General features: G+C 48.3%; 7 protein-coding genes and 1 pseudogene across 15 annotated transcripts; 4 read left to right on the top strand and 4 right to left on the bottom strand.

Moving 5' to 3' along the window:
• Positions 1 to 3,035: 3,035 nt before the first annotated feature.
• On the top strand, positions 3,036 to 4,421 carry LOC308235824 (interferon-inducible GTPase 5; the record flags this gene model as incomplete). The annotated part of the gene is made up of 1 exon (XM_080644976.1): positions 3,036 to 4,421. One exon carries the CDS (start codon positions 3,036 to 3,038, stop codon positions 4,419 to 4,421), a length of 1,386 nt encoding a protein of 461 aa, XP_080501102.1.
• Positions 4,422 to 7,553: 3,132 nt separating this feature from the next.
• LOC308235383 (interferon-inducible GTPase 5-like) lies at positions 7,554 to 9,914 on the top strand (the record flags this gene model as incomplete). The annotated part of the gene is made up of 2 exons (XM_080644143.1): positions 7,554 to 8,142; positions 9,274 to 9,914. The coding sequence occupies 2 exons, from the start codon at positions 7,554 to 7,556 to the stop codon at positions 9,912 to 9,914; spliced, it is 1,230 nt and encodes a 409-aa protein (XP_080500269.1).
• Positions 9,915 to 11,374: 1,460 nt separating this feature from the next.
• On the bottom strand, positions 11,375 to 35,933 carry SMG9 (SMG9 nonsense mediated mRNA decay factor). Of its 2 annotated transcripts, none has more exons than XM_080644446.1 (14): positions 35,657 to 35,933; positions 33,123 to 33,278; positions 30,382 to 30,456; positions 30,030 to 30,294; positions 29,844 to 29,941; positions 27,031 to 27,143; positions 23,577 to 23,688; positions 20,880 to 20,975; positions 20,390 to 20,475; positions 17,557 to 17,663; positions 16,301 to 16,408; positions 15,999 to 16,127; positions 15,552 to 15,696; positions 11,375 to 11,898 (listed from the first exon to the last, which is right to left on the bottom strand). In XM_080644446.1, exons 2-14 carry the CDS (start codon positions 33,270 to 33,272, stop codon positions 11,820 to 11,822), a joined length of 1,563 nt encoding a protein of 520 aa, XP_080500572.1. In that variant the 5' UTR covers positions 33,273 to 33,278; positions 35,657 to 35,933; the 3' UTR covers positions 11,375 to 11,819. The 2 variants fall into 2 exon arrangements, with proteins under 2 accessions (XP_080500572.1, XP_080500571.1); XM_080644445.1 differs by having other exon boundaries at positions 11,376 to 11,898; positions 15,552 to 15,699.
• A 10,036-nt stretch (positions 35,934 to 45,969) lies between these two features.
• On the bottom strand, positions 45,970 to 58,374 carry KCNN4 (potassium calcium-activated channel subfamily N member 4). 2 transcript variants are annotated; one of them, XM_080644686.1, is made up of 9 exons: positions 58,098 to 58,374; positions 54,625 to 54,720; positions 52,974 to 53,386; positions 51,092 to 51,227; positions 49,637 to 49,747; positions 48,701 to 48,819; positions 48,240 to 48,309; positions 46,930 to 47,091; positions 45,970 to 46,505 (listed from the first exon to the last, which is right to left on the bottom strand). In XM_080644686.1, the coding sequence occupies exons 1-8, from the start codon at positions 58,254 to 58,256 to the stop codon at positions 46,933 to 46,935; spliced, it is 1,263 nt and encodes a 420-aa protein (XP_080500812.1). In that variant the 5' UTR covers positions 58,257 to 58,374; the 3' UTR covers positions 45,970 to 46,505; positions 46,930 to 46,932. The 2 variants fall into 2 exon arrangements, with proteins under 2 accessions (XP_080500812.1, XP_080500813.1); XM_080644687.1 differs by lacking the exon at positions 58,098 to 58,374 and adding an exon at positions 56,428 to 56,463.
• Positions 58,375 to 69,234: 10,860 nt separating this feature from the next.
• On the bottom strand, positions 69,235 to 77,737 carry LYPD5 (LY6/PLAUR domain containing 5; the record flags this gene model as incomplete). Of its 2 annotated transcripts, none has more annotated exons than XM_080644878.1 (5): positions 69,235 to 74,135; positions 74,426 to 74,572; positions 74,733 to 74,909; positions 75,441 to 75,569; positions 77,647 to 77,737. In XM_080644878.1, the coding sequence occupies 5 exons, from the start codon at positions 77,735 to 77,737 to the stop codon at positions 73,876 to 73,878; spliced, it is 804 nt and encodes a 267-aa protein (XP_080501004.1). In that variant the 3' UTR covers positions 69,235 to 73,875. The 2 variants fall into 2 exon arrangements, with proteins under 2 accessions (XP_080501004.1, XP_080501003.1); XM_080644877.1 differs by having other exon boundaries at positions 77,680 to 77,737.
• Positions 77,738 to 93,324: 15,587 nt separating this feature from the next.
• LOC308235703 (signal peptidase complex subunit 2-like) lies at positions 93,325 to 94,001 on the top strand (annotated as a pseudogene). The gene has a single exon. The product of its transcript is annotated as a signal peptidase complex subunit 2-like (transcript).
• Positions 94,002 to 101,935: 7,934 nt separating this feature from the next.
• On the bottom strand, positions 101,936 to 102,289 carry LOC308236113 (large ribosomal subunit protein eL34-like; the record flags this gene model as incomplete). Its single annotated transcript, XM_080645429.1, has 1 exon — positions 101,936 to 102,289. The coding sequence occupies one exon, from the start codon at positions 102,287 to 102,289 to the stop codon at positions 101,936 to 101,938; it is 354 nt and encodes a 117-aa protein (XP_080501555.1).
• Positions 102,290 to 115,674: 13,385 nt separating this feature from the next.
• Positions 115,675 to 140,603, top strand: ZNF283 (zinc finger protein 283). 5 transcript variants are annotated; one of them, XM_080645294.1, is made up of 8 exons: positions 115,675 to 116,022; positions 117,940 to 118,002; positions 119,404 to 119,481; positions 122,058 to 122,163; positions 126,042 to 126,129; positions 128,162 to 128,288; positions 129,707 to 129,814; positions 135,618 to 140,603. In XM_080645294.1, exons 4-8 carry the CDS (start codon positions 122,132 to 122,134, stop codon positions 137,702 to 137,704), a joined length of 2,442 nt encoding a protein of 813 aa, XP_080501420.1. In that variant the 5' UTR covers positions 115,675 to 116,022; positions 117,940 to 118,002; positions 119,404 to 119,481; positions 122,058 to 122,131; the 3' UTR covers positions 137,705 to 140,603. The 5 variants fall into 5 exon arrangements, with proteins under 5 accessions (XP_080501420.1, XP_080501423.1, XP_080501421.1 ...); XM_080645297.1 differs by lacking the exon at positions 119,404 to 119,481 and having other exon boundaries at positions 122,097 to 122,163; XM_080645295.1 differs by lacking the exon at positions 119,404 to 119,481.
• The last annotated feature ends 952 nt before the right edge of the window (positions 140,604 to 141,555 follow it).

Genomic DNA, 141,555 nt, shown 5'->3' with positions numbered 1-141,555 from the left:
AGGAGAGACCCCGGGGCACCTGGCCTGGGCGGAGGCGGCCAGGAGGGGAGACGGCTACAAAAGGACTGAGGGTCGAGGTGGGGCTCAGCAGCTGTGGAGACAGAGACTGCAGTTGAGGGGAGCTGGTGTCCCCCCAGGGGCCTGGGGTCCCTGACTGTTGGTCCCTAGACCTTCAGCTCCTTCCCTGTGCAGGTCGGTCCCCACGCCTTGACCCCGTCTCAGGCTCTGTATCTTTCCACTCCTTCTGCAACTGGTGCCTCTGACGCCATTTTGCTCTGGTTCTTTCTGGCGTGGTCTCTCGTCCATTGTAACTTCCTGTCTGATTCTCCCTTGTTTTTTCCCTTGGGGAGTCTTTCTTCCCACCCCACCTCCCCCTTTCTCGGGGTGGGGGGTGGGGGGGACGCTTTGCCTCTCCCTCTTTTCTTTCACATCTCTCCCTGCTCCCATCTCCCTCTTTGTCTCACTGATGCCATTTAAAGTGTTGAGAGGAGGGAGAGAGCGGAGTGGAGAAAGGCATCGGGAAGAATCAGCGCTGAGCTGGGACTTGAAGGACAGGCTGGGGGCCGAGGCGGGGGCGGGGGGGGGGGCTCGGGTGGAGAGAGGTAAGAGAGGATGTGAAAACTCAGGGAGCAAGGAGGCCAGAGTCGGGGAGCCTGGATAGTAGCTGCTGAACTGGGGCATGGATGCTGCCTTGCTGACACCATGGGCCACGAGTCTGGCCAGGACTAGGCAGGGTTGCTGCAGTGACCACATGGGGGTTTCTGAGCTGGCCTCTCCGCTGCGCTTCCTGTCATCCCAGCAGTGCTGGCTAAGCTAAATCACCTCCCTCCCCACAGGAGGGCGGGTGAATAGATGGTTCGGAGAAGGGAAAAGGAACGATTTGTTTCAGGAACAGAGTCCCTGATGGAGGAGAGACAGAGGGCAGGGTGCTGAGCAGGGCCAGGCCCTCAGACACTGGGACTTTGTCCTGGGCATGATGGAGACCACGGACAGGTCTTGAACAAATCTTGGTGTTAGAAAGATCTCTCTCTGGGTCCCTCATGGGGGCCAGGGCCCAGTGTGACTGACTGTTGGCCGCATGCGTAGCTGGGGGGTGGGGTCCCTGCCCCATGGTGGGACCCCTCCCCCTGACATCACTGTCACATTATTGCACAAGGGCTGGTTGACCAATAAGCTGCTGCTTGCTATTATGGGTCCTAGCAACTGGGCCTGAGCTTGGGCTAACAGGGGAGGAGACCCACCAGTGGGGAGAGTGAGGGGAGAAGGAGAGCCTACAGGGCAGGTGAGCGTCCTGAGGGCAGTTCTCTCGCTGGGGCCTGTGGGTGCGGCTTCCCCTCCCAACCCCAGCTCCCTGGGCCCCAGCACCACCCCGGGGCCCTGGGTCTGTCTGCCCCTTGCTGCTGGCCGTCCCAGGCTCCACACCCTGAGATGGGGGAGGGGGCAGGGCGAGGGAGGAAGTGGACCTAGGGTGCATAAAATGGCCCGACCTGGGATGGGGGTCAGACCTGGGGGAACAATGCAATAAGGACACATTTCTGTGGGTCAGGGGATGGAGGTGGGGACAGGGGCAGCCAAGGAGACAAGAGGTGGGGGGAGGGCGGGGGGAGGGCAAAGATGGCTGCCGGAGGCAGAGCCGCTCTTCAGAGGGGCAAGGAGCCAGGGACCTGGGTGTGAGGCCTGGTGGTGGCTCTGAGCAGAGACATCGCTTGTCTGGTCTGAGCCTCAGTCCCTCTCCGTCTGATGGGGACAGTGACCCGGAATGTGGTTGTCTCTCCCAAGGTTCTCTGAAGAGTCTTAGTCAGTGAGGAAGTGTATCTTAGAGGCGATGGACCAGAAGACAGTGTGACTGGGAAGAGGGAGGGCCAGGGAAGCTCCCAGGTGAGGAGGATGGGATCTGAGAGGCCATGTGAGGGCTCCAGGGCGCGGGGGGACTTGGCCTGGCAAGGCCAGCCACGGCAGGGCTGGGTGTCCAATGAGGGGGATCCCGGTGTCTGGGCTTCTCCCACCAGCTGAACCCAAAGCTGTCCTCACTGTTAGCCTAGAGATAGGCACCCGGGGCTCAGAAGCATCACAGCAGCTCCTCGAGGCAGGCAGGGTCCCTTCATCGGTGCGGATACAGCAGCTGAGGCTCAGAGAGGGCAGGGACTCGCTCAAGGCCCCGCAGCTAGAAATATTAATAATGACAATAACAACGCTGCTGCTGCCGCTAACACAGACCACCTGCTCTGTGCCAGGCGCCACTTTAAATGCTTTGTATGACTAACTCGTGGGATTCTCAACAACCCGAGGAGGTGGCGTCCTACAGATGAGAAAAGGGAGGCAGAGTTAAGGAACTTGCCCCAAATCACTCAGGAGTCCGCGGCAGAGCCAGGATCCGACCCCGGGTGTGGGGGTGCTTCGCCCTCACTCTGCGCTGCTTGCAGTGACGGCGGAGCCACTGTCCTTGTTTGGCACAGGAGCCGGGCTTAAGCCCTCTCCTTGGCAGGCCTGGCTACGTAATTTACAGGCCCAGCACGAAAGAAAAAGGCAGGGCTCCTAGTTCAAACGGTATTAAGACTTTCAATCCGTGCCAGCAGATAAGCATTAGGCCAAGAGCTGGGCCTCCTAAGTGTGGGGCCTCATGTGACTGCGCAGGTCACAGTGGCCCACAAAACTCTCCCCTTCCTGGGTTACCCCAAGACTCCTCAGCGCCTCAGGAGGCAGGCCAGTCATTGTGCCCGGGACCCAGAGAAGCAAACAGGGTCAGAGAGGTGCCTCATTTTGCCCCAGGGCGCACAGCAAGTTAGAGGCAGAGATGGGATGTGAAGCTTGGCCTGCTGGGCTCCAAGGCCCCCGGTTCCTTTCCAAAATGTCCCCCGGGAGTTTGGGAAGGAAAGGGCCGTGGCGTGCCAGAGAGACACCCTTCACACCCTCCGTCTCTCTCTCCCTGCCCTGCACAAGGCCCAGAAGGCGAAAAGGCTCCCTTCTCCCCCAGACACCAACGACCTCTGGTCTGTGCCTCTCCCATCCCGGCGCCCTCTGAACCACTGGTCACCATGGCCACTTCCAAGTGCCCCGGGGAGGAGGAGACCACCATCCTCATGGCCAAAGAAGAGCTGGAGGCCCTGCGCACCGCCTTCGAGTCCGGCGACATCCCGCAGGCCGCCTCCCGCCTCCGGGAGCTGCTGGCCTCCTCGGAGAGCACCCGCCTGGAGGTGGGTGTCACAGGCGAGTCGGGCGCCGGCAAGTCGTCCCTCATCAACGCCCTCCGTGGCCTGGGGGCTGAGGACCCCGGCGCGGCGCTCACCGGCGTCGTGGAGACCACGATGCAACCCTCATCCTACCCGCACCCGCAGTTTCCTGACGTGACCCTGTGGGACCTGCCCGGGGCCGGCTGTCCCGGCTGCCCCGCTGACAAGTACCTGAAGCAGGTGGACTTCGGCCGCTACGACTTCTTCCTGCTGGTCTCCCCTCGCCGCTGCGGGGCCGTGGAGACCCGCCTGGCCTCCGAGATCCTGCGCCAGGGCAAGAAGTTCTACTTCGTGCGCACCAAGGTGGACGAGGACCTGGCGGCCACCCGCAGCCAGCGGCCCTCGGGCTTCAGCGAGTCCATGGTCCTCCAGGAGATCCGCGACCACTGCGCCGAGCGGCTGCGCGCGGCCGGGGTGACCGACCCCCGCATCTTCCTCGTGTCCAACCTCTGGCCGGTCCGCTACGACTTCCCGCTGCTCCTGTCCACCTGGGAGCACGACCTGCCGGCCCACCGGCGCCACGCAGGCCTGCTGTCGCTGCCCGACATCTCGCTGGAGGCCCTGCAGAGGAAGAAGGACATGCTCCAGGAGCAGGTGCTCAAGACGGCCCTGGTGTCGGGCGTCATCCAGGCCCTGCCCGTGCCGGGGCTGGCGGCCGCCTACGACGACGCCCTGCTCATCCGCTCGCTGCGCGGCTACCACCGCAGCTTTGGCCTGGACGAAGACTCGCTGGCCAAGCTGGCCGAGCAGGTGGGCAAACAGGCAGGCGACCTGCGCTCCGTCATCCGCTCCCCGCTGGCCAACGAGGTCTCACCCGAGACCGTCCTGCGGCTCTACTCGCAGTCGTCCGATGGCGCCATGCGGGTGGCCCGGGCCTTTGAGAAGGGCATCCCCGTGTTCGGGACGCTGGTGGCCGGCGGCATCAGCTTCGGCACCGTCTACACCATGCTCCAGGGCTGCCTCAACGAGATGGCTGAGGACGCCCAGCGGGTGCGCATCAAGGCCCTGGAGGAGGAGGAGGAGTCCCAGCCTGAGGTCAGCTTGGAGGCGGCTGGCGACAGCGGCGTGGAGAAGTGTGGGGCTGGGGAGGGAGGAGGTGAGGAAGCCCCGCTGTCCACCCGCCGGAAGCTGGGCCTCCTTCTCAAGTACATTCTGGACAGCTGGAAGAGGCGTGACTTGGAAGAGAAGTGAAAGTGCAGCCCCGACCCCCTGCCTCGCCCACAAACCAAACCTTAACAAAGCCAACCAACCAAACACAAAAGGCCAGTGTGGTGACTGAGCGCTGCGTGGCTGAGGGTGCTGTGGGGCTGGCTCGGAGGAGGGACAGGGCCGGCCATCTTGGTGGGGCAGGGGAGAGGGCTGTGGGAGGTTAAGACGGGAAGCAGGGGGGCCCGAGTGGAAGAGGGATTCACTCACCTGGGACAGGAATTGATCCTGGGGGGAGAGAAGTTCAAGGTATGGATGGTGGGCTAAGGGCTCCTTGGTGGTCTCTCTCCCTGGTCCCTAAGTGGCCAAGGGGGATTTGTGGGGTGACAGGGCAGCCCAGCCTGGATGTAAGACAAAGCCAACTGTCGGCCTACACGGGTGGCTGAGTGGGGATCAGTGCCTACCGAGGTACTTATTTTAGTTGCAATGACATATCCCTTTCTGAGAACCCCCCTGTCCTAAAGGCCGCCTCTGGAGGGGGGAGGGGCAGCCAATCGGTGCCCAGGATTGGCACAATGGTGCCTAGCAACCGGTTAAGCAGAAGTGGGCAGATGGACATCCTGGGCCTGTGAGTGATGGTGGGCCGGGTGGCCAGCAGAAGGCACCACATGGCCCCTGGGCTGGCCTTGGTGCAGAGGTGGTGAGAGGGGGCAGGCGGTTTCTCTGAGCATCAAAGGAGAGAGAATGGTCGTTTCAGAAAGATGGCGTGTGTCTGAGTGTGACTGTGTGTTGATAATCGTGCTGGTGTGCTGACTGGGAGGAATCCTGGCGAGTCTCCATGATATTGATGCCATGTGTCAAGGTAGAGAGTTGTTTGCTGAGACTGGGGGGTTACCTGTCTGCATGGTGTGCGTGTGCGTGTGCGTGTGCGTGTGCGTGTGCGTGTGCATGTGTGAATACTGGGATTGTGCTGAAAGGCCCTGAGTCTGAATGATGGCGACTGTGTTGGGATCTGAAAGCTGCATGCGCTGTGAGTGACAGAAAACACGTACACACACGTGGGTGAGCATCTCTTGCGTCTGGACCAGGCACCCAGTGAAACCAAACTCTTTGGCTGATTGAAGGATCACATGATTAAAATTCAAGGACTCCCAGGCTGGGGTTCTGGACAGGGTGGCTTGCCCGGGGCTTCTGTGGGCTTGGACAAGGGTCAGGGAAAGGTCAGATTTAGATGCAGAGAAGGCGAGTTCCCAGGAACTCACAGAGGGCGCTCAGGCTGGGTACGAGGCTAGTGGCAAAGCGGGGACTGTGGTGCAGGGAGCTGGCCTCACCCCAGGTGCTCACAAATACTCCCTGTGGATTCCCAGGAGCTGGTGATGGTTCTTGCCTCATTTGGGGGCCTCAAATGATCCCTAACCCTAGGAAACAGCTCCTAACTCAGAGGGTCTGCTTTAACCTGGACGATTAAAGGGGGTGCTGATGCTCTTGGCTGAAGAGTTCTCTGCTTTGCCAAAGGGTCCCTCTTTTTCCAAAGGCCTCCCATTCATTGGCCTTGCCGGGACTATGGGGGTTCACATGGGTCTTTCTGCACCAAAAAGGGTGTGGGGGATCATGGTAGGGAAATCCCAGATCCCAGATGTGTAAGACATAATCCTTTCCAAACCCATTCTCACAGCACAGCCCACAGCCTTATACCTGTGGGCCCTCAGACATCACCCTAAACACAGGACTCACTGGCCCCAGTGGCGGGGATGCAAAGGTGGGTGTGAGTAGTGAGTGCTCTCACCACATTGGGCCTAAGGTTGAGAGAAATCGAAAGAGTCACTTCTGTCTCCAGCTAGTCACCATGTCCTGGCCCTTCTGCCTTCATCTCTCCATTCCCCATCTCCCATATTAACCCCGAGGCCCTGTTCCAGCTCAGGTCTCACCTCTCCACCCAGTTCCTGCTCCAGCCCCTTCCTTGCCTCATCTCCCAGGCTCCATAAGGCCACAGAAGGACTCTTAACATTCACAGCAGATTTCTCCCTCCGCTGCTCAAACCCTTCCCATGGCTACCCACAGATAAAGATCAAGCTCAGCCTGACGTTCCAAGCCCCTCCTAAGCTGGCCCTGCCTGAACCTCGTCAGCAGTAAGACCCCGGGCCTTCCTGAAACAGCAGAGCTGGGAGGCTCCGAGGAGTCATCACTCCACTCCACAGGTGAGGAAGCGGACACCCACCCTCGCAGGTGTAGGAAATAAAGGCAGCAGAGGGGGCATGACTTGCTTAGCGTCACCTGGCAAGTCCCTGGTGCGGCAGGGACTAGACGCAGTCATGCAATTCCATGTCAACGCTGGCAACCCCTGTCCATCCCACGAGTGAGGACTCCAAGCCCAGAGGCGGATCCGCGGGTGCTAGGTGCACTGTGGTTCCTGAGCAGACGAGCACTTAGAAGCCAGGCCGCGAGGTGGGCAATGTTTCCACAAATGCACCAGATCCCCTGGGTCTCTTTTCCTGGTGTTGGAACTGCAGCGCCCAGAGGTCCTGGCACACGAGGTGCTGAATCAGGGGGAAACACATAGGGGGGAAGCGCCAGTGGGAGCGGTCCATGTCCTGGCTCTGGTATAAGCTGGAAGGCATTTTGCGAGGGACTTCTACTTCCCTGAGCCTCAGTTTCCTCCTCTGTAAAATGGGGACTTCATGAAATGATGCATATGGTTAGGACAGTGGCTGGACCAGAGTAAACATTAAATACACTATTAGCGATGATGAGGGTTCCAGCTCTTAATCACTGACCTATATTGATCGCAGTGCCTGGTGCAGGGTTATTTGAGTTGGAATTCTAGGATCAGAAGACCGAAATCCTAGTCCCACCCCCACACTAGCTGGAGGCCTTGGGCAAATACTCTCTCCTCTCACTGCTGAATGTGGATCGTAAGGGGATTGACCTTTTTTTGGCTCTTGAGGATTTTATGATACACTGCAGCAGGGCAGTGATGAATAAAGCACTTAGCACTGGGCCTGGGATATGGTCACACTCAGTACTATTACTGATGATGCTGTTACTGGTGCTGCCAATGTCTTGGGCTTGCTGAGGGCTGGAGAGAAGAGAGGGCAACTCAGGGTGAAAACACTCCCTTACCTGTCCTGCCAAAGGTCATCAAGTCCCAAAGTCGTGGAACTGGGGGTCAGGCAGCCCATGGAAAACCAAATTTTCCAGTCCAAGATACTGGAGCTCTCACAGGACACCGGGGCTCTGAAGGAGACCTTTGAGGCGGGGAACCTGCAAGCAATTGCCGCCAAGTTGCAGACCACACTTCACTCGCTGGAGAACGTCAGGCTGGACATTGGCATTACTGGGGGAATAGGCTCAGGCAAGTCGACCTTTGTCAACGCCATCCGGGGCCTGGGAGATGAGGACCCCAACTCGGCCGGCACGGGTGTGGTAGAAATGACTGTGGAGCCCACGCCATACCTGCACCCCAAGTACCTCAACATCATCATCTGGGACCTGCCGGGCATAGACACGCCCAACTTCCAGGCTGACGAATACCTCCAGCGGGTGCTGGTGGACCGTTACGACTTCTTCATCATCATCACCTCAGATAGCTTCACGGCCAACCACGCCCAGCTGGCCCACAGGGTCCTACAGCAGGGCAAGGGCTTCCACTTCATCCGCTCCAAGGTGGACGTGGACATAGCAGCCTCGCGCCACCGCCGCCCCAGAACCTTCTCCGAGGAGAGGGTGCTCAGCCAGATCCGGGAGGACTGTTGGCAGCGGCTGGAAGGTGAGGTGCCCTCTCTGGGTGTCCTGGGAGTGGATGGATCCTTGGGGGATTACCTGCCTCTTCCCCTTCGTTTTCCAGCTGAGATTCAGAGTGGGAAACGGGTCACCTAAGGTCACACTTGGAGGCTGAGCAAGGCCTCACAGTGCAATGCTGCCAGCTGTGCCGTGTGCTGGTCTCAGCCCATCAATAACCAACATTGGGACGGACAAGCCCTCCCGGTTCTTATGATGGCAGGATGCTTGCCCTTCAGCAACAGCCATTGGGAACATTGAAAGGCTACAGGTCTACTACTCACAGGACCTGGCCATCACACAGCATACCTGGGGCCACACAGCGAGGGGCCACACAGCGAGGTCGCAGAGAAACAATGGGCCTGGGTGCTGCTTTTACTGGGGCTGAGGGCAGGGGCCTAGGGTTCTGCTGTTAAAACGTAAGAGCAGGAATTTAAAGCACAGGAAGAGAAAACAAGTAGCCCAAGGGGTGGGATATTGAAACCCACCAAGTTCTCTAACACAGGGCGGGGGGCGAGGGGGGGCAGGGGAGGCAGCTTGGTTCTTGGGGCTGGCCAGCGTGTTTATTCCAAACAGCCCTCTTTGAAATGGATGCCTCCTCAGTCAAAGCTTAAGTCAGACACTTGCGTTACAAAAAAGCCAACGTCAGGCCTCACACTCCATTTCCTGAGCGTTGGCACTTCGCAGTCACAGGTGACAGAGACCCGATCACGTGCATTAAGGAAGAAAATAATACACATTGGCTCGTGTGCTAGTTACCAAGCACGCAGTGCCAATGCTATGCAGATGCTGGCGCCTATTGCTGATGGCACCAACGTTCACTGAGGGCTCAGCACAGGCCACACACCATTTTCATGAACTCAGTTCATGACCACAACATCCTTACCAAGTAGGTAAAATGATCACCTTAATTTTACAGACCAGAGAGGTTTGGCAACTTGCTCAAGGCAACACAGGTAGCAAGGCTCCTGTCTGAACTCAGGCAGCCTGGCTCCAGGGCCCACATTCCTAAGCCACAGGCTGTGCGGACTCCTGGCAAGCGCTTGAGCCCAGGTAGCTGTCAGGGCACCACGGTTGCTCTGATGTGGAGACCACTGAATGGTGCTCTTGCCTCCTGCAGCAGAGGGCCTGAAGGACCCTAAGGTCTTCCTGCTGTCCATGTTTGAGTTGGGCAAGTACGACTTCTGCCTGCTGGAGGAATCGATGGTGGCGGGAGTAGAGAGCCACAAGCAGCATGCACTCGTGGTGGCCCTGCCCAACATCTCGAAGGCCATCCTAGAGAAGAAGGCGGCCTCGCTGCAGCAGCACATCTGGCTGGTGGCCACAGTGGCCTGTGGCATCAACTCGAGTCCTGTGCCAGGAGTACAGGATGTGGCGTGTGACCTCTACCGGCTCATCCACACCCTAGAAGGCTACTACCACAGCTTTGGCCTGGACGAGGACTCCCTCGTGAAGCTGGCTGAGCAGACGGGCCAGCCCCTGCGCATATTCCTGGAGGCAATACAGGGCCCGAAGACCACGGTCACCAAGGAGCTGGTGGTGGACCTGCTGGGCCAGGCCTCCAGGGATGCCTCTACGTTCACCCAGGAGCTCCTCAATGTGCCTGTCCTGGGCGCCCTGGCCACCTGCGGCATCTCCTTTGCCACAGTCTACCAGATGCTCCGCTTGTCCCTGGATGTGGCGGTCGAGGATGCCCACATGCTGATCCAGACCTTCCTAAACACCACTGAGCACAGGCTCTCAGAGAATTCCAACCAATAACCCCAGCCCTCCGCCCAGGCCAGCCGGAGGTGGAACAAAGGGCTGGGAGGACACAGGCTCTGTCTGTCCCCAGGCTGGGTGGTGTGGGGATGAGAAGAAAATCAAGGTCCGACTCTCCTGACTCAGCCCGTGTGCTGTCTCGTGTTCTTGTGCCCTGGGTCTTATGCCCTCTGGGGCCATTGCCCCCTGCCCACTTCCCCACTCTGCAACCCCCATCTACCAGCAGTCCACCTGGGAAGCAGGGGGAGGGGATGGGCCATGGGACAAGAGCTCAGTTGTCTACCTGGAGAAGGCCGTGAGGAAGGCCTGTGCAGGTTGGGGCGGTGGCAAAGGATGCAAAAGCATTTCTGTAAGAGGGTAGCGAATGTCACAGCTCTGAAGGATCCCAGGCTCATTAAGGGAGGTCAGCAAGTGGCAAGGCCAGAGCCTGGTCTGGGTTTCACACCTCCCAGACTTCAGCCCTCCCTTGAGAGCTGCAGAGTCCCCACTTCCAGCCAGACCTTGCCTGGCCTCAGTGCTTTCTTCACTGCCTCCCACCCTTCAGCTGTGCTTTTTCTTGACAGACTCCGATTCCCATGACATGGTCATCAGGACTCTCTGGATCTGCCCGAGGGTAGGGGAAGCCAGGGAGATAAAGAAGTGGTATGGGGCAGTGGTAGACAGATGAGACTAGCTGGGTAGACTAGAACCGACTGCTTTATGGAAGGGTGGAGTGGCATGATTTGACAGGACTAATTTGGGATGTGGGTGGGGTGGCCAGACCAATTCAGAGACATACTTTGCAAAATACTAAGATTATACACTGTATTTAACTGAGCAGATGTGAGAGGGTACTAACTGAACTGTGTGGTGTATTTAACTACGGGTAGGTCTGGGTTTAAGTGAAAGGTAGGGACCATTTAAAAAATTTTTTAAAATAATAGGAACATACCTGAGGGACCATTTTTTAAAGAGTAGATGAGGTTTATAGGGAAAGGAAGCCACCATATTTAACCAACAACAGGTTAATCATGTGCCAGGGCCAGGTCTGAGTATTCGAACAGGCCAGAACTGGCTTCAGCCACGGGGAAGTACTATATTTAACCAACTGCACATGCTCTATTGTTAACCATGTGTTAAGCTAGGCATTGTATTTAGGCATTTCACCAAAGGCAGGCACTACCTTCAAGTGAGAGCAGACGATACAAGGATAGTCAGTGAATTTTCCTATCCACAATACAGAGACGAGGCCTGAGGGCACCCCAGGAAACGGAACACCTGTATCTAGGGGCTTCCTCCCTAACGGAAACTGGTCTTCATCTACTCCCAACAAGTCTATGGCCGATACTGAATGAGGCGCAGTAGGAAGTTCATTCAGGCTACAATGGGTGGCCAAGGATAATCTGCCGGCAGGGGTTGGAACCCAAACGTGCCCTGCTCCAGGCCAGCATGCTGGGGAGAAAAGAGGAGGAGCACCAGCATAAGCTTGCATAACTGTTTTTATTTGCACCACCAGATCTGCTCCAATAAAGAGCTCCCAAGACTGGGCCTCACCTTACAGGAAAGGGCTGGGAGTCAGGGAAGAGGGATCTGTTGCTCCTGTCCCTGCAGAGGGTCAAGATGGAGCCCATGCTCCTTGGTGACCATTCAGCCTCTTCCCACCACCTATCCCTGTGGGGGACTAAGGATGGGCTATCCTGTCCCAGGTTGGGGTAGGATCTCAAAGTCGTCCCTGAAAAATGCTCCATTGAGGGTAAGGGGCCTGACCCTGAACGCCTCACGTCTCCGGGCGAGGAAGTCACGGTTCCTCATCCACCAGGCCTACTGCCACTCTCCACCTTGCCAGAGGGTCGAGGACGTACGTGCTCCATTGCCATCCACTGGGGCCCAGAAAGGGCTTCCTGCATGACACTGCTCCCCTCGGTCTCAGGCCAGCAGACGGCTATACTCTGCCAGGGCAGAGGACTTTTTCACCCCGTCCCAGATCCGGGCCGCATAGTGGAACCTGTGAGAGGAGGCCAATAGTCAGAGTTGCCCTGGCTGGGGCCCCACCCAGCCTTGGGGCCATATATGACCTGTGATGTGGGCCTGCTCAACTGGGATACAGGAAAGATGCCAACCCTGATTCCCTAACTGCCATGGTAAGTGAAGCTGCAGATCCGGGACCTGGACTAAAACCTCAGCCCCCACCTCCGTGTCCAAACTTCCCTCCACTCTACTCAGTGCTGGCCTTTGTGGGAGCGTCTTTATCTCTGCCTCCCTCCAGAGTCTTGTGATGACCAGCTGCCTAACCCTTCTACTCCAAATTCTCCCTCCCCACTGGGCCCTGGCTCAGACCAATGGGAGGAGCAGAGCTCCAGCCCACCTCATCCTGCCCCTTCCCACAGCTGAAGGCACAGACCCAGGGAACCAAGACAGAGGCTGCACCAAGCCAAGCTCTTTCTTTTTCTGGTTTGTTTCTCTTAGAAATTAGAGGCGGCAAACCTGCTGTGGGCTCTGGATATGAAAAGTCACTTAAACTTGGGGCTGGGGAGGGGTGCAGGGCTCTGTGAAACCAGTGGCAGAGGAGGGAGAACATGGGGCGGGAGAGGGAGCGGCAATGAGACTGCATCTGGTGAAAACTGGAAAATGCAGTCCTGTGGTTCCTGACAGCTTTCTAGTTTCTTCTCCTGTGAGGCTACTTTCTGCACTCAGGGCCTTAGAATGAATCTTCTTTAAGCTTACTGTCCTACTCTTCACAATCAAATGACACCTAACCACAGGTGTGTGACCTAGCTATGTGACACTTCTCTCTGAGCCTAAATTTCCCCACTAGTAAAATCAGTGACGAAACATACACTCCAATGGTTAATTAGGAGGATATGAAATCACATGAAACAATCCTATCTACACTAATAAAAGAGTAAGATGCAAAATGACCGTACCTTCACAGCGCCCACCAGCCAATCAGGAGTGAGTATGCAAATTAACCCAACAAAGATGGCAGGTTAATTTGTATACGCAGGCGCCGAGTGGCCGGGGGTGGGGCAGGATGCTTGTGTTGTCGCCATGGCGACGACACAGGCATTCCGCACCACCCCAGCTGCTCCAGGCCTCTGGGCAGCATGGGAAGGCGGAAAGGTGGCTCTGGCCGGAGTGAAGGCGGTGCTGGCAGCCAGGGGAAGGAAGGCCCATTCTTGCACGAATCTTCATGCTTTGGGCCTCTAGTCCTATATAATTTAAGGCTAATATGCAAATTGACCAAACAGCAGATCACTATGACACGTGCTGACCACCAGGGGGCAGATGCTCAATGCAGGAGCTGCCCCTGGTGGTCAGTGTGGCACTCAGCCAGAGCCAGGCTCACAGCTGGCGAGCACAGTGGTGGTGGCAGGAGCCTCTTCCGCCTCTGCGGCATCGCTAAGGATGTCCAACTGATGGCTTAGGCCCGCTCCCTCAACCTAAGCCGTCAGTCAAGACATCCCCTGTGGGCTCCCAGACTGCAAGAGGGTGCAGGCCAGGCTGAGGGGACCCCCCACCCCTTGAATGCACAAATTTCGTGCACCAGGCCTCTAGTGTGGAATATAAAATTTAAAGCAACAAATGAACCAACAAAACAAACCCACAGACACAGACAACAGTATGGGAATGACCAGTGGGAAAGGGGTATGGGGGAGGATGGAGAAGGTAAAGGGGTCAAAATATCTGGTGACAGGAGACTGGACTTTGGGTGGTGAGCACACAATGCAAGATACAGTTGACCAGAGTTGATCATAAGTGAATCATAGAATTGTACACTTAAAAAACTTAGATAATGCTATTAACCAATGTTTCCCCATTAAGTTTAATTAATAAAAAAAAATAAACCTAACCCTAACACTCTTAACCTAAATCTCTAACACTAACCATCCAACACTAACCTCAACCATTTAACACTAAACCTAACATTAACCCTAACAGCCTAACCCTAATACTCTAATCCTAAACCCTAAACTTTAAGCCTTAACCCTACACATAACCTAAATCAAGCATGTCAAACTCAAGGCCCAGGGGCCGCATGCAGTCCACAATGAACATTTTTGCCGCCCAGCCAATATAACAGTATGTAAAAAATGTTTTAATAAAAATTTTGTAACTCAATTTTTATAATATCCTGTTATACATAACTAATGGCCCGGTGCACAAAATTCATACATGGGGGGGTGTGTGTCCCTCAGCCCGGCATGCACCCTCTCCAATCTGGGACCCCTTGGGGGACATCCATCTTGCATTCTGGGACCGCTGGCTCCTAACCGCTCACCTGCCTGCCTGATCGCCCCTAACCACTCTGCCTGCTGGCCTGCTCACCCCCAACTGCCCTCCCCTCCTGGCATGATCGCCCCTAACTGCTTCTGCTTTGGCCCCGCCACCATGGCTTTGTCTGGAAGGATGTCTGGAAGATCTTCCGGTCTAATTAGCATATTACCCTTTTATTAGTATAGAGGCCTGGTACACAGGTGGGGGCCGGCTGATCTGCCCTGAAGGGGGTCCCAGATCAGGGTAGGGGTCCCCTTGGGGGGCAGGGCAAGTCTGGGCGAGGGGCTGGGGCCGTTTTGAGGCTGGTCACATACCCTTTGAGGTGGGGGCCCTCGCTGTGGGAGGGCATGGCTGGCCTGGGTGAGGGGCTGATGGCCATTTGCAGGCTGGCCATGCCCCCATCTGGGTGAGGGTTCCCACTGGGGGTGGTCATGGCTGGCCTGGGTGAGGGTCCCCGCTGGGGGGCGTGGCCAGCCTGGGCAAGGGGCTAAGGGTCGTTTGGGAGCGGTTTGCAGGCCGGCCAAGCCCCCAGCTTTGTCCGGAAGGTCTTCCGGTGTAATTAGCATATTACTCCTTTATTAGTATAGATGATTAATCCCGAACTACAATGTTCACTAATGACTGATTACTATAATCATGTTACATTCATTTCTCTTACGCGCCTTACAAGAAGGTGCACCATTTCTCTCCACTAATACTAGCAGCAAATATTTTAGCAGCCGATGGCCACATCATTAGTCTTGGACTGACTTGTTTGGTGTGCGCAACAGGAAATATTTTGCTTTCGGAGAACAAGAGAAATAGGTTTATTTGTGTTATGCTTTTTAATTTGTGCAGTTATTCAGTGTCTGGTAAGTTCATGTTCAAGAAAAAATGTTAATTTTTATTAAAATGTTCTATTATTTTATGTTAACGATGACTCATTTATTTCAGCCCTTGGTATTTAGCATGTCTCTATCAAATTAAACCTACGTTTCCATGGAAATTGAAGCTTTTGTTTTTTGCGGCCCACATAAACTTATACCTTGTTTATTTGGCCTGTGTTAGCCTTTGAGTTTGACATGCTTGCCCTAAATCCTCAACAATAACCCTACTGCTATCTCTATACCTAACTCTAACCTAACTGCTAAACCTAACCTTAAACTCTGCCCTAAACCCTAACCCTGACCCTAACTTTAATTTTAACCATACAATTTTTAAATAAAAATCACCACATGAAACAGCACATTGCCTGGCATGGAAGAAGCATTTACAAGATGGAAGTAATTATCAATGTTCCAGAAAAGGAAACAATGTGGAGAGAACTCTGAGAACATCCTCTGGGTGGGTGGGTGGGAGGGGGGAAGGGGTAGGGGCACTCCCCCCTCTGCCAAGAGCTCTTACCAGTTCTTCTCGGTGAGGATTGTGTGCGACAGCTGCGGCCGGGCCATGGACATCACTTGGCTCCGGAGTTTGCTTACCAAGGACTGGAAGCTGGGGTGGCCACGGTACCCCGGGAGTAGGGAGAAGAGTGGGCTGGAGCTGGGTCCTGCTAAGTGGAGGTAGGAAGATAAGGGGCCAGTCAACCAGCAACCTGGGCTTCCAGAAGCAACTGGGGCTCAGCCCCAGCCCAGCTCTTCCTATTCGCCCACCACTTTGAAACACGCTCCTGAAAAAGGGTCCAAGCACCTCAGGGACAGGTCAGAGTCTTCCCTCATACCAGGGTGGGTTCCTGTCACCCCCAGGCCAGGGCAGACCATGTCTCCCCCTAATCAAGGTGGACCCATGTCAACCTCCAGACCAAGGAAGCACCTATCTCCCATGGCCGATTCCCTTGAGGGGGAACCATACCAGCTCTTGGTGGGTTTTCACTCTCCGCTTCGCTGTCCATAAAGGGCATCAGGAACAAGTTGACCTCAGAGTCCAGGAAGTCAGGGGGGAGCCCAGGGAAGACGTTGCACTGTAACATGGACAGAGTACCTGGAGGAGAGAACTTGTGAGCCTGCAGGTACCATGCTGCCAGGGGAGGGGCGGGAGGTACATGTAAGATGGTCAAGCTGGGATCAGAAGACTAGTCTGGGGATCTGGGCTGTGAGGCTGGACCAGGAGTTAGGAGGCCACTGACCAACTAGGGAGTGACGGGGGACCCTCACCCTTGTAACGCAAGTGGGAGTGAGCCATGAGCTGGTCGATCATCAGGTGCATCTGCCGCAGCTTTCGAGGACAGAAGTCCTCTCGGCGAGCTTTGTTCTGTAGGAACACTGAGGGTAAAGGGGAGATGGGGCCCTGTGAGGCTCGGCCACGTGCACTCCTCCTTCCCATCCCAAAGATCTATCCTTACCCCCAAGATCACTTGTAAATATTTATGTGACATGTAACTGCACTTTAGTACCAGGCCCTGGGCGATGCTGGGGACCCCGAGGATGAGCCAGATCTGCTTTCTGCCAGCAAAGATGGAAAAGACAGAGAGGAGGATGGCCACATGATTAGGAGTATTTCAGAAAGTGCACGAGGGGCTCGGCAAGGCCAGGGAAGTAGGCAAGACCCTGCCTGGGGTGTCCTAAAGCAGTGGTCGGCAAACTCATTAGTCAACAGAGCCAAATATCAACAGCACAATGATTGAAATTTCTTTGGAGAGCCAAATTTTTTAAACTTAAACTTCTTCTAACGCCACTTCTTCAAAATAGACTCGCCCAGGCCGTGGCATTTTGTGGAAGAGCCACACTCAAGGGGCCAAAGAGCCGCATGTGTCTCGCGAGCCGCAGTTTGCCGACCACTGTCCTAAAGGAACTGGATCTCTGCAGAAAAGCAGGGCATCAAGCATAACCAATGGATAAAAGACACTGGGGGGGGGGGGGGAACAGGTAAAGGCATGTACTGGGGGAAGAGGAGGCTGCGGGGAGGTCAATGGGGGGGGGGGAAGAGACATATGTACTACTATTTGTAATACTTTAAACAATTAAAAAAAATTAAAAAATTATTTTTTTTATAAAGGCCAAAAAAAAAAAAAAAAAACCAAAAACAAAAAAAACAGAGCAGAGCAAGAACCGAGCAGGCAGAGGAGCGGCATGTGGGAGGCCACGCAGGGCCAGTGGGAGCACAGGGGCAAGGGGCCACTCGGATCACTCCAACACTCACTCTGAGCCCCGTTCTTGTAGATGCCAGAGACCCAGAAACAGACAAACTTAGGTCCTGTCCCCCAGGATCTCCATTCTGATCAAGGAGCCAAACCAAGACTCAGGGTCATGCCCTCAGTGGCCAGGGTGGGACTGTGGCAGTGGGACCCTCGGAAAAACTAGGGGCTAATTCTTTCTTACTTCCCTCCTCCCAGCTCCCCACGTCCCCCATGTCCCTGATTTTGCCCCTTTCTCCCCTCTACCCGCTCCTCTGGCCCCAGAAAGCTTCTCACCCAAGTGAGGGTAGTACTCAGTGCCTTCATCAGAGCCTGATGAGCTGCTGGACTCGTGGCTGGGGGATGGGGTAGAGGGCTTCACCATCTCTGCTGTCTGCAGGAACCTGGGGATTTGGGGTAAGAAGTTGGCTGAAGCTCCGGCACTGACACCCCATATCCTATGGCCTGGGGGATGTTGCATACACACCAGATTTCTCACACAATTTTAGGGAATTCAGAAACAAATCCATGGATTTATATCCACTGTATAAATTTTTTATGAGTTTATGCTAATATTTAAGAGCAGTTTAAGTTCATAGCAAAACTGAGTGGAAAGTACACACATTTCCCATAGGCCCCTGCCCCAGTCCCCAGCTTCCTTGCTATCAACATTTCCATGAACCTACACCTACACGTCATTATCACCCCAAGTCCATGGTTCACATCTGGGATAGCTCTTGGTGCGGTTTACTCTTCGGGTTTGGACAAACACCATGTATCCACTGTGATCACAGAGTGCTTTTGCTGCCCTAACCGTCCTCTGTGCTCCACCTAGTCACCTCTCCTTCCCCTCAGCCCCGAACCACGGATCTTTTTACCGTCTCCATAGTTCTGCCTTTTTCAGAACGCCATAATCACACTGAATGGCACCGTCAGATTTTTACTTAGTAACATGCATTAGAAATTCCTCCATGTCTTTTCACGGCCTGACAGCTCATTTCTTTTTAGCCCCAAGTAATATTACCATGTCAGCATGTACCAGTTTACCTATCCACTCACCAATGGAAGGACATCTTGGTTGCCTCTAATGTTTGACAGTTAAGGATAAAACTGCTATAAACATCTGTGTGCAGGTTTTTGTGTGGACCTAAGTTTTCAGTTTATGCTACTTTTAGGTGTTTCCAAACATGTGAAGTTAAATACCATTAAGCTGTTATGAGGTAAGGAATGATGGGATATGACAAAATGATGGCCATTTTCCTCACACAGACACACCCCCAAACACCATGGTCTCCACAATTTTAAGGGGTTCACCTACTCTGAGCCCACTGGTAAACTCTGGTTTAAAAACTAGGCTCTCCCACCTGCCAGCACCGGAGCCCACAGTCCCACCAGAAAGTGAACTCCACAGGGCAGTCTGTTTAATGTTTTGTTCACATCTGATCCCCGGTGCCAAGAACAGCGAATGACATACATTAATGCTCAATGTTATTTGTCATGAGAATGAATTCCAATGAACAATGGTGGCAGGAGCAGCGGTTTCCTAATTAGGTTACTTAGATCTGGTCACAAAACTGGCTCCCCAGCAAATTTCTTCTTACTTCTGACCAGACCCAAAGCTCCCCCAGCACCCAGGGTTACCAACACAAACAGAAAGCTCCCATTTAGCCCCAGCCGGGCTGCTCAGTCGGTTAGAGAGTCGTCCTGATATGCCAGGGTTGTGGGTTCTATCCCTGGTCAGGTATAGACAAGAATCAACCAATGAATGCATAAGAAAGTAGAAAAACAAACCCATGTTTCTCTCTCCTCTCTCTCTCTCTCTCTCTCTCTCTCTCTCTCTCAAATCAATAAGTAAATTTTAAAAAACACACCTTGTAAATATCAATTGCTATGTACCAGGCACTATGCTGAATGCTTTAAATTCTTTTAACTCAATCTGTATAAAAGCCTTGCATATGGGGAACTGTGGGGAAAGAAGCCACTTCCAATAGGAGCTAGGAGTCAAACCCGGGGCTGCCTGATTCTGGAGACATCTGCTTCCTTTAGCTCAGCTCTCCCCTTCCCAGAGCTCCCCTTCCTTCCGCCTAGGCCCTGTGCCCAAGGCTGTTTGCCTCCCCTCAGCTACCTGCCGGGGGCCAAGGCCAAGAAGAACCCTTCTGGCGCTAGGTTCTGAGCCAGCTCTGTCTGGGGGCATTTCTGGAACTTCCAGCTGCTTGAGGCAGGACTCCTGCCAGATCCCAACTCCCTCCCTTTTCCTGCCTGCAAGGTACCAGCAGATGGTACACATGCCTGCAGGAGATGGACAAGACTCTAAGGACCAGACAAGCCAGCTCCTGCTATTTATTCAACAAATCTGTATTAACTATCTACCCTGTGCCAGGCACTGAGTGAGGCACTGGGGATTCTGTCCTCCTAGTCATCCCCCCCGTCCTCCTAATCCCTGGCAACCATGGAGCTTCCAATTCTAATGGGGGAGACAGACCATAAAGAGATCTACACTATCCTGTCAGGGGTGAAAGGTGCAATGAAGGAAACACAGCAGGGCAAGGGGGGAGGGGCACAGAGTGCCAAGTGAGGAGGTCAGGGAAGGCCCGAGGCTGACCCGAAGGCCATGAGGGAGGGATTCTTTTTTTCTTTTCTTTATTGATTAAGGTATTACATATGTGTCCTTACCTCCCCATTGCTCCCCCCACTCATGCCCTCACCCCCCTGGTGTTTGTGTCCATTGGTTAGGCTTATATGCATGCATACAAGTCCTTTGGTTGATCTCTCCCCCGTTGCCCCCACCCTCCCCTACCTCCTCCCTTTGAGTTTGATGGTCTGATGGATGCTTTTCTGTCTCTAAGATCTGAGGGCAGAATGTTTCTGGCTGAGGGATGAGGAGTGCAGAGTCTAAGCTCTATGTGGAACAAACCTGAGGGCACTATGGCTTTAATGTAGGGGGAGAGGGAAAGTGGTGGGAGAACCATTGAGGTGACCAGGAGGGTTAGGTGGTAGTGACCCAATCCAACTCCACATACATTCTGAAAGGGTCCCTGTGGCAGCGGAGTGGAGCTTGGGAGACCTGGGCAGGTGGCTGGGACTCTGTGCCCTGTCTCATGGCCAGTCCCCGCTCCTACCAGCCTCTCACCTGTATAGACTGAGGTCCGTGAACCAGTCCTGGACGACAATCACCACGTGGCAGACCGTGAAAAGGAAGGCGGCAATCTGGAGTGACTGCGGGTGGGGGTGAGAGACAGCAGAGTTGAACGTCTCCTCTGCCCAGAGAGGGGTCCCTGATCCCAGACTCGGCTGAGGGGGCAGCAGGGTAAGTGCCTCAGAGCCTTTAGGCACGCACTGTGTGCCCAGACTGTGCTGGCACCTCTCTCATGGGCCATTCCTAAATCGGACAAAGTTGGAACAATCACCCCCATTTTCAGAGGAAGACACTGAGGCTGGAAGGGGGAGGGGGCGGGCAATGACTTTTGAGAGGTAGCACCGGATCTGACTCAGTGTTGTCCTCTTCCTACAGCTGGGGCTCTGATAAAGCAGAAACAAGGACAACCTATACCCAGCCCCCCCATCACAGATCTTGCAAGGAAGGGTAGAGCCTCACCCCTGGGCCTAGCTCGGCACCTCACCTGCATCTCTACATAGGTGTGGGGCAGGTTGTACTCTGGAGGCAGCTTGCGGTCATTGTTGATGAGATGGTCCAAGATGGAGGGACTCAGGATAGGCTGCAGCAAGGAAGAGAAAAATGGGTCAGGGAAGGGACTGTGGGTCGGATCCCAAGGGTCATGGCTACCTAAGTCCCACACGCTAAAGGCAGATACATTGCCTCGCTTCTCTCAGGACAAAATAAGGTCAGAAACACAAGCGGGCAGCTTCTAATGAGTGCTAGTCAGCAAGAGGCGAAAGGAAAGTTTCGAAGCAGGAATTCTTTCCCCACCTCTTTTACAAATCACCACTGCTCTCAAGTGCCTCACTCCCAAACAGGAGAGAACTCGTAGTGCTAACAAATGTAACATCTATTTGAATGAGTCATGCCCCTCTAAGACTCTTCTGTTGTTGTTTCAAATACTTTCAAAACTTTGCTAAGATAATTACTTAGGTAGAAAATTATTAGTGTAGCCCTGGCTGGGTGGCTTAGTTGGTTGGAGCATCATCATCCTGTACACTAAAAGGTTGCGGGTTTGATTCCTAGTCAAAGTGCGTACAGGAGGCAACCAACCGATGTTTCTCTCATATTGATGCTTCTCTCTTTTTCTCTCCCTCTCTCTCTAAAAAAATCAATAAAACATATCCTTGGGTGAAGATTATAAAAAAACTTAGCCGAAACCAGTTTGGCTCAGTGGATAGAGCGTCGGCCTGCGGACTGAGGGGTCCCAGGTTCGATTCCGGTCAAGGGCATGTACCTTGGTTGCGGGCACATCCCCAGTAGGAGGTGTGCAGGAGGCAGCTGATCGATGTTTCTCTCTCATCGATGTTTCTAGCTCTCTATCCCTCTCCCTTCCTCTCTGTAAAATATCAATAAAATATATTAAAAAAAAAAAAAAAAACATAGTGTGAGGATTTAAAAATTGTACCAGCCCTAGCCAGTTTGGCTCGGTGGATAGAGCGTCGGCCTGCGGACTGAAGGGTCCCGGGTTCGATTCCGGTCAAGGGCATGTACCTTGGTTGCGGGCGCATCCCCAGTAGGGGTTGTGCAGGAGGCAGCTGATTGATGTTTCTAGCTCTCTATCCCTCTCCCTTCCTCTCTGTAAAAAAATCAATATATTTTTTTAAAAAATTGTACCAGTGAGTGTAAAAGAATCAGCGGTGCACACATGAAACTTTTCGTAAAGGAATATTTCATTAAAAAACTTAAAGAGATAAATTAGCCTGATAATCTATTGCCTTCTTGCAGTGAGTGGAATTAGGAAATACGCTTTTCCAACTGCTCGCTACCTAAAACTCCAAGCACTGCAGTGTTCCGTTCTGCCCCTGACCCAGCTTGCATACAGTTCAGTTCACTTCCAGGGCCCCATGATCCTTGCACAGAGCCTGGCACACAGGTTTCAGGCCACATTGGTAGGTTTTCCACTCTCCATGTCACCAATGCCCAAAGTGAGCACCACCTATGGGACAGGGCTCCCAGAAGGGCTCCAGGCAGGTGGGGAGGGGGAACAGTACACAAGAACCAAACTAATTATCGACCTATGAACCAGGAGATCAGTTTGATTCCCAGTCAGAGCATATGCCCGGCTTGCAGGCTTGATCCCCAGTGGGAGTGGCGCAGAAAGCAGCCAACCAATGATTCTCTTTCATCATTGATGTTTCTCTCTCTCTCTCCCTCTTCCTTCCTCTCTGAAATCAATAAAAAATGTGTTTTTTTTTTAAAGAACCAAAGTGATAAATCACGTGCTGCGATGGGAGAACACACAGGCACTAGTGGGCTCTCAGAGGAGGGGAAGGCTTCCAAAAGCAGATAACATCCCAGTAAAATATTCAGGGAGAAGGCATTAGCCAAGCAAAATGGGGAGGGCAGGAAGAATGCTCTAATGACAAAGGCAGTGACGGATAAGAGCAATGAGTACCTACTTCATGTCAGGTGCACTTTACTTGTGTTAACTCACTGAAATCTCACAAAAACCCTAAAGGTAGGCAATATTATGTTTCCCACTTAAGAAAAGACAGCCCACAGGGTCTCTCCAAACTCCAAGCACTGCAGTGTTCACAGACCATGGTGAGGCCTGTGATGTGCGTGGCAGGGTTGGTGACTACACCAGAGAGGGAAGGCTAGAGGGTCTGGAGGAGGCAATCACATAGGCCCTGAAGGCCAGGCTAAGGAACAGGACTTGCGTAAGAGCAAGGGAGAAGGTAGGGAAAGCTGCCAGTTAAATGCATGACAGGCCACTACTAAAGGTAGTGATGAGCCTGGATGCTCAGTATGTGGCAGATCCTGTGCCAAGCACTGTGCCTGGATGGTTCCACTGAATCCTTGCTACAATCCTGAGGCTGAGGATGCTTAGCGTCCCTATTTACAGATGAAGAAATTGAGGTTGGGAGTGGGGAGAGGGTGTTGGTTACTTAAAGTCACCCAGCTGGTAAGACTGAAAGGCAGAATCTGGACAGACTGATTCTAGGGCCACACTTTTAATTGGTATGCTAGAAGAGTTTTTAGGCTACTCTGTACACATGAAGGGGAGAAGAGGGGGGCAAAATTGACAAGAGACTAAGGGCCAAAAAGACATAACTTGTCTTTAAAAACTGCAATCCAAACAGGGTGCTGGCTTAAATTATTCTGGGATGGAGCTGAAGGTGGCATGCAGCAGGGTGGGGCAAGTGGAGGTTGGCACCTGAGTGTCCAGGAAAACAATCCGCTCTTGGGTAATAAAGAAGTCGATTCCACTGGTCTGGTTGCCCCCTCGTTCCTTCATTTCAGCGCTCTGGGCCCGGAAAACATACGCCCTGTGGAGGAGCAGGTGGGGAGCACTGGAGTCTGGTTCTCAGCCTTTGACACTCCAGTGAAATCAGCATGTGGGACGTGGTTCCCTACCTGCCCACAAAGCCTTCCACCCACCGCCCCTGCAGTCTGGGGGACGGAGGGGAGCTATATTTTACGCCACATGACGCCACCCCCTCCCATAAGTAGATTTGTTAATTCATTTAACAAAGTTAATAGACTGCGGTGTTGAAGAGCAGGGACTAGGCCTTTCTGCTTGGATTCAAATCCCAGCTCTGCCTCTTCCTGGCTGTGTGGCTTTAGCAGATTCCTTTTTTCTTGGTTTCCTCATCTGTAAAATGGGGATAACAGTCTCAAACCTCTTGGTTACTGTGAGCCTAATATATGTAAGGCCCTGAGAAGAAAGTGTCAGATACACACTGATTTGTAATTGCTAGTCATTAATTACCAAGTGTACCTGCTCTCTGCCAGGCACTGGAAGTGAGCACCGATACCTCTCCACAATAGAGAGGTTGTTTGGTGTCTTGGTCCTAGTTCTCCCCCATCAGGTGGGGCTCTCACTTCTACCTGTGCTGGATGCTGTGGCTATAACAGAGCTGGGCCTTGCCCTAAACCAGTGGTCGGCAAACTCATTAGTCAACAGAGCCAAATATCAACAGTACAACGATTGAAATTTCTTTTGAGAGCCTAATTTTTTAAACTTAAACTTCTTCTAATGCCACTTCTTCAAAATAGACTCGCCCAAGCCATGGTTTTTGTGGAAGAGCCACACTCAAGGGGCCAAAGAGCCGCATGTGGCTCGCAAGCTGCAGTTTACCGATCACTGCCCTGAATCACTGTTGCTCAACTTGGTCACTGTGACTTAGAGTGATTCTGTCTCTTTTGAGTTGTAAATCACGATACCCTACCTCTCAAAGGGTAACTGCCACCTCCCTGAGATGCTCAGTACGTCCTCTGACACAGAGCAGATATCTTCCCACTTAACACCGTACCGCAGACCTCCTAGGTGCCAGACACCCGGACGTAGCAGTGAACAAGAAAGACAAAGTCTCTGCTTCCGAGGAGCTTCTGGTCTAGCTTAGGATCAGCAGAAGTCAGTAACTGCAGGTGTTAGGAAGAAGAAGTATGTATGGCTCCAAGTGGGAGTAAGTCTGTCTATGGAGGAAGGAAGGATTGACCTAAGAAGCAAACGATGCCGCTGAGGATGAGAGAGGAAACTAATTAAGCAACTTAATTAACTTAAAGGGGGAAGTGGGTGGGGGGATGGAGGATGGAAAACTAGTCCAGGCTGAAGGCATGGTCTGTATAAGGATCAGAGCAGAGTGGTGAGAGCACAGAGGACAACAGGGGTTGGGAGTGAGAAGAGGTACACAGGCCCTGGAGGGGCACGGTGAGGAGCTGGGGCTTTGGCCCATGAACCTGGGGAAGCCCTGAAGAGATTTGGTAGAGGAGTGACAGGACTGGATTTGGGTTTGGAAAGCATCCCCTTGCTGCTGTGTGGCGAGGACTGTAGTGTGGGAAGAGTGGATAAGGACTGACAAGCCCTGCACTCTGGGGCCTCCCTGTCTTTAACCTGATGCCCAACTCTCCTTCTTGTTCACCCTGCTCCAGCTGCGGGGCCTCCAGGCCATTCTGCACACACACCAGGCACTCTCCCACCCCAGAGGTTCGCACTGCCAAACCTCCAGCTGGAATGCCTTCCCTCCACCAAGTTTGCTCTTTCTCAAATGCCCCTTAGTGAAGCCTTCCCTAACCACCCCACTCTAAGACTGTAACGTAGCCCTAACACTGCCTCCCTGTGTCCTTTCCCACTTGGTCATCATCTGCTAACATGCCCAAGAATGTGTTTGTTTAGTTAGTTTACTATCTCCTCCATTACAAATATAAGTCCCGCAAGGACAATGTTTTTGCCAGTTGTTTACTCTTACGTCCCCAGGACCCAGAACAGTGCCTGACACACAGTAAGCACTCCATAAACACTTGCTGAATTGAACTAAAGCAGGGAGACCAGTTAGGAGACTTACTGGCATCCTCCAGGGGAGATGTCAGTAGCTTGAACTAGGGAGGTGGGAGTGGAGGAGAAGAGAAGCAGATGAATTCTAAAGGTAATCAGGAGGTAAAACTTATGAGACCTGATGACAAAAGTAGGTACCAAAGTCCACCTTGCCACAGGCTGACAGAGGTCAAAAAGACAAGCTAGGCCAATAGAATTCTGGCTCAGGAATCTGAAACGAGTCACCAGGACATTCTGTTAGGTGGGGTTGAAAGCTGAGGTTGAGAGACTAAGAGCTGGAGCTGTTCCAAAGCGGAGCCAAGTTGAGCTGAAGTCATGAGTGAGTAGAGGGGATGGAGCGACTGGGAGGCAGGGGAACCTCACAACCCCGGCTCTAGTGGGTATGTGTTCTCACCGCGATGGTCCTTAACCTGTTCTGGGTCTGCATCAGCCCCCCACCCAGATCCGGTGGAAACTACGGATCCTTTGCCTGAGTGAAACCCCTGACTGCAGATGTGTGTAAAATTCTGCATTTGTTGTTAGGGGTTCCTCATGGATCCTGATGCCCATCTGTGGAATGCAGGGTGATATCACCTGCTTTATTAAAGAAACAAAACTATTGTTTTGAGATAACCCAAGTGGCTACCCCCCTTCTCTTCCCCCATTTTGAGTCTTCCTACTCTTTAATCCCTGCCTTTCTCCCTTGCCTTCTCTGCCCTCAGTTTTGGATCCTAGTTCTTAAGCTCCTCCTCCACCAAGTCCTCTCCTGGGTCTTCATCCTTTATCTTCATGATCATACCCCATCCTTACTCAAGAATGTAGGACTGAGGCTGGTCTAGAACCCATGCCTTCCATCCAGATCTCTCATATTCTACTTCCCAGGCCGAATCAGCCACATTCGTGAGCATTTGCCCTGTGCCAGGCTCTCGTTAGTGTTGGCCTTCCTGATCTTACGTCAAAAACCCACTTTACAGATGAGGAAGTGAGATACGGGAGGTGAAGTGACCTGTCCAAGGTCAACAAGTTGGTGAGTAGCAGGGCTGAGACTGAGGTGGGCCTCAACCCAAAGACAAATGAGTACACCATCCCAGTTCCTGGCTGGGCTCTGTACTTTTTCCCGGGGAAGTAGAAAGGAAGGGAGGACCAGGATTGGTTACCTTGGAACTACACAAAAATTTAGACCAGCCCCAATTAGTCCTCATCTGATGAAGGCATTGAGGCTAAGAGAAGGAAAGCAAGTCCTCAAAGATCTTTGGTAACACCACTAGGAACATCCAGGTCTGCCCTCCCCTGTCTCAGGTGGGTGCCCACTTCCCTCCTGGCCCCCCCACACTCCTACCTGATGTCCCCTCACCTCTGGTCCTCCTCAGGAGTGTTGGCTGACAACAATGACATGACCATGGATTTGCCTGTCCCCTGGAGGCCCAGGACACCAACCACCAACACATCAGTCTGATCCAGCAGGTACTGTGGGAAGATGCAGGAATACAGCCCTTATGAATCTGTCAGCTGCTAGAGTGGGAATGAGATTAAGGAGCCCCAGACTTCCATGGCTTGCCCACCTGTCTTATCAGGTATGAAGAAAAAAATTCTTGCCCTCAATTGGGCAAAGGGACTGTGTGTGTGTGTGTGTGTGTGTGTGTGTGTGGTGGGATACATAGAATATTTGGGGCACAAAGAACAGCATATGTGAGAATTCCAAAGTAGAAAAGAGCCTGGCCTGGTCACGAAGCCAATAGGAACTCAGTGGGAAAAAGGGGAGCGTGGCCTCTGGGAAGAGAAGGGGAAGCACAGGAACGAAGGACAGGTTCAAGGTAACTGAGGGCTATCAGAGCTGACTCCTGGGAGGCTCTCTGCTCAGTCAGGCTGGGAAAACATGGGAGGGAAGCATGAGAAAGGGAGCAGTGTGCAGAAACAGGAGGTCAGTCCGTCCTGGCTCTTTCTGTGGGATTCCAGTCCTGGAAATTTGTGAGACCTTCACCTCTGGGCCAACTCTGCTGACTTTCACCACCAGGGGGCATAAGAGACATTATTCACGGAAAAGGAATAAAATAGAGCAGGTCCTTGAGAAGCAAAATATTTTTATAAGGTTAATGAGAAAGAAAAAAAAAAAAATCAATTCCCAGCAAGGGTCACTATCTGTCAGGAGTTTGTATGTTTTCTGCATGTCTGCATGGGTTTTCTGTTGGGACTCCCGTTTCCTCCCACATCCCAGGGATGTGCACTTTAGGTGAACTGGCGTGTCTAAATTGTCCCAGTCTGAGTGAGAGTGTGAGTGTGAGTGTGGGTGTGGGTGTGGGTGTGGGTGTGAGTGTGAGTGTGGGTGTGACTGGCCCTTCGATGGCAGGGCTCCTGTCCAGGGTGGGTTCTCACCTTGAGCCTGAGCTGCAGGAATAGGCTCACCTGTGACCTTGAACTAGATGGAGTAAGTGGGTTGGAAAATAAATACCTGACTTGTTTTCATTCATCTTTGGGTTTCTTAAGATTAATAAAAGAATTTATTTCAATGTTTAATGTTAGAAGTGTTTTGGGTCTTTATTTAGAAATTTGGTGATGTTTCTGTGACCAGAAATAAACCATAGGAACTTAACTCTTGTTCATATCAATTAGCCCTAGGCCCTAGGGTAAAATCGGTTTCATTATACGTCATTATGCTTAAAGTCGCAGTTTCCAAGACCTTATCAAGGATGTTAAATGAGCCGAAACCGGTTTGGCTCAGTGGATAGAGCGTCGGCCTGCGGACTGAAAGGTCCCAGGTTCGATTCCGGTCAAGGGCATGTACCTTGGTTGCGGGCACATCCCCAGTAGGGAGTGTGCAGGAGGCAGCTGATCGATGTTTCTCTCTCATCGATGTTTCTAGCTCTCTATCCCTCTTCCTTCCTCTCTGTGAAATATCAATAAAATATATTAAAAAAAAAAAGATTTAAAAAAAAAAAAAAAAAAGGATGTTAAATGAGGATTCACTGTATGTCCTCAACTGTGGCTGCTGCTCCTTAGAATCAACTGGAGAGCTTTTTTTTTTAAAAAAAAGGCAGCTAATCCTGGGCCTAACTCTGAACACATGAAAACAGCACATCTAGGGCTAGCCCTGTCCACTGACCACATGTGGCTAAATTAAAATTAAACAAAATTAAAAATCCAATTCCTCAGCTGTACTAGCCACATATTGGGACATGTGGATCAGTGCTCAATAGTCACAAACAAGGATAATGGCCACCACACTAGATAACACAAATACAGAACATCTTTACAGTGCTAAAGTGTAGGGCCTGGACACTGGCTCCTTTTTATTTTTTTAGAGTGGAAGGGAGGAAGAGAGACAGAGAGAGGAACATTCATGTGAGAGACACATCGATTGGTTGCCTTCACATGACCCCCAATCAGGGCCAGGGATCGAGCCTGCAACTGAGGTATGTGCCCTTGACTGAAATTGAACTCAGGACCCTTTAGTCTGCAGGCCGACACTCTGTCCTCTGAGCCAAACCGGCTAAGACTGCCTCCTTAAAAAAAACAGCACTCCCCAGTTGATATCAATGTGAGAGGACACACAGAGGCAGCGGAGCCAGGTAATAGGTGGGCCTGGCATGTTGTCCCAGTAAGTCCAAGCTGTTGGGGAAGGAGGAGGCACACCAGGTGAATTTGACGAGGAGCCTGATCTGACAGGTCTGGCGATGGGGGGAGAGCAGCAAAAGAGGCAAAATGTAGACTCGGAGACTGGAGGTAGGTATGTCAGTCCAGGAATGGGAGGTCTGAACTAGAGCAGGGCACTGGGATGGAGGGGGAACCTCTGCGGAGTGATATTCAAACCAGTTAACACTGGTACAAGTGCTTCCACCAATTAGGAGGGAGACTGAAGCAGGGTCCAGGAGGCCACCCTGCTGTGGGAAGGCGCAGGAGACCCTCAGGCATCTAGGTGGCAGTGGGAGCACCTCTTAGCCAACCAGTATGAAAGGTCAGTACTTTACCAACCAGTACAGCTGAGCTAGTGAAGCTACTGAAATTCAGCCCTGGCCGGTGAGAGCTTTCGGATCCATTTCCTCTCATTGCTGCAACTGCCTGAAAGCTTGTCTGGTGTAGCCCACCAAGAGGCTGGAGGTATGGGGTGACGGAGGTGAGGCTGTGGTTCCTGGGGAAGCTCAAGCACGGAGAGACCCATTCCCCCAGTACCTCAATGGCACTGTCGCACCAATTCATCTGGTCATCCACCAACTTGATGCTGTGCTTCATGCGCTCTGGAGGCAGCAGTTTGGCCTGGCCCACGACAGCTGGAAACAAAGCAGGAGACAGAGGATGCAGTGAGGGTCTGTGAGGGGGTTCCAGCTCCCAACCAGATTCTCTTCAGTCCCAACTCACGGTCCATAACTGCTGGCGCGGCAGTGCCCATGCCCCGGTTCTGGATCTGGTACACAGGCTGGGTGGGTCTCTGCCCCTCCTTCTCCCCCTTGGGTAGCACGGGGGCTGCAGGGGGTGGTGGGGTGGTGCCCTCGGGGGCTGAGGCATTTGTTGCGGCTGCAGGCCCTTTGCCCTCCTCCCGTGGTTTCATGAGGACGATGGGCTTCTCAAGAGGGGCTGGGGCAGGTGGGGCAGCAGGGGCTGCTGGAGGTGGTGGCTGCTTTGACTATGAGTGAGGAGGTTTCCAGTCAGTGGGAGAGATCCTTGACCCATTACTCCCAGCCTCCCCCTCCCAAGATTCTTCCCTGCTCACCCGCTCTGCCGGAGGTTTGGAGAGGATGATGGGGGTTTTCTGCATGATGGAGGCACCTGTCTCTTCGCTGCCATCCTGTGGTGAGGGAGGGCAGTTACTCCACTGGCTCTCCTAGACACTACTCGGAAAGCCTTTATGTGCCAGGTACTATTCTACTAGTAAATGCTTTCATACATTAACTCCCTCAATCCTACCAACAATCCTGTGAGATACATACTATTATTTTTTTACAGTATTTTTTAATTTATTTCAGAGAGGAAAGGAGAGGAAGAGACAGAAACATTAACGATGAGAGAGAATCATTGGCGGCCTTCTGCACGCCCCACACTGGGGATCGAGCCTGCAACCCAGGCATGTGCCCTGGCCAGGAATCGAACCGTGACCTCCTGGTTCATAGGCTGATGCTCAACCACTGAGCCACGCTGGTCTGGCAGGTACATACTATTATTATCTCCAATTTACAAATAAGCAATTGAGGCAGATAGGTTAACTGGCTAATCACACAGCCTTATAAGCAATGGAGGCAAAATTGAACCCTGGCAGCCTGACTCCAGAACCCATGTTGCCAACAGCTCTGTGCAGCTACCTCTGCTCGACAAGTCCAGGGGGAAGGAGCAAGGACTCTGGAGCTAGACAGATCTTGGTTCAGACCTAGCCCTGCCACTTGTGAGTTGTATGAATTTGGATGAGGAACCATCCTCACTTAGGCCTGTTTCCTCCTGGTGAGACTACTATGAGTCCGAAAGAAGACAGAGTTCATCAACTGTCCATGTGGCATATCTGACACATGGCAGGTGCTCACCATCTGAGAGCTGCTGGTAGCACCTGCTATTCTGACCCTCTTCTCCTCAGCCCTGCTCTTGTGCTGGCCAAGCCCATGGACTGATTCCCACATCTTGCCCTCTCCGTGCCTCTTCTGACTCACCCCAATCTGCTTGAGAAAAGGGAGATGTGAGTTTGAGTCTTATTCTTTCTCTGGTTTCTTGATTAAACTTGGGAGAATCTTGACCTCTCACTGGGTCTGTTTCTTCTCCCACATATTGAAGATTATTTAAACTCCCTCAATGCTCTCTTCACTGGCCTCTGGTGAAGAAAAAAACAAAAGGATGATATGCAAGTGCTCTGGAAAAGACAGCTACAAGAGAACTGTCGGAGGAAAGGCTGTGGGCTTCCAGGAGGCCAGGGAGGGTGACAGGTGAGAAGGTCCGGGAAGGAGTAGATGATACCTCGGACTGAGGCTGTGAGGGTGGAGAGAAGATGATGGATAGGATATACATTCAGGAGGCACAATGTGCAGCACTGGTGCCTGACTGGTGTAGGATTGGGAGGCAGTGTCCAGGATGTGGCCCAATGGGTTGTCATTGATACTAGGAGGAGAAATGGCAGAAGATGCTGAGGTCAGCAGGAGACATGAAAGTTGTGAGGAGTCCATTAACCAATTAGGAGGCTGTCAGGGCTCAGTAGACAAGTCAGAGACAAAGCAAAGATTTGGAAGTTGTTTGTTCAGGGTCTGAAGGAGTAGGAAGATGGCAACATTCCCCAGGAAGATGTGTGTGGAAGAAATACTGTGTTAGTCCCAAGGGAAGAAACAAGCAAGACACTAGCTCCCTGTGAATAAATTATTCTTTTTTAAAATATTTTTTTATTTCAGAGAGGAAGGGATGGGAGAGAGAGAAACACTAATGATGAGATAGAATCATTGATTGGCTGCCTCCTTCATGCCCCCAACTGGGGATCGAGCCTGCAACCTGGGCATGTGCCCTTGACCGGAATCGAACCTGGGAACCTTCAGTCCGCAGGCCGACGCTCTATCCACTGAGCCAAACCAGCTAGGGTCGGATAAATTATTCTTCATCTTTGCGGTCTTATGACTGAGAAACTGGTCCCAATTGTTACCTTCTTCCACCCCACCAAACAGCTTTCAGAGGTGGGCAGGGCACTAGAGGAAAAACCCAGGGGATAGATTCTGGCAGTAAGTCATCTAAGCACCGGAGAAGAGCAAGGAAGGGCCCGGGCCACACCAAGGCCCTGATTCCCAGTCCAGGACACTCTGCAGCAGGCAGGTGGTGCTCTGCTTAAGGCTCAGCTGGATTTGGGTTTGAGTCCTGGCCCTAGAGCTTACTGGCTATGACTTAGGGCAAGTCCCTTCTCCTCTGAGGCTCATCTTCCTCCTTGGGGAAAATCGCATTTATGGGTAGCTGTAGAGTTCAGGAAGACCCAAAGAATGTAAAGCACTTTGCACAGTGTCAATACACTGCATGCTGCTCAATAAATAGAAACAGTTGTTGTTATTGTCTCCAACTCTCCAATGCCCATTTCATTCAGTGAAATCCAAAGCTGTTTCCATGGCCTTCCTGGTCCTACATGATCTGGTCCCAGTTACCTCCCTGACTTCATCCTCCTATCATTTCCCTCCTTCATCCTCTGCAGCCACACTGGCTTCCTGGCTTGAACACACAGATATAGGCCTCAGGGTCTTTGCTGTTCTATCTAGAATGCTCTTCACTCAAGTTTTTATCATTCACCTCATTCAGGTCTCTGCTCTTCAGAGAAGTCTTCTCTGACCACCTCGTCTAAGACAGCTCCCTTTTCACCCTCTACCTTTTTACTCCCTGAGGGCAGTCGGTTTTGTTCACAATATCCCCAGCATCTAGATTAGTGCCTGGCACATGGCAGGTGCTCAATAAACATCTGTGGAATGAGTGGATACAGAAATGCTGTGCTTAGAACTAGAAACTCACCCGTCTCTCTCTTTCCCATGGTGCAATGTAATCCCTCTCCCGACCACCAGGCCCAGAGAGATTCTGGGGGCCGCCGGGGCCAGGCTCCTTCCACCGTCGCCGCCTCTCTAGACCATAGGGCCCAGGCTGACTGTGACCAGACTCAGACATGGTCGCCTACGGAGAAAAAGAGGTTGAGTCCAAGGTGAACCACTCCATTTGGTTCACCCTGGACCATAAGAAAACATTTCCTTTCAAGAGAGCTCTGTAGCTGTGGCAGTGACTGCCAACTGGCTCCCAATATCACTTTTTCCAAAAAAATAAAACGTTCAGTTCTGAGCTGGGTACATGACTATCCAGAACACACTGCTCAGCATACTTTGCAGTTAGGATGTCCATGTGACTAAGTTCTTTCTGGTCAATGATATGACAATGGAAGTGTGATGGCAGCTCTCAGAAACATTCCTTCACAGACGCTCGCCCATGCCTTTTGCGCCTTCCTCCTCCTGGCTGGAAGGAATGTGGATGTGGAGGCGGGGGCTCAAGCCGCCATCTTGGACTGTGAGGCAACTTAATTGAAGGAAGGATGGTAGAACAAGATATAAGGTTCAGGGGTTCCCTATTAACCTTGAATTTCCTACCTCAACATTCATAAGAAAACAAATACACTTCTACAACTCCTCTTTTGAGGAACCCTTACTGGCATTTGGGGATGGGGCTCCAACATTCAAGGGCCTATTTTCATCTGGTGTCCCTCAACATTTCAGTGTTGGTTACCTTCCATTCCTGGTGGTTCATCATCCATTACACTCCGAGGTCTCACCAGTGTTCATGTTATTAAATGTATGTCATCTGTGTGACCCACTCCCTACCACTTAAGTGTCTGTCTACAGGTACCTAGGCACTTTCCCCGGGTGTTTGCGCATCATTCTAGGGAAGTCTCTGAGTACTTGTCTGTCTGGTTACAGGGCTATAAGGCCAACTGCTATTGCTCATGGGTCAAGTTGGCAAACTGCAACCTAAGGACCAAAGCAGCTCTGCCTTCTGTTTTTGTAAATAAAGTTTTATTGGAACACAGCCATCAGTTTACAAATTGTCTATGGCTGCCTTCTTGATTCAATGCCAGAGACAGAGACAGTATGGCATGCAAGTCTAAATTCCTCCCCAGCCCTTTACAGAAAGCTTGCTGACTCTTGCTTAGCGAGCTCTCAAGTGCCTGTGAAATCATTCAATGAATCCCCTCCAATCCTATCCCAGTACAAGGTGCCATTAACAGGTCCATATGAGCGACTTTTCCTAGAACTGAAGTATCTGTTGACAGGATGCAGGAGTACTTTGGCTCGCCAGGTAGGGACTTGACAGCTACTCTCACTGTTCTGTGACCCGTTCCCCAGCCACAAACTGGACTGAAGACAGGACACGGCCTGATTACAAATGTTTATGGAAATGATTCATTTAGGCTTAAATGACTGTTTACAATCTCAGTACTAGATTCCCCACAGAACTTGGGACTCCCTGCTTCCTCCCTGGCAATTAAGCATCTGTGTACTCATTATTCTGAGGACCTCTGCAGTGCCGAAGTGTCTGTTTTCAGCCTCAGTGGGGATTCTGTCCCCCACAGCGTTTGCGTACCTACAGGCCCCCTTCCCAGGCAAAGAAGTGCCCATCTGCGTGTTATTCTGGAAACCTCCACAGTATTTGAGTCAATTTAACAGCGCTTGTGGACAGTTACCCAGAATAAGGGTCCACCTACAAGCAATTTGGAGACCTTCAATGTTGTTTCCAAGCTCCTTTGGGGATTCCCCCAAAACGTGTAAAGCCCACCTATTTACAAGTGTCTATTGACAGAATTCCATGGTGACCTCCCAGAAATGGAGTCTAATTACACATTTCTTTGGAGGGGGTCTCCTCAGTACGTATACATCTCTGCACACACCCCTTCTGGGGATCTCCCAGAATCGAAGTGTCTACTTGCAAATTATTTGAGGAGACTCCCAATTCCTAATTCCATATTTATGCCCAGCCTAAGGAAGCACTCCAGTCTACACGCTTCTCTGAGGACTCTCTGGCACATAAAAATCTTTACAGGGGGCCGCCCCTAGAACGGATGGGTCTTTATTCAGGAGTCTTCCCACGTGCAGGCATGTTTACAGGCCTCCCATGAGGAACCCTGTGACATTTACACAGTATCTGAAGGGATCTGGAGTGGCTCCCTGGTCCTCAGGGGTCTGTTTGCAGGCCCTCTGCGACGGCACCCCCACAGCGTCAGTTCCTCTTGACACGTTATCCTTAGGACCCTCGCGCGCTTTATAACCAGTTTACAGGCCCTCTCTACTAGCATCTTCCAAACCGAAGTTCCCAGTTACAGGTTAATGTCCACTCCCCAGCCCACCCTCGCCAAGCCGGCATTTAGTGTGCTGCTCCTGGCTCAGGACCCTATCCCGCAAAACCCGCGGGCGTCCGTCCGAGCGACAGTTTAACCGTCAGGAAGGGGGCGGGCCCTGAGGCGCCCCCCGCCGGTGCGCTGGCCTCGCGCGGGCACGCAGGCCCCTTACCTAAGGCGGCTGCTGATTGGTTCGTTAGGACGCGGCGCGCCCTCTCCGTGACGGGGGTGAGGAGGGGAGGTTCCACCAGTAGCCACCCGCCTGTAAATGGCGTCTGAGGGACCAGGAGCGTGGGTGAGACAGAAAGCAGGTACCGGTCACTCCGGAACCGGCGTGAGCATCCCGGAAGCGGCACCAAGGAAGACCGGCCCGAAGGAGGAAGAGGAGGAGGAGTTATCGCGGGGCCAATCTGAACCCAGGTCCCGCGAGCGCGAGCGCGCGCCCAACTGAGCATGCGCTGTTGGAAGTGGTTGGCCTCAGCGCGCCTGCGGATTCTGGAGGGCGGGCGGGAGGCGCGGCGGCTCCGCCTCAGTGCGTGTGCGCGTCGGTGGGGGCCGGAGTGGGTGTGCAGAAAAGAGGGAGAGAGGGCGGCTCCGGAGATTGAGGTTCGAGTCCCGCCTCCTCAGTGGTTTGGCGGGATGCGGTGGGGTGGGGCGGTCGGGAGGAATTTCAGTGTCCTGGACGAAGTATGTGTTGAGACAGTAATGAATCCGATCTGGCGTGTGCGCCGCAAGAGTGTGCTCCCATTCTGTGCAGGGAGACAGCTAGAGGTTCAAGGCACTTAGGAAAGTGCAGGTCCGGTGGACCTTGAAGAGAGGGCAAGGACGTAAGGAACCTCCCGAGAAAGGTCCAGACTGGCTTAGACTTGGAGTTCCCCCGAGATGGGAGGTGAGGCAACTGGGATGGGCAGGTCGGAACCCTAAGGGGATCCAGAGGGACGCGGAGTGGTGTGTACAGGACCACTTATTAAATCCCACGGGGGCCTCGGATGTAAGAGGGATCCAGTCAAGGGTCGAAAATGCAAAAGCCTGCAGGCAGAGCCCTGTGCGCGCCTGGAGCGCGGCCTGTGGAGAGCGCATGCGCAGTCCAAATTGGTTAGGGCCGTTGGTTCCCCAAGGGAATGAAAGATTGTTCAAGAGAAGAAAGTGTGTAACATATGGTAGGTGAATGGGGGGCAATACAATTTTTCATTTGAAATCTTTTTTTTTTTTTAATTAAATTATACTTGAACAGGGAACACGTACATTCTGACAAAATTCAAGCAGCCAGTGGGGTACCCAATACAAGGAAGTCTTCTGCCCCGGTATTCCATTCCTAAAGCACCGGTTCCCAGTTTCCATCTGGAGCTACCGTTAGAGCAAAGCATTGCAGTTAAGAGCTTGAGCCTGGGTTCACATATAAGGCTGCTGACCTTAGCCAAATTCCTTAACCTTCTCTGCCTTCTATGTCCCCATTTCTAAAATGGAGGTGACAGCAGCTCGTACAATGTAATTGGCAGAGTTAAATGGGTGAAAGTACCCAGAACAGTGCCTGGTGCATAGTTACACTACTAGTATCTGTTGTCCTTATTTTGTGATTTGTAATAATGATAGTGATTGATTCTGAGTCAGCCTCTCCCCTCTGAGCCTCATCCCTGCTGCCATTTTCTCAGCATCAGTGTCTGGTGGAACAGGCTGGGTGAAAACACCCATCACACAGACTGAGTTGAGAGTCCTGTTGTTTATGGACTAGAGGCCCAGTGCATGAAATTTGTGCATGGGGGGGGGGGGAGCACGAGGGGGAGTGTCCCTCAGCCCAGCCTGCACCCTCTCCAATCTGGGTCCCCTTGAGGGATGTCCAAATCCCCTCTCACAATCCAGGACTGCTGGCTCCCAACCGCTCGCCTGCCTGCCTGCCTGATTGCCCCTAACCACTTCTGCCTGCCAGCCTGATCACCCCCTAAACACTCCCCTGCCAGCCTGATCAATGCCTAACTGCTCCCCTGCTGACCCGATTGCCCCTAACTGTCCTCCCCTGCCAGCCTGGTCACCCTTTACTGCCCTCCCTTGCAGGCCTGGTCCCTCCCAGCTGCCCTCCCTTGCTGGTCTGGTCACCCCCACTGCCCTCCCCTGCCGGCCATCTTGTGGCAGCCATCTTGTGTCCACATGGGGGCGGCCATCTTTGACCACATGGGAGTGGCCATCTTGTGTGCTGGAGTGATGGTCAATTTGCATATTACCTCTTTATTATATGTGGGTGTTTAGGGGAGATACACATAACAGGCCATCTTTGTATTATATCTATCAGTGTCCCTTTTTAGCATCTTCATCCAGTCATATCTGTTTTTCTTATCTGAATTTCTCAACCCCAGCTCACCCTCCATGCCACTTTCACACCTGGCAACCCTCAGAGGTGGATATGACTTGAGGGAAAATAAGGAGCCTGGCACTGACCGTGGGCCCACTGTGTACCAGGCTCTATTTTGTGTACTTGTATGTCACTACAACCTTCCCCGCCCCCTCATTTAATAGATGCAGAAAATGAGTCTGAAAGAGAAGGAGGGCCTCACTGAAGGACCAAAGCCAGGAAGCAGCAAGCTTGTCTTACGCTGGGCAAACCAAATTTTTTCTTTCCCTGGCACTGGGCAGGCTGCCTAGTGGTGAGTCAGTCGAGTACCCAAAGAGTGCTTATATTCCAAACTTTTGCTCTTACAAACGTTTGTGTAATTTATGTCCTTGTATATCTGATTGCATGTATGTGATAAGTATTATCAGTAGAATATCTTTTGTTTGAAGTAGAATTGCTGGTTCAAAGGACAGATGTTTGGGGAATTTTGAGTCATTGCCAAATTACCTATTCATTTCTTAATTTCTCTGTTCATTTTATTCATTCATATATTGAATGAATTATGGAACTCTAGTCATCTGCTGGACATGGCTATAGTTTGGAAATCCTATAGTGAATAGGACAGAGCACCTGACCTTTGGGAGCAGATATTCTAGTGGGGTAGGTGATGTCAGTTAAAAGATGCTTGGAAGAAAAGAAAATCAGGATAAGGGAACTGAGAATGACAGGTGCTCAGGGAAGGCTGCTCCGAGGAGGTGACTTCGGAGCGGAAGGTAAGGAAATGAGCCGTATAAAGATGCTGAAGAGCAGGGAGTGGAAAGACCTGAGGAGGTGGAGTGGGCCTGGCTACTTAAGGATTGTCAGGATGACCAGAGTGACGAGTGGAGCCGGGGGGAAGAGAGGCAGGATTGTTTAGGGATGGAGGTACAGAGAGAAACTAGATTATATAGGATCTTGCAGACCACTGTAAGGGCTTTGGAATTAACTTCTAAGTGTAACAGAAAGCCACTGGAGGGCTGTGAGCAAGGACCAGTGTGTTGTATATGTTTTGTAAAGATTTCTCTAGCAAACACCAAAAATTAATAATGGTGGTTGCTGCCCTAACCGGTTTGGCTCAGTGGATAGAGCGTCGGCCTACTGACTGAAGGGTCCTGGGTTCGATTCTGGTCAAGGGCATGTACCTTGGTTGCCGGCACATCCCCAGTAGGGGGTGTGCAGGAGGCAGCTGATCGATGTGTCTCTCTCATCGATGTTTCTAACTCTCTATCCCTCTCCCTTCCTCTCTGTAAAAAATCAATAAAATATATTTAAAAAAATAAAATAAAATAAAATGCTTTATAAAAAAAAAAAAAGAAAAGAAATAATGGTGGTTGCCTGTGGAGGTGAGGGTTACAGACAGATGTGGATCAGGGCTATGAGGAAAACTTGTTAAGACTTTTATGTTTTTGAACCATGTGATTATTATCTATTTTTTAAAAGTTAAATAAAAATGCCGGTTGCTTTGAGGAGAATGGCCTGGAGCTGGGCAGGGGTGGAAACAGGAGATGAGGAAGCTGATGTCCCTGCCTGGGCAAGAGATGATGGTGACTCAGGAAGAGGGTTGTGTGAGAGGAAGCATGAATCAGGGATGACTTATAAGTTATCCTAAAGGTTTTAGAACTGACTGACTGGATGAAAAGTGATGCTTTTTATCAAGATGGGAAGTAGTCTTGATGGGAAATCGGCAGCCTTTGAACTTCTTAACTTTGAGATGCACATTGGACATCAAGTAAGTGGTCACAGTTTGGGAGAGAAACCAGGGTTTGTAGATTCAGAATTTTTACTGACTTTTTAAAAACACACACAAAGGTATTATGATAAAGAACACCCACATACCCATCACTGAGTATTGACAGTCATCTACATTTTACTTGTCTTTGTTCTTCCATTTCCCCCTCCCACATAAAAGCATACTCTTTCCTGCAGTTTTTCTTTTAAAGCAAATTTCAGATATCTCATCATTTTACCAATAACTACAGTATGCTAAATTTTGGAACTGTTAATATAGAGATGATATTTAAAGCCCTGAGTTTTTCTGAAGCCATCGAGGTTGAGGGGATAGAGAGACCAAGCCATCGGGCCTCCCACATTTGGGGACAGGGAAAGGACCAGCATCCTAGAGAGGAAGCAGGAACATCAAAAGGGGTGATAATCTGGTGTCAAGGGAACAGAGGGTTCCAAAGAGAAGGTGCTCCACTAGAGAGCAGAGATACAGGGCAGTAGCTGCAGGTGGCTGTGGGGTCCACAATGAAAAAAAAACAGCTTTTTTTATCCCTCCGTCTAACTATGTTATGGAAACGTCTCAATAACGTGATACAGATTCTAGAAGAAGTTTACAAGTACTTACTTTTCTTTTACTTTTTTTCAGTGAAGTGTAACTTAAATGTAAAGTACATAAAGGGCACAGATCTGAAGGGTATATAGGTCATTGAATTTTTTATAAATATATATACTCATATAGCCACCAACATTTCCAAATACCCAGAAATGGCCTCGTGCGCATTTCCCTGTCCATTCCCCCACTCCAGAAGCAACCACTGAGCTGATGCCAGTCACTCCAGATTAGTTGTGCCTGCTCTTGAACTTCATAGAAATGAAACCTTACAGCAGGTCTTCTGTGCGTCTGGCTTCTTTAGCTCTTTAGGGCTGTGGAAGTCTTCCATGATGCATGTAATAGGATTTTGCTTTACCAGAACTGATTTCCTACTGGTTATTTTTCATGCTGGTTATTTTACAATATCTAAAGTAAAGACTGAATTTCAAGTCCAGATGTTTTGCAGTTTGGTGAATACATAGTGAACTTTAAGGATAATGGAGGCTCTAAAGTGCTTAAAGCTATACTGGGATGTTTTCAGGATGGGAGAAATCACAGCTTGTTGGTATTGAAGTATGGTAGCAACCATACTTGGGTAAAAATTTTTGTTTAATATTTTAACCTTGCTGTTTTGGGTTCTGTACTCATTTAAAAGTTATTTTGATTTTCTGAACTTATGTATGATTGAATACTCCATTGATGGTGGTTTGAATATCCCATTGATTGTGATCTCATTGGTTACTGAAGCACATTCTTCTGGGAATCAGAAGAGCACAAATTATCCTAAATTGTCTCAGTAGCTACAGATAGTGCATTCCTGTTGACTCAGTGATCCCGGAATCTGGACAGCACAATTATTCTAAATTGCCCAGGTGGTCCCAGATAATGTATTTCTGTTGATTCAGTGATTCATAGATACTTGAGATAACTAACTTGCTCAATTTTTGCTTCTGTAAAAATGCTTTTTCGCAAAACAGTTTCCTCATTCCAGACCCAAAGGTGTAATCAAAACTTTTGTGATATACTGCCAATATAAGCCTGATGTGATGAGCTGTTCGGGGCTGTGAGGTCTGGAGCGCTTTTGCTCCCTCGTATGCCGCCGGCTTTTAATAAATGACTCCATAATTCGACTTTTTGAGGCGTCCTTTGTAAGATGGGATTACACTACAACAGTATGGGAGTGATAGAGGAAGAGACTTGGGAACCAGCTCCTCAAAAAGGTTGGGGGGGGGGGTACGACAGGGTGGAGAGAGGGGCTGGAATTGAAGTAGGGCCAGCTCATCCTGGTAAAAGAAAGGAAAGTCTTACTCTTTGACATCCCCTCCAAATTGTAAAAACCACTCCCGTGTTTTTTATATGTTGGTAGCTATTCCACACAGCATAAAAGCTCAAAACAGGTCTTTGGACTTTCAATCTGATGTTGACGTAGATAATACGGCTTCCTTTATGGATCTGAATAAAGAACTGGGCAAATACTGGTGATGGTTGTTCTAAGTGGGTGGGGCAAGAGGGAGAGGAGTGTGGTGGGCAGTTAAAGCAAAGAGTGTTTGGGAAGCAAGAGGAGCCGCACGGCAGCAGGTGTGATGCTGTGATTTACAATAAGTAGGTATTTGGTCTTCCTCCTGTTTCCCCACACAGAACCCTTCAAACCCTTCTAACCCTTGGCATTTTCTGAGATGAGAGTGATAATGGTGTCTTGTTATGTTAATAAGGTGACTTTTGGAAAGCCCCTATATAACCGAAGGAGTAGGGCTGGTTGCCAGGAGACCCAACCATATGATTACAGTCTTGGGATTTTTAGTTCCACAATCCCTCCACCCCATCTCCTGGGAGGGAAGAGGGGCTAGTGGTCGAATCAATTGCTAAATGGCCAATGACTTAATCAATTATGGCTAAGTAATGAAGCCTGCATAAAAAAATCAAAAGGCGGGGTTAAGAGAGCTTCCGGTAGATTACTACATGGAGATGCCAGAAGAGGGGCATGCTCAGAGTATGGACACTCCAAACCCTTTCCCCTTACCTTGCCCTTTGCCTCTCTTCCATCTGGCTGTTCCTGGTTTACATCCTTTTATAATAAGCTGATGTTCTAGTAAGTAAAATGTTTCTATAAGCCACTCTAGCAAATTAATGGAATCCAAGGGAGCGGGTTGTTGGAACCTCTGATTTATAGCCAGTCAGAAGCAAGGTGACAACCTGGACTTGAAATTGGTGGCTGAAGTGGGGAGACAGTCTTGTGGGACTGAGCCCTTATCCTGTGGAATCTGGCTCTATCTCCAAGTAGAGAGTATCAGAATAGTTTCATATTGTCAATGTAAGAAATGTCCAGATCTGTGGAGAATGGGTATGAGTTTATTTGAGCCAAACTGACCATAATTGCTGGCTTAGGATATGACAAAATCTCAATGGATTGAGAAAATGCTCCTGAGAATGGCAGTTTTGCAGTTTATTTTATACATTATAGTCAAAGGAGGAGAAGAAAGAACGGTTACATGAGATTCATTGGTGGTAGATTAGGGAGGTGGGAAAAGAAAGCAAAGAAGGGGGAATTTCTGAGATTGGGTAAAGAGTAACTGCAGAGACAAACACTTCTTTTACATTAATGGGTACAAGGTAGTTAACAATTAACATTTACAGCTCGTAGAGATGGTATTCAGGGAACACGATGGCATGAAGGGTTTCTGGCTCTAGTGGCAAGTCAGAGGGCTCTGTCCTTGAGGGGTCTAGAAAAAAAGGGAAAAAGGGATTGTTTTGACATCCCAAAGGTATGTTATTGTAGATGCAAAAAGACAACAGACAGGCTCAGTTAAGTTAAAAACTGACCTTTGTCAAGGAAAATACTGGCTTAGGATATGACTGCCCTCCATGACTCACTTCTAGTTAGGAAGTTCTCATTTCAAACCATCCTATGTGGTTACTTTTGGATGTCATATAGGCCTCCTCAGAGCTTGTCTGGTTTATTATATGACCCCTTTTTCTTCCACACTATTCAACAAAATCTTATGTTATTTATTCTTGTAAGACTCCCAGCTGGTGTCTGAGAATTGCTTGATGTGAGGGAAATCCATAAGTGGGAACTGGCTGCATAATAGTTAGCAGCCAGGAAGGGGGGGGTCTAAAGTGGGGGGCAGCATCTAAAGAGCCCCCCAGGCGAGGCGTGTGGATGTGTTAACACAATGGAACACTATTCTGCAGTGCAAAAAGAATGAGTTGTATGGATGGATCTCACAGCCACTGGAGGACCCAAGAAGTAAATACTGAGGGTGGAGGAAGCTGTTGGCTGGGACAGAAGGGCTTTTAAGGGGCTGGAAACGCCTAGCTCCGTGGTGGGCAAACTGCGGCTCGCGAGCCACATGCGGCTCTTTGGCCCCTTGAGTGTGGCTCTTCCACAAAATACCATGGCCTGGGCAAGTCTATTTGGAAGAAGGGGCGTTAGAAGAAGTTTAAGTTTAAAAAATTTGGCTCTCAAAAGAAATATTAATTGTTGTACTGTTGATATTTGGCTCTGTTGACTAATGAGTTTGCTGATCACTGGGCCCTAGCGGAATCGGAGTAATAGCTACTCTGGTGAATGCATTTGTAAAAATTCACTGAGAGTGCATTTAAAATTTGTGTAGTTAATGTAAAATGGATCTTAATAAAAGGAAAAATGAGCTAGGCTTAGGAGCTAGACCAAGAGAGGGCAGGAGGGAGCCATGGAAGATTTTTGAGCAAGGGCAGGGCCCAGTCAGGTCTGGGTATTATTAGGAAGGTCTTCAGGGGTGAGGGTGGGTCCATGGAAGGAGAGAAGCCAGAGCTTGGCCCACACCTCAGCTCCTGACTGGTTCTCTGATCCTGGTAAGCGTCCACTCCTCTCTGGACCCTCTTTTTCCACTTAGCCCTCTCGTGGGAGTACAGGCAGAACAGAAGTAGGAGAGGGAAGTAGCCAAAAATTACCCTGAGACTGAGCCCCTCCAGGACAGAGCCCTCTGACTCATGCCTGCAGCCCTACGGCCAGGGCCTCCAGGAAGTGCTAGTTCTGTGAGAGGAGGGCAAAATCTGCCAGAAGAGGGGGGAGGGGGTCAGCACCTGTACCCAGAGGAGAATGGGAGCAGGTAGGTGGGGGCAGAGCCGAGATAATGCAGAAACTGGGGTCTCTCACGTGTTCTTAAGTTTCTTAGTCATAAAGCCCCTTCTAAACCAGTCCCTCCCTTGTCTCAGTGGAAGCCAACATGTGGTAGAAGGTGAGGGGCTTTGGGTCACATTAGAGATTTGCTGTGCATCTGAGGCCCTGCACGTGGCATTGAAGACACAATATGAACAAAAATGAAAATATGGTGTGATGATCTGAGTAGACCAGTTGGCTAAGCACTGGGGTTCTGGAGCCAGGCTGCCTGGGTCAAATCCCAGTTCACCCACCTCTTTGCTGTGGTTTTGAGCAGGTTTCTTCATCTCAGTTTTCTCATCTGTAAAATGGGACCAGCAGTGCCCACTTTGCCTCCTTTTGTAGAGATCTGTAAGGTGGGTTATACAAAGGGCTTAACGTGGTGCTGGGTCCAGTAAATGTGAACAGGCTCATCGGGCTATGGGAGCCTCAGAGGGCTTCCTAGAGGCGGGGACATCTAAGCCAAGGCCTAAAGGAGGAGTAGGAAGGAGTGTGCCAGCTGAAGGGGAGCAGGAGGGGGACGTAGAAAGAGTGGTCCCAGATTAATGGCTTGGGCAGGTTACCAGGTGACACTGCGAGTAGGGCTTCCTGAGGGGCGGCTGTTGGAAATGTCTTCAGAGTTCCTGTCTCCTTTACTCCCCAGGTGGGTTGGTGGCGAGGAAGGGCAGTCTGGCAGTGGGTGGTGCAGGCCCCAGTTTAGCAGGGCTGCGGGGTGTGGCTGGCTGCGGACTTGGAGGGAAATCCAAAGATAGCTCAGCAGAGGAGGATGACTCGCAGCCCCGGCTTCCCCGCAACTCCAGGGAAGTGAGCATGAATCAGCCCCTCAAAGAGGAATGAAGCCACTGTAGGAAGTGAGACCTTGGTTCGAGCCCCAAGGCCACTGTGCCTCTGACTCATCTCCCGCAGGGCACAGAGGGACAGGCTGGGTGTGAATCTGGACCCTGCAGCCCTGGTTCTCAGCGTCAGGACTGGCTCCACTTGAAACCTCAGTTTCTGTATCTGTACAGTGGGGTGGGGTGGGATGGGGGAGTGGTCTTGATGACTTATAAAAGGGGAGTACAGAGCGGGCATACAGTGGGATCTCTGGAAGTGCCAGCCCCCTCCCTTTTCCTGTCTGAGTCCTAGCAGCTATGAGATGGGTGTAGGGGTGAGGGTTTAGGGTTCCTGCTAGTCTCCTGATGGGTGAGTTGTCATTTGGTTCTAGTGAGGGGAGAAGGGCAGAAGAGAGAAAAGGGGCAGCCAAGCATTGTCTGAAAAGCAATAGCAATAATAAAAAGGTTGAATATCTCCTGTATTTGGTTCTTACTGAATTCCTGACCCTCTGTGCCATGCTGTTTTAACCCAGTTCCATGGGGGTGGCCCCATTCTACAGGTGAGGTGAAATGTTCAGGGGGGTGGAAGCATTTGCCCCCAGTCACACCGCCCGTGGACGGTGGAGCCAGGATCTGCCTGAATCCAAAGCCCTTGTTCTTAGTCTCTGAGCTGGGTGGGGAGGTTGTTGAGGACTCTGCAGCCTACAGACATGGGAGGGCGCTTAGGAAAGGCCTGTTTTATAGGTGGGGAAACTGATGTTCAGACAGGCAGAGTAAGGGCCTTCCATTGGATGAGCTGCCTGTTTGAAGTGTGGATATGTTTAGAAAGAAACAGCAACTTCTGTCTTTGTTTAAAATTTATTACAAAGTATAAGAACAGAGACTGGTGAACCCCTTCACCCCCTCCACCTCCTCTCCCACCATATACTCTGCAACTCTAGAAAAATAGTGTCCCCCTGCTCTCCCACAGGGGGTGCCACCTCCTGCCTTGTCCAGTTTCAGGCCTGGCTCCTTCAGCTCTGCCGACCAGCGGTAACTGAGGCACCCCAGGATCCTGCACTCTGGGCCCCAGCTGTCTCAGCCCCTAGGCACCTCTTCTTCTGCAGAAACTGGGGGTCATCGGTAGCAGCACAGTGAGAATGTTTTTGTTGAGGGTATGTGGGGTAGTGGTGACCATTTTCCCATTTGGGGCCTCCGGGATGGGCCACGGCCTCCCTCCTTCAGCCAGTGCCCCTCCAGCAGCTTCAGTAAGTCAACCCACCCCAAGGTGGGGCCCCTTGAGTCCTTGCATTTGAGGTGTTTTAGTCATAAGGCTGGGTCAAGAGTAGAAGAGAGAATGTCCTTGACCTCAATCCTGGGGAAAGTAGCCTGGTTCTTCCTCCATGGGTCCTGGGGAGACAAAGGGAGATGGATGGACAGGCAGACCAGACACCAGAGGAGGAGCAAGAGCGGGGACATGGAAGTGGAGACAGACAGAAACCAGTGGGCAAAGGAGGAAATAAGAGGGTGGGTGTACCCAGCACCAAGAGATTAGGAGCAGCCCGCATTTGGACAGAGGCAGAGAACGTGCCCAGGGACAGGCAAAGAGAGGGACAGACAGATTCCAAGCAATAAAGGGGAGGGCATTGAGGGTCAGCACAGGGGAGAAATGTCTCCTTCCTCCACTGCCATCCAGTCCCAGGCTTGGAGTCCTTTCTTCCCAGCACAGCCCGTGTTGTCTCAGGCCATCCCTTGCCCCCTTCACCATATGGGGTGCAGACCACAGACACCTTTCCTCCAGAATGCTTTTCTGACCAGGTCCCAGCCTCCTTACCAGCTATGTGGCCTCCTGGCTGGGTTCTGGAAGCTGCTTCAGGGCGGTGCTAAGCAGCTCCGTCAGGGTGTCCAGCTTCCCTGCCAGTGTGTCAATTCGCTTCTCCAGGGCCTGATGTGAGCTGCTCAGACCCAGCTGCAGGTCACACAGGATCATGTGCATCTGGGCAGAGAGAGGGTTGGAGGTATCAGGGCTGAGGTACAGCCTCCCTGTCCAGTGGAGTAAGGCAGTGGAACCAACATTTAGTTACACGCCCTCCAGGTTTATCCTCAATTGTAACAGGTACAAAGTATTGACCTCTACCACACCCCACTACTTGGCAAAATCCTAAAAGTCATGGGGAGTGAGAATCCCGTCCCCATATTTACAGCTGAGGAAACAGGCCTGGAGCAGTTAATTGACAGGCCCAAAGCAGCCCCTGCAATAGGGCCTAGATGTTGTAGGCACTCACTAGTACTTGTGGGACTGATGAACGCCTGACTTCAAAATCCACCTAGCCCTTCCCCTGCCTTCCCAAACCAGGATTCACAGCTTCATCCGTGAGGGCATGTGAGCTTTCTCTGAGAAGTCCTTAATTCTGTGTTGTATGGCAAGATAACCTTAGGAAATTATCGCCTGTCAGTTCCGGCAGATCTAGGCCACCACCTCCTCACTGAGCCATGCAGCGGAGAGGCCTGTATCCGTGGCTGTTTACCATGGCAGGGGTGCCGAGGACCACTGTTTGAACTGTCACGGACTAATGAGGAAAAGCAAAGGCCACCGGATAAGCAAAAGACGCTGTGAGTCCAGCCAAGGGGTGTGATGGCCCCACCCCTGAGGTGGCGAGCTGAGTGGCTTGTCCAGGCAGGTGAGGCAGCCCTGGTCCTGGGCCCCCTCTTCACAGGAGCAGCAGAGATTGAGTTTCATGGGGACAGTCACCCTTCCCCATGCCAGTGTTGTGCGTTCACCTTTTATTGGTTTTGCCATGTGTGCGTGGGCTTGGTTTGTAAATTTGCTTTGGTTTTATTATTGTGTAAGAGTCAGAATTTGAAGGAATTTTATATCCGTTCACATGTCAGTAAGTTGACAATAAAAATAATTTAAAGCCAAACACTGGAGTCCTTTGTGCCATTTTTTTTAAAGTTTAAAAGGGATCTCTCTGTATCATACATGACTTTCAGAAACTCGGTATTGCATCATTCATTCATCCAACCGCAAACCTTTATTGAGTGCCTGTGTGTGCCAGGCCCTGGCCGTGTTTCCTATTCCAGGGCCAGATTTCCCTGCCCGTGGCCCCAGCCTCCCTCTCCGCTCCCACAGGATCCTGGTACCTTGGAGATGTCCACCATGGAGTTCACTTGTTCCCGGAGCTTTCGATGTTTCAGCCGCACCTGGCGGAACCTGTGGGAAGAAGTAGGGGTTCAGTTTTCCCATAAGCCTGGTCCCCAGTTGTGGCCCTAATGCAAGGGAAGGATGAGGGGAGGAGAGACCCACATATATACAGTACAAAGAGGAAGAGTTGCTAGAGAGCTGAAGTGGGGGGCTGCACCCATAGTCCACTTCCCTGGGAGAGACCCAGGTATGCAGGTCCACAGACACCCCGAGATATGCAAAATCAGCCACCACAGACTCACAGAGTCACTCTGAGGGCCAGGCCGATATCTTTTCAGTCACACATGGGTGCATGCGGTTGTACACATACACATACACACACATACACCAATCCCCTCCCCCCACGTGGGTGCAATGGGTGTGGGCACACACACACGCATGTACACACAGCAGCCCTCACGTGTTGATGGCAGCCAGCAGCCTGCGCTGGTGCCTGCGGGCAGCTCCAGAGTCCTTCCTGCGTGTATGTTTGTAGAACATCCAGGCCTCTTGTAGCACTCGGGCAGCTGACTCCTTCATCTGAGGGAGGGTGACACAAGGTCAGTGCAGACAGACCCCTTGGCTCTGGGAAGAGGGGGCTGGGAGCCTGGGCTCATGGATCTGAGGGAGGAGGGGCTGGGGGCCTGGTCTGCTGGGTCTGAGGGAGGAAGGGCTGGGAGCCTGGGCTCATGGATCTGAGGGAGGAGGGGCTGGGGGCCTGGACTCCTGGGTCTGAGGGAGGAGGGGCTGAGGGGCTGGGGACCTGGACTCCTGGGTTTGAGAGAGGAGGGGCTGGGGGCCTGGACTCCTGGGTCTGAGAGAGGAGGGGCTGGGGCCTGGACTCCTGGGTCTGAGGGAGGAGGGGCTGAGGGGCTGGGGACCTGGACTCCTGGGTTTGAGAGAGGAGGGGCTGGGGGCCTGGACTCTTAGGTCTGAGGGAGGAGGGGCTAAGGGGCTGAGGGGCTGGGGGCCTGGGTCTGAGGGAGGAGGGGCTGGGAGCCTGGCTCCTGGGTCTGAGGGAGGAGGGGCTGGGGGCCTGGGTCTGAGGGATGAGGGGCTGGGGGCCTGGACTCCTGGGTCTGAGAGAGGAGGGTCTGAGGGGCTGGGGGCCTGGGTCTGAGAGAGGAGGGGCTGAGGGGCTGGGGGCCTGGGGTTGGGGGCCTGGACTCCTGGGTCTGAGAGAGGAGGGGCTGAGGGGCTGAGGGAGGAGGGGCTGGGGCCTGGACTCCTGGGTCTGAGGGAGGAGGGGCTGGGGCCTGGACTCCTGGGTCTGAGGGAGGAGGGGCTGGGGCCTGGACTCCTGGGTCTGAGGGAGGAGGGAGTTGGGGTTGGGACTCCCGTGTAGGCCCGCCCTCACCTCTTTGGCATACTGGATGTCCATCATGAAGTTGTGCACATGCTTCTCTGCCTTATTAAACTCCAGCTTCCGAGCCACCACGGCCACCAGCAGGGCTGTGCAGCAGACGCCCTGTGGGCACAGCAGGCACTATGACACCGGGCTGTGGGGCTCTGCAGGCCAGCCCTGTTCCACCAGCTCTTCTTGCCCCCCACCCCCCACCCCCGACAGCCCCAGAAGGCAGGCCTGACCACCCCTAGTTGACAGACAGGCAAACAGCTCCAAGCGGGGAGCGAGGATTAGAAATCACGGGTCTGGGATGAACTCCTGTGTGTATTTACTCCATCAAAATATTCTCTTTGGTTAAGGGTATGAATGGAGGAGAGGAGGGCTGGTCTGGGCAAGGGGCAGACCTCAGGCTCCTGCGGGAACCATTCCTCCCTGCTGCTCACACCCAGTTGGCCATCAGGTCACCGAGGGTGTCCCTCACCCTCCTCCCTGGGGATTCAACATGTCCTTCCTGGGACAACATCAGGGCTGGGGACTGGCGGCTTGAGTCCCTGAGGGTAAGGGGAGCCGGTCTCTTGGGGAGGTCTCTTAAAGGCCAAGGCATTGGGTGCTGGATCCCGGGGGAATAGGGGGTTGCATGGGGGGAACTGGATGCCTGGATCTATGAAGCGGAAAGGGTGAATGTCTGGATTCAGGAGGAGGCTGACTCTGGGAGGAGGCATCATGGGGCTGGAGAGCCTCTGCCTCATCCTTGAGGGCACTGGTGCTGGGGTGGGTGGCAGATGCCTGGGACCATGATAACAGCCCCCCTTCCCTGAGCATCTCCTATGTGCTGGGCACTGTTTGAGATCCTTTACATGTTTCAGTTAATTTAATCTCCGCAGGAACCCGAGGAGATCACTGGTATAAGTACCCTATTTTATAGACGAGGAAACCCAGGCCTGGGAGGAACATGGCTTGCTTCCAGCTAGGAAGTGGCAGGAGCAGGATTTTGGCCCCAGGCAGCCTGGGTCCCCAAGGCATACTCTTCATGACTAGACTCTGTAGCCTCGATGGAGGCTGGGAGCTTGGATTCCTCTCCCAGAGCTGGGAAACGGTGCCTGAGTCCTAGATGACTAGGGGGCCAGGGGGTGGGGCAGGATGCGGAGCCTTGACGGGGCTCAGGGTAGATTCCTGGATTCTGGAAGGAAATGGAGCTGGGAAGTTAGGGGCCTTGTGTTCCTGAGGAGGATGAGGGCTGGGATCTTAGGTTTCAGAGAGAGCAAGGGTTTTGGGGATGGATTCCTGTGTTTTATAAGGAAATGGGGCTGGGGGGCTGTGTCCCAGTGAGGGACTGGGGCTGTGGGGGTCCAGACACCCAAGTTTCTTGAGGGTGGCCCTGACTGCCTGTGTTGGCTCCGTGGCTTCCTGGAGCCAGGGGGTGACCAGTGGGGAATAGGGGAGGGTCCCTGAGGTGGCTGTACTCACCATGACTCCAGTGCAGAGGCAAACAATCTTGCCCCACATGGTGCCCGGCACCACGTCCCCATAGCCGATGGTCAGGAATGTGATGGGGATCAGCCACAGAGTGTCTGAAAGGTGTCCGGTGGCATTGACAGCCTGCCTATGGGGAAGGATGGGTTAGATCTGAAATGTCTCCGGGGGTCCCATGGTGTTTGATACCCTCCTTCCTAATACATACCCACAGTCCCCAGAAGCACCCGGAAAAAAAAAAAAAAAAAAAAGCCAGTAAGTTCTGGGCTTTGGAGAGCCCGCCTGGCCTCCTCGCTGCTGTGTGAGCTGGGCTGGATGCTCAACCTCTCTGGTCTGTGGGACTTGAACCTGGGTGCAGCCAATTCCAAAGCCTGCTCCGTGTCAGCGAGGCTACCAGGGCTGCTGTATTCAGAGTGTGTGGTTGAGGGGTTGAGAGGGGGCAGAAACCCAGCCCGAAGTCCACTTGTCAGACCCCGGCAAAGGTCTGCATCCACCCAGAGGAATGGAAGCCTTTCTTCTAATTTCTACAAGATGCTGTCTGGCCTAGAGGTGGCCCTGTCAGGACTAAAAAGGTGGGTGGGACTCTACAAAGTCTTGGTGGGACTCTGCATTTCCCCCTCACTTCATAGAAGGGGACATTTCAGTCCAGCCATGGAAGGGATCGAAAATCAGGACTTGGCCAACTCTGACCCACAGACCCCTCCTGCATCAGGGTCAGACCCACTAAACGAGTGTCTAGCAGTGGGGGCTGAGTCTGTGCTGTAAACAAGCCCACCCTCCTCATCCCAAAGTGCAGACAAGCTGGAGGACCTCTGCCTTGGGAGTTAGAAATGTGACTCCCTCCCCATCGTCCCGTTTTTCAGATCAGAAACATGGTGGAGGACCATTCACTGACCCTGATCATGACCCATTCCCCAACTGGGGAAACTGAGGTGAGCTCCTGCAAGATGAAGTCTAAAATTACAAAGGATTAGAATTGCCAGGGAGACTTTAAAGATGGTGGAATTTGTAAAATGGACCCGTTTTACAGATGAGAAAACAAGCTCAGAAAGGAGAGATCTAAAGCCAGGCCTCTCACTCTCCACCTCCCCCCAAGAATCCTTTGCCAGGTGAACTTTAAACTTGAGTGGGCATCACAGTCACTTGTTAGGACAAAGTGCTTGGCGCCACCTGTCAGAGTTTTAAATTTGGTTGGTCTGGACGGGGCCTGAGAATTTGGGTTTGCAACAAGTTCTCAGGTGATGCTGCTGGCCCGGAACCACACTTTGAGAACCGTGGGCTAAGGTTACCCCCAATTGTGTGTGTGAGTGTGTGTGTGTGTGTGTGTGTGTGTGTGTGTATGTGAGAGAGAGGGGGGGGGGAGAGAGACACGGGGGGGGAGGGGAGAGGGAGACTGACTGAAGTCCTGAAAGGGCACAGGCCCAGCATCAGGTGGCAGGATGTCCAGCAGGCAGCCTGGAATCGGGTACCAGTTCCCTTAGGGAATTCTCTTCCAGAGCGGCCCCCAAATAACCCCACGTGGGCATCACGGTGAGCACCTACAGTGCATCTGTGCTACCTCCTCCAAGGCAGACGCAATGATTGGCCAGGCCCCAGCGCCTGGGTTTTGAGCCAGAACAGATGCCTGGAACCTGAGGCAGGAGAGGTTGGGAAGCAGGAAGGGAAGGGTTTCCTAGGGTCTGTGTGTGCCTGGGGAGATGGAGGCCGCAGGTGGAGGAAGGGCTGGGGCTGGCCTGGACACATATGGACAATAGCCTTCTCCACTGCTTGGCCCCCAGGGACCCAACCTGCACCTCCGACAGGGCGCTGCTGCTTAAGCGGCTTCTCCAGAGGCTCCTGGTACCACCTCCCACCCCCCAGCACCCAGCACCCTCACCTCTCGGCCACCGACAGCACCCAGGCGGTGGTGAGCCAGAGGCCAAGCGTGAGGCAGAGCAGCAGGCGGCCGGGGTGCGTGTTCATGTAGAGCTTGGCCACGAACCAGTGGCGGAAGCGGACCTGGTTGAGGGCGCCGATGCTGCGGTAGGACGCGTTGAGCAGGACGCCGCTGCGCAGGAGCACGGCGCGGGGCACCAGGTAGAGGCGCAGCAGCATGGCCAGCGACAGCAGCGCCTCCCCCTGGCTCAGGAAGCCCGGCCAGGACTGCGTCGCGCTGGGCAGCGGGCACGGCGGGCCCCGCACCGGCGCCGGGTGCAGCCCGCACACCGCCAGCTCCACCACGATCTGCGCCGCCTGCCGCCCTGTTAGCGCCACGCGCCAGTCCCGGAGGCTGTTGTCCGTCATGAACAGCTGCGGGGAGGGTACAAACGGCGAAGGAGGGGGGTCACATGAAGGTCAGGCGGCCGGACGCCAGCCTGTGCCTGGAGATAAGGGGGCCACGCCCGCCGGGCCAGGGAAGGAGGCAGATAGCGCAGGGGCGTGGGGCTGCGGAGGGTGGGCAAGGAGCAGGGCAGCACTGGAGGAGGACATTTCTCCCGCTTCTCCCCTCCCTCCTAGTTCAGCCCACTTCCAGAACGTTCGGCCAGGAACACTTGGTGGGGCCTCCCAGGTGCCTGAGATTGTTCTATGAAATGATGGGAACAAAAGACAGAAACTCCTGCCTTCCCAGAGCTTACCCTCCACAGCCACAGAGCCACCTCCTAGTCCTGTTTCTGGGACGTGAGTATAGCGAGCGTGGTTGGCATACCATGAGCCGTGACCACAGCTAACACCGAGGGGGCATTCTGGATGTGCGGGGCCCTGCTTACATGTTGTGACTCAGTGAGTGGTCCCAACACATGGGGGTGAAAGTGTTATTACCCCCATCTTATAGATGTGGAAACTGAGGCCCGGTCCCTCAGGTCGGCAGTGGCACAGCCAGGCTACAAGCTCAGGACACTTCACTGCCCAAACGACTATTAGCGATAACGAGTACTTCTTACCAAGCACCTCTTACATACCAGCCCTGCAAGGGCCATTACTGCACATGGCCACTAACCCCATTTTACAAGGGGGAAGGGAGGAGGGAACAGGATCTGGGGGTGAGGGTGCATCTGAGGGGGCCAGGGGTGGAGAGACATGACGCTGGAGGGTGAAATGGGTGGGAAGGGCTCCTGAGTCAGGAGGACACTGGCACAGAGGGGAGCGCAGGAGTGGGCAGGGCGTGGGCACACCCCCGGGGTCTCAGGTTGCTTGGGTTTGGAATAGGTGGGGACTCAGGGAAGGAGGACAGAGATCTGGGAGGCTGGGCTTGATGTGAGGCTGCCTGGGGCAGAGTGGACAGAGGCCTGGAGGCACGAACTCAGCATCCGTGAGTGTACAGGGGAGACGGGGCAGCAGGTGGAGGAAGGGATGGGGCTGCTCCAGGAGGCCCCGTTGGTCTGTCCACGGTTCATCCCATCCCAGTGGTGAGGGTGTGGACGCATCTCAGGGCAGAGGAACCTCATTACTCAGCCAGGAGGAGGAGGAGGAGGATGGAAAGTGTGAGCTGACAGGGCGTGGTGGGGGCTGGCGGCAAAAGGAAGGGGTTGGGGTGGGGCCCACCCTACCTGGACCTCTTTGGCATGAAAGGCCACGATGAAGCAAAGGAGCAAGAAGGTGGAGATGCTGATGGAGCATTTAACCAGGAACAGGTAGAACGCCCACTGTTGGGAGAGAGAAAAAGGGGTGAGATCCCCGGTCTCTCCCCGTCAGTCTCCTCTACTTTCCTCCCAAACAGCCTTTTCTTCTCAATTCCCAATTTCCTAGACTCCTTTCCCCACAAGCCACAACCCAGTGCCTCCCAACATCTCAATTCTGGGAAGTCTCAAAACCATCATCTGGTCCCCATCCTTTCCAACTGGACCCTGGCCGGGTGCCTCCTCCTCAGCTCTTCTCCTAAGACCCACATCCCTTAGGCTCCGCTAAGGCTTAAAGGAGGACTTGAAATTCACATTCCTTCTTAATTCCCGGCCACTTCCCCATCAAAAATAGTTCCTCAGCCTGGCCATGGTAACTCAGCGGTTGAGCATCCACCTATGAACCAGGAAGTCACGGTTCAATTCCTGGTCAGGGCACATGCCCAGGTTGTGGGCTTGATCCCCAGTAGGGGGCGTGCAGGAGGCAGCCAATCAATGATTCTCATTGATGTTTCTCTCCTTCTCCCTTCCTCTCTGGAAGGGGCAGAGTGGGGGCAGGAACTCAGCATGCATGAGCGTGCAAGGGAGATGGAGCTGCAGGTGGAAGAAGGGATGGGGCTGCTCCAGGAGGCTCTGTTGGACTGTGTTCCTCAGTGGTTTGTATGTGGGTGTGTGCCTGCACCCTGCCCCCCCACCCCCGCCCAAATCACTAGAGAGCTGCCTGCCTCCCTCACCCCCAAAACCCAGAAGCAGACATTTGGCCTCTAAAGAGTGCCCCCTCCCCTTCCCTTCCCACCCAGCTGGTCTTGCCCTAGAAAGCAACTTCAAGTCCCACCCCCATGCCCCAATTCTCAAGGAGCCTAGAAACTATCACTCAATCCCCAAGGAATGAATGACACCCTCCCCTGCCCTCATACAGGGGGCTGAGTCCCCGAGGGACTCAGAGAAAGCCCCCCCGCTCCCCGTCCTGTGACCTGCATCTCCTCTCCCTGACCTAACGCCCTCTCTCCTGGCTCTAAGCCCAGGGCAGATGTGGCCGTAAGCACATGGCCCCCAGAAACCACGGAGAAGGCTTTTCCCTCTTTGTGTGGCAGTACCTTGGAGGAATCCAGGGAAGGATTGAGAGGGGACTGGGACTGCTAGATTCCCTAGGAGGGTCTGGGAGGGTGTCCCTGCCTGGGGGGTGTTGTCAGGGGAATGAGACCACCTGGGCTCCCACCTGTTTCTCCTAAGACACCTGTTTCTCCTAAGAATGCTGCCAGCTCCCCTGGAGGGGGTAGGCCCCCCACCCCTGTGCAGGGGAAGAGAGCCAGTTTCCTGCTCCAGGGGGCCTGCCCCCCCCCCCAGCCTGAACAATGGTGCTGTTGTCTACAGCCTTCCCCACCCCTTCAACCCTCTCTGGAACCTCATTCCCTGTCTCTTTCTTTAGTTTGTCCCAAACACTGCCCAACTAGACGCAACCCCCGCCCCACAATGCAGTGCGCTTCTCCCGGGGTCATGTCTACTCTTTCAGTTCCCAGACACTCCCCACCCTGCTCTGGGGCCTCTGTCTTGCTCCCCTCCACTTCTGGACCTGGGCACCTGCCTCTCCTCCAGCCCCTCGCCCCTGGAGAGCAGGTGTCTGGGTCCCTGTGCAATAGGCTCATTAGACTGAGCTGGAGGTGGGGGGGAGACAGGGCTGGTATGAAGGCAGTCAGAGACACGGGGCTGCTGAGGACCCCGAGGATCACGTACTTCAACCCTCATCCAGCTTACAGATGGGAAAACAGGCTCAGAGCCTCGGCAGGTTCCGCAGAGCCTCACTGCTAGAGGCAGAAGCCTGGCAGGTGGAAAAGGAAAGGAAGAAATGAAAGAGAGAAGGTGGACGGAGGGAGTAGGAGTGACCCCCTTGTCCCTTCATATCTGCCAGGGTTCCCATGTCCTCACATCCCCTGCTGGGCGGGGTGCTGGAGCGGGAGCGGTGGGTAGGCTCGGCCATGCTTCCTGTTGGCATGGGCTTCAGCTGCCCCACCCCCTCAGTGCCCGCTACCCTCTTCTTGGCCTCCTGGCCGGAGGAAACCAGTCTGTCCTGACCTTCCATGGGGCTCCTGGTCACTAGAGAGCTGCCTGCCTCCCTCACCCCCAAATCCCAAGCTTGAGCCTCCATCCCCCAAGAATCCTCCTTCAGTCAGTGCCCCCCGGACCAGCCCGATTCCACATCCCTTAACCCAGACTGGTCTCCAAGCCTCCTTTCCTGTTGAGCAATTCTGTTCTGTCCTCAAGCCACTAATTCCAACCCGTGTCCTCCCTGTGCCCCATCGCGGCCCAGCCAACCAGGGCTGGAATGTGCCAGGAGCCTGCTCAGACTTGTCGGGGCCCCACCTGTCCTTTCCCTTTCCATTCGCTATCCTCAGTCAGATCCTTCCCCAAAAGATGCTCTAGGCCTCCTCCTTCAGACCGGGAGCCCGGGCCCTCCTCCCCTGGGACCAGGAGTCCAGGCTACTATAAACCTACTTCTCCATTAGTTCCCAGATTAAACAGCATATAGATTCTGAGGGAGTTGGGCTTCTTAATGATATAGAAGGGTCAGGGTGTGTGTGTGTGTGTGTGTGTGTGTGAGAGAGAGAGACCATTTCCCACCCCCACCCCAGCCAGTTTCTTCTGGCCTCTACCCTTAGTACTGAGGTTCTGGGTAAACTTTCGGGTTTAGATAAGGACCAAGGAGCCACCCGCCTATTGGAAGAAGTTAGTTTCTCTCCTCACCCTCCCTTCACCAAACCAATGGTTACCGTTCCCCTAATCTGCTCTTGGGGGACTTGAGTAGCTGATCAGCCCCCTTCCCCCTGACACCAGGGGTCCTGGACCTCCAGCTGTCTAATTGCAATACCTTCAAAGACCTAGACACTGAGACCCTTTGTCCCTTCATTCTGCAGAGAGGACCCCCAGCCTTTGCCTCCCTAGATCCCAAACTCCAGCCCCCAGCCAGCTCCTCCCTCAGACCCAGAGTCCAGGCCCCCAGCCCCTCCTCCCTCAGACCCAGAGTCCAGGTCCCCAGCCCCTCCTCCCTCAGACCCAGAGTCCAGGTCCCCAGCCCCTCCTCCCTCAGACCCAGGAGTCCAGACCTCCAGGCCCCTCCACCCTCAGACCCAGAGTCCAGGCGCCCAGCCCCTCCTCCCTCTGACCCAGGAGTCCAGGCCCCCAGGCCCCTCCTCTCTCAGACCCAGAGTCCAGTCCCCAGCCCCTCCTCCCTCAGACCCAGAATCCAGGCCCCCAGCCCCTCCTCCTTCTGACCCAGAGTCCAGGCCCCCAGCTCCTCCTCCCTCTGACCCCTCTGACCCAGGAGTCCCAGCACCCAGGCCCCTCCTCCCTCTGACCAGGGAGTCCCAGCCCCCAGCCTCCAGTGGCCCAGGATGAGTTCCACTCACCGTGCACCCTCCGAACCACAGCATCTCTGCGTGTAGCACCATGAGCCCGATGCCAATTCCCGCCAGTGTCAGTGCCCAGCAGGCCAGCCACTTCTCCTGCTCCAGCAGGCGCTTTCGCCGCCGAAGGGCTCCCAGGCCAGGCACCAGCTCCCCGCCCATGGCCCCCTGGGTCTTGGGACTCAGCCAGCTTCCTGCCCAGGGTCCCCCACCTCGCAGCACACAAAGGGCAGCCACTGTGGCTTGCAGGTCCTCAGCCTGCTCCGCTCAGTTGCTCTGGGGCTCTTGCTTTGAGGCACAGAGAGCCGGTGCCCTCTGGGGGTGGTGTCTGCTGGGCAGGGCAGGGAGGGGCCGGGAGGCCCTTGGGCAGAGGGGAGGCTCTCCAACCCCGCTTCTCAGACTAAGGAGGGGCTGGAGTGTGTCTTGGGGCAGAGCAAGGAAGAATCGTGCATCCTCGTGGATAAAGACACACTGACACAATGCTCACACACAACGGTCTGCACTGTGAACACACACCTTCATCTAGCCACACCCAGGCACCATGTGACACCAGCACAGCCAGCATGGTCATAGACAGATCCGAACACACATGGCCACACCACACAACCTACACCAAGTGACTCACAACTCCCAACAAGTTCTGAAACCCACAGCCACACCCAGACACCACATACGTGGTGTGACACACTCCGGCACTCAGCGAGGAGGCAGACAGCGCCCCGTGGCACACACAGCCACCCAAATATTGTCTACACACAGGCACAAACATTGCGATCAAAATGGGCACAACATTGCCTGACACTCACAGCCACACCCCGACACCACATATTGGATGCACATACATAGCTACACAAGCACAACATACAGCAACTGTTCCGCAAACACACAGATTGTATTGACATAGCGGTGCCCAAATGCCACACACACACACATCGATGTTAACGGTGCACTCTCAGAGTCCCAAGCATTACATACCTGGGGAACGATATCCAACACGTGCAGACACACAACACTTAGGGACACCCCATGGCAGTCCCCATCACCCAGCACATGGGAAAATGCACACGGACACATGTCATGCACATGGCAACTCACACAGATGCTCAGAGGCTGGTTCACAGCACACAGTGTGCCCCCGTACGCGTGCCATTCAGAGAGCAGTGTGAGTGGACGCAGGCAGAGACCTACGCTGCACAGTGACACACAGAATCCCCAACAGCGCGGGCCCAAAGTAAGACATCACAGAGGACACAACCCAGAATCGTGCTCCTGGGAAGGGGGCACAGGCTCCATGCACCCCAGTGCCCAAAGGCAATGTGGACAAACATGCACCACCGCCTCTGACAAGCCACCTCCAAGCACCGTGTACAGCAGCTACACATGGCCCTGCACTCCATATGCTCCACCACGCACGACCACGCAAATGCAGCACGCACAGGGAAATACACAAACACACAGCGACACCAAACACATCGGCACCCCACTGCCCCACACCACCTCTGACAAACACCACGTGTCACACGACTCAACAGATGGGACCCACAGACACAGCTGATAGGCCTGCAACAATACCACACACACCACCAGAGGACACCCTGCGGCACAATGCAATACACAACCTCACAACACAACACACTCTGAGTGTGGGCACCCAGGCCGCTGCTGGCAGGGAAAGGAGAGGCCCCCAACAAGGACAGGCACCTCCACATAATACAAACGGTCACCTCACTGAATGATACACAGCCTTACACATACTAGTACAGCACCCAGAGAGAGACACACACCACACACTGACACACCGAACAGCACTCACAGTGCAGGGTGTGACCACATGTGGGAGGCACAAATCAAAAGCCTCCTGCAGCAACACGGGGACACACTGGCACGGTGACACACTCACCTCGCACAGCGTCACACACTGATCTCCCGACACACCGGTGGCCCCAGGGGCACCAGGCTTGGGGGAACACAGAGACATAACCCCTCTCCTCTTTCGTGTCCCATGTCATGCAGAAACATGGGCCCGCCAGCCACAGGGAAATGAGACACGCACAGACGTGCCTGGCAACACACTAACACAACCCACACAGACACACCCAGAGACACCGAACCACACACACAGACACTCCCAGTGACAAAAACACAACCCGTGCCGGGGCCCTGCCCTATGGCACACAGGGCTCTCACTGGGTGAGACAGACCAGGGCACACTCAGGCGCCACACGCCTGTCTGCTCGGAGAAGCTGCTGCTGCTGGGCACTCTCGGGGCTGAGCCTAAGTGCCCCTGGCACCTGCCACCCTTGGGCCTGGCACGGGTCCCTGTGGGCCTCCCCTCTTGGTTCTCAGGGCCTCCCCTCCAACTGCTCTCCTAGTATCTCCAGCTCCAGAAACCTCGGGTTCATTTTTATTTCTGCCTCCTGTCTTTTTCAGTCTGTTTTTCTCTCCTTTTATGCCTTTGTCTCTTTCTACCGCTCTGTCTCTGTCTCCCTAAGTATTTCTGACTCTCTGCCCGTTTGTTCCACTTCTCTCTCTGCTCGTTATCTCTCTATCTCTGCCTCCCTCAGCCTCTGTGTCTCTGTGTGTCTCTTAGCATCTGTCTCTGTCTTCGTTCCCGTGTCCCTCTCTGTTTTTCTTTATTCTCGCTCCCTGCCACTGTCTCTCTGCCTCCATGTCCCTCTCTGTGCTTATCGATGTCTGTGTCTCCGTGTTTGTCTGTTTCCATCTCTGCCTCCGCTCTTTTCTGTCTCATTTTCTCTCTGTCTCTGTCTCTTGCTGACTCTAGGTCTCCCTCTGTCCATGTCCATAGCTCTGTTTCTCTCCCGGCCTTTTCCAGTTCCACCCCACCCCACCCCACTCAGGGGCCAAGGACCAGAGACACAGAGTCAAAGCCACAGACAGAGACCTCCAGCACCAGCCCCTCCACAGCTGGGCCTCAGGGCAGGCACCAGGGAAACTGACACAGAGGGAGAGACCTCAGTGGTGCAGCCAGATGTGTGTGTGTGTGTGTGTGTGTGTGTGTGTGTGTGTGTGAGAGAGAGAGAGAGAGAGAGAGAGAGAGAGAGAGAGAGAGACATAAAGAGAGATTGAGAAGGAGGACGGGAGGAGAGTAGGGAGAGAGAATGAATTAAAAACAAAGCAGAGATGGAGAGAGAAGACCCAGAGGTAGAGACAGCAGAAACCAGAATCAAGATGTGAAGTTATTGCAGAGAGATTTTGTCTTCAAGGAGACCACGAGTGAGAGACAAAAGGAGCAAAGGCTGGACATGGGCGATGCGAGGTGGGCAGCAAAGGGGACACAGTGGGAAGGGCACCTGTCTCCAAATTGAAGTTCCAGGCTGTGGGGGTCAGTGTGTAGGACACATGGCTTGAGCCGGCTCCCTCCAGTCCAGGGAGGGGCTGAGCTGGGCGGTGGGGGTGACTCAGGGCCCCAGAGCTTCCTGTGACTCAGCTTTGGTCTCAGTCCTGGAGGGGGTGGAGGGGAGGAGGGGTCTCTGTAAAAGAAAGGAAGTAAGGAGCACCAGAGGGCCTCTGAGCCTGGGCTGGCCCCTAGGAGGGAACTGAGAGCTACTATGGGGACTTTGAGGAGAGGAGTGGACTGGGGGTGTGGACTCTGGGGCCCAGACTCCTGAGTCTGAGAAAGGAGGGGGCTGGGGGCCCAGACTCCTTCAGAAAAACCAGAATAACTGATCCCAAAGTCCCTGGGACTTTTTGCTGGCCTCGTCCCAGCTGCCCCACCTTCCTCCCAGCCCATCTCCGGGTCTGGAACAGATCCAGTGCCTTGGGGCCCAGCCGGAAGGGGCTAAGGACAAAGGGTTGTTTAACTGCTCAGGGAGTGAAGAAGAGGGTGTCTCAGGCGGAAAGGTCACTCGTCGCCCAGGGCTGGTGCAGGGAAAGGCGGGGCTGAGCGCCCGGGGGGTGAGGGGGGGGCGGCGACGGGGGCGGGTAAAACATCCTGAAAGTCAGGCCTGTGCTGCAAATCCTCCAGGGCAGGCAGTCTTTTGGATTAAGGCAGTGAGTGGCTTCAGGGCATCGGGCTACTGTCACCTAGTGGTGGTCTTGGGAACTGCAGGAACTCTGCTTGTCTAGCCCAATTTCCTGTCAGCATAACACTGAGCACCTACTTACTGAGTGCAGGCACTGCTCTAAGCGCTGAGGGTATAGCAATAATAAAACAGACAAACCCCGCCCCCAAGCTAAAGGCAGTCTGGTGGTCTTGTCAATCTCGCGCTCTTGCTCTGGCTCTCACGCTGGCTCTGCATTGGCTTCTTTTTCTCTGTACCTCATTGGCCTTGCTTCTCAGTTTCTGTCTCCTGGTCTTTGTCTCCAGTGGCTTGTCTTTTTCCTTTCCCTCTGTTTTTGTTTATTTTAGTCTTTGTAGATTTTTAAAAATATATATTTTATTGATTTTTTTACAGAAAAGAAGGGAGAGGGAGAGAGAGTTAGAAACATTGATCAGCTGCCTCCTGCACACCTCCTATTGGGGATGTGCCTGCAACCAAGGTACATGCCCTTGTCTGGAATCGAACCTGGGACCTCTCAGTCTGCAGGCCAACGCTTTATCCACTGAGCCAAATCGGTTAGGGCTCTTCTTTGTATCTTTTTGTTCCCCACCAATTAACAATGATGTCTGTTACTATGTTAAATTAGATATAATAATTATGTATTAATATATAACTATGTATTAATTATATATAATTATGTATTAATATATAATTATACATATATCAAACTGGGAATCTAGAGACCTTGGTTCAAGCCTTGCTTGACATGGCCACTGACTTTCTTTTTCTGTGGGATATAATGCATATACATCCTGGTTTATTTCTTTATTTTTTAAAATATGTTTTTATTGACTTTAGAGAGAAAGGAAGGGAGAGGGAGAGAGAGAGAGAGAGATGAAGAGAGAGTGCGAAAAAATCAATGTGAGAGAGAAACATTGATCGGCTGCCTCCCACATGCACCCCAACCAGCAGCTGAGCCCACAACCTGGGCATGTGCCCCAATATGGAATCGAACCGGCAACCTTTAGGTGCAAGGGATGACACTCAACTAACAGCCATACCGGCCACAAACCTGAGTGCATGTGAAGCTCTGCTATTCCTGCTGGGTGTCCTATGAGACCTCTAAAATGGGGATGATAATACCACCGTCACAGGGTGGCTTGAGGATTAGGTGAGATGGACTATCCGGAACCCTGGCATATGTAGGGCACTCGTGGTACACTGCCTCCCCTCTCTGTTCTGGCGTGTGGCTTCTCTCACTAAGTGATAGGCTCTATGTCCTTTCTCCTTCAATCTGGCTGGCTTGGGACTTGCTCTCAACCATAGAATGTGGCAGAAATGGTGCTGGGCTGGTTCCAGGTCCAGTTCTTAAGAGAACTCAATGCTGCTGCTGTTGTTCTCTTAGATTAGAACTCTAAGACTGCCATGCTAGTCGCGTGGAGAGGCCATGCAGAGAAGAAGCGAGGCACCTGGCCAGAAGCCCCAGTCCAGCCCCAACTAAATGCAGCTGCATGAGTGACCTCTAGAGAGACCAGCAAAAGTGCCCTTTAACCCTCAGCACCGTGAGAAATTATGAGAAAAAGCACTTTTTATGTTAAGACACTGAATGTTGGGGTGGCTTGTTACACAATAACAATACATGTTATGTTCTTCTGTTCACTTTTATGCTTGAAGTTTTCCATAATAAAAGTATACATATGAATATGTATATACAGGGAGCCCCCCCCACAATGTATACACACTTTAACAGCTGATAGCTCAATTTTGAAAATAAAATGTATTTTAATAAAAACTGCCTTTATAATTATTCAAAATGTGCGTATACATTTTTTGGGAAACCCTATATATGAATAGGTAATGGACTAGATAATAAAAACTGCCTTTATGAATTGCAGCTAGTATAATTTGCATTTATCTTTTAAAATATATATGTATATATTTTTATATTTATTTCAGAGAGGAAGGGAGTGGTAGAGAGAGATAGAAACATCAATGATGAGAGAGAATCATTGATCAGCTGCCTCCTGCACACTCCGCACTGGGGATCGAGCCTGCAACCCGGGCATGTGCCCTGACTGTGACCTCCTGGTTCATAGCTCGACGCTCAACCACTGAGCCACGCCGAGGGCTGCTTCTACCTTTTTGCCTCGGAGTCCTTCTCGACTCTTTCAGCCACTGCTTGTTTTTCCTGCTTTCTCATCTCTCCCGTTTTCTCGCTGTGTGTCTACTCCAGTGGTGCCCAAACCCCAGCAACCACTTTCCCCTCCGTTTATTTTGCTCCAGGACATTGAGCTTCTTGCTGATCCTAAAATGTGCCAAGCACTTTCCTGCCTCGGGGGCTTGTCACCTGCTTTTCCCTCTGTCTGAGCGCTTTTTACCTCCAATCTCCTCATGGACATACCCTCCCCCCCCACACACACACTTCATCTAGATCTCTGCTCAATATTGTCTCATCCTTGATCACCTCTTCAACAACGGTCCCCGCTGGCACCATAAATCGTCCTGTGTCCTGTTTCATTTTTACCTTTAGCACGGCACTTTGGACAATCTAAACGGTCCTGTTGGCTCCATTTTTCTAGTTGGTTAGGACAGGGATCTTGCCTCCCAGCTTTCAGAACAGTGCCTGCACCTCAGAGATGCTTAAAGAATGTTTGGTGAAGAAATGCTCTTGTTCAATGGCACTGACTGGCTCGCCTTCGACTCTACCCTCTCACCCTGTTCCACTCTGTCCCGGAGGTGGGAGGACTCATTCCCTCGGTTCCCTGCCATTTCTGCCCCTAGTAATTGAGTTGCTGTCTGAGGTTCTGAGACCCAATGCTACGGATCTGTCCTTGGTGCTGACCTGGACTCCCGCTTCCTTAAGCTGGGAGAGCAGAGGAATCTTGGGAAAGGGGCAAGATGCTGTATGATCCCAGTATATGTCATCTGAATCACCGAGAGCAGGTAGACACCTGAATGCTGAAAGGAGGGAGTGCCTGGGTCACTGCTCAGCAGGTGTTCGTTCTGTCTGTCTGTCCTTTTTATTACGGAAACCTCCACCGTACAGAAGTGAACAAGCGTACAGCACACCTCCGTGCACCCCTTTAACAAGTACCAACACGTGGTTAATTGCATTTCATCTAGGCCCCCACCCACTTCCTCACTTCCGCTACCATTTTAACGCAAATCCCAGACATGATATCATTTAATTACATGCTGTATTTTTAGGCTTGTTCCTTTCTGTTAAGATAGACTCACGCATTGTTAAGTTCACAGATCTGAAGTGTACACATCGATGCAGGTCTGCCTGTGTACGGAGCATCTCCACTCGCAGCAGGGTCTCTGGCATCCTCTCCCAACGGATGAGCCAGGGGGCCAGGAATCTGACCTCTATCCCCAAAGATTAAGGAGCCACACACGGGAGCCCAAAGACCTGGCCTCTAGCTTTGACTTTGCTTCTGGCATCTTTTTTGTTTTTTGTATGTATGAGACATACCATTCATGCAGAAAGTGCATAAAATATCAAGGTACATTTTGGGCAAGTAATTATATAGCGAACCCCCATGAAGTCATCACACTCACATCCAGGAGAATATTACCGCTTTATACACAGACCACGCCTTGTGCAGAATCTTCCTGACCACAAGCCCTTCCCAACTTCCAGAGGAAACCACTGTCCTCACTCACAAGGAACTTTACTCCTCCTAACCCGCAGCACCCGCCTCCCCCCACCACACACACACTCTGTGTGCTCCGTCCCTCCTTCTCCCCCCAAGGCCTTCCACACTACGTGGCCCCTGACCCTGGAGACCAAGAATGGGAGACCCCATCACCACCCTCTCACGGGTCTCCCTGCCTCCAGCCTCATCCCCCCCTGGTCGGTCCCCTGCCTGGCCGCAGGGGGAGCTTACCACCCCCTGGCTCTGAGCAGGCCTCTCCCCTGCTCTATGCCCTGCCCGAGACCCCCATGGGCGGCAGGGGAAAAGTCAGGAAATTTTATCCTCACCTCAGGGCCCTGCCACCCTCTGCATCCTCAGCTTCCTTTCTCACTCTTCATACACCGACCAAGCCAGGTGCACACTGTCCTTCCTCCCGGTAATGCCCTTGCTCCTGCTCCTTTGCGATTCCTACTTGTCATTTCGGTGTCTTTTCAGAGGTTCATTCCCATCGGAAGCCGTCCCTGGTCTTCCTCTTGGAGCTCCCTTAGGCCCTCGTACTTCATGCTTTGCCTGCCGTGAGTTTCCGGGTTTGTGACCATCTCTTTCTATACCAGGATGCAATGTTGGGTCTGACTCATCACTGAGTCCCTGGCATCACCCGCTCAGAAGGACAGGTTATACATGTTTGCTGAGGTCCCTTCCTGCAGCTCTGTCTCTTCCTGTCCCTGCTCTGTCCTGCTCTCTCTCTCTGCCATTTAGCCAAGTTCCCTGAGACCTTGTCATGGGCAGGTCCCTCTGCCTGGAATGCTGTTCTCCACTCTGTTAGCCTGGCAACCTCCTACTCATCCCTCAGGACCCAGAACCCACTTCATCCTCCATGAAGTCACCCCCGATGTCCCAAAGCCCCAACCCTCCAGGCTGAGGTTTCTTCTCTACCTTCCAGCACAAGCACCCTCCTGTTTATGCCTGGTCTCTCTCAGGGCTGTGTCCACCTGGGCTCCAGTCCCTGTCCCCATCAGACCTAGAATTCCTCACAGGTGGGGTTCTCCACAATCACCCAGCGCAGAATGAATTACAAGTGTCTGTTGAATCTCTGGTGAGATTACTTCTGCCTCTGCCTCTCTGTTTGCATGAGCTGGTCCCTCTGTCTGGAAGGCCGTTCCCTTTTCTTTCCACATGATGTGCGTGAAGACCTGTCACCAGGTTCTCCTCCCTCTGTCCCCGGCCCCAATGTGTCCCTTCCCCAACACTGGTCCCTCTTGTCCCCGCACATCCCTCCACCGTAGGCCTGTGGCTGTCTGAGCAAGGATCTGCCTCTCCCATCAGACTGGGACTCACCTCCGTGGCCCAGGGCCCAGGAACACAGGAGGGTCTCGGTGAAAGCTGGACACCGATGTGGATAAACTCACGTTTGGTAATGTTGGTCCCCTGTTCCCTTCAGCTGCATTTCTGAGACCTGTGTCTGAGCGGCCGCTGTGGGTAAATCGAAGCTTGGGGGTGAAGGGCTCCCACACAGCGCTACTTTTCTTTTAATTGTTTAAAGTATTACAAATAATAGTACATATGTCTCCTTCCCCTCCACCATTGACCTTCCCCCAGCCTCCCCTACTCCCGGCACATGCCCTCACGCCCCTCCTCCCCGCCTCACAGTGTCTTGCGTCCATTGGTTATGCTTATATGTATGCATACAAGTCCTTCGGTTGATCTCTTACCTCCTCCCCAACCTTCCCGCTGTAATTTGACAGTCTGTTCGATGCTTCTCTGCCTCTGTATCTTTTTGTTCATCAGTTTATAATGTTCTTTATTATCCATAAATGAGTGAGATCATGTGGTATTTTTCTTTCACTGACTGGCTTATTTCACTTAGCATAATGTTCTCCAGTTCCATCCATGCTGCTGCAAATGGTAAGAATTCCTTCTTTTTATAGCAGCGTAGTATTCCATTGTGTAGATGTACCACTGATTTTTAATCCACTCAGCTGCTGATGGGCATTTAGACTGTTTCCAAATCTTAGCTATTGTAAATTGTGCTGCTATGAACATAGGGGTGCATATATCCTTTCTGATTGGTGTTTCTGTTCTCTTAGGATATAGTCCTAGAAGTGGTATTACTGGGTCAAATGGAAGTTCCATTTTTATTTTTATTTTATTTTTTAAAATATATTTTATTGATATTTTTACAGAGAGGAAGGGAGAGGGATAGAGAGTTAGAAACATCAATGAGAGAGAAACATTGATCAGCTGCCTCCTGCACACCCCCCACTGGGGATGTGCCTGCAACCAAGGTACATGCCTTGACTGGAATCAAACCCAGGACCCTTCAGTCCGCAGGCTGATACTCTATCCACTGAGCCAAACCGGCTAGGGCTGGGAGTTCCATTTTTAAAATTTTTTTTTAAAATATATTTTATTGATTTTTTACAGAGAGGAAGGAAGAGGGATAGAGAGTCAGAAACATCGATGAGAGAGAAACATCGATCAGCTGCCTCTTGCACACCTCCTACTGGGGATGTGCCCGCAACCAAGTTACATGCCCTTGACCGGAATCGAACCTGGGACCTTTCAGTCCACAGGCTGACGCTCTTCCACTGAGCCAAACCGGTTTTGGCCATTTTTAAATTTTTGAGGAAACGCCATACTGTTTTCCACAGTGGCTGCACCAGTCTGCATTCCCACCAGCCATGAAGGAGGGTTCCTTTTTCTCCGCATCCTCGCCAGCACTTGTCCTTTGTTGATGATAGCATTTCTGACAGGTGTGAGGTGGTACCTCAATGTTGTTTTGATTTGCATCTCTCGGATGATTAGTGACTTGAGCATGTTTTCATATGTCTCTTACCAGGGAACCCATTACAAAGCAAATGACGTGTGGCCGTGGGCTCACGCCATGGATTTCACCGGTCTCTCCTCATACCCCATCGCCCAGAAGGAGCTTCTCCGGTAAAACAATGAATGACTCCGTGATTGTTGCCAACACCCTCAAAGGATGGGGTGGTGTCTCACAGGATGCGGAACGTGCTTCAGGGGCTGACTCCCCTGGCACCCGAACACATGGGTCTGGGTGTCAAGGGGTGGCAGGGCTCCCGTCCCGATTCCACCCAAGCCCACATGCAGAATTGTTGCCTTCCAGCCCCATGACTTGGAGCGCTGCTGGCTTGGAGGTCCTGGTCCCCAGCGAGGAATGCTTCCACCAGAGGACATGATGGTTCCCCTGAACTGGAAGGCGGGACTGCCACCTGGCCCGTGTGGGCTCCTCACGCCACTGAACCAGCAGGCAAGGAAGAGGATTCCTCTCATCGCTGAGTGACTGAGGCCAACTACCAAGGGGGAGATTGGGTCACTGCTACACAGCAGGGCAGGAAGGCCACGTCTGGGACCCAGGTCCTGTGCAAACCAAAGTGGTCCTAGTTTAAACAGAATCAGATTCAACATGTCCAATGCCCCACTGTTTTTTAATGTTTTTATTGATTGAAAATGTTATATTAGTGATTTTTGAGAGGAGAGAGAGAGAGACATTGATTGGCTGCCTCCTGCACACCCCCTACTGGGGACCAAGCCTGAAACCCAGGCATGTCCCCTTACCGCGGAATTGAATCAGTGACCTCTTGGTGCCTGGGATGTTGCTCAACCCACTGAGCCACATGGCCCAGGGCCAACATGCCCCTGTTGTTTCTCACTCCTTTCCATCTGTTCTTCTCTTTGCTAAATAGCATCCCTATTTAGCCTGTTCCTCAGGCCAGAACCTTGGAGTTGTCTTATCTTTTCTTCCCCTCACACCCCTCCACCAACGTATCAAGTCCTGTCAGCTCCACCAACAAATCTATCCCATTCCCACCCCTCTCACTACCCCTGTGGCCTCCTCCATCATCACATGCCTGGACTGGTACAGCAGCCACTCGTCGGTTTCTGTTCTTGCCATAGGGATCCTTTTAAAATGTAAAGCACGTACACAGGAGGACATGCTGAAGGACTCCATTGATATGAAGTACAAAAATGGGCAAACTTCACCTATGACAGAGTCAGAGCAATGGCTACCCTGGGGGGTAGCAAAGTGCCTGGGAGGGGCTAGGAGGGAGGGCTCAGGAGGGAGGCTTTGGGGATGGGGGCAGAAAATGTCCTGTATCTTGATCTGGGTGGAGGTTATTCAGATGTATACACACAGAAACATTGCACTTTATGCATTTACTGTGTTTTATTCCTTGATGAAAAAGTTATATGTAATTATCCTATCTAATAAGAGTAATATGCAAATTGACTGTCACTCCAACACACATGATGGCTGCACCCATGTGGTCAAAAATAGCTGCCCCCATGTGGACACAAGCTGGCTGCCACAAGATGGCCAGCAGGGGAGGAGAGTTGGGAAGAACCAGGCCTGCAAGGGAGGGCAGTTGGGGGCGATCAAGCCTGAATGGAAGGGCTGTTGGGGGGACCAGGCCTGCAGGGGAGGGCAGTTAGGGGTGACCAGGCCTGCAGGGGAGGGCAGTTTGGGGGGACCCAGGCCTGCAGGGGAGGGCTGTTGTGGGGGGACCAGACCAGCAGGTGAAAGCAGTTAGGGGGAATGAGGCTGGCAGGGGAGGGCAGTTAGGGGTGACCAGGCCTGCAGGGGAGGGCAGTTAGGGTCAATTGGGCTGACAGGGGAGCAGTTAGGCATCAATGAGGCTGGCAGGGGAGTGGTTAGGGGTGATCAGGCTGGCAGGCAGAAGCGGTTAGGGGAAATCAAGAAGGCAGGCAGGCAAACAGTTGGGACCCAGCAGTCCTGGATTGTGAGAGGGATGTCCGACTGCCTGTTTAGGTGCGATCCTACTGGGATTGGGCCTAAACGGGCAGTCGGACATCCCTTAAGGGGTCCCAGATTGGAAAGGGTGCAGGCTGGGCTAAGGGACACACACCTCCGTGCACGAATTTCGTGCACTGGGCCTCTAGTCCTGTATAATAAAAGGCTAATATGCAAATTGTCCCCTGACTAGGAGTTCTACCAGCAGGCAGGCCGGCCAACCACCCATGTTCCCTCCTCCTGGCCAGGCTGGTCGGACCCCACCCATGCACGAATTCATACACTGGGCCTCTAATATATACATACATACATACACACACACACACACACACACACACACACACACACATATATATATGTATATACACACACACACACACACATACACTGAGTGGCCAGATTATTATGAGTTCAGAGATCATAATAATCTGGCTACTCCGTGTAAATCCTCCAATGGATTCTGTATCAGTCTTGGATCAATCAGAACAACAGAACTAGTTGCAGATATATATGTGTGTGTGTGTATATATATACACACACACTAATAAAAGAGAAATATGTAAATTGACCGTACCTTCACAACACCCACCAGCCAATCAGGAGTATGCAAATTAACCCAACAAAGATGGAGGGTTAATTTGCATATGCAGGCATGGAGCGGCTGGACAGGGCTGGACGCCTGCTATGAGGGGGAGGGCAGGGGACGGAGGGAGCTACAGGACCGGTGCTCTGGCCGGGAGCCAAGACTTGCAGGCTCCCGGGCGGCCAGGAGCAAAGCCAGGGGAAGGAAGGCCTATTCTTGCACGAATCTTCATGCAATGGGCCTCTAGTGTGTGTGTGTGTGTGTGTGTGTATATACATATATATATATATAGAGAGAGAGAGAGAGAGAGAGACAGAGAGAGAGACAGAGAGAGAGAGAGAGAGATTTAATGCAAGGAACTGGCTTATGTGATTGTGGGGCTGGCCAGACAAGTTGAAAATTCTTAGGGCAGGCTGTCTGGAAGGGCATGGGCTGAAGTTGCTGTCCATAGGCAGATTTCTTTTCCAGGAAACCTTACGTCCTGTCACCTGACTGAATGAGGCCCTGCCAGATGATATAGGGTAATCTCCCATATTCAAAGCCACTGATCACGGACTTTCATCACATCTACAAAATACCTTTGCAGCAACACTGAGATTAGCGTTTGGATGACTGGCAGACTGTCGCCTAGCCAAGTTGACAATCAGACTGGCCATCCCAGCTTCAAACCACATTTGCAATCAAATCCAAGTCAGCTTCCCCACTAGAAAGGCCAGCTCCCTGACGGTCGGGACGTTTGCCTGTTTTGTTCAGTGCTGTATGCCCAGCAAAGGGAACAGTGCCTGGCACATAGCAGGCGCTCAGTAAATGTGATGTTGAATGAGTAGTGACACCCAGCTTCCCCTTCTATGTCAGGATGTGGAGACATCTGGAATCCTTCTCCTCTTGACCTCACAGGTGTGTGGCAGTGTTTCTGAGATGCCCTTTACCCCACAAGGCTGCCTCTGGAGGGACAGTGAGAAGGTGTGGGGATCCATCCTTGCTCTGCCACTTACGCCAAAATCACACTCTCTCACTGTGCCTTGGGCAACTTGTCTGCAAAATGGGGGTGCAACTCCCCTTCTTGCTTGCCTCACTGGGTCATTGGGAGGAGCAAGTGGGGGAAAGGATGTGAAAGGACCTTGAAAAGCATGAGCACAAGAGGATGAAGTTCGTGTGCTCGTGGGCGTGTCCTGCACACCCTGGGCTCCTTCCTCCCTGGATCTTTGTCCAGGCACCCAGAATGCCCTTCCTTCTATTCTTTTTGCCAACGCCTTTTACCCTGTAGGAGTTTGACTAAGTTTTACTTCCTCCAGGACATCTTCTCTGACCTCCACCAGGTTGGACACGTTTGCCTAATTCAGCTTTGCCTCAAGTGTGTTACTGTCAAATGAATCAACACCCATGTGCTTGGGAGGTGGGGTTGCCTAGTGGTTCACGAGGCTGGGAGTCACGCTCCTGACTGTGCACGAGCTACATGAGCTAAACAAGTGCTTCCACCTCATCTGCTCACCGGTCACATAGGGTTTGTGACAACAGCCCACCTGTGCTGGCTGACAGTTGTATCCCAGGCACTCCACGCTCAGCTCGTTAAATCCCGACCACAACCACTGGGAAGCAGGTTCTGTCATCATTGTAGGTTTTGTTTTCACTTCTGCCTTACAGGTGAGGAAACACAGGTGCAGAGAGGTTAAGTAACTTGCCCAAGTTCCCCACAGGCTAAAAGGTAGAGCTGGGACTCGAACCCATTCGACCTGGCTCCAGAGCCTAGGCTCTGAACTTTTACGATAACTGCCTCTCGAGCCGCTCATCCTATCTAATAAAAGAATAATATGCAAATTGACCATCACTCCAACACACAAGATGGCCACCCCCATGTGGCCAAAGATGGCCGCCCCCATGTGGACACAAGATGGCCACCACAAGATGGCCAGCAGGGGAGGGCAGTTGTGGGCAATCAGGCCAGCAGGGTAGGGCAGTTGGAAGGGACCAGGCCTGCAAGAGAGGGCAGTTGGGGGGAACCAGGCCTGCAGGGGAGGGCAGTTGGGGGCAACTGGGCCTGCAGGGGAGGGCAGTTGGGGGCAACTGGGCCTGCAGAGGAGGGCAGTTGGGGGCAACCAGGCAGTCAGGGGAGGGCAGTTAGGGGCAATCGGGCCAGCAGGGGAGCAGTTAGGCGTCGATCAGGCTGGCAGGCAAAAGCAGTTAGGGGCAATCAGGCAGGCAGGCAGGCAGGCGAGCGGTTGGGAGCCAACAGTCCTGGATTGTGAGAGAAATGTCCGACTGCCCATTTAGGCCCGATCCCACCAGGTTCGGGCCTAAACGGGCAGTTGGATATCCCTTGAGGGGTCCCAGATTGGAGCGGGTGCAGGCTGGGCTGAGGGACACCCCCTCCCCCCCCCCGCACGAATTTCATGCACCGGGCCTCTAGTGATGATAATAAAGACATCATCATGGCTGCCTGCTGGAGCGGCCCTAGGCTGGGGGTTGGGGGCGAGCACAGGGAGTGGGGTCATGGGGTGCTGGGCCTCGCTGGTGCTCAGCACATAATATCTATTGTCAGGTTTGCTCTTCATGCAGTGCAGGATGTGGCTGTGTCTCCCCACCCTGGGATGCTGGGGACCTCACCCCATTTCTGCCAGGCCTGCTGAGCAGGTGAGGGTGGGGCAGCACAGGGAAGTGAGAGGGAGAGAGACAGGAATGAAACTATATTTTTGTCATTACAGGGGCTGAAGCAGTGGGGGGGGGGGGGAGGGGAGGGCGTGCCCTGCCCCCAGCATCCTGCTCATGAAGAGGCCCGAGGGGCTGTCTATGGGGAGAGGCAGAGGGGTCCTCCCAGAGTGCCCACCAGCAGAGGAATTACGAGGAGCAGCGCCAGGAAGTGCGGTGCCAGGGGAGGCGCGGTGGCCGAGGCGATGGTGAAGGGCTGGGTCACGGAGCCCCCGTTGCACAGGGGCCCCTCACAGCAGAAGCCCTGGAGGTCGATGTCTGTCCAGGGGCTGGTGGTGCCCACGATGGTGCAGGAGGGCCGGTGGCAGGTTCTGATGTACACAGGGACTGAGAAATTGTCTGGGGGAGGCGTGGGGGGGGGGCGGGGAGATGGCAGTGAGGAGCGGTCAGAACTGAAGGAAGCCAGGGCCACAAGTGGGCCCACGAACTCATTCCCGGTCTCCTTCCTTAGACCAGGGCCACGCCTCCCTCCTCAGATCGGGTCTCGCCTTCTCCCTCCAGGCCAGGCGCCTTCTCCATCCCAGGGGACCACAGCCCTTCCTTAGGGCCCTGCCTCCCCGTCCGGCTGCCGGCGCCTCTACCCTCCGGCCGGCCCTGCCCCCAGCCCCCCTCCCCGCCCAGCCTCTCACCAACGCTCATTTCGCCATTGCCCTGGAAGCAGACGCTTTGGTCCTGGTGGCACTGGACCCGCCGGGCCTTCCTCGGGGCGCAGTCCTCCGGGCGGGTTCCCACGCAGGCGTAGCACTCGGTGCCGCTGAGCGTGGGCGGGTTGGGCGCTGGGAGAGAGCGTGGACACAACCTTAACTCATGGTTCCCCCGCGGTCGTGCGGGTCGCGCACCGCACCAGGGCGCCCGCCTCGCCAGCTGCGGAGGCCGGAGAGCCAGGGAGCGGGGAGGAGGCGCCCGCGGGCCCCGCCCCCGCCCGCCCTCGCACACCTGGGCTCAGGTTGGGGATGGTGTCGTGGGTCATAAGGTCAGCGTTGCACCAGTCGGTCGTGCAGCCGCGAATCACCGAGTAGTCGGGCGGCAGCGAGTCCTCGTTGGACTGCATCTGACCCGCGGACGGGCCGGTCCAGCAGCCCTTCTGTACGAGGGTCACCGAGGCGCGGTACCCTGCGGCGGGAGGGGTGGGGCCCGGTGCGCCGCTTCGTCCCCGCCTTCCTCCTCTTCCTCTCCCTCCGCTCTCCACCTGTCCCCCTCCAGTCTCCACTCTCCCCCTCCGCTCCTCTCTCTCACCTTCCTTCTCCCTCCTGCCCTTCCATTCCCCCCTCTCTCCCGTTCTAACTCCACTTCCGCGGCCACCTCCTCCCCTCGCCCCCTCCCCCTCCTGTCCTCATCAACCCTTTCCTCCCCTGCTTGGGTCTCCCTCCGCTCCGCCCCTTTCTGCCCCTCTCCTCCCACCTCCTCTTTCTGGCTCCCTGTTGCCTCCTCCTCCTTCCCGCACCTCACGCCCTCATCCACGCCTTTCCTCCACCTCCCACTCCTTCCTTATCTTGCCCCTTTTCTTCTACACAATTCCTCCAGCCCTTCGGCTCCTCCCCTCCCTCCCTAAGCTCTCACCCTGGTCTTTGCCCCCCATCCCTTTCTCTTCTGCACACCCTTCTGTGTCCCCCCCACACACACACACACTTCCTTGCCCCTCACCAGTGTCCAGCGACAAGACAGCCTCCGAGCATCCATAGGGACAGGAGATGTTGGCGAGTTTCATGCCACTGAGGTCAAAGGGCCCGAAGTAGATGTGCTGAAAGCTATAGCATTGCAGGGCTTGGGACACTGAGGGGAGGAGCAGGGGCGGGTGAGAGGAGCAAGCCAGGGATGCCCTGTCCCAGGTACTCGGGACTCCACCCTGCACATGACAGCCACACCTCAGGCTGTTCTCTGAGGGAGACAGGGTCTGCCAGTCCAGTCCCTCCCCAACCCAGTCTGTTCCGGGTCTGGACTCTCCCAGGAACCTCTCTAAGACTTAAACAGGAGGAGATGATTCACTCCTGCTCGGCCTGTCCCTCTCCCAACTACACTCGTGATGTTCAGTTGCACTTAAAGGCCACTGATGGAAAACAGATGCTCCAGTACAGGCAGCGGATGTGTGATCTTGAACTACACATCCACAGCCAGCCCCAGGATGCACACACAGAACCCTTAAACACTGTCATAAAGGCAAAGGAACAAAACTGACAGGCTCTTGCAAACCTCACAGACGGACAGAGTATCCTGAAGGCATCCATTCACCCGCAAAACAACCCCCCCCAGGCCCTCCATAGAAACCCCCCAGGCCAAGGCACAACACCTCACACATGCAAAATCCTACTCACACACAGAAAATGGTGTGGCTATGGAACCAATAACCCTACACAGAAACCCAGGAGCACAGGAGGTCATACCAGACACATACGTAGAGAGACCACAATTCTGTAGTTAGAGGTACATGAAAAAGATCCACGAGCCCTAGCCGGCTTGGCTCAGTGGATAGAGCATCAGCCTGCGGACTGAAGGGTCTGGGGTTCGATTCCGGCCAAGGGCACATGCCTGTGTTGAGGCCTGATCCCCAGTAGGAGTTGTGCAGGAGGCAGCCGATCAATGATTCTCTCTCATCATTGATGTTTCTATCTCTCTCCTTCTCCCTTCCTCTCTGAAATCAATAAAGAAATACATTTTCTAAAAAAAGATCCACTAAAACATACACTTTAAAGTCATAGATACAAGACACATGGAGTCATGAGACAGAGGTACACAGAGCGACACACACACATATACACAGAGAAAAATGCAGGCCTGCCGATCACAGAGATGCATCAATACAAAGAGAGACACGGATGTACAGAATTACACATTAAAAAGCGAAGTAAGAGATAAACACTCCATAAAAGCCTTTGTTCAAACACCCAGCATCAAAACCTGACACAGAGGAACACACACAAGCTCAGAGACCCACGGACATGGTGACACACTGACACACACACTGCCTGTCTCCCCTGGAAGAGCACACCCCCATCAGCTGTGCAGACATAGCCTCCTCCCCACCTCTCCAGCTCCTTGTCTTTGTAACCACTTCAGTCCCAGTGACTATGGCCCTGTTCTTACCCAAACTGGGGAAAGGGGGTGCCTGAGGATGAGGCCAAGGTTCCCTGACAGTTCTGTAAAGAGCACCCACGGCTCCCCGGAGTGCCCTGGAGTGGGGTCATGGGCAAGGAGGATGAGAAAGGCTGAAGTGGCAAGAAGACAGATGGAGAAAATGACTGATAGGGGGAGAGAAATGAAGGGGACAGTCTCCAGGCCTCTCCATGACCAAGACCCAGGAGTCCAGGCCCCCGCCCCCTCCTCCCTCAGACACAGGAGTCCAGTCCCCAGCCCCTCCCTCCTCCCTCAGACCCAGGAGTCCAGTCCCCAGCCCCTCCCTCCTCCCTCAGACCCAAGAGTCCAGGCCCCCAGCCCCTCCTCCCTCAGACCCAGGAGTCCAGGCCCCCAGCCCCTCCTCCCTCAGACCCAGGAGTCCAGGTCCCAGCCCCTCCCTCCTCCCTCAGACCTAGGAGTCCAGTCCCCAGCCCCTCCCTCCTCCCTCAGACCCAGGAGTCCAGGCCCCCACCCCCTCCTCCCTCAGACCCATGAGTCCAGGCCCCCACCCCCTCCTCTCTCAGACCCAGGAGTCCAGTCCCCAGCCCCTCCCTCCTCCCTCAGACCCAGGGGTCCAGGCCCCCAGCCCCTCCTCCCTCAGACCCAGGAGTCCAGGCCCCCAGCCCCTCCTCCCTCAGACCCAGGAGTCCAGGCCCCCACCCCCTCCTCCCTCAGACCCAGGGGTCCAGGCCCCCAGCCCCTCCTCCCTCAGACCCAGGAGTCCAGGTCCCCACCAGGCCCTTCTTGTCAGTGGACTCAGAAGTCTGGCTACCTGTCAGGCAGAGAACAGACCCAAAGAGGCAGAGCAGGATGGCTCTGGGGACCCCCATTGCCAAGTCGTGGAGCTCAGTGGAGACACCGTGGACAGCTCCTCCTGCTCTGATTTCTGCTGGGCTAGTTCTCCCTGCCTGGCTTCAGGCATCCCAGCTCCCCGGCCCAGCAGGATTCCTCCACCCCCGCCCTTCCTCTCTAGGGCTGGTCTCCTCCTAGACTTTCATGGTGGGGCCACGACGAAGCCTGGGCACTCTTGTCCTGGGGGCCTGGGCTCTTGGGGATGTATCAATTGAGGGGGAGAGGGAGAGGGAGGGGGAGGGGGAGAGACCCAGAGTCACACATGGCATGTAGAAAGACAATGTGGACAGATGTAAAGGTAAAAGAGGGGTGACACCCCAACGAACAGGACATGCCCACAGAAGGCATGTAATAAGTGTTTATTAGATTATTCAATGAATGAATTTTAAAAACTGGATGAGATAGAGACACAGGCAGCCAGCCAGAGGGACACACTGTCCCCCAAGGACACAGACTGATCCATGTGGACATCAGACATAGGGCCGATGGGGACATGCAGATGGTGTCCCTGCAGGCTGTCGGAGCTGGGGCCCAGACCCCCGTCAGCCCTCCTGACCTGCCTCTTCTCCCCGCTTGGAGGAGCTGCTGCAGGGATCACACCACTCTCTGTAGGGCGGGCACCAGGCGCGTGCAGAGACCTAGGGTCACAGGCCCACAGATGGATGGGACAGAGCTGACATAATGGCGATGGCCAGGACAGCCTTACCCGTCCCCCGAGCTCGACTACATTTCACACAGGTTTCTTCCTGGCTCTAAGTACAGGCCCCTGACCTTCCTTTTCTTAGAGCATTTACTTCAGAACACTTGTCATTGCAAATGCTTTGTCTGTCCCTTTGAAATGTAGGTAAATCTTCTCCCAGCCTCTTGCCGGTTTTACAGCCAGGAGTGCCTTTCTCAGGGACCTGGGAGCCACCCCTTTGACATGTCCTCATCAAGGAAGATAGCACCCCTGTCTCCCAGCTCCGTGCGAGGGCAGGAGCTGAACATGAATAAGTGACAATTAGCGAGCACAGATGCCTAATGACAGAGACAAACATCTGACTCAGGAATGACGCAGGGTGCTGGACACATCCCGTGGACCAAGCTCCCTCTGCTCACCCTCTAGGACTTTCCTTCCACGAGCCCGTCCAGGACTGGAAACCCTTCCCACCTTCTGTTGCTTGACTTTGAGCTCAGTCTCTCTCCCCGGTTGCCATGGTCTGAATAAAGTCTCCTGGGCTGTTTAACTCTGTTCGGGGTACGTTTTCTTTGACAGCGGATCCCCAGGAACTATGGACATTCACCAGGGCTCTGGACTCTCACAGGCATAGCCTCCCTCACTCTCATCTTGCCAAATCCCCACCCCTCCCATTAGGCACCACTTCCCCCAAACTGTTTTGCATCCAAATTATTATTTATGTTTCTCCTGTCCCTGCCCCAGGCTCTCTATCCGGGGCTGGCCACACAGGTGCGGGGTGGACCCAAGGGCCCCTGGGAGTGGAGGCTGGCCCAGGAAGGAGGCTGGGTTCTCAGAAGCCCTAGTGGAAGGTGGAGCTTTGGAGGTGTTCACAGTGGCTCCCTGATCCACAGGTTGAGGCTGGAGGGTTGGCAGAGCAGCTCATTCTTGTGTGTGTGTGTGTGTGGCTGGGCATGTGTAATCTTCAATCTGGTAACCTCCAGGTATTTTCGGAGGCTGTGAGATGTCAGGTAGAAAGCTCCCCATTGCAGGTAATCAAGTGGAGACCCAGTGATCTAGTCTAAGGTGTGGCAGGGTCCCGGCATCGACAGAGGGCCATACAACAGGAACTCCCAGCTCCCTAGGAACCCAGAGATTTTTTTTTTTTTGTAGACACTTTTTAGTAATTAAACTTTAGAAATTAGTTAAGAGATTGGGGGAAAGTGAGGATGTTTTGTCATAGCCATTAAGGTGCTATTTTAAGGACTTTTTGCTGTAGGTACTTCCAAGCACACACAAACATACAGGAAACAGCATGCTTCCACTTGGACTCATCTTGTGTTATTCTGTCCCCCTTTGGCGCTCATCAGGGCACTGAATTGGGCTCCTGCATTATTTTGCTCAAAATATTACTTTCGCTTAAAACATCATTGAAAAGTAGACGATTTTCACCTTGGCCGGGTAGCTCAGTTAGTGTCGTCCCATACGCCAAGGTTGCGGGTTTGATCCCCGGTCAGGGCACATACAAGAATCAACCAATGAAAGCGTAAATAAGTGGAGCAACAAATCTCTCTCTCTTTCTCTCTCCCCCTCTCTCTCTCAATAAATGAAAAAATTTTAAGAAGTAGATGATTTTCAAAGTGTAAATTTGGCTTATGTTCTAAGATGCAAATCTTTATGAATGCCATGAACAGTTTCTTAAAGGGTGTTGCTGCAACCTCAGATGAATTCTTTGCTAACTTTCTCTTCGCATATTGAACAATTTCAACTTTATTTTTGATAGATGTATTTTCGACATATTCCAACTTTTATTAGGAGCTGAGGAGTAGTTGCAGGGTGCTTGAACGATAAGCAGACATTCAGTGGCACGGAAAGAAATGTTGGCTGCATTACCCGTTATCCATTTAACAAATGTGCAGAACAGGGGTTTGCTCCTCCAGGAAGAGGGAAGGAGGCAACTTAGGAGGTTTTGCCTGGAGTCTCTTCCCCAGAACCGACCACCTGTTGGAGTAGGTCTAGATGTCCTCAACTGCCTGGTGCTTGAGTGTTCAAATGGGTCTGTATGAATGCCTTAGAATTTTCTCAAGGATCTTCTGCCGTATTCCAGAAGCTTCCATTTTTATGAATACCTCACCTCTCAAAGGATTCCCGCCCCCCCGCCCCAGATTTAGTTTGTGTAATCAGTTTCCTAAATGTGTACATCATCTGTCTCCAGTTATACCATCTATTGGACAAAATCCCCAGACTTTACACATAGGAATAGGTGCAACCTGGAGATCTGTCCACCTAGCAATACTTGTTAACTGAGCTGTTAACTACAAACAGGCTTTGTGCCCAAATCATTGAGAAACACTTCGTATTCCTTACCTTATGTGAAATAAGTCCATTCATTAGTCAAACATGCAATACTGTAATGAGTTGTGGTTTTTATTTTATGTGACCCCCTAGATGATGCGTGATGTTCGTTGCTGCCAGTCTTTATGTTCTGCACAAATGTTCTTCCACACAACGGTGGACTTTCCTTCTGGAACTCTGGTCACTGCCTTGCCAAAACACAATTGTGTATATTGTGCACCGATATTTTCTTTTGTTATTTCCATATAAACCTTGCCTTTTTCAGATCAGATGTTAAGTTTTTTACAGTTCCGTAGTGTTAAGTATATTCATATTGTGGTGCAACCAATCTCTAGAACTCTTTCATCCTGCAAAACTGAAATTGCAATCCTGTTGAAAAACAACTCATACTCCCTCCCCCCAGCCCCTGGCAACCACCATTACTCTCCTTTGTGTTTCTATGAATTTGACTATCCTAGAGACCTCAGTGGCATTATACAGTATTTATCTTTTTATGACTGGCTCATTTCACTTAGCATAATGTCTTCAAAGTTCATCCATGTTGTAGCATGTGCGGGAATTTCCTTCCTTTCCGAGGTTGGGTAATATTCCATTGAATGGATATATCGCTTTTTGTTTGTCCATGCATCCATTGATGTAACATGCGTTGCTCCCGCCTCTTGGCTATTGTGAACAATAAGCAATGAACATGGGTGTACAAATATCTGTTCAGGACTTTGCTTTTTCAGATCCTAACTTTGCTAATGTTTGCTAAGATAATGCTAACATTGCACACTATTGAGGATGTATCCCTGACCTTCTTATTTTCAAATATGTCATCAAAGCTGCCAAGCTGTGTGTGGCTCATTGGGAGGCAAGACTGACGTGGACATGAATGCTCAGGATTGTGGGAGGAAAGAGAAGGAAGCAGGACTGGGCAGAGGGAGAAGGTGGGCTGTGATTCAGTCCCAAAAGGGCCCAGTCCACCCCAGGGGGAGCTCTGGCCTGAGGGTCTGCAGCTGAGGCAGTGCCCAAGGGGGCCCCAGCAAGGCCTTCATTTCTGAACAGATCTTGGTGGCAAACCACAGCACCCACTACTCTCTACTCATTCTCTTTTTCAGTATTTTTTTCCATGTCCACAGATTGAAATAAAGATTGACTAGAGGATCCTATCTGATGAAATAAAGTTACCTGAATCCCTGAATCTGATCATCTATTCCCCAGTTGGGAGAATTTGGTGAAACATTTCTGTCTATCGTTATAGGCTTTTGGAAGTTCAATGTTCTTATTGAAAGTGAATCATTTTTGAGAGTTTAAATTTGAGTTGGATATCCAAATCTTCAAAATTTAAGAGTTTAAGAGTCGAATGTTCAAATCAGATAGCGGGGTAACTGGATTGGCAAAAAGCATATTTATCCCTGGCCAGTGTGTCTCAGTTGGTTGGGCGTGGTCCTATGTACTAAAGAGTTGCCGGTTTGATTTCCAGTCAGGGAATGCCCAGGTTTTGGTTTCCATATCCGCTGGGGGGCGTGCAGGAAGGAAACAGACCGATGTTTCTCACATCAATGTTTCTCTCTCTCTTCCTCTTTCTCTAAAAATCAATAAAAAATATATTAAGCATATTTAATGAAAGGCTTCTTCATTTATCTCTCAGTCATTTCTTCAAAATGTTTCCTGGTAGCTTACATGGAGGTGGGAGGTAAATTCAAGCCAATCGTGAACACATCTGGATTCATCTACATAATAGCTGTGGAAAGTCCTCTCCCACCTTATTTTCCACAAAAGCTTATTCATTGATCTAGTTAGTCTTACAATAGTTTTCCATTTTCTGATCCTAATTATCTATCCTTCTTGGTAAATGTAAAAATAGGCTTGATGTTTTATTTTAGAATTTTAACATCTTTTTTTTAAAAAATATATTTTATTGATTTTTTACAGAGAGGAAGGGAGAGGGATAGAGAGTTAGAAACATCGATGAGAGGAACATCAATCAGCTGCCTCCTGCACACTCCCCACTGGGGATGTGGCCGCAACCAAGGTACATGCCCTTGACCGGAATCAAACCTGGGACCCTTCAGTCCGCAGGCCGACGCTCTACCCGCTGAGCCAAACCATTTAGGGCTAGAATTTTAACATCTTAAAATAATATGTAGGTAAGTCATTACATTTTAATGATAGTTAATTTTTTAAACATTTAAAAATGTTTTTATTGATTTTAGAGAGGGGGAGGAGGAGAGAAACATTGATGAGAGCGAGACATCGACAGGCTGCCTCTTGCACGCCCCCTACTGGGGATTGAGAGCCCATAACCCTGGCATGTACCCTGACCAGGAATGGAACCGGGGACCTCCTGGCAAATGGGAGGACACTCAATCAACTGAGCCACACCAGCCAGGCAATAGTTCATTTTTATACTGCTGGAAAATTTTAAAGCAACAATAAACAACTACTATAAAAACATAATTAACAAGCTATTGTGTAATACTCTCTAATTTCCATCCACCTCCATTCTCTGTGAATTACTAATGGTAACAGTTTATTAGTTATTACACAGCGATCTGTGCCAAGTGAGAGGACATGTGAATTTAAGTTTAGAATTCATTAGTTCTGGTCTGTTACAGAAAATAACTAGCAGAAAATATGAACTGCAACATGAAACATTGAATGCGGCCAGTGCACAGATACCAATAGGGATTAAAAAAAAAAAAAAAAAAAAAAAAAGATGCTCTGTATATCAGGTGGAAGAGCAGTTCCTTGTTTAGAAGTACCGGCTATTTTATTTATTTATTATTTTTAATCCCTGCCTGAGGATATGCTTATTGATTTCAGAGAGAGCGGAAGAGAGAGAGAGAGAGAGAGAGAGAGAGAGAGAGAGAGAGAGAGAGAGAGAGAGAGAGAGAGACAGGTGAGAGAGAACATTGATTGGTTTCCTTCCGTCCAGGCAACTTAGCTATGAGCCCTGACCAGAAATCAAACCCGAAACCTTTCAGTATAATGAACAACGCTCCAACCAACTGAGCCGCACAGCCAGGGTGAAGCACAGGCTATTTTAGATGACAGGAGATCAACAATGTGTTCCCATTTTCACACTGATTTCTCCTTGGTCAGTGGAAGAGGAATGGCTACCAATCCTGTTGAAAGAAGGCACTTTACTGCCATCTGCTGGAACACTGTTGCAATAAACTAGAAATCCCTGCAGTCAACAAAAGAGTAACACCACACAAAAATATTATTTTGTTTCCAAAATAATAGAAATGCCTGTGGTGTGATTGGCACCTCCTTAGGTATGGTGCGCTTGTGCAGCACCCAACATGAACAACTGTGCATGGTGACTGTGGAAAGCCTCACACAGACGGGGCAGATGTGGGGGGAGGATTGGCTCATGACAAAGGGGAAGACAGAGGCTTCTAGGAAGAGACCCACAGCCAGGAGCAGCAGAACTTGGGAGTTAGGATTGGATTTTAGGACCATCTAAAGCAGTGGTTGTCAACCTTTCTAATGCCGCGACTCTTTAATACAGTTCCTCACATTGTGGTGGCCCCCAACCATAAAATTATTTTCGTTGCTACTTCATAACTGTAATTTTGCTACTGTTATGAATCGTAATGTAAATATCTGTGTTTTCCGATGGTCTTAGGCGACCCTGCTAGCGGTTCTCAACCTGTGGGTTGCAAGCCACAGGTTGAGAACCGCTGCTGTGTTCTGGCCACAGTGGTGTATCCTCTGCACTGGTGGGCTGAGGGACTCTGGGATCTCAGCTAAGTGTCGGGAAGAACACTCAGGTGAGTCTCTTTTTTTTTCTTTTTTATTATTTTTTTAAATTTTTTTATTGTTTGAAGTATTACAAATAGTAGTACATATGTCTCCTTTTTTTTTCCCTATTGATCTCCCCGCTGGCCTCCCCTACCCCCCAGTACATGCCTTTACCTGCCCCCCCCTCCCCGCAGTGTCTTGTATCCATTGGTTATGCTTATATGCATGCATACAAGTCCTTTGGTTGATCTCTTACAGCACCCCCCCCCAACCTCCCCTGCCTTCCCGCTGTAGTTTGACAGTCTGTTCAATGCTTCTTTGCCTCTGTATCTATTTTTTCCCCATTTCTTTCCTTTAAAAAAATCTTGCCTCAGCAGACTAGAAATAAACATATAATAACAAAAAATGTTTGAGTCCCAATTTCAATGTCCAGCAGTTCTGAGTCCCCGTTTCAATGTCAAACAGTTCCTTAGGTGTACATGTCAGCAATGATAGCTGGATGGTGGGCACATGGTGGCAATGCAGGTCCGACCCTCTCTGGTTTGGTCCTAGGCAACCTGCTGCGACGCACAGCTGCTGACTGCTAGCGTGGCAAGGCATCGTCAGCGTCTTCCATCTCTGGACTGTTTCTCCTCTTGTCTTCGTGGTTGGAGCAGACCTGTCAATTCCTCTCTGTTGCAGGAATCCACATGGTCTTGGAGTTGTTTTCTGAAAATATACAAACATATTCTCGACCAAAAGTTAATAAAGGAATCTTTTCTATATAATTGATTTGGGATCCTTTTTATATTTGCTCAAATGATTTTCCTTTGTCTTATTTAGACACCATGTGTGTTTTTCTTTTTTTTTTTAAATATATTTTATTGATATTTTACAGAGAGGAAGGGAGAGGGATAGAGAGCTAGAAACATGGATGAGAGAGAAACATCCATCAGCCGCCTCCCGCACACCTCCCACTGGGGATGTGCCCGCAACCAAGGCACATGCCCTTGACCGGAATCGAACCCAGGACCCTTCAGTCCGCAGGCCAACACTCCATCCACTGAACCAAACCGGTTTCGGCCCATGTGTGTTTTTCATGGGTGTCTTGCTGTTAGCATTACAAATGAAGATTAATTTTTTAAAGTAAAAATTTTCTAGATGTAATTTACTTATAGGATATGTTTCCTTACATGATATTACCCTACTATCCCCCCTTTTTTTGATTAATGGAGGCTTTTGTAAATTTTATAATGCAGTCTTGATAACTTTAAATTTTAATTTTTTGCACAACTCAGGTGAGTCTCTTGACCCATAACCCACAACCTTTTGAATACGCCGAGTTCCCGCTACATTCCAAACTTCTGTCTTTTCCAAGGATTTCCATTGCCTGTCCCTTCTCCACCGTCCCATCTCTCTCACATTTGCATCCTAGATTTCTCTCACTGCTCTCCCCTACCTCCACCCATGGCACATCTGTCTTCTCCCTACTTCTCTTTTGCTTCTAGAACCATTTTTCCCACCCTCTCTTCCACACCCACCCATTTTCTTCCATCTCTTTCTCTTTGCTTCCCCCAACTTCCAACTCTTTCCAAGCTGTCCTTTCAGTTCCCCTCACTCTCCCTTAGCCTCTCTTCCGCCGCCCCCCATGTCCTAACCTTTCCTTCCCGGGTCCATTCCACTCCCCCATACACGTAGGGTTGCCAGATCAAACTTAAGATGCTAATTTAAATACAAAATACAACAGGTAGTTTTTACTATAAGTTTGTCTCAAATATTTTATGGTGTACAGTAAAAGATTATTTGTTGTTTATCTGAAATTAAAGTTTGTATTAAGTAACTTGTATTTTTATTTGCTCAATCTGGCAACCCTACTCTTGTCTCTCCCCTACCTCCCTGCCCATGTTCACTCCACCCAGGCTGGTCTTCTTAGAGATTCTAAAACTCTTAGGCAGGCGGTCCAGTGCCCCCCACCCCATCACCGCCACTCTGGGCCTCCTCACAACCCAGCAACTAGAGCGTTATCAGCAGGACATGCACAGCTCTGTAGTCAGTATTAGTTTTGATAGGCACCTGGGCACATTCATTGTTATATGGTTTATTTCATTGATTTATTTGTTTATCCTTAGATCTTTACCACCCTGACTTAATTACTGTAGCTTTTGAATAAGCCTTGAAATAGAGCGGAATAGTCATCCTCCTTTTCCTTCAAGATCATCATGGCTAGTCTAGGTCCTTGCCATATAAATTTTGAAATCAACTTGTCAACTTCTACCTTAAAAAGTCTGCTGGGATTTTTATTGGGATTTTGTTGAATCAATAGGTACATTTGGAGAGAATTGACAGGCTAACAATATGTTATAGCTCTCCATTTATATATGTCATTGATTTTTCAAAGACAAGTGTTTATAGCATTTACTGTAGGCCCTGTATATCTCCCATTATATTTATTTAATTTTTAATTCTCACCTGAAGATATGTTTATTGATTTTTAGAGAGAGAGGGAGGGAGCGAGAGGGAGAGAGAGAGAGAGAAACATTGAGGCAAGAGAGAAACATCAGTTGGTTGCCTCCTGCACGCCCTGACTGGGGATCAAACCTGTGACCTTTTGGTGTATGGGACGACGCTCCAACCAACTGAGCCACACCAGCCAGGGCCTATTACACTTATTTTAAATACTTTCGTTCAAATCACTAAATGGCATTGCTTCAAAATTTCATTTCACAATTGTTTGCTAATTTATAGAAATATAATTGATTGTTAAATATTGACCTTTTATAAACACTAAAGTGTTTAGAGGTCAAGGGAAATCATAAAAGAACAGATGTGGTAAAAAGTTAACATCTGCCCGACCGGTGTGGCTCTGTGTTGGAGCATTGACCTATGAACCATGAGGTCATGGTTTGATTCCTGGTTGGGGCACATGCCCACGTTTCAGGCTCAGTCTCCAGTGCAGGAGGTGGCTGATCAATATTCTCTCTTATCATTGATGCTTCCATCTTTCTCGCCCTCTCCCCTCCTCTCTGAAATCAATAAAAATATATTTAAAAAATAAAATAAAATAGTCCTGAGTACAGGAGCCTGTGCCCATATGGAGTCAGGGTGCCCCACCCTCACAGCACATGGATGTCTTCACCAACTCAGAAGTTCACCAAACCCCAGCACTTATGGAGGCTTCACTGTGTAAGCATGATGGAGTAAGTCTTTGGCCAGTGGTGATTGAATCCAATCTCCAGCCCCTTTCCTCTCTCTGGAAGTTTGGGGGGGGGGGGGGGGCGCTAGGGCTGAAAGTGCTAACCCTCCAGCTACCTGAACAGTTTTTCTGGCGAAGACCAGCCTCCATCCTGAAGCTGTCTAGGCCCATTGCTGCCCACATAGAGTTATCTTATTAGCATAAAAAGACAGTAAGAAGGAACTCTTACCATTTGCAACAGCATGGATGGAACTGGAGAGCATTATGCTAAGTGAAATAAGCCAGTCAGTGAAAGAAAAGTACCACATGATCTCACTCATTTATGGATAATAAAGAACATTATAACCGGATGAACAAAAAGTTAGATACAGAGGCAGAGAAGCATCGAACAGACTGTCAAATTACAGCGGGAAGGTTGTGGAGTGGTGGTGGTGGTGGGGGTGGGATGGGTAAGAGATCAACCGAAGGACTTGTATGCATGCATATAAGCATAACCAATGGACACAAGACACTGGGGGGTGGGGGGTGGGGTAAGAGCGTGTGCCCCGGGGTAGGGGAGGGAAAAAAAAAGACAGTAAATTCCAAGCTGAGTTTTAGGAGCACTGTGCCAGGAACCAGGGACGAAAACCAAATACATATATATATATATATTTCTTTTATTGTATCACTAACAGTTTGGCCTTAATTCTGTCCGAAATATAAAGCTATTAACAAATCTAAAAATTATAATGGGAAAAGAGTTTTCTTCCAGCCATTATGTAAAACATGAGCAAAAAGAGCCTATAAAGAAAATCATTTGAAAAAAAAAAAAAGAAAATCATTTGATTGAGACAAACAACACCTGCAGGTTCTTAAAGTTCACGTAGGTGTATCTTTGTAATACCATTGGACATTTCACCATAAGATTTCCTATGAATAACCCAATTGTGGTAGGTGGATTCTACAGGTGGAATGAGGAACGTATGCAAACAGACAGAACAATGTGTGGTACACAGGATACTTAATAAATGTGGCTGTAGCCCTGGCTGGTGTGGCTCCGTTGGTTGGACATCCCTCTGTGCACTGAATGGTTGCTGGTTTGATTCCCCATCAAAGCACATGTCTGGGTTTTGGGTTCATTCCCTGCTGTGTGTGTGTGGCGGGGGCATGGGGGTGCAGGGGTGCAGGAGGCAGCCAATCAATGTTTCACTCTCACATTGATGTTTTTCTCTCTCTCTCTCTCCCTCTCCCTTCCTCTCTCTTTCAAAATCAATAAAATATTTTTAAAAATAAAAAAATAAATGTGGCTATACCTACTCCTTCTTCAGTGACTATCCAACTAAAATGTCATTTTGAATATATAATTCTTGCAAAATGCTTAATAGATTGCATATAATTTTAAATTTTTTGAATACTATCAATCCATATCTTTTTTATTTTTAAAAAATATATTTTTATTGATTTCAGAGAGGAAGGGAGAGGGAGAGAGAGATAGAAACATCAATGATGAAAGAGAATCATTGAGGAGGAGAAACCAAGATGGCGGCATAGGTAAACACCTAAACTGCTGCCTCGCACAACAATTTCAAAACTACAACTAAAAGACAGAACGGACACCATCCAGAACCACAGGAAAGCTGGCTGAGTGAAAATTCTACAACTAGAAGGAAAGAGAAAAACTCACAGAGAATTGGAGGTACAGCAAAGGGGCTTTGTGCGCGCAGAGAGGAAGGGCGGCTGAGAGCCTGGCTGACTTTCTCTGGCGGAAGGGGGAAGGAAGCCTCCGACCGCACTGAACCCCAGTTCTGACTGCACTGAACCCCAGTTCCGGGCGAACCCCTGGGGACCCACGCTCTTACGGGGGGAGTCTGGACTCTCCGGCGGAGACTCGAACTGGGAAAGGCAGAAGTCTGAAGACGCACGCGGGCCAGTGCGCACAAAGGCTGCGGAGGTTGCCACAGGCTTTCCCTAGTGGAAGGGAGTCAGAGGATCCTGACTGCACTGAGCCCCAGTTCTGATTGCAGTGAACCCCAGTTCCGACTGCAGTGAACCCCAGTTCCAGGCGAGCCCCTGGGGACCCACGCTCTTGTGGGGGGAGTCTGGACTCTCGGGCGGAGACTCGGGAGCCGGGGAAGGCGGAGGACTGAAAGCACACATGCGCGCAAGGGCAAGGCTGACAGGAAGCCAAGACTGAGACTCCACCCCATCCAAGCTGAGCACAGAGGCTATTGCAATTTGGCAAGTCTAATCCTATAAGGCTGTCTCCAGCACTGAACTTCTCCCAGCATAGACACAGCTGATCCTTACAGCCAACTGGCCCGGAGGTCAATTCTTCCCAGTGATACCAACAATAAAGTCGTAATTACAACAAGGCTGTACACACAGTCCACAAAGGGGTGCACCAAGAGTGTCCACCTCAGGTTAACTGGGGAAGCAGACCCACTGGGCCATATTGGAAACCTAGCACAAATATCTACCTTACCAACTCAGGGAATCAGTGAAAATGCGGGGTCAAAGAATCAGATCACAAACGAAAGAAATGGAGGAAAACAAACGACTGGATATAGAATTCAAAACCACGGTTATAAGACTTTTTAAGAATATCCTAGAAAAGGCCGATAAATATAACGAGACCCTCGAAGATATGAAAAAGGACCAACTAGAAATTAAACATACACTGACTGAAATAAAAAATATTATACAGAGACCCAGAAACAGAATAGAGGAACACAAGAATCAAGTCAAAGAATTGAAATACAAAGAAGCAAAAAACACTCAACCGAAAAAGCAAAAAGCAAAAAAAAAAATCCAAAAAGTTGAAGATAATGTAAGAAGACTCTGGGACAACTTCAAGCGTACCAACATCAGAATTATGGGGGTGCCAGAAGAAGAGAGAGAGCAAGATACTGAAAACCTATTTGAAGAAATAATGACTGAAAACTTCCCCCACCTGTTGAAAGAAATAGACTTACAAGTCCAGGAAGCCCACAGAACTCCAAACAAAAGGAATCCAAAGAGGACCACACCAAGACACATCATAATTAAAATGCCAAGAGCAAAAGACAAAGAGAGAATATTAAAAGCAGCAAGAGAAAAACAGTTAATTACCTACAAGGGAGCACCCATACGACTGTCAGCTGACTTCTCAACAGAAACTATGCAGGCCAGACGGGAGTGGCAAGAAATTTTCAATGTGATGAATAGCAAGAACCTACAACCAAGATTACTCTACCCAGCAAAGCTATCATTCAGAATTGAAGGGCAGATAAAGAGCTTCACAGATAAGACAAAGCTAAAGGAGTTCATCACCACCAAACCAGTATTATATGAAATGCTGAAAGGTATTCTTAAAGAAGAGGAAGAAGAAAAAAGTAAAGAGAAAAATTATGAACAACAAATACATATCTATCAACAAGTGAACCTAAAAATCAAGTGAATTAAAAACCTGAGGAACAGAATAATCTGGTGAATATAATAGAATCAGGGGCATAGAAAGGGAGTGGACTGATAATTCTCAGGGGGAAAGGGGTATGGGGGTTTCATGAAGAGAATGGACAAAAATCATACACCTATGGATGAGGACAGTGGGGGGGAGGTAAGGGCAAAAGGTGGGGTGGGAAATGGGTGGAGGGGAGCTATGGGGGGAAAAAGGAGAAATAATTGTAATAATCTGAATAAAGATTTATTTAAAAAATAAAATAAAATAAAATAAAATAAAAGAAAAGAAAAGAAAGAGAATCATTGATTGGTTGCCTCCTGCACGCCCCCTACTGGGGATTGAGCCCGAAACCCAGGCATGTGCTTTGACTGGAATCAAACCCAGGATCCTTCAGTCCACAGACCAACGCTCTATATCCACTGAGCCAAACTGGCTGCAGCCGTGGGCAAACTATGGCCCGCGAGCCGGATCCGGCTGTTCTATCCGGTTCTCTTGCTCTCCCCTCCGCTCCTTTACTTTGAATTTATATTAGTTCACACAAACACTCCATCCATGCTTTTGTTCCGGCCCTCCAGTCCAGTTTAAGAACCCATTGTGGCCCTCGAGTCAAAAAGTTTGCCCACCCCTGGCTAGGGCTTAATCCATATCTTTGAATACTGCTTAACATTATGTCATATCCATTTTTAATTAGCCATATAATATTCCATCACATGGATATAATACATCTATGACCATTCAGTCTTGGGTCATAGTTATATACCACAAAACCACACTATCCATATTCACACTAAAGGATGAACCTTCAATCATCTTGTCACATTTGCACATCGCATGCCAGTCATAGTCTCACTAGCACTCATATTGTCATAAGCCTACACTAAGACCCTGTCATATGCACAGATACTAGTACACATACAACGTAATGACAGATAACAAGGAGACACATCTCTGCTATGATACTCAGACAGATGTCAACATGTACTCAATGTGTATAACACAAAGACCATCCACTCCAGATCTGTGGAGTCACACACATGTTCAGATGCATGCAATAGTTGTTACATACAGTCACAAAGACATACTCTAGACCTGTTATGTACAGGTACTCACTTACACACCACTGTCAACATAATTCCAGAGACAGACATATGCCCTGACTAGTCATATGCTCAAGACACGTGCACACGCGCGCGCACACACACACACACACCTCTCCAATTTGAGGCACATGCCAGTCCTGTCTTGCCTAAAGATGATCCCACAAACAGTGTCTGTCACTGCATACACACAACTATTCACATGTACATAAGGACTGTTACATAGTTGTAGCATTACATCCTGGCCCTGTCACTTCCACAGACACACACAACAAACACAGACATTCACGCCAAATGAGTATGTTACATACAGCCATGTACACATACCCCAGCCCTGTAACACACACATAGGTGCCCCTTTCACACACTTTTCATACACTTATTTCTTATACTTTCTGTAGTTTGAATATTCAAAAACAACAACAATTAACTCAATAATCTTAAGTCCAAAGAAATATCTTACTTATTTCAAAAGATTTCCTGCTGCTTTCTACTCTTTCAGCCACTTACTCTTTCTTGAAATACTCAACCACTTTAATTTAAAAAGACTTCTTCACGCCTTACTGTTTTATCTCCTCAGTGAAAAGCATTAGAAAATGGAGTTACATTTTTGAGTGACTAAGAAGTAAAAAAATGAGGAATTGGGACATCAGAAAATGTGAAACTGGACCAATTTAAAATCCCAACGTATTTTTGTAAATGTATTTCTTTTTATTTTGTAATTATAAAAGCAGTGTGTGGTTAGTCCATAAAATAAGATAAAAAAGCAAGTAAAAGAACAGGAAAAATACCATTATTCTACAGAGAAAGAGATCAACATCGCCGACACTCTGGCGCAGAGGTTCCCAGATAATATTTGATGCACACAGCTCAGACTTTCTCCCTCCATTCAAACATTTTGTATTGGAATACTTTAAGCAACATATTATGTTTGGATGTTGAAGTTGTACCAACTAATTCCTTAAAGTTGGACATTTAGGTTGTTCCTACTTTTCCACATAGCCAACCCCAGAGGACAGGAAGATGAAACCTACATTTAGAAATAAAGAACCAAAAGCTCTGAAAAGTGACGTTCTCAATGACCATTTAAAAAAAAAACACACACAACATTGGAGGGAGACGCCTAGGCAGACAAGATGGCTGCGGGGGGACAGGGCAGGAGATCTGGTGGTGGCGGAGGCAGTAGTGGGGCTGGCGGTGGCTCTAGCTGCGGGACAGGCAGTGGCCGCAGCGGCTTGTTGGATGAGCGGAAGATTGATGATAAGCCCGTAAAAATTGACACACGGGATGGATCAGCTGTGAAAAATTCTTTGGATGATTCTGCCAAAAAGGTATTTCTGGAAAAGTACAAGTATGTGGAGAAATTTGGTCTAATTGACGGTCGCCTCAGCATCTGTACCATCTCCTGTTTCTTTGCCATAGTGGCTTTGATTTGGGATTATATGCACCCTTTCCCGAGTCCAAGCCTGTTTTGGCGTTGTGCGTCATATCCTATTTTGTGATGATGGGGATCCTGACCCTTTATACCTCGTATAAGGAGTAGAGCATCTTTCTCGTGGCCCACAGGAAAGATCCTACAGGGATGGATCCTGATGATATTTGGCAACTGTCCTCCAGTCTCAAAAGGTTTGATGACAAATACACTCTGAAGCTGACCTTCATCAGTGGGAGAACAAAGCAGCAACGGGAAGCTGAGTTCACCAGGTCCATTGCTAAGTTTTTTGACCACAGCGGGACACTGGTCATGGATGCATATGAGCCTGAAATAGCAAGACTTCATGACAATCTTGCCACAGAAAGAAAAATAAAATAGCCAATTCTAAAAGCAGCCATCTTTTTGCAAGATCATGCAAAATTATGGGGTGAGAAAGAAAGAAGCAATGTAAAAAATGTTAAATGTTACTGTTTTGTCCTGAAATTTAGTCCATTCTGGATAAATAGGATTTTCTATCTGAGATATGAGAAATTATAGCTCTGATATCTAGCTGTAGCTTCCTTGGTCTGCTGATTACACTGTTTTCATTTGCTTTTCTGGAGAAGCATTTTTGCTAAAAACTGAACAGACTTTCTCCTTCATATCTAGCAGAATAGTATAGCTTTGTGCCATGCAGCGTATTAAGACTCAGTTTTTAAAATTGTCAATCTGTTGTTAATTCCTGTTTCAATAGCTGTTTTAATTGTATCCTTAATTCAGGATACAATTACTTGTATACATCTTCACACACCATTTTTTGTGGTGTGTATATATCTGATGAGGCGAATTGGGAAAAAACCCCAGCTTTTTAATTTGTTTAAAATAGACCCTCTGTCTGTTACATTTTGTGTGCTCTTAACTGATTAAAGAAGCTAATGACATTTTTAGTTTTATATTGTCTATGCTTTTCACTAGCATATCCCTGTTGATTTGCTGATTTGTTTGTGTCCTTTATTAACTGTCATTTTCTAAAAATTTTTTTCAATAAAATGAAAGAAGATATGAAAATAAAAACATTGCAGACCAAATCCATTAGTTTGACAAAATTATCTTATGGAATGATTTGTCCAGAGATGACTCCTGGACTCACCCATTTGCTGCAAGTTTTAGAAGCAGGTACAAGTCCTCAGCCCTAGAATAACCAATGTGTGAAGAGTGATCAGTGGGTACAGCAGCTCCAGGGACCATCAGTCAATCCAGCCCTCTTGCAATAGGAGGATTCCAGTCCAGAGTTCTACCCATTGTGTCAGGGACTCAGCTTCTTCGGTCTTTTTCTTAGGCAGCGAATGCCAGGATATACGGACAATTACACACCTGAGAGTTTGTACCGGTTAAAATTTTGAGGGATACCAAACTATCCCAAAACATAACGGCTTAAACAACTCTTCATGACTTCTCATGAGTGTGTAAACTGGCTGATGTTTCTTCTGGTGTGGACCAGCTTGGCTGGGGTTGGATGATCTGGGGTGGCTTCTGTCACCTATCTGGCCATTGTTAGGATGATGTGTATAGACATGACTTAGCTGGTAGGACTACTTCTGTTCAATGAGATGCCTTTTCATGTCCACTAGGATCGCTATAATTTAAAAAACCCCACATAATAGCTTTGCGAGAATGTGGAGAAATTGGAACCTTCATATGTAGCTTGTAGGAATGTATAATGGTGCAGTTGGTGTGGAAAGCAGTCTGGCGGTTCTTCACCACATGACCCAGCAATTCCACTCCTAAGAGAAATGTACCCAAGAGAAATGAAAACATATGTCCACATAAAAACTTGTACACGAATTTCATAGTATTGTTCATTAAAGCCATAAAGTGGAAACATCAAAATGTCCATCGACTAGTGCAGGGGTCCTCAAACTACGGCCCGTGGGCCACATGCAGCCCGCCCAGTGTTTTTGCCGCCGTTGCCTGTCCTGCTTAGCAGCCGACTCGTCCCGGGCCCGCAGTGCACATGTGTGGAATGTGCGCCGCACTCTCCGACTCCCCTCCTTCTCTCTGTCTCTCGACTCCTCCTCTCAGTCTTGGGTGTGATCGGAGGACGAGTCATGAGCTTGCCTGTGCAGAGCCTGCTGCTGCCTGAGGACCGAGGTAAGAACAAGTTAGGATTTTTTTTTTTTTTTTGAAGTTAGGAGGTCTATTTTTTTATTTTATTTTGCTGTTAGTAGGGCCTTTTTTTTTTTGCGGTTAAGGGGGGCCTTTTTTTTCTGAAGTTACGAGGTCTTTTTTTTGCAGATGGGGGCGCCTTTTTTTGAAGTTAGGAGAGTCTTTTTTTAAGTTAGGAGAGCCTTTTTTTTTTTTAAAGTTGGTTAGTTGGTTGGGGGTGGATTCTAGGGGGGTTGCATCACAGTGATAACTCAAATAGTCAGCTCTCAGTGCTAATGCAAATTGTCAGTGCTCAGAGGTAATACAAATAGTCAGTGCTCAGTGGTAATGATAATTGTAAGTGCTCAGAGGTAATGCAAATTGTCAGCGGTCAGTGTTATCGCAAATGGTCAGCGGTCAGTGTTAATGCAAATGGTCAGTGCTCAGTGTTATCGCATGGGGGCCCCAAACTGGTAATCTGCCTAGGGCCCCATGGGAACTTAACTCTGCAGACATCCGAGCAGTAGGAAAACCAATTTAATTGACAGTAAGTGCATTTATATTTTGATTGCTATTCAGTTGTGTATGATGTTGTATGTTGTATGCTGTGTAAGCCCCGGTTCACACTGTTGCGATCTCTGAGCAGTGCGAGTTCAGCCATATGCTTGTATGGCTGAACTCGCATTAGATTCGGATGAAAAAAGGCATATGTGCCTTCTTTTTTCCTGCAGTGGAATCTGATTACATGGGTCTTCTCACCCATGCGATCAGATTCCTGTGCGAGTTCACAGATCGCAGTGCGGTTCGCACAGGATAGTGTGAACTGGAAAGGTGGTGGAGGAACCGGCCCTGTAATCGTGCCAGTTCCCGCACTGCACCAGTGTGAGCCTGGGGTAAAAGCGGAGTTCCACCAATATGGGCACTGGTGAGGCTGAAATGATGTGGACTGGCAAGGCTGCACTGATGGACACTGATCAGACTGCATTGATGGGCACTGATCAGACTGCATTGATGGGCAGTGCAGTCTATATGTCTCTGTGTGGGCAAAGTTATTGCTGGTATATTGTTTTTGTAGCGCTATATATATATATGTATTTTACTAATAGCAATTTGGAATCCCTAGGAAACAATGATATCAAGAAAGAGAAAAATTGACTCGGAGTGCAGGATATTCAAAGAACAGTGGACTTATGATTACTTTTTCATGCAGTACAAGGAAAGAGCTGTGTGTTTGATATGCCAGAATATAGTGTCTGTGTTCAAAGAATGCAATTTGCGTCGACACTATCAAACTCAACATAAAGATAAATATGATTGTTTGATCGGAGAAGTGAGAAAAGATAAAATATTAAAACTGAAAAATACATTGACAACTCAGCAAAATACTTTAGTGAAGCAGAAGCAGCTAACCATTTCATCACTGTGAGCAAGTTTTCAAGTTGCCAAGCTAATAGTGTGCACTGGCAGACCATTCGTGGAGGAAGAATTTGTTAAAGAATGCCTTCTTTCTGTTGTCAAAGAGATGTGTCCAGAGAAGGCCGATTTATTTAGTACAGTGAGTCTTTCAGGACCTACAATTACATGAAGGATTGAAGAAATGGGAGACAATTTGCATCAGCATTTGCAAAACTCCGCAAAAAAACTTTCCTATTTTTTCTTGGCACTCGATGAAAGTAATGATGCTCGTGATTCTGCACAACTTCTAATTTTTATTCGTGGGACGAATGACTATTTCTAAGTCACAGAAAAGCTTGCTGCACTGCAAAGCATCAAAGGAACAACTACAGGAGAGGATATCTATGAAAAGTTTTGCCAAACTGTGAATGGTTTGGAGCTGGACTGGGCTAAACTAGCCAGTGTGACAACTGATGGTGCTCCTAGCATGGTGGGGTCTAAGAAAGGAGTAATTGCTCCCATTAAACAAGAGATGGACAAACATAACCATTCTCATCCAATAGCCATACACTGCCTCATCCACCAACAAGCGCTGTGTAGTAAATCACTGAAGTGGGACTCTGTTATGAAAACTGTGGTATCTTGTATTAACTTCATTAGAACTAATGCACTAAACCACAGACAATTTCAGGAATTTCTGTCTGAGCTAAATGTTGCCTATGAAGATGTTCTGTTCCACACAGAAGTCCATTAGCTGAGTCGAGGGAGAGTTTTGAAACATTTCTATGACTTACTTCCACAGATTATAGCTTTTCTGCTTTCAAAAAACAAAAAAGTACTAGAGCTCAATGATGCAGAATGGAAATGGCACCTTGCCTTTCGGACAGATGTAACAGAGCTACTCAACAGTTTCAGTGTGCAACTTCAAGGAAAGGGGAAGCTCATCTGTGATATGCAATCACATGTAAAAGCATTTGAAGTAAAATTAGGCCTCCTCATCAAACAAGTGAAGGAGGAACATTTCTGCCATCTCCCCACAACTCAAAATCTGTTAGCGGAAAAACCATTGGTTGCATTCCCAAACAAAACATGTGTGGATTCACTGGAAAAGTTGCAAAAGGAGTTCCAATTTAAAGAGCTTCATCTCCATGAACAGGACATACAGCTTTTCCGTAACCCATTTTCTATTGACATTGAAAATGTGGATACAATTTACCAAATGGAATGGGCTGAACTGCAGAATTGTGACTCTCTGAAAGACGCATTCAAGTCAAGCAGCCTTCCTAATTTCTATGCATCTCTCCCCTCTGAGACATATCCTAATCTCAGGAACCATGCACTCAAAATGGCATCCATCTTTGGCAGCACTTATGTCTGTGAACAGACTTTTTCCAGAATGAAACACCTGAAATCTCCAACCATATCTAGACTAACTGATGCACACTTGCATCACTTGTTACGACTAGCAGTGACAAATATGGAACCGAACATTGACCATCTCATTAGCCAAAAGCAGGCCCATAGTTCCCATTGAAATACTGGGAACTTTGTTGATTTAACTTTACTTGTTCTTCATTTTAAATATTGTATTTGTTCCTGTTTTGTTTTTTACTTCAAAATAAGATATGTGCAGTGTGCATAGGAATTTGTTCATAGTTTTTTTTTTTTTAAACTATAGTCCGGCCCTCCAAAGGTCTGAGGGACAGTGAACTGGCCTCCTGTTTAAAAAGTTTGAGGACCCCTGGACTAGTGAATGGATTAAAATATGGTATATATGTACAATGGACTATATATATATTCCTCACTTGAGGATATGTTTTTATTGATTTTTAGAGAAAGAGGAAGGGAGAGAGAAACATCAATGTGAGAAAGAAACATTGATCAGTTGCCTCCTGTATGTGCCCCAACCAGGGATCAAACCTGCAGCCTAGGTATGTACCCTGACCAGGATGACACTCCAACCAACGGAGCCACCTGGCCAGGGCTGTACAACGGAACATTATTTGGCAATAAAAATGAATGAAATACTGATTCATGCTATAACATGAATGAACCTTAAACATGTCATGCTAAGTAAAATAAGCCAGTCATGAAGAGTTACAAATGGTATGATTTTATTTATATGACATGTCCAGAGTAGGTAAATCTATAGAGACGGAAAATAAATTAGCCAGACTGGAAGTAGGTGCAGCAGTGGTAGGAAATGGGGAGTGATTGCTAGTGGGTACAGGGATTTTTTTTGAGGTGATCAAACTGCTCTCAAATTGATTGTGATGATGATTACACAACTCTGTGATTATTCTAAAAACCACTGAATTGTATAATTTAATGGGTGAATTGTATGGCATGAGAATTATATCTCAATAAGGTTGTTATATAAAAAAATCACACGTGTTAACCAACAACCTTCTGGGAAAGTAACATCCACCTCTCACACATGAAAACAGAGTTCACAATAGTAAGAGGCTACCAGAGTACTTACCAAAATACAGATTGATTTTATTATCATCTGTGTGTGTAGGCATGACATCTAAAGCACAAACCATGAAGTAAATAGTTAACAATTTAAATTCCAGAAAATGTAAAATGTTTCAGTACACTTCCCTACCTCTAAGATTAAAGAGCAAATAAACTAGGGAAAATTATTTCAAATATGGGAAATGTAATTAATGGACTTAATTTTAAACAAATCAGTATATAACTGAACACAACAATCTATCAAATTTAAGATATGGGCTAAATATATGAATAGAAACTGGAAAGAAAAACTGAAAATGACTAATAAATATTTGAAAATATGTCTAAGCTTATGACCAATAAAAGACATGAAATTATTATAAAAATGAAATGTCATTATTGGTCTAGAGGTTGGGAAAGATGAAAAAGGATAATATCCAATATTGAGGTTTTAAGGAAATATTCATAATCAATTCTAGTGGGAGATAATTTACAACCTCCCTCAGAGTTATTTTATTTTATTTATTTATTTTAAACTTGCCCTGGCCAAAGAAATGTAAGCCAATATGAGATATGCCACTTGAGACCAGAAGCTTTTTTTTTTTTTAAATATATTTTATTGATTTTTTTACAGAGAGGAAGGGAGAGGGATAGAGAGTTAGAAACATCGGTGAGAGAGAAACATCGATCAGCTGCCTCCTGCACACCCCGCACTGGGGATGTGCCCACAACCAAGGTACATGCCCTTGACCGGAATCGAACCTGTGACCCTTCAGTCCGCAGGCCGACGCTCTATCCACTGAGCCAAACCAGCTAAGGCCTGAGAGTTATTTTATATAAGCTAATACAAGCCTCTTTTATCCAGTAATCCATTTGTAGAAATATACTTCATGAGAACTATTGAAACATAATAAAAGGTACATAAAATATTCTCTATGAAAATATTTACATTAGTTAAAATTGAGAATAACTTAAAGATTTAAAAAATGCAGGTATATTAAATTTGATAGCCCATAAAGTAAATAACCAGGAGTCATTAAAATGATAACATAGAATTACCCTGCCTGATATGGAAGGATATGCATAAGGTATTAATAAATGAAAAATACTGGTTACATGAGAGTATGCAAGGTGCGACTACAGTTTTGGAAAAAAAGATATACATGGATAAACATTGAAATTTTATGTATTTTAGAAGTTATATTCTAAAACTAAAGTCTGGCTAATTTTAGCACATAAATAACTATCTTTCAACTTAGTTTCCTCACCATTAAATAGAATAATAACTCCTACCATCCAGACTTTTAAAATTTATTATTATTTTACTAGAGGCCTGGTGCATGAAAATTCATGCACTGGAATGGGTGGTCCCTCAGTCCGGCCTGCCCCCTCTCACAGTCCGGGAGCCCTCAGGGGCAGGAGGCGACCCGTCGATTGGGGGACGGTGATGTCCCATCACACCTCTGCTGCTGCCACTGCCGGCAGCACAGCCTCGGCCGGTCCTAGTTACCTGAGCCTCGGGCAGCCCTGGGCAGCTGTGGGGCTGAGGGGACGGGGGCAGGGGGGGGTCTCCGGAGGCAGGCATGCATAGCGGCTGGGCTCACCTGGAGGCAGGCCTGGCCTTGCTGTGTGCCTGCGGCCCCAGCGGGGCTGAGGGGACTGGGCACCGCCATCTTGTGGCTGTGGGCGCTGCCATCTTTGAGGGTGTGGCAGCAACTAGCATATTCCCTCTTTATTGGCTGTGAGTGCCGCCATCTTTGAGGGTGGGCAGTCAATTAGCATATTCCCTCCTTATTAGATAGGATTTTTCCCCATCACCATTTATCCCCCTCTATGCCCTCTTCAACCTCTACCCGCCCTCCCACTGCAATCATACTGTTTTCTATGTCCATGAGCTCTCTTTTTTCTTTTTTGCTCAATACCTCCCCCCCAAAACCCTCCCCACCAGAGCTGCCTGTCTGTTCTCTATGAGTCTGTCTCTATTTCGTTGGTAGTTCAGTTTGTTCATTAGATTCCATATATGAGTGTAATAATATGGTGCCGGTCTTTCTCTTACGGCTTATTTCACTTAATGTTCTCCAGGTCCATCCATGCTGTCGCAAAGGGTAAAATTTTCTTCCTTTTTATGGCAGAATAGTATTTCTTTGTGTAAATGTACCACAGATTTCTTTTAATCCACTCATCTACTGATGGACACTTGGGCTGCTTCCGCATCTTGGCTATTGTAAATAATGCTGCAATGAACATAGGGGCACATATATTCTTTTTTTTTTTTTTTTTTTTTTAACAGAATGAGACTTTTGTTTTTATTACTCAAAAAAGCTTCATTTTTAAATTTATTTAGCTTTCTGACTCTGTGCTTGTGCCTTCAACACTTTCACAATGATTTTCTGCTCCTCAATAAGGAAAGCACGCTTGATCCTGTCACGGACACATTTAGCACACATGGATCCACCAGAGGCCCTGCTGACGTGTTTTTTCGTTTTAGACAACCTCATTAGAACTTTAGGCCTCACAGCACGAACTCCTCGAAGTCGGCCTGGGCACACACCACATGCAGATTTTGGTGCTTTCCCAACCTTCTTGGTGTAAAGGTAAACGATTCTATTACCAGGGGTTCGGGACAGTCTAGTTTTGTTAGAGGCTGTATTGTAGGACAGCCTCCGACGGTATGTCAAACGCTGGACCATGGTGAATACCTAAACTGAAGTCACCGTCCCTGGAAGACGGGGCACATATATTCTTTAGAATTATGTTTGTGGTTCCTTTGGATAAATTCCCAGAAGTAGAATCCTTGGGTCATAAGGCATTCCGTTTTTAATTTTTTTGAGTTAAGTACATACTGCTTTCCACAGTGGCTGTACCAATCTGTATTCCCACCCATAGCACACAAGGGTTCCCTTTTCTCCACATCCTTGCCAGCACTTGTTTGTTGATTTATTGATGATAGTCATTTTGACAGGTGTGAGGTGATATCTCCTTGTGGTTTTAATTTGCATTTCTCTGATGATTACTGATGTTGAACATCTTTTCATATGTCTATATCCCATTTGTATGTCCTCTGGAGAAGATCCAGACTTTTATTTATTTATTTATTGGTTTGAGAGAGAAACATCAGTTTGTTGTTCCACTTATTTATGCATTCTTTGGTTGCTTCTTGTATGTCCCCTGACAGGGGATCGAATCTGAAACCTTGGTGTATCTGGATGTTACTCTAACCAACTGAGCTACCCAGCCAGGGCTCTATACAGACTTAATAGAATAGTCCCAAGACACTGAAACACAACCATCTAAGGTCAGGTCCTTGTCCCACCATTTCAATAGCTGGGAGATCATGAGCAAGTTTTTAAATTTTGAGTATCCTTCATCTATTCTCATTGTCATAATCCTAGAGAATATTACTACATGCAAGGTGATCTTTTTTTTTTAATATGAGTCATGTGTTAATGAATCTGGTACTTGTAAGCACTCATCTAATTTTCTTTTTTTAAAAAAAATATATTTTATTGATTTTTTACAGAGAGGAAGGGAGCGGGATAGAGAGTTAGAAACATCGATGAGAGAGAAACATTGATCAGCTGCCTCCTGCACACCCCTCACTGGGGACATGCCCGCAACCAAGGTACATGCCCCTGACCGGAATCGAACCTGGGACCCTTGAGTCCTCAGGCTGACGCTCTATCCACTGAGCCAAACCGGTCAGGGCTCACCTAATTTTCTTTTCTTTTTTTTAAATCCTCACCCAAGGATATTTTTCCACTGACGTTTGTTTGTTTGCTTGTTTGTTTTTATTGATTTCAAAGAGGAAAGGAGAGGAAGAGATAGTAACATTAATGATGGGATAGAATCATCTATCAGCTGCCTCTTGCATGCCCCCTACTGCGGATCAAGCCCGAAACCCAGGCATATGCCCTGACCAGGAATTGAACCATGATCTCCTGGTTCATAGGTAGACACTCAGCCACTGAGCCACTCGGGCCCTGGGATCCCACTGTCGAGATCTAGCTGGCAATTAAGGTACACACCCTTGACTGGAATTGAACCTGGGACCCTTCAGTCAGCAGGCCAACACTCCATCCACCAAGCCAAACCAGCTAGAACATTCATCTTATTTTCTTAGCCCAGTCATGATTCACCTTCCCTGCCCCTGGGCTGCTGGACCAAAACTGCCATTCTGTCATCAAAGAAGAAGGAGATGGCTGTTGGGCAGACACCTCTGTGTCTGCCACACTGGGCAAAATATTCTTTACATGTAAAGAAAAAATAAAGACAATTGAAGACTTGCAGGGGCTCAACAATTATGCCAACCACTTCAACCATCCAAGAAAACTCATAGGGGAGGAGATCCAGCTGAATGACATTGAAATCAGAACTAAGTTTTCATGGAGAGATGAGGTGAACATCCGGCAGTAATGCTCCTAAACCTTTGACCCTCTTTCAGTTACTCTCAAAGTCTCCAGGCTGCTTCCCTTCTAGGGGACTTCACAATGCCAGGAATTCCCTCATCCCTGTCTTTGCCCAAGGATTCATTCTCAATCTCCAAACTGCAGCTTAATAATTAACTTCTCCTACAGGTCTTCCTTATATCCATATTTTAATCATGATCACCCATCACTGGTTCCCCAAAACCCCGCTTCTTTTTCTACTTATCTCATCATATTGTATACTTTTAAGGTGTTTTTTTTTTAATATATTTTATTGATATTTTTACAGAGAGGAAGGGAAAGGGATAGAGAGCTAGAAACATCGATGAGAGAGAAACATCGATCAGCTGCCTCCTGCACACTTCCCACTGGAGATGTGCCCGCAACCAAGGTACATGCCCCTGACCGGAATCGAACCCGGGACCCTCCAGTCCGCAGGCCGACGCTCTATCCACTGAGCCAAACCGGTTTCGGCACTTTTAAGTTTTTTATATACAAACTAGAGGCCTCAAATTTCATGCACAGGCAGGTCCCCTCAGCCCAGCCTGCACCCTCTCTAATCTGGGACCCCTTGGGGGTTGTCTGACTGCCAGTTTAGGCCCGATCCCCAGGATTGGGCCTAAACCGGCAGTCAGACATCCCTCTCACAATCCGGGACCACTGGCTCCTAACTGCTCACCTGACTGCCTGCCTGATCACCCCTAACTGCCTCCCCTGCTGGCCTGGTCACCTCCAACTGCCCCCCCCCTCTGCTGGCCTAGTTGCCCCCAACTGCTCCCCCCCCTGCTGGCCTAGTCACCCCCAACTACACCCCCCCCACTGGCCTGGTTGCCCCTTACTGCCCCCCACCCCCGCTGGCCTGGTCACCCCTTACTGCCCCCCATGCTGGCCTTGTCGCCCCCAACTGCCTCTCCCCTCACCCCCCCGTGGGCCTGGTTGCCCCATGCAGCCTGCTGTTCGGTCGTTTGGTCACCCCTCACTAACCCCACTGCCAGCCTGGTCGCCCCACGCAGCCTGTTCCGTTGTCTGTTCGGTTGTGATGGTTGCTTAGGCTTTTATATATCTAGACTAGAGGCCCGATGCACAAAATTCATGCAAGTGTAGGCCTTCCTTCCCCCGGCTGCCAGCACCAGCTTCCCTCTGGCACCCGGGACCCAGGCTGGCTTCCCTCTGGAAGGACGTCCAGTCTAATTAGCATATTACCCTTTTATTATTATGGATTATTCTATGTCTGTGTCCCCTGGTTGAACAAAATGTTCATTGGACCAAGAATTTTGACTCTTAGATTGTTCATTGATAGCAGGGGTTGGAAAACTATGGCACATTGGCCAAATCTGGTCCACTGCAAGTTTTGTAAGGCAAATGAGCTAAAAGTAAGAATGGTTTTTACATTTTTAAGTGGTTGACGAAAGATGAACCTTCACTGTCCATAAAGTTTTATTGGAATACAGCTACACTGGAATGTTTACATATTGTCTGTGGCTGCTGGTCCATTGCAATGGCAGAGTTGAGTAGTTGCAACAGAGACCCTGTCTAAAATACTTATTATCTGGCCATTTTCAGGGAAAGTGTGCAAACTTCTGCTCTATATTGACTACAAAGACCAATGCCTAGCAGAGGATAAAATCTAGTGGTCCAAGTTCGGTGTGTCACTAAGACATCAGACATTTACTTAAAGAGCTGGACTTTAAGTAAAAGCAATAAAAAGCAATCACTTTCTCCCAGCAATGGTGAAACAAGAGGCCCCCGTGGGGCTAATAGGCAAATAGAATCCTGAAAAGCCAAATATGCCTCAGTTCGTCAGGCAGGGAATCTACACTGGTGCAATCACAGGGGTGAGGTGAGTAGATTGTGGAGTCAGAAGGAGAGAAGGTGGCAGATGAAATGTCAGCACAGGCATGTGGGAGCGAGCCACTGATGCTGTGCTTCCACGGGTTCTGCACACGAGCCATGCAAGTCCCCTCTGCTCCACTAGAGACATGTCATGCCACAGGGAAGTTTCTCTACAAAGTACATTGGTCTCTCTGGATTTTTCTCATCAAGGGCTAGTCATTGCTCATGTTATTATTATTATTACTACTAGAGGCCTGGGCACAAAATTCGTGCACGGGGGCGGGGAGGTCCCTCAGCCCACCCTGCACCCTCTCGTGATCTGGGACCCCTCGGGGGATGTCCGACTGCCAGTTTAGGCTGGATGCGGGATCGGGCCTAAACTGGCAGTTGGACATCCCTCTCGCAATCCAGGACCACTGGCTCCTAACTGCTGGACTGCCTGCCTGCCTGCCTGCCTGATTGCCCCTAACCATTCTGCCTGCCTGCATGATGCCCCTAACTGCTCGCCTGCCTGCTTGATCGCTATCCGGCCCGCGGAGCCGAAAGAGCGGAGGGTTCTCTTGCTCTCCCCTCCGCTCCTTTACTTTGAATTTATATTAGTTCACACAAACACTCCATCCATGCTTTTGTTCCGGCCCTCCGGTCCAGTTTAAGAACCCATTGTGGCCCTCGAGTCAAAAAGTTTGCCCACCCCTGATATAAAGACACCCCTTGACTAGAGCTGAGCCTGAGTCATAAAATGGGCCATGGCGCCCTGGCCGGTTTGGCTCAGTGGATAGAGCATCAGCCTGCGGACCAAAGGGTCCCAGGTTTGATTCCGGTCAAGGGCATGTACCTTGGTTGCAGGCTCCTCCCCAGCCCGGGCCCTAGTCAGGGATCCCGCAGGAGGCAACCAATCAATGTGTTTCTCTCACATCGATGTTTCTCTCTGTCTTTCCCTCTCTCTTCCATTCTCTTTAAAAATCAATGGAAAAATACCCTTGGGTGAGGATTAACAAAAACAAACAAACAAAAAATAAATAAATAAAGGTGATTAAATGTTTTTTAAAAAATGGGCCATGGCATTAAGACAGGAAATCCTGAGTTTAGGGCCCTAATTCTGGAAGGTTCCCTCTCAGATGCCCAGGTCTGACCCACCCTGCCCTTGGTGCTAGAGAGGAAATAAAACACACCAGTGAACAGACATGCCATGCCAGGGCAGGGCCCAGCAAAGAGCCATTGAATACAGGGTTATTTTTAACATTAGGAACCACACGAAGGCTGCCACCGTGCTTTCTCCCCACCTGGCTGAGGCCCAATTCCTGAAGGAAGGGAAACCTGAATTCATAACCTTCCTTACTTTGGGACTTCGTTTTCTGCCTCAATATCTGACTTCCTGCTATTGCCCCTTTAATGACTGACTCATTTCTCCTTTCTCGCCCTTATTTTTGTGCGTTTTTTTGATAAAGGAAACCTGGCTCCACAATATCTGTATGTTTATGTTCTGATTCCACATTTTAGTTCTCATGATCTCATGCCTGCTGTTCTCTCTCCATACTGCACTTGTTTCTAAGGATTGGTGCTGATTTACCACAACACACGTAGGCTCTGTGGGCTGATCACAGGGTCTGCCTTGGGGCCCATGACTCTGAACTCCTGGAAGGCAGAGTGAAGTGGGGGAACTAGGTGAACCTGGCTGGTGCGCCCATTCCCCAGCTGCTGTGAGTGCTGTGGCTGCTAAAAGCCTCACACCTGCCCCCTCTCAGGGGACCTGCCCGTTGATGAGGAGCAGCCTTAAATCCAAGGTTACCTGAATGGCCAGAGGCCAATGACACACTAAAGCGGGGTCTGTAAGCCAGCCTGCTGTCTCAGTGAGGCGATAACTCCGTGTGTGCACCTGCCTCTCCCCAGGCCCCGCCCACTGGGGCCCGGCCAAGACCACATCGTTGCTTAGCCTCTCTTCCCTGCCCTACCTGCCCCCACCTCACTCCTCTCTCCTGAAAGCGCTCCAAAATAAGGCACTTTGACGGCTTCTCCATCTCAGGCTCTGCTCCAGGAGAAGTGACCTAAAACGCTGGTAGTCATATTTTACATTGGACTTGAGGCTCAACAGAAAAGGCATAAGACCCCAAATCTAAGCTCCTGAGACCTGATATTCCTGTCATTAAAGACATCCCTGAGATAGAGGGTGGGGTCTCTTCAGCACCATGTGTGTGGGGCTGGAAACAGGAAGTGGAGGCCTTCCCATGGTGCCATTATGCCTAAACTCTTGGAAATGCTTTTAGATCCCCATTGAGAAGGACACCAGGCCTACCTGCCTGCTTGCCTGCCTCCTTTCTCCCCTTTCTCCCTCCCTCCTTTCCTCCTCCTTTTTGTTACCAGAATTATAGTTAAAATGGAATTAAATTTTTTTTCAATTAATATTTACATTCAATATTATTTTGTGTTAATTTCAGGTGTACAGCACAGTGGTTACTCAATCATATACCTTACAAAGCGTATCCCCTAAGATGGATTTTAAGGTGACATTGCTAATCTGTGGTCCCCTCTCCCTTCAAATACCTCAGCTCCATGCCCAGAATCACAAAGGGGATATACTGTATACACCCACGAAGAAAGGTGAGGTGTCTACTGACTTCTGAGATTCTGGGGTGAGAATCTGTAGATGAGATGCTGTTTAATTCCTCATTTCTGAGAAGACTAGGCTTAGGTATAACATAGGAGTTGGGAGTAAAAGATTTGGGGCAGCCCTAGCCGATTTGGTTCAATGGATAGAGCGTTCGCCTGTGAACTGAAGAGTCCCGGGTTTGATTCCAGTCAAAGGCACATGCCTGGGTTGTGGGCTCGATCCCCAGTAGGGGGCGAGCAAGAGGCAGCCAATCAATTATTCTCTTTCATCATTGATGTTTCTATCTCTCTCCCCCTCTCCCTTCTGCTCTGAAATCAATAAAAACATTTAAAAAAAAAAGATTTGGGGTACCATGCTTGGAATCAGAGGCTCCTTCATTACTGTGGTGTGATTTTAAAGTGATTTATTACATTTTTATCATCTGAAAATGGGTGATAATTAATATTAATTAAAAAAACATTAAATTAAAACATAAAGTACTATACTTATTTTTTGCTTCATTTTCCTTTATTTTTTTTAAAGCTCCTAAGGCTTCCAGGAAGCACCAGAGAAACAGAAGTGCCATTTATGTACATAAAGTACTATACTTAGATCAGTGCTTTTCTCTTTTTTACATCTTTGACACAAATGATAAGTCGGTGACACCTTCCCAACACCCTGACTCCCAGAGTTTATGCCTAACATAACACATTTATTCATTTGCTCAGGGCAGCAAAACATTTAAAATCATTTCAGGATTGCTTCATCCATTTTGACCTCTTTTTCTCTACTGAAAAAAGTCCAGGATTTGATTTCAGTTAGTGTGCAGTTACCCATGCTGCAGGTATATATTCAAATATTGTGTTCATATTTTTTTTCTTTCTTCATTGTGGTTTTGATAGTCATTGAAATACAATTGGGTTCATTTCTTCCCATTTTAGTTTTTTTTTTTAAATATATTTTATTGATATTTCACAGAGAGGAAGGGAGAGGGACAGAGAGTTAGAAACATCGATGAGAGAGAAACATCGATCAGCCGCCTCCTGCACACCTCCCACTGAGGATGTGCCCGCAACCAAGGTACACGCCCTTGACCGGAATCGAACCTGGGACCCTTCAGTCCGCAGGCCGATGCTCTATCCACTGAGCCAAACCGGTCTCGGCGCCATTTTAGTTTTTTATCCCTTCTTATCCTTGGCAATTTTATTTTATTCTTGTAACATGTAGAATATTAATGTGGTTCAAAAGAATAAACGTTATATAAAATTCTATTATCTGAGAAGTTTTTAACTTAGTCTGTGACCATCTATTTTCCATCCCTGACTGGCAATCTCTCCTGTGGAAAGGTCAAAGCAAGGCTCTAGTCCAGCCGTGGGCAAACTACGGCCCGCAGGCCGGATCCGGCTGTTCTATCCGGTTCTCTTGCTCTCCCCTCCGCTCCTTTACTTTGAATTTATATTAGTTCACACAAACACTCCATCCATGCTTTTGTTCCTGCTCTCCGGTCCAGTTTAAGAACCCATTGTGGCCCTCGAGTCAAAAAGTTTGCCCACCCCTGCTCTAGTCTGTGCCCTTGTTGAGTGTAAGGAGAGAAGGGGAGAGCTACAGGCTGGAAAGTCCAGGTTCCACAAAACACTATGGAGCACGCTATTTACTGCCACTCCTCTATAAAACTCCCTGGCCAGCCAAAACCGGTTTGGCTCAGTGGATAGAGCGTCGGCCTGCGGACTCAAGGGTCCCAGGTTCGATTCCGGTCAAGGGCATGTACCTTGGTTGCGGGCACATCCCCAGTAGGGGGCGTGCAAGAGGCAGCTGATCCATGTTTCTAACTCTCTATCCCTCCACTCCCTTCCGCTCTGTAAAAAATCAATAAAATATATTTAAAAAAAAAAACACAAAAAAAACTCCCTGGCCAGGGACTCCACTTTATAAACTAAAGAAAAAAATTAAGAAGTGCAAATTGCCAGTTATAAAAACATTCTCGGGGATGTAAAGTATAGCATAGGAAATATAGTCAATAATCCTCCTCCTATATAATAAAAGGCTAATATGCAAATTGTCGCCTCAGGAGTTCGACCAACCAGGAGTTTGACCGCTTGTTATGACGTGCACTGACCACCAGGGAGCGGTGTGGAATGAAGGAAGGTCCCAACCAGGGGAAGGCCCCGATTGGCATGAATTTCGTGCACCAGGCCTCTAGTATTGTAATAACTATAAATGGTGCCAGATGGGCACTAGACTTATTGAGGAGAATCACTTCATAAGCTATATAAATGTCTAACCACTATGCTGTACACCTGAAACTAATATAAAATAATATTGAATGTCAACTGTAATTGACAAATAAAAGAAGAAGATAATATTGTAATAACTATGAGTGGCACTAGACGGGTATTAGACTTATCAGATGATCACTTCATAAGGTATATGTCTAATCACTGCTGTATACCTGAAACGAATATTGTATGTCAATAAAATTTTAAAAATCAAAGACCTAATTAAGTAGAAATATATACCATGCTCATATATTGGAAGTCTAAACATAGTAAATTGTCAGTTCTAACCTCTACACCCAGATACTAAAGAAGCAGAATTTGGTGGGGAGATTTCTTCTAGAATCTGCCATCCTGGGATTTGGTGAAAAAAAAGAGGAGTGTGTCTGGGGTGAGTCGGTCATCCTACATCTGTTTCCATAATTTTCTCAGTGCAAAAAAAGAACAAGGGAAATTATAAAGTACTTTGAGATGAATGAAAACCCAAACACAACATACTAAAACTTATGGGATGGGAGACACTTGTAGCTGTAAATGCCTACATTTAAAAAAAGAAGAGCTTGAATCCATAACCTCACCTTCCACCTTAAGAAACGGGAAAAGGAAGAGCAAGCTGAAGTCAAAGCAAGCAGAAGAAAGGAAATACTAAAGATTAGAGCAGAAATAAAGGAAACAGAAAAGAGAAATAAAAGGCACCTAAATTAAGAAAAAGTAGACTATCTCTGTTTGTGAATGACGAACTTATATATGGAAAATCCTAGGAAGTTTCCCCCCCAAAACCTCTATTTGATCTAATAAACAAATTCAGCAATGTGGCAGGGTACAAGATCAATGAAAAGCATTTAATTAAAAATATTTTGCTGTTCACTGAAAACAACAACCCAATAGCAATAAGTACCCCTACGCTCAGCCAGAGCTTTAAATACTTTCACTAAAAGGAATTTTAAAGAAATGTCTGAATCCAGATCTGTGACAAGAGATTTATAGAACACCCCCTGGAATGTCCTGCAAAACCAGAGTGAAGGAGCTGTATAAAACACTACTTTGCTCATACAAAACAACAACCAAAAATAAAACAAAACTCAGGAATCACCTTAAAGAGGCTTTCGCTCTAAAGGCAGAGCAATTTGAGTACCAATAAGGATAATGATGGCAATAATTAAAACATATCAACTAAATACCCGAGTATGATTCTAAAAAACCTAATTCAGTGCAATTGAGGGATGCTATAAACCAAATCATTATGTTGGAAATTGGCAAGTAAAATGGAAAAAAAAAATCAATAATTTACTCTGCCTTTCCTATGTAGCACTGGCTAACCAAATAGTTGAGAGAATGTTTCTTTTAATGGAAAAGTTAAAACTCGTAAATGTGGGAGAAATGAAGGAAATGTAAGGTCACTTGTCAACTCCTACTGAATCAGTAGATGTGGGAACTGATCAACAACCAGGAATCTCACAAAAAGAGCGACAACCCGTCTTTGTGTGTTTCCTGGTGAAATAACGTAACACCATCCAGGAAGTGGTCTTGCCAAAAATATTGAACCTCAATCTAGATAAGGTCTCCATACTCAACTACCAATTTATAGGAAATATAAGAAGGCGGGTATATTAAATTATGTCAGAATATCATCAGCAAAATCCAGATTGTGAGAAATTCTACTAGGAAGGCAATTAATTTCTTCATCAAATAATTGTTTAGAAATGAAGAGATGCAGTGAGAACCTATAGATTGAAATAGACTTAAGTGTCAAATCTACCAATTACAATGTGTGGACCTTCTTTTAATTCTGATTTGAACAAACTGTAAAAAATAACTCTTATGACACACCAGAAATTTGAAAGCTACTGAATTATTTTAAAAATTTCCCATTGATTTTTAAAGAGAGTGGAAGGGAGGGAGGGAGGGAGGGAGAAAGACAGAGAGAAAAATCAATGGTAAAGAGACACCAATGGCCATTTCCCCTACACACTCCGACTGGAAGTCAAACCCTCGACCCTTCATCTTCTAATACGTATACATGTAAATAACAGATGTATTTCACACTTTTAAAAGACTTTAACATTGTTTATTTCTCAGTTTCCTCTCTGTACATACATTCACAAGCTCCAACACTCCCCTGGTGTAGAAGAATGTTAAAAATCTTGTATATAGGCCGAAGCCGGTTTGGCTCAGTGGATAGAGCGTCGGCCTGCGGACTGAAAGGTCCCGGGTTCGATTCCGGTCAAGGGCATGTACCTTGGTTGCGGGCACATCCCCAGTGGGGGCTGTGCAGGAGGCAGCTGATCGATGTTTCTTTCTCATCGATGTTTCTAGCTCTCTATCCCTCTCCCTTCCTCTCTGTGAAATATCAATAAAAAAAAATATATAAAAAAAAAAATCTTGTATATACATCCCACATCTTTCTCCATGTTCATACAATTATATATATACAATTGGATTCAATTCCTATTTTTAAAAATTTAAATTTCATCATAAATAAATATTTATAATAAGAAATATATTTTAAAAGTACACAATTGTGTAGATACATGAATTAATTTTAAATCCTTTTGCAAACTCATCTCTCCATCTTTCCTCCTTCCTGAAGATACCACATTTCTGAGTTTTATTCACCATACCTTTGTTTTTCATTATGTAACACTTATACACAAAATATCATTTTGCATCTTTAAAAGTTTATGAATGGAATCATACTGCATGTATATTTCTATGACTCTTTGCTCATCATATTTGCTCATTAGATTCAGTAATTTTCACTGCTGTGTGCTATTCCACTATATAGGTACTCCACACTATTTATCCATCCTACCTTTGATGGGCATGTTTCATTTCCAGATTTATTTGTTACTGCAATGATATTAAGTGAAAGCAATGTCATTGAATTTGATGACAAAGTGTTTTAATGAAGTTTAGCTCTGATAAAACCAGTTGGGGTGAAGCTAAAGAGACTTCTGGAGGAGAAACAAACAAAAGAGGTCAGAAAAAAAAATCCCATTTACCCCCCACAAACATTTAGGACTTTCTTCTGAAATTGTAATAGAAAAGAAAAGGAATTTTACCTTCTTCCCTAATACTGCATTCATGAACTGTTCTCTATTTTTATCTGCCATTTCAGGTCAGAAAAATAGTTGGTTAGAAGAAACTACAGATTTTAGTTTCAAAACTACCAACTGCAACAAAGAATTCAGATCCCGCCTAGGAAATGGAAGCTCGGTTTTGTATATTTAGAGTATAAGAAATGCAAAGATCACTTTTGGAAATAAGACAAGTAGTGCTCCGATGGACTGATAATGTAATCTCAAACACGTTCCTTGCCTTACCTGTAACCTAGGACATCTGATTCCCTAATTCTGGGATTTGATCTAATCTACCTGCCTTGTCATGTGGGAACTTAATCTAGGGCTTCCCGAGTTATCTGCACCAGTCCCCTTAACATCACAGAAGAGTGGAAGCCTATCTCAGGCTGGATTTCTTTTTAAAATATATTTTGATTGATTTCAGAGAGGAAGGGAGAGAATCATTTATCGGCTGCCTCCTGCGCGCCCCCTACTGGTCATGTGCCCTTGACCGGAATGGAACCTGGGACCCTTCAGTAGTCAGGCGGGCATTCTAGCCTGAGCAACCGGCTAGAGCTCTTTTTCTTTCTTCTTTTTTTTTTTAAATTTAAATTATTGTTTAAAGTATTACATATGTCTTCCCCCCCCCCCCCCATTGACCTCTCCCCAGACGCTCCCACTCCCCATTTTTTTCTTTTTAAAAATTATGCTGAGCCCTAGCCGGTTTGGCTCAATTGATAGAGCATCGCCCCGCAGACTGAAGGGTCCTGGTTTTTATTCCAGTCAAGGACACAGACATCAATGTTTCTCTGTATTTCCTCCTCCCTTTCATTCTCTCTAAGAATCAATGGAAAAAATATCCTCAGGTGAGGATTAACAAAACAAACAGAAAAACCCACAAAAGAGTTATGCTGATTTGCATTCTTCCCCATAAAACATCTTTGATTCATTATAGAATATCTAAATTTTTTGGCAGATAAGTTGCAAATCTTTTTCTGCATCTTAAATTTGATGCCCCAAGAAGACGTAACAACACTATTTTGTCGGTAAGGAAACTGTGGATTATTACCACTTATTATCAAAACGCAGTCACAATTTCCCAGGCATATATAAGTAGTCGCTGGTAGTCATATAAACTAACACATATCAAGTTAGACAACACTTTTTCAATCCCAGCTGGACAGTGATCCACTTTCATAATAACCATGGTATGAACACAAAAGAAATGCCTATCAAAAAAAATCTTACAAATATTACTCATCTCCAGTTACTGATATTAATAGAACCACACAATGTGTCAGACCTCCTCACATCTCTGTCAGTCCTACAGAGAACTTCGCATAAATCCCCAAGGACACAATATCTGTTCACGACCACATACGGTTGCTTTCCAACAGGGGCATAAATCTCTAACAAAAACTGCCTTACACCTAAGGAAATAAAGATTCACAATGGCAGAAACTATACCGTGAGCATAAATAACTCCACGCAGGGTCCCAGACAACGAACTGGACCCACAAATTCACCCAGAACAAACAAGACAAGCCATCCGTTCAAATACCACACCCTGCTCCAGTCGCTGGTACCCAAGTAAGCTCGTGGCCCGCTCAGGGTTATTCCCGTGGGCTTTACCTGGGATGCCCCGCTAACTGAGGGCTAAATCCCTGGTCATCCTGCACTCCCATTTTTGCCTTCGCTGAGAACCTTTTAATTCACCCTCAGCCTCACCAAAGACACCAGAGCCCCGAGGCTCGCCCAAGCCCGGAGCGGCTCCCTACAGCAAAGACTAGCTCTCTAAAGCGCCTCTGACAGCTGGGCCGAGTTGCATCCTGGGAGTCTTCAGTTTCCGGGAATTCGCCAGCTGTGGACTACATTTCCCAGAAGTCTCCGGGCACAGGCCTTTTCAGGACGAGGCGAGTGTGCCTGTGGAGAGCGTTTGGGACAGCTGGGCTCTCATAAGCTTCTGGGCCCAAACTAGCCTCGGTCTCTGGGTTCTTTTCCGTTGTCCCCGAGTTCTTGGACTCTGCGCGCGAGTTGGTCGCGTGCCAGAGAGTAGTCAGCGCCGGCCGAGGGTGGGGGGCTCAGCAGACTTCATGGAAGCGGGACTGGAACGGGCAGCGACGGTTGGGTGACGCCGGGAGGCGGTTGAGGTGAGGAGGCCCCTCGCGCACCGGGCCTGAGTGTGCCTGCGAGCGGCTGAGAAGGACGGCGTGCGACCGGCGGCGATACAGGGCGCGGCTTGTCTCGGTAACAGGGTGATGGGGTGCGTGGCCTTTATGTGTAGGTGCGGTTCGCTTTGGCTGTGTGCCCTTAAGTTCCCTCAAGTCAAACATGTCAAACTCAAAGGCTAACACGGGCCAAATAAGGTGTAAGTTTACGTGGGCCGCAAAAAAACAAAAGTTTCAATTTCCATAGAAACATAGGTTTATTTTGATAGAGACATGCTGAATACAAAGGGCTGAAATAAATGAGTCATCGTTAACATAAAATAATAGAACATTTTAATAAAAATTAATATTTTTTTCTTGAACATGAACTTACCAGACACTGAATAGCTGCACAAATGAATAAGCGTAACGCAAATAAATCTATTTTTCTTGTTCTCCGAAAGCGAAATATTTCCTGTTGCACACACCAAACAAGTCAGCCCAAGACTAATGACGTGGCCATCGGCTGCTAAAATATTTGCTGCTAGTATTAGTGGAGAGAAATGGTGCGCCTGCTCGTAAGGCGCATCAGGGAAATGGATGCAACATGATTATAGTAATCAGCCATTAGTGAATGTTGTGATTTGTTATTAATAACTAGAGGCCTGAAATTCGTGCGAGGGGTGGGGGGGGGGGTCCCCTCAGCCCAGTCTGTACCCTCTCCAATCTGGGACCCCTTGGGGGGTGTCCAACTGCCGGTTTAGGCCCGATCCCCAGGATCGGGCCTAAACTGGCAGTCGGACATCCCTCTCACAATCCTGGACCACTGGCTCCTAATCGCTCGCCTGCCTGCCTGCCTGATCGCCCCTCACTGCCTCTGCATGCCGGCCTGGTTGCCCCTAACTGCCACCCCTGCTGGCCTGGTCACCCCTTACTGCTCCCCCCTGCCAGCCTGGTCGCTTCCAACTGCCCCCCACCCCCCGCCGGCCTAGTCGCCCCTCACTGCCCACCCCCTGCCAGCCTAATCACCCCCAACTGCCCCTCCCGCTGGCCTGGTCACCCCTTAAGCCCCCCCCCCCCCCCCCCCCCCCCGCCAACCTGGTCACCCCACACAGCCTGCTGTTCAGTTGTTTGGTCATCCCTCACTAACCCTCCTGCCAGCCTGGTTGTAGGTAGCCATCTTGTGAGGGCATGAGGGTTAATTTGTATGTTACCTCTTTATTATATAGGATTATGTATAACAGGATATTATAAAAATTAAGTTATGAAATTTTTATTAAAACATTTCTTACATACCGTTATATTGGCTGGGCCGCAAAAATATTCATTGTGGGCTGCATGCAGCCTGCGGCCCGTGAGTTTGACATGCTCGCTCTAGAGTCTAGAGGTCCTGAAAAGTTAAATGACCCCAAGAAAAGAAGCCCTGTAGTAAGCCCCATCCTGAACGTAGACTTGGGACAAGTACTTTACATCTGGAGGTGTCCTCGTGACAGGCTCCTAGGAAGACGTGAGGGGGGAGGGGGGTCCCAGGTAGGGTTCCCAGAAGAGGCACCCCTTGTTGCTCCTTGGGGGCCAGCTACATGCTTCCGAGCCTCAGTTCCCAAGAATTGCTGTCAACTCAGATAGAGCCCAGCCTCCCTTTAAATTCGACTTGCTTATACGTGGATGAAAGCAGATGTGGACCTAGGGCAGCGGTTCTCAACCTGCGGGTTGCGACCCCTTTGGGGGTCAAACGATCCTTTCACAGGGGTCGCCTAAGACATCCTGCATATCAGATATTTACATTACGATTGATAACAGTAGCAAAATTACAGTTATGAAGTAGCAACGAAAATAATTTTATGGTCGGGGGTCACCACAACATGAGGAACTGTGTTAAAGGGTTGTGGCATTAAGAAGGTTGAGAACCACTGCCCTAGGGGGTGTTTTGGTTCTGTTTTTTCCTTTTTTATTTAACTCTGTCTGCTCCAAGAAATGCTGGTGTCAAATGATTCCTCTTCCCTCCCACTGCTGTCAGGTTTCTAAGAAGGACCCTGAGGAGGAGGAAAGAATAGTTGGATATTTGGAAATTGAAGTTCAGGTGAGTTTGTGTTTCTTTTTTAGTCATACAATTACTTTTGTTTTTAGATCATGAGAATATTCGCTTTCCTTGGCCTGAAATATCTTGACTGGTAGGGTCTCTCATGGGTCTTCCTTCTGGTGACCCATGGTCTTCCATGCTGATGCATATCCCTTCCCAGTGATTCCATAATGTCCTTTTATTCAGTTAGTGGCCATTTGTTCACATGGCGAATTGTTCAAATCCTTCAGTGCATTCTCCCTTTCTAAGTGTTCTGATGGTATCGAAATACACCTCGTGGAGCCCTAGCTGGTTTTGCTCATTGGACAGAGTGTGGGCCCTCGGACTGAAGGGTCCCAGGTTTGATTCCAATCAACGGCTCGTACCTCGGCTGCAGACTTGATCCCCAGCCCTATCCGGGCACGTGTGAGAGGCAACCAATCAATGTGTTTCTCTCACATTGATTTTTTTATCTCTCTGTCTCTCTCTCTCTCCCACTCTCTCCAAAAATCAATGGAAAAGTATCCTCGGGTGAGGATTAACAAAAAAACAAAGGAACAAACAAAAAATAAATATACCTCATGGAGATAACTGTTAGAGCTTTATTTTAGCTTATGATTACTTGGAGAGGTTAATATTCAAGTAGACAAACTATTTTTTATCTTTTCCACAGTCGTGATTTTCAAAGCTCAAGGCAAGGAAAGAGGGAATTGTTAGTTTCAGTTAATAAATTCCAATGTTGTGCCCAGCCAGTGTTGCTCAGTGGTTGAGGATCAGCCTATGAACCAGGAGTTCACAGTTCAAATCCCCGTCAGGCACATACCCAGGTTGTGGGCTTGATCCCCAGCAGGGGTTGTGCCGGAGGCAGCCTATCAATGTTTCTCTCTTATCATCGATATTTCTATCTCTCTCTCCCTTTCCCTTCCTCTCTGAAATCAATAAAAAGTATATATATATTTTAAATTTCCATGTTGTAATGCCTTTAGGAGCAGTGATGTGCTTTGAGCTTGGGGCATAGGGCTTTGCAGTGTGTACCAACAAGGGCAGAGACTTTCAGATAATCTTTTAGTAGAAATCTGTAACATTGCTAAGCATAAGTTGTTTCAGGTCCAACTTTATGTAGGTTGTGAGAGGCAGGCAGTACTGTGTGTGGTTAAGAGTAAGGCTCTGGATCTAGAGCACCTGGATTCAAATCGTGGCTCTGCTGTTCCTAGCTGCGTGAGCTTAGATTCTGGCTCTCCATGCCACATGGACAAAATCAGGACCAAAAAATACTTACCTTTTGGGGTTGTAATGATGTGAGGTGAGCTAATATGTGTAAAGCTCCTTAGAACAGTGCCTGCCCCATGATACAGGCATGGTAAATATTAAGAGTTGCTGTTATGTGGTGATTCTGGATCTTTCCCAATCAACTCCTTGTAGATCAACATATGAAGAGAAATATGAAGATGATTGTGGTGGCTACTTGCAAGTTTAAAAATGTGACCAGATGCTCAAATGGTAAGGTAATAGAAGGAGGAAAGAGTAGGTCTTTACCACAGGTCTTCTTATTCCAGATGACCACAAACCACTTGAAATTGAGATAGAATTTTGGCAAATATTTATAAATTTTAAAAAGTGGGCACAATGTCTATAACTTAATGAAGTTATCCAGTGCACATGACTTACAAAATATCTAGCTCCATTGCTTTGGAATAAAAAGATATAAGAGCTGGGAAGGAACTTAGAGAAAATTAGTATCCAGTGATAATGGAAACAGGTAAATTTCAGTATTTCCTGTGGTAGAATAATATTCACCTAATAAAAATCCTATATAATAAAGAGGTAATATACAAATTGACCATCACTCCAACACATATGATGGCTGCCCCCATGTGGACACAAGATGGCCAGCAGGGGAGGGCAGTTGGGAGGGACCAGGCCTGCAAGGGAGGGCAGTTGGGGGCGACCAGGCCTGCAGGGGAGGACAGTTGAGGGGGACCCAGCCTGCAGGGGAGGGCAGTTGGGGGCAACTAGGCCAGCAGGGGAGGGCAGTTAGGGATGACCAGGCCTGCAGGGGAGGGCAATTAGGGGCAACCAGGCCTGCGGGGGAGGACAGTTAAGGGCGACCAGGCTGTCAGGGGAGGGTAGTTAAGGGGCAATTGGGCTGGCAGGGGAGCAGTTAGGTGTCGATCAGGCTGGCAGGGGAGTGGTTAGGGGTGATCAGGCTGGCAGGCAGAAGTGGTTAGGGGCAATTAAGCAGGCAGGCAGGTGAGTGGTTGGGAGCCAGCAGTCCTAGATTGTGAGAGGGATGTTCGACTGCCCATTAAACGGGCAGTCGGACATTCCCCGAGGGGTCCCAGATTGGAGAGGGTGCAGGCTGGGCTGAGGGACACACACACCCCCCCCCCCCCGTGCACTAATTTTGTGCACTGGGCCTCTAGTTATGTTTATAAAGAATCAAAAGAAGGAAAAATCCTATCTAATAAAAGAGTAATATGCAAATTAACTATCACTGCTACACCCACAAGCCACGCCCACAAGCCAATCAGGAGTGGATATGCAAATTAACCCAACCAAGATGGCTGCGGCCATGGAGAGAGCAGAGTGGAGGCTTGGGTTTCCCCGGCGATGGAGGAAACCAAGCCTTCCACACACCCTGGCCAGCCCACTCCAGGCTACAAAGTTTCAATTACAGAAGGTAAATAAATCCCAACAGAAATGGTGGCAGCCATGGAGCTGGAGAGAGCAGGAGGCTAGGGTTGCCCGCGGCGATGGAGAAAGCCAAGCTTCTGCAGCCCTGGCCTGCTTTGGCCTCTGCTTAAGGCTACAAAGTTTCAATTATAGAAGATACATAAATCCCAACAGAAATGGCTGCCGCCACGGAGCGAGCAGAAGGCTTGGCTCCGCTCCAGGCTACAAAGTTTCAATTGTAGAAGATAAATAAATCCCAGATACCAGGGCCTCTGCTTGGGTCACCAGGGGGCGTGGCTGGCCTGCAAACCACCACAGGCCCCTCGCCCAGGCCACCCCACGCCCCAAACGAACCCCCACCCTGATCCAGGACACCCTTCAGGACAAACCAGCCGGCCCCCACCCATGCACCAGGCCTCTATTCTATCTAATAAAAGAGTAATATGCAGATTGACCATCACTCCAACACACAGATGGCTGCCCCCATGTGGTCAAAGATCCTGCCCCCATGTGGACACAAGATGGCCACCACAAGATGGCCAGCAGGGGAGGGCAGTTGGGAGGGACCAGGCCTGCAAGGGAGGGCAGTTGTGGGTGATCAGGCCAGCAGGGGAGGGCAGTTGGGAGGGACCAGGCCTGCAAGGGAGGGCAGTTGGGGGCAATCAAGCCTGCAGGGGAGGGCAGTTAGGGGTGACCAGGCTGGCAGAAGAGGGAAGTTGGGGGTGACCGGGCCTGCAGGGAAGGGCAGTTAGGGGGGACCCAGGCCTGCAGGGGAGAGCAGTTGGTGGGGGGACCAGACCTGCAGGGGAAGGCAGTTAGGGGTAACCAGGCCTGCAGGGGAGGACAATTAGGGGCAAGCAGGCTGGCAGGGGAGCAGTTAGGCATCAATCAGGCTGGCAGGGGAGTGGTTTGGGGGTGATCATGCTGGCAGGCTGAAGCAGGGGCAATCAGGAAGGCAGGCAGGCGAGCATTTGGGAGCCAGCAGTCCTGGATTGTGAGAGGGATGTCCGATTGCCCATGGATCGGGCCTAAACGGGCAGTCGGACATCCCTCATGGGGTCCCAGATTGGAGAGGGTATGGCTGGGCTGAGGGACACCCTCCCCTCCCCCCCCCCCCCAGTGCATGAATTTCGTGCACCGGGCCTCTAGTGTGAATGATAATATTAAGCAAAAGTTACAGTTATGAACAAAAGTACTCAAGAATATTAGGAGCATTATATGAATTCCATTAGAAAAGACAGGATTTTGAAAGACATTTTTCAAGGATCGTATCCAAAATGTTGTTTTCATTGTGCATTCGATGAAGAAGTTAGGTGTAGCCACACTTGTCCAGCATCTACTTTGTACCAAATAGGTATGTTTTTGTTGTGTTTCTGCTTATGTGTATATATTTTCTTCCTCAGACTTTGAAGATTACTTACATAATTCGTGTTCATTGACAGGAGAATCTTGACAGTGAAAGTGTCTCATTGTAGTGATGAGCTACAGCCCCGGGATGTTCAGGAGCTGGTAGGTGTGATTTGTTTCAGGCCCACTGATTTTCAGTGTTGGGCTGTTTGTTTAGTTTTCTTAATGACTGCAATTTACCCCTTCCCTGTCACTCAGTATTTTACATTTGGAAATAAGCTTTATAGCTTCAATTATGGAATTAATACAGGTTTGTGGCAAAACAATTTATTAATCCAGGAAACATATAGAGAATGAGGTAAAAATTATATCCTCCTACTCATTCTTAGTATTCCAGTGTGTTTGTGTTTTGCTTGTTTGTTTTCCTACAAGCCTGTGTGTCTGGTTTTGTTTCTGCAGAATAAAGTCACATTAATTGGTATACAATTGAATTGAAGACTCTCTAGCTTTTAGTTGGAAATGAAATAAAAGAGGGGTAAGAAGTGTAACAGGTGTTTACACTGAAGATTAAGTAAGAAAGGCCATTTAAAATGGTGTACAATAATTGCTTAAAATACGTTTTAGCCATTAAATAAACCCCAGACATGGCTTTTATTTTAATCTTTAATGTTGAGTATGTAGAAAGAAGAGGGAAGTGCCAGTGATTGTTTCCTTATTTGAAAATTTTCAAGTATTTACAACTTTTAGGAATATAGAAATGCTATTTAGAAATTGATTACCAGGGCAATGAAGATGAATTGAAAGGTTACTTCCACAGAGAATAGCAATAATCTCTAAAGTCTTACAAAAATCTATTTTACAAATAATATTTCCAAGGACAGATATTAGTACCAGGAGGTTGAATAAGGAGGTTATAGTTTTAAGTATTCAAATAAGCCACCAATTTGCGCAGAACAACCCTATTGAGCCTCTGGTTAATGTTCCCAGATTGACACCTCACTGGATTATATTTTCTGAGCCAGCTTTGCAGTGCCTAATTTTGTCTCTTCATCTGCAGCTTCTGGAAGGAGGCAGTATTTTTTTCTGTATCTTTTTAAGAGCCTGCTTTGCTCACCTTGTTATTTAGGAAGAATAGCAGGCTTAGGGCTGGGCTGTGAAATTTAGAATTGTAAGAAAGCAGGCCTGAGAAGCACAGATTTTATCTGGAGAAAAATTACAAGAATTGCATTAACTTTCTCACATTATTACAATGTGTAATAAGGGATAAGTAATCTTTTTTCGTTTTCACTAGTAATGGCTACAACTTATATTAAGCAATTATTGTACACCATTTTATGTGGTCTTTCTTACTTAATCTTTTTTTAATTTTATTTTATTTTTTAAATTTTTTTTAATTGTTTGAAGTATTACAAATAGTAGTACATATGTCTCTTTTTTTTCCCCCATTGACCTCCCCCCAGCCTCCCCTTCCCCCCAGTACATGCCTTTACCTGCCACCCCCCCAGTGTCTTTTATCCATTGGTTATGCTTATATGCATGCGTACAAGTCCTTCAGTTGATCTCTTACAGCCCTCCCCCCCGAAAAAAAACCTCTTCTGCCTTCCCACTGTAGTTTGACAGTCTGTTCAATGTTTCTTTGCTTCTTTATCTATTTTTTTCCCCTTTTCTTTCCTTTAAAAAATCTTGCCTCTGCAGATTAGAAATAAACATATAATAACAAAAAATGTTTGAGTCCCCGTTTCAATGTCAAACAGTTCCTTATGTGTACATGTCAGCAATGATATCTGGATGGTGGGCACATGGTGGCAATGCAGGTCCAACCCTCTCTGGTTTGGTCCTAGGCAAGTTACTTAATCTTCAATGCAGCCATCGTGGCAGACACTTTTTACCCCTCTTTTATTAAATTTCTCAACAGAAGTGTTGAGAAATTGGTAACCATCAAGTTCAAGTCTGACATCAGAGTCTTTATCTTAATTTCACATACATTTCACCCATTATGTATCTTTTTAAAAACCTGCTTGCCTCACTAAGAAATTGGCTATGTATGTTTTTCTTCACCAATTAATGTGGCCCATTACCTTCACAACTATGAAGGTAGAATGGGCCATAATTTATTAAGCTCTTTGCCCAGTATTACATAGTTTCTAATTCTTGGTTATCATAAATGATTTTTTGGTTGAATATTCTTATATATACATCTGGTTTATTTCCCTAGCTATTTAAGGATACGTTTCTATCTGGAATTTTGGGTAAAAAATGTGTCCCAAATGTAAGACCCTGAGATAGTAATACTTGGGCGGTAATATAATGACTAAAAGACATAGTTGTTACCTTTAGGATAAGAAAGACAAAATATGTTTAGGAATAAGTAGGGTAGTCAGCAACAAAGGCCAATATGCAATTCAGATAACCTATCTGAGGAACTTATAGTAAGGTAATTGTAAGCAATGCTGTTAAGTCATACCAACTTTGTGGAGGCAAATGGAATACAGCCTGTGAGTTTCATACTGTATAGCAGTGGTTCTCAACCTTTCTAATGCCGCGACCCTTTAATACAGTTCCTCATGTTGTGGTGACCCCCAACCATAAAATTATTTTTATTGCTACTTCATAACTGTAATTTTGCTACCGTTAATGAATCGTAATATAAATATCTGTGTTTTCCAATGGTCTTAGGTGACCCTGCTAGCGGTTCTCAACCTGTGGGTCGCGACCCACAGGTTGAGAGCCGCTGCTGTAGAGCCTAAAGCCATCGGAAAATACAGATATTTATATTATGATTCATTAACGGTAGCAAAATTACAGTTATGAAGTAGCAATGAAAATAATTTTATGGTTGGGGGTCACCACAATATGAGGAACTGTATTAAAGGATTGCGGCATTAGGAAGGTTGAGAACCACTGCTGTATAGTTTTTATCCTGCTAATATTAGTTGCAAAGTAAGGCTATAGTATCAGGTGATTCAGCAGTTCCCTGGAGGGTATCATGTCTAAAAAGATAAGTTCAGACACAAAATAAACGCATTTGTCAGAAGACATGAAAAGTAGCAGGATCAAGACCTCTCAATATATCCTTGAGATTTCTTTGTGAATCTCAGCCATTTTTTTTCTAGGGAGAGAAATCATATAGTTAGTATAATGCATGGCCATCGTTAAAATAATTATGCAGAATACCTAAACCAGTGGTCGGCAAACTGCGGCTTGCAAGCCTGCGGTTTGCCGCTCTGTTGACTAATGAGTTTGCCGACCACTGCCTTAGGGAAAAACACTTAAAAAACATTTTAATAATGTACTAATGTCTTTAACCTGAAGTCAAAACTTCTGGGTAAGGGTAATGCCTTTAGCAGTGGTCGGCAAACTCATTAGTCAACAGAGCGGCAAACCGCGGCTTGCGAGCCGCAGTTTGCCGACCACTGACCTAAACCAAAAGGTCATTATGGTCATACTACATTATTATATATAGCTATATAACTTTACAAACATTTTTTCATCTATTGATGTCTGACCATCAGTCTTTCTGTATTGATATATACATATTTTAAAATGTAGTTATACTATATACATCATGTAACCTATTTTTTTCTATTGATAATAGATCTTGATTATTTTCCCCAACTTAGCATAGTTTCAAAGTGTTCCATTGCATGGATGTTCTGAATGCATTAAGTCATATTTCTGGGCACAGGCAATTACCTGAGCAATTGTTTATATATCCTGTCTGCTTCTATGTCTTGACCAATTTTCTAAAGTCTTAAGCCCATGAAGTATGTTCTAGTCTTGGACCATGTTGGCCATTGTTAGCCCTGATAGGTGGGAATGGAGGGCGGAAGATCTGATCTGGGGAGGACTGAGTGGTCCAATCTCAGGCTCGTAGCAGCACCCCCAGAATTGAGCTGTGAAAGAAACCTTTCTGCTGAAGGCCCTGGGGATTTTAGGTGAGAGTTTAAATTCCACATATGGTGTGTGGGGTGTGGATTCGTTTGAGTCATGATGGGATCAGTTAAGCACACCTGGTCTAAAGCTTCCTTTTCTTTCCCCAGCTCTGGCTTTTCTGGACTCTGTGCTTCGCCAATAGAGGAACCCCATGGAGCACTAATTAGTTCCTGCAATTATAGAACCATGACTGATGTAAGTTGGTATTTCTCTCGACTTGGAATGCAGTGATTTTTAGTTCATGCGAATCTTTTCCTTAATTACACTAACGCCTTCTACCTAACAGAACCCCATCCCTGAACCCGCTTCTCAGTTCCTCCTATTCCAGTGAAGGATGGTACCAAATACCCTAGCGCCCTCTCTAGGTGCCTTTTCCAGCCAGCCATCACACTCATTCAACATCTCCTGCATGCTCAGTCTTCTGTCCAGAAAGTAAATGGAGTCTTTTGTGGAAAGTACTTGAGCTTCTGTCAAAGAATAGCTCTTTTATTTGTATAAAAGGAGAAACCAAAAGTAGATGGATTTTATCTATCAAAGCACAGATGGGATTTATATAAGAGAAGGAGGAAAGAGGAGAGAATGAAAGACTGTAGACATTTTGGAAATGACAGTTTTCCCTTTTCTGCTAAGATGCTGATAGGCAGGAGCTAGGAAAGAAGCCAGTCAGGATACTGTTCCCGTAGACAGCTGGACGGCCACCAAGAAGGCAGTTTCGGTGGCACGTCCTCTGGAAGAGCTTTGGTGTGTCCCTGTGGCATGTCCATGGCAGGCTGTCTCGGGTGGTGCCCTTTGTTATCACCTCCACCTTCCTGCCACCAGGCCTGCGCCATTTCCCTTATCAGAATCTCTCATTCCCTTGTCAAGTCTATGGTATGATGAGTTAGTGAGGAGGGTCCCAGTGGACCACACAGGAAAGCTTGGAACTTCTTCACAGACCCGAGTTTTCCAGAAGGTTCAGGTGGGATTTGGGATTTCTTGGTCTCGGCCTAAGTTTATGTGCAATCATATGCTTTGCAAGGCTTTCAGGATTAGAGGGGGAGTGAGTGGTTCTTTCCAGAGATTCCCTAATTGATAAATACCAGTATCAAAGTCCATTTTGTCATTGACCAGGACATGCAGGTCTTGGGCAACATCTGTTAGGCACAGTATCCTCCAACTCGGTAACAAGGAAGGTGTTAAGCGATGGGTGGTTAATGATAACAAGAAGATGATCCAGCCCCTCAGGTGTGGCTCAGAGGTTGAGTGCCAACTTGTGAACCAGGAGGTCACCATTGGATTCCTGGTCAGGGCACATGCCCAGATTGTGGGCTCAGTCCCCAGTAGGGGACTTGCAGGAAACAGCTGATCAATGATTCTCTGTCATCACTGATGTTTCTATCTCTCCCTTCCCTTGCTCTATGAAATCCATAAAAATACATTTTAAAAAATATTTCCCAAAGAAAAGATGATCCAGATTTTTAAGTATGATTCCAAGAATTAAGAAAATCTTTAGAAATTTTGTTTAACCTAAATATGTAAACATAATAAAGTTATTAATCTCATATATCCAAATGATCTGAATTGTAGCTAATAACCCATTTTATGTACTCATCATAGTAAGAAACAATTCTTCTGATGAAATCTAACAGAATGATTTATTTGAGGCTTAATGATAATTTTTAATGGAAATCATATTTCTGAAATAGAGACTTTATAGTGCGTTTTTTGGGGAAAATTTCATTCATATTTCTGAAATAGAGACTTTATAGTGCGTTTTTTGGGGAAAATTTCATGTCTCCTCCCTCCCCCCCCCCCCCATATTCCTTAAAGGGACAAGATGGTATGACAGTTCACATTTATAAAGAATTTATGAGGCAGGCACATAGCAGGGTATGTGTATGTATACCCATAAACCTCCCTTTCTCCCCTCCACTATTTTTCTTGAATAGAAGAGAAACTGGGATTTTTAAATATATTATCAGACAGGTCTGGAGAACTGAGTTATCTCACAGTATCCAGGAAGTTTTTTCTGCTCTACCAGGATTCTTCTAAAACATGTAGACACACTGCTTTAGTCATACTAATTTCCTTATTTTTTCCTACCTGTATGTATCACAAGCTTTAAGCCTCCTTCATTGTCATATTTTTCTCTTCTTGCAGTTTATCCTTCACAATCTTTTTTTTCCCTCTTGGAAATACTTCTTAAATTCTTTAATTTCATAAGTAACGTGTGGATTTTTGGTTTTAGGGGTTGGTGACTTTCAGTGATGTGGCCATTGACTTCTCTCAGGAAGAGTGGGAGTGCCTGAACCCTGCTCAGAGGGACTTATACATGGATGTGATGTTGGAGAACTATAGTAACTTGATTTCACTGGGTAAGGTCATCTGCCTGAAATAATCTAGAATGTCCTCTCTGCAACATCAGCTTTCTTACTGGGAATTACAGGGCTGTCTCTGAAGAAACCAGGGCTGTCTCTGAAGAAACCAGATGAATTTCTTCTTCCTGTTCTCAAAGGAATGGTTTGGTATTTGTTGGGTTAGAAATGGGTTCATTGAGCACCTTGATCTTCCCACCCCTCAGTGAGCTTCACACCTTCCTCTGACCCTTCCTGCAATGAATGGCCTCTCCTCTTTAATGACCAAGGAGCTGGATTTGTGTTATGGGGCATTTATTTCATAACCATTGTCGGAAAAACCAGGTTTCATACTGTGTTTAACTTCAACATTTCTATAAATGATCTGTGTCCTTGCTACTCAAAGTGTGGTTCTTTTGTTTGAGGAACCATAGGAAGGCCAGAGCAAAGTAGTGAAGGAGAAAGTATAGAGTATCAGTCATTAGTGAGGAAGACAGGCAGGGCCCAGATGATATGCAGTTTCGTTAGTTTAGGAGAGGGGCGGGGATGTATATTGTTTTCTCAGTGACTTGGTTTACATGGGGTTTTAACTATACATATATATATTATTGATTTTTTACTGGGAGGAAGGGAGAGGGATAGAGAGTTAGAAACATCGATGAGAGGGAAACATCGATCAGCTGCCTCCTGCACACCCCCTACTGGGGATGTGCCTGCAACTAAGGTACATGCCCTTGACCGGAATCGAACCTGGGACCCTTCAGTCCGCAGGCCAATGCTCTATCCACTGAGCCAAACCGGTTAGGACTGTTTTAACTTTTTTATTGTTAAGTGTTACACAAAGAAGTAACATGAGCTTCTTCTGGGCTGGTTAGAAATGCAGCTTGTCAGGTCCTGCCCCAGACCTGCAGGACAGAATTGGCGTTTACAAGATCCCTCGGTGATTTTCACACACCTTAAAGAAGCACTGCTCTGTGTTCTTTTCTGACCCACATGGAGGTCGTACAGCGAGGAACAGGGTTCTGATACACTCTGACTTTCAAAAGAGCCTCTTCACTTGAGCTAGGGCTGGTTTGAATGAACAGAATTCATTTCTTACTAAGCAAATGCATTTCTTTACTTAACAGCAAATTTAGAGTAAAAAGTTACAATCTGAGCTAACTCCTAAAAATGTCTCATGAAACTTCTTGTTTTCCTCTTAGCAAAGTAACAATAATAACAATAATATTAACAGTTAACACTGTACTTACTATAAACTAGAATACATATATTAACTTACTTAACTTTCACAATGTCCCCATGAGGTAGGTACTGTTTTATTGTTAATATGTTTTTATTAATTTTTCAGAGAGGAAAGGAGGAGGAGAGAAAGGGAGAGAGAGAGAAACATCGATGTGAGAGAAACATCAATTGATTGCCTCCTGTACACACCCCAACAGGTATCAAACCCGAAACCTGGGCATGTGCCCTGACCAGGAATCGAACTGACGACCTTTCGGTGCATGGGACAACACTCAACCAATTGAGCCACACCAGCCAGGGCACAGGTGGGTACTATTTTTATCTGAGGCACATATAGTTTAAGTGACTTTCTCAGGTCACACAGGTGGTGGGAGACAGTGGCAGCAATTGAACATAGGAAGTCTGGCTCCAGGGACTATATTCTATTTGTTTTAGGGATGGAGCCTGATCATTTTCCTATCTATGTGATGTCATAGTCTTTATTCCCTTCTCTTCTCTGAGGTCTTTATCAACATTATTTTTACCTTTACTTTGTTGACAGTTAACCAAATATTTTAGCTTAGAGTAGGCATATGTGGCAACATTATTGGAGCAAGGAGGAGAGTCCTGGATGGTTGTGAGGGGAGGGCCAAGAAGTTTTAACCCAGGAAGGCAAAGACAGGAGGGAACCAACATTCCAGGAAACAACCTCAGGTCACAGAAGAGGAGAAGCAGGAACATCCAGGGTGATGTTTGGAAAGGTCCCTATAAAGGACCAAGGCCTGTCGAGTGAAGACCCATCACCTGGGAGGAAATTGAAGTCTTAGTGTGAGCTACCAAAGGAACTTCATCTTGATCTCATTCCCACCCTCCTTGTTTTCTTCTCATACTTCCCTTCGATTTCAGTGAGGAGGGTGTGTTGTTTTTTGTTTCCAGTATAACCATTTTGCTTATATGTTGGATTCATCACCTTTCCAGCTCTTTTATGTTTGTGAGCAAATATATGCATTCATTCATAAAGTTTGCAATTTTTAAAAAATATATTTTATTGATTTTTTACAAAGAGGAAGGGAGAGGGATAGAGAGTTAGAAACATCGATGAGAGAGAAACATCAATCAGCTGCCTCCTGCACACTCCCCACTGGGGATGTGCCCACAACCAAGGTACATGCCCTTGACTGGAATCAAACCTGGGACCCTTCATTCCGCAGGCTGACGCTCTATCCACTGAGCCAAACCGGTTAAGGCAAGTCTGCAATTTTTTGTTTGTTTGTTTTGTTAATCCTCACCCAAGGATATTTTTTTCCATTGATTTTTAGAAAGTAGAAAGGAGGAAAAGCGGAGAGAGAGAGAAAAAGAAACATCAATGTGACAGAGACACATTGATTGGTTGCCTCCCGCATGCTCCTGGACTGGAGCCAGGGATCAAATCTGCAACCCAAGTACATGCTCTTTTTTTTTTTTTTTTTAATATATTTTATTGATTTTTTACAGAGAGGAAGGGAGAGGGATAGAGAGTTATAAACATCGATGAGAGAGAAACATCAATCAGCTGCCTCCTGCACATCTCCTACTGGGGATGTGCCCGCAACCAAGGTACATGCCCTTGACAGGAATCGAACCTGGGACCTTTCAGTCCGCAGGCCGACGCTCTATCAACTAAGCCAAACCAGTCAGGGCCCAAGTACCAAGAATAGAATCCACAACCCTTTTTTGCTCAGGCCATCACTAACCACTGAGGTATACCAGCCAGGGCTGCAAATATTTTGAGTGCCTACTCCCAGCCAGGCATTGCACCATCATGAACAAGATAACTATCCATTCTCATGCAATTTATGTAGTCAGGGAGAAATAAAAAGTAAGTAAATAAATAAATAAATACATGTATAAATACAATCTTATAACATGTTTTTTCAAGAAAGGTAAATGACACAAGAGAACAGAAAATGATGGGAATTCATAAGGCTAATTCAGATAAGGTGGTTATGGAAAGTCTTCTTGAATAGACACATGAAGCCTGGGATCAAATTATATGACTATATGGGGGAGGACTATACCAATCACAGTCAACAGCAAATGCAAAGGCCCTGTGGTTGGAAAGGAACTTTATTGGAGGACCTGTAAGGCCAGAGCAGAATTAGCAGTGGAGTGTGTACTAAGAAATTAGTCAGGAGATAGGCAGGGGTCAGGTAATAGTTTTGTCATTGTTGTTTTAGGAATTTGAGTTGTTTAGTCTCTTTCACTCTGAAACAGTTCCTGTGTCTTTCCTTGACTTGCATCCCTTGCTGCTTCTGAACATTACAGGCCAATTGTTTTGTACAGCGCTCCTTAGTGTGGGTTTGTCTGCCTTTTCCTCACGATTAGATTTAGGTTATGCATTTTGGGCAGAAATACCACAGAATTGATGCTGCCTTCTCCTTGCATCCGGTCAGGTAGTGCAAATGATTTGTCATTACTGCTGATGCTTCCTTTGAGCAGTTGATTAAGGTTGTATCTGCCGGCTTCCTTCATGTAAAGTTAATCTTTTTTCCTTTAATGAGTATTTTGTGGGAAGGAACTTTGAGACTATTAAATATTGTATTCCCCTTCAAACTTCCTTTTATTTATATATTGGATTTCTAGTCAGTGAGTTGTAATATGCTCTTCCCATTATTTATTTTGAAGCTCAAAATATTTGAGCTTGTTCCAGATTTGACCACTGGGAACCCTGTCATGGGGCTTCTGTGTCCTCTGGCATATCTCCATCACTCTAAACACTTCCTTATTTCTGACAAAAACACATTTCAGGCTTATTTTGTACTTTCCCTGTTTCAGCTTTAATATCAACCACCTCTTTAAGGTGGTTGCTTTTAGTCCAGGGTGGTATTTAGAAGCCAAAATCTGGGTACTAGGTTTGCTTATTGCTGCTGAGGGATGGCTGCGCCCAGGCCCCCTCAGTGGACAGGACTAGAGAATATACTTATATACTACATATAGATATACATGCACACACATTTACTTCTGTATATTGAAAATCTTGAGTTCACACAGATATCTCCAATTCCAATTCAACACTACAGGTTTCATTTTAACTTATTTACTTTCTGCACTTCTAACTCCTTTCTCTAACAGTGAAAAACCTGGCTTCCATTATCCTTAATATATTTACTTACTTGATCAAACTCACTGTATGTAACCAGCCTTCCATTACCATCACCACCTTAATCATATGATTGCCATTCTCATCCCACTTGGGCTATGGCAGCCCATGCCAGGTCACACACAGACACTTATCCTTCTCCTGCTTGCATTCTGTCTTTCTACATGGGACAATCCTTTTTATAGTGGAACCCCCCTCACATTGACATTCAGTACCCTACTCTGAGTTTTATTTCATTACATCTTAACCCTTGAGTGTGCATTAAGGAAACATTTTGTGTGATAAAATAGGAAGTATTTGTTAAGCTTCTCTGTTGTATACCAAAGTGTGATGGTGGCCTTGAGGAAAACCACTTGTGCAATTGTTTGAATTGTGAGTTAAACTCGCCATTTTTTATGGAGCACCATTTTTTTCTTGAAAGACTGACTAACAGACACACTATGGTTATCCAGACTTAGGTAGTTGGAAAAATTTTCTTGCAAGTGAGCCTGTCATTTCAAGAACAACTATTTGTTGCCAATAATAGAATTCAAACTTTCAAGTAAAAAATTAGAATTGTATGAAACTTATATCCACCATTTTGAGCTTTACAGCTTTTCAATACGTATTTTTTTCCTAATGAGATAGGTGGTAATATTACCATGTGATTGTTTTGATAGTGTATAATGAAATATATCAAATTCTCACAGATCTGCACAACGCAGTGAACCACTGTTTTTCGAATGACCAGTGTATGATGTTGCAAAATTATGCATGGATAAAAGGTCATTCAAATTGTAATGGATTTTTAAAAAATATATTTTTATTGATTTCAGAGAGGAAGGGATAGAGAGAGAGATAGAAACATCAATGATGAGAGAGAATCATTGATTGGCTGCCTCCTGCACGCCCCACACTGGGGATCAAGCCTGCAACCCAGGCATGTGCCCTTGGCCAGAATCGAACCCAGGACCCTTCAATCCACAGGCCAATGCTCTACTCACTGAGCCAAACCAGCTAGGGCAGATTTTAATGTAACATAGTATGAAAAGTTCCTGGGTATAGTTGTATATTCCACATTGTAGTTAACTTTTAAGGAACTACCACTTCTCAAGTTTTACTGTAATATCAAAGAAACACATCCACAATTATCTGAACAGGCTTATAAAATACTAGAGGCCTGGTGCACAAAATTCATGCACGGTGGGGGGGGGGGGTGTCCCTCAGCCCGGCCTGCACCCTCTCGCAATCTGGGACTTCTCAGGTAGGGTCCTTAGGCCTGACCGGTGATCAAGGCCTATTGGGGCTTTCCTTCCCCAGGCTGCCAGCAGCTAGCCCCACCCCCACCGCTGCCACTGCTTGCCATCTGTGTAGCACTGCCCCCCTTCACCTGCCACCAGTCACCTCCCTTTGCGGGTGACAGGTGTGGGGTGCGATCGCTTGGCTGGCCTGGGCCTCCCTCTGTGGGGCGGTCGCTGGCCCGTCCCACACACCCGCCACAGCGTCACTGGCCGGTGGCCTGGGCCTTCCTCTGCAGGGCAATCATGGGGCAATGGCAGGGCCCCCTGACCAATCGCATCGCACCTGCCTTGGCTGGCCTGGCACCAGTGCATGTCATAGCATGGTCATCCAGAAGGTCGTCCTGACGGCCGTTCTGCTATACGGTCATTCGGTTGATTTGCATATTATGCTTTTATTATTATAGATTATTCCAGTTTACAACTGCATATCTGTGGAAGACTGGATTCTTCATATACTTCAACCAAAATAGCATTGCCACAGATTAAATGCAGAAGCAGATATGAGAATCCACTTGTTTTATTTTGGAAAATGTAATTATTTTTCATAAAATCTGTTAACATTCAATGATTTCTTGTAAAAAGACATAACCCATATAAACAAAAGTGCTTTTGGGTTCTCAGTGATTTTTTTTTTAATATATTTTATTAATTTTTTACAGAGAGGAAGAGAGAGGGATAGAAAGTTAGAAACATTGATGAGAGAGAGACATCGATCAGCTGCCTCCTGCACGCCCCCTACTGGGGATGTGCCCGCAACCCAGGTACATGCCCTTGACCAGAATCGAACCTGGGACCCTTTAGTCCACAGGCCGACGCTCTATCCACTGAGCCAAACCAGTTAGGGCTCAATGATTTTTTTAAAAACATCCAAAAAAAAAGTTAAACCTATATTCATTTATAAACTCTGTTAAGTCTTATAAAAAACATTCAAGTACCAAGTAATTATAATGCAAGCCCTTAACTGGCAAGTCAAACTTAATTGAACTATTTGTTGATGCTAAGTTGTACAAAACTGCGTTCCAAGCCTGGAGCTGGGTGATAACTTTCATTAGTTTTAGTTTATTTCTTGTTTCTAGATTTTAAACATCTTTCTTTGCTCTAAACTTCCCACATGACCACTGATGGCTAACCTCTTTTAGTGTATCAGGATTTGAGCTGTGTGGTTGTATTACAGCTGTAGTTAGTTTCATTTCACTTCTTGTTTGGAAATCCAGTAGAGCCTTGGAACTTAATAACTGCTCAAACTGCAAGATTTTGTCTGCTTTCTAGCCCAACACCAACTCAGAAAAATTCCTATGAGGGAGAATTATTTAGCTTAATGAAATTGTTTTTAAATGTGAAGATTTTCTAGAATCCAGTTAATCATGCCAGCCTATACACAGTCATTAAAAGTTCGGCTGGAATCACACCTGCGCACAGAAGGGCTTGACTGATGAAGGGTTTAAGGAATCATCTACACAGGAAGAGGGACTTGTTAAAGTGATTTTTGTCAAATTCTCCAGAAAACTGTCAAATCAGAACATTAAGATTACAAGAGCTGAAAAATCAAAATTGAATTTGATGAGAAGCAACTTGATGCTTAGGAGTTTAGTAAGTCTACTAATCCAGTTCACTTATATGTATTATTTTCAATTCATCTTTTATTTTTACTGTAGAGGGCATTTTTCTGGTAGAGGAAATAAAATATATGGTTTTCCGGTTTTCTTTCAGATTTGGAGTCAACATATGAGACCAAAAATAGCTTTTCAGAAAAGAACATTTCTGAAACAAGTTTTTCCCAATGGGCAGTAAAGGAAAGAAGTAAAACCCTTGATCTTGAGGAATCCGTTTTCAAAAATAATTGGAAGTGCAAAAGCAAATTTGACGGACTACAGGAACATCAAGAGGAATACTTCAGTCAAATGATAATCAGTTATGAAAAAATGCCCACTTACCAAAAAAGTAAATCTCTTATTGCACATCAAAGACTTAATCCAGAGAAACCCGACATTTGTAAGGAATGTGGGAATACTTGTAGTCATGTTTCAAAACTTGTTCAACAGGAGAGAACTCATACAGCTGAAAAACACTTTGAATGTAAAGAATGTGGTAAAGACTTTTTTAGTGCCTATCAACTCACTGTGCACCAGAGATTTCATACTGGTGAGAAACCCTACAAATGTAAGGAATGTGGGAAGACTTTTAGTTGGGGATCAAGTCTTGTTAAACATGAGAGAATCCATAGTGGTGAGAAGCCCTATGAATGTAAAGAATGTGGAAAGGCCTTTAGTCGTGGCTATCACCTTACTCAACATCAGAAAATTCATATTGGTGTGAAATCTTATGAATGTAAGGAATGTGGAAAGGCCTTTTTTTGGGGCTCAAGCCTTGCTAAACATGAGATAATTCATTCAGGTGAGAAACCTTATAAATGTAAAGAATGTGGGAAAGCATTCAGTCGTGGCTATCAGCTTACTCAGCATCAGAAAATCCATACTGGAAAGAAACCTTATGAATGTAAAGTATGTGGAAAGGCTTTTTGTTGGGGTTATCAGCTTACTCGACATCACATATTTCATACTGGCGAGAAACCCTACGAGTGTAAGGAATGTGGGAAGAGCTTTAATTGTGGTTCAAGTCTTGTTCAACATGAGAGAATTCATACAGGTGAGAAACCCTATGAATGCAAAGATTGTGGAAAGGCTTTTAGTCGTGGCTATCACCTTGCTCAACATCAGAAAATTCATACTGGTGAGAAACCTTTTGAATGTAAGGAATGTGGGAAAGCCTTTAGCTGGGGTTCAAGTCTTGTTAAACATGAGAGAGTCCATACTGGTGAGAAATCCTATGAATGTAAAGACTGTGGGAAAGTCTTTGGTAGTGGGTATCAACTTGCTCGACACCAGATATTTCATACTGGAGAGAAACCCTATGAATGTAAGGAATGTGGGAAGACCTTTAATTGTGGTTCAAGTCTTGTTAAACATGAGAGAATCCATAGTGATGAGAAGCCCTATGCATGTAAAGAATGTGGAAAGGCCTTTAGTCGTGGCTATCACCTTACTCAACATCAGAAAATTCATATTGGTGTGAAATCTTATGAATGTAAGGAATGTGGAAAGGCCTTTTTTTGGAGCTCAAGCCTTGCTAAACATGAGATAATTCATTCAGGTGAGAAACCTTATAAATGTAAAGAATGTGGGAAAGCATTCAGTCGTGGCTATCAACTTACTGAGCATCAGAAAATCCATACTGGAAAGAAACCTTATGAATGTAAAGTATGTGGAAAGGCTTTTTGTTGGGGTTATCAGCTTACTCGACACCACATATTTCATACTGGCGAGAAACCCTACGAGTGTAAGGAATGTGGGAAGAGCTTTAATTGTGGTTCAAGTCTTGTTCAACATGAGAGAATTCATACAGGTGAGAAACCCTATGAATGCAAAGATTGTGGAAAGGCTTTTAGTCGTGGTGATCACCTTACTAAACATCAGAAAATTCATACTGGTGAGAAACCTTTTAAATGTAACAAATGTGGGAAAGCCTTTAGTTGGGGTTCAAGTCTTGTTAAACATGAGAGAGTCCATACTAGTGAGAAATCCTATGAATGTAAAGACTGTGGGCAGGCCTTTGGTAGTGAGTATCAACTTAGTGTTCATCAGACATTTCATACTAGTGAGAAACCTTATAATGTAAGGAATTTAGGAAGATTTACTCATGGCTCAGGTCTTGTTCAACATGATAGAACTCATAGTAATGATAAATTCCATGAATATAAAGAATGGGGAAGTCTTTATATGGTCAACTTACTCAATTGAAACAATTGCTACTGGAGAAACTGTGATTGAAGAGATGTGAAAACATTTTTTTGTGTATGGACAACTTAAACAGAGAAATCTTATTCTAGAGAAAATTTATGAATGTAAGGAATGTGCAAAAGCCTTACTTGTGTATGGAAAATTTGATATTAGAAAATGTGTACTAGTAAGAAATATTTTAAATATAAGGAATATGAAAAGGCGTTTAGACTTCTGCATGATCTTATTGAAGATCAATTTATATTGATTTGAAACTATTTAAATGAAAGGAATGTATCTTTATTCATGACATAGAGTCTGATAAGCATTGGAGGATTTATATTTAAAAGAGACACTTCAAGGAATGAGGGAAGAATGGAAATTTAATTCAGTTCTTGCTCTCCATATCAGAGAATACTGCTGCGAAATCTTATAAATGTAAGGAATGCAGAAAGGTTTATAGATGTGATAAGCATCTTAGAATACAGAAAACTCATGCACATGAGAAACCCTTAGATTAGAATGCAGGAACACCTTTAGACAAGTGCTACTCAAACTGTTGTCTAGAGACTAGTACTAGTCCACAAAATTGTTACCTGTCCATCATAAGATAAATGCAGAAAATGAGAGTAAATGTTTGGAAACATTTATAGCAATTTGATATTGCCATAACATCATTGCATTTTACAAAAATGTCAATTAGCTCATGAATGTTTGGAAATTAAAAACAAAAGTTGGCCCTTACCCAGAAATAAATGAGACAACATTCATACTTATAAAAATGTGACACAAGTTACGATATGATTAATTGGAACAATAAATCCCTCACTTGTCACCTGATTAGCAGAATATTCATGCTATAGGAAGATTTGGCTAAAGTGGGAATCACAACTTCCTTACGCCCATAAAAGCATAGAGAATTTACACAGAGTATGTTTATTTAGTAAATGTATAGAAGGCTTCTAACACTATTCAGTCTTTGTTAAATTTTATTTTGAATAATATCCATTATTCATGTAATTATTTCTGTAACAAAGATAGGGAGTCCCTTATCCATGGCACAAACCATACTGATTGTCATCACCTTTCCACCTCCTTACTCCCTGTGGGGTGTTGGACAAAATGTTTATCCCTTTTGGGAGTCATCTTTAAAATGCTGGTGATGGTAACTATTTAATTGTGCTTTTGTAAAGATTGGATGGATTTATATGCATCAAATCCTTGGAAGAGTATCTGGTATGTAGCCTGTGCTCAATACATATTAGCTGTTGTTCTTATCCTCATCATTAGTATTACTACTAGTGAATTCTTAGGAGAGGAATGCTCATTGGTATAATGAATTTAGGAAAGCTTTTCATAACCACGTATGAATTTGAGTTTCAGGTAGTTCATTCTGGATAAAATTTAGTAAAACAAAACCTGAGAGGATTTTTATTCAGAATTTATCCCTTAAGCTTCATAAGACATTAAGACTGAAAATAAATGTGGATTTAGCAAGTGTTAAGATGGGAATATATCTGAAGAACCAGGGAGAGGTATGAAACAATTTGCCTGAAATGAATTCCAACAGACAGGTAGGCAATAATTATAATTCTTTGTTCACATTTCAAGATAAATTAGAAATTACAAAGGAAAAAAATGATCCATTTGAGAATTCTTTCCCAAAATCTTATGACAATTTTCAGACAAGTTTAAAGAATAGTATAATGAATATACTGTTCTCTACCTAGAATCAGTAATTAACATTTGACCATATTTGCTTTCTCTCTGAATATATGTGTGTGTATATTCATGTATCATTTGACTTATATATGTCATGATAGTTCATTCCTGAACACATTAGCATGTACCCTTTTAGATTAAGAACACTCTTATTTAATACCATGGTCACACAAGAAAATTATCAATAATTCTGTAATACCAATATTCTTTTCTATTTCATATTTTCCAGTGCTCCCAATAATTTATCCTATTGCTATTTTCTTTTTGAAAAAATATATATGTTCTTATTGATTTTTAGAGAGAGGGAAAAGGAGAGAGAGAGAGAGAAACATCATTGTGAGAGGAACATCAATTGATTACCTCCTGCAACCCTCTACTGGGATGGAGCCCACAACTTGGGCATTACCCTGACCGGGAATTGATCTGGTGACCTCTTGGTGCATGGGTCGACGCCTGGTGCACTGAGCCACACCACTGGACACTATTTACTTTCTAACCAGCATCTTCTTTATATTCATGCATTGTATTTGGTTGTCATGTCTCTAGGTTTTAGTCTCGAACAGACAGGAAAGCTGTTTTATAGAATGAATACATTATAGATTTGTTTCTTTCCCCATTAGGAAATAGTGCATTAAGAAAAAAAATTGAATTAACAAGACTAAAATCTCACATTGAAAAATGACCAGGATAAATGTTAGGTTAGTCTACAGGTAGACTCATAATGGTCAAATATTGAGTGCGTAAAAGTTGTTACATAAATTATAGCTGCTTGTGGAAGGACAATTTGGAGATTTTCTTTTCTTTTTCTTTCTATTTTTTAACCATATAAGTTCTGAAGATTTGAGTATCACAGCAGATGAGCACAAAGGGACTGAACACTGGAAAATAAGCAGCTGGGGATGTACTGATGTTCACCAGTCATGTAAAGTGATAAGACAGAGGAGAGAGAATAAAAGGGAACAAATTAGCTCACCAGAACCAGGACAGTAAGATATTGGTCTTTGAGGAGGCACATGTTATGACTCAGTGATGTGGTCAATGGTGTTTTTATATCCATTATTTGTTCTGGGAAATAAAGTCAATTAAATTCCTTTACTATGGTCTAAGATGAATCTAAAGAGGATTTATGCCTTTTCTCCACACTGCCCAAAGGGATACCTCTTTTTTTTTTTTACTTTAAATATATTTTTTAATTACAGGTGACATACAATATTGTATTAGTTTTAGGTGTACAACTCAGTAATTAGACATTATATAACTTACTAAGTGGTCACCCTGATAACTCTAGTACATATATGACATGATACATACTTATTACAATACTAGAGGCCTGGTGCATGAAATTCGTGCACAGGGTTGGGGGAGGTGTCCCTCAGCCCAGCCTGCACCCTCTCCGTTCTGGGATCCCTCTCACAATCCAGGACTGCTGGCTCCCAACTGCTCGCCTGCCTGCCTGCCTGATTGCCCCTAACCGCTACTGCCTGACAGTCTGATCACCCCTTAACCACTCCCCTGCCAGTCTGATTGATGCCTAACTGCTCCCCTGCCTGCCTGATTGCCCCTAACTGCCCTCCCCTGCCAGCCTGGTCACCCCTAACTGCTCTCTCCTGCCAGCCTGGTCACCCCTAACTGCTCTCTCCTGCCAGCCTGGTCACCCCTAACTGCCCTCCTCTGCTGGCCCAGTAACCCCTAACTGCCCTCCCTTGCCAGCCTGGTCGCCCCCAACTGCCCTCCTCTGCCAGCCTGGTCACTCCCAACTGCCCTCCCCTGCCAGCCTGGTTGCCCCTAAATGCCCTCCCCTGCAGGCCTGGTCCGCCCCCCCCCCCCAACTGCTCTCCCCTGCTGGCCTGCTTCCCCCTAATTGCCCTCCCCTGCAGGCCCGGTCCACTCCCAACTGCCCTCCCCTGCAGGCCTGGTTGCCCCCAACTGCCCTCCCCTGCAGGCCTGGTCCCCCTCCCCCACAACTGCCCTCCCCTGCAGGCCTGGTCCCCCTCCCCCACAACTTCCCTCCCCTGCCGGCCATCTTGCGGCAGCCATCTTTGACCACATGGGGGTGGCCATCTTGTGTGTTGGAGTGACAGTCAATTTGCCTATTACTCTTTTATTAGATAGGACTAGAGGCCCGATGCACAAAAATTTGTGCAAGAGTA

Source organism: Plecotus auritus (assembly GCF_963455305.1).
Source record: "Plecotus auritus genome assembly, chromosome: 10".
NCBI lineage: Eukaryota > Metazoa > Chordata > Mammalia > Chiroptera > Vespertilionidae > Plecotus > Plecotus auritus.
Note: the sequence above shows the minus strand (reverse complement) of the source record. Positions and strands in the feature narration are given on the sequence as shown.

Bases quoted from the DNA above. Each gene is read 5' to 3' on its own strand.
- ZNF283 (XM_080645297.1), top strand. From the start codon at position 122,132: ATGAGCTACAGCCCCGGGATGTTCAGGAGCTG. The intron at 128,289-129,706 runs GTAAGGTCATCT...ACACCCCAACAG, and splicing joins TAGTAACTTGATTTCACTGG to GTATCAAACCCGAAACCTGG. The intron at 129,815-135,617 runs GTGGGTACTATT...GTTTTCTTTCAG, and splicing joins CCACACCAGCCAGGGCACAG to ATTTGGAGTCAACATATGAG.
- KCNN4 (XM_080644686.1), bottom strand. From the start codon at position 58,256: ATGGGCGGGGAGCTGGTGCCTGGCCTGGGAGCCCTTCGGCGGCGAAAG. The intron at 51,228-52,973 runs GTGAGGGTGCTG...CCTTCCCCATAG, and splicing joins GTGCTGTCGGTGGCCGAGAG to GCAGGCTGTCAATGCCACCG. The intron at 49,748-51,091 runs GTGAGTACAGCC...CTGTGCCCACAG, and splicing joins GCCTCTGCACTGGAGTCATG to GGCGTCTGCTGCACAGCCCT.
- SMG9 (XM_080644445.1), bottom strand. From the start codon at position 33,272: ATGTCTGAGTCTGGTCACAGTCAGCCTGGGCCCTATGGTCTAGAGAGG. The intron at 23,689-27,030 runs GTGAGGGGACAT...GCTCCTCCACAG, and splicing joins ACTCCTGAGGAGGACCAGAG to GGCGTATGTTTTCCGGGCCC. The intron at 16,128-16,300 runs GTGAGGGTCCCC...TCTCTCCTCCAG, and splicing joins CTCCCACTTGCGTTACAAGG to GTACTCTGTCCATGTTACAG.